At 45.9% G+C, this 121896-nt stretch overlaps 2 protein-coding genes across 4 annotated transcripts; one reads left to right on the forward strand and one right to left on the reverse strand.

Annotated features, from left to right (window-relative positions):
* Window positions 1-41601: 41601 nt before the first annotated feature.
* On the forward strand, window positions 41602-95484 carry Fstl1 (follistatin like 1). The gene is made up of 11 exons (XM_021662993.2): window positions 41602-41784; window positions 41920-41976; window positions 76858-76962; window positions 80073-80202; window positions 81337-81369; window positions 82821-82951; window positions 86857-86975; window positions 88072-88184; window positions 88477-88587; window positions 90808-90884; window positions 92830-95484. The coding sequence occupies exons 1-11, from the start codon at window positions 41617-41619 to the stop codon at window positions 92872-92874; spliced, it is 1089 nt and encodes a 362-aa protein (XP_021518668.2). The 5' UTR covers window positions 41602-41616; the 3' UTR covers window positions 92875-95484.
* LOC110565336 (V-set domain-containing T-cell activation inhibitor 1-like) lies at window positions 85292-119771 on the reverse strand. Of its 3 annotated transcripts, none has more exons than XM_060370372.1 (4): window positions 117246-117367; window positions 116037-116438; window positions 114390-114674; window positions 85292-85392 (listed from the first exon to the last, which is right to left on the reverse strand). In XM_060370372.1, exons 1-4 carry the CDS (start codon window positions 117250-117252, stop codon window positions 85385-85387), a joined length of 702 nt encoding a protein of 233 aa, XP_060226355.1. In that variant the 5' UTR covers window positions 117253-117367; the 3' UTR covers window positions 85292-85384. The 3 variants fall into 3 exon arrangements, with proteins under 3 accessions (XP_060226355.1, XP_021518667.2, XP_060226354.1); XM_021662992.2 differs by lacking the exons at window positions 85292-85392; window positions 117246-117367 and adding exons at window positions 107886-108214; window positions 119720-119771; XM_060370371.1 differs by lacking the exon at window positions 85292-85392 and adding an exon at window positions 107886-108214.
* Window positions 119772-121896: the final 2125 nt, after the last annotated feature.

Below are 121896 nucleotides of genomic sequence, written 5' to 3' on the forward strand. Positions count from 1 at the left end.
AACAAGACTTAGAACACAAAGAATAAAATGAAATCTTAAATGTGCCAGAAAGGAAGCACAGATTAACTTAGACGGAGCAAGAAAAGGGGTAAAAGGAGAAAGAGAAGGGGAAAGAGGACAGGGGAGAAGAGGAGATGAAGGGAAAGGAGGAGGGAAGGGAGACAGAAAGGAAAAAGGAGAAGGGAGGGAAGGGAGAAGAAGAGGAAGAGGGAAAGGAAGATGAAAAGAAGATAAGGGAAGAGGTGGAGGAAAAGGAGAAGAATGAAGGGAGGAAGAGGGAAAGAGGAGAAAGGAAAAGAGGAGGAGAGAAAAAAGGATAAAAGGAAGAGAGAAAGGATGAAAAGAGGAGAGGAAGGAGGAAAAGAAGAAAGAGGAAAAGGAGGAGGGAGAAAGGAAAGGGAGAAGAAAGAGGAAATGGAGAAGGAAAAGGAGGAGGAAAAAAAGAAGGAGGAGGTGGAGGAGGACAATTGTTGGACTCCTCAGCAGCAACACTGAGTGCTACAAAGCAAGGGAAGAAACAGTCTCCGATGTCCTGAAGGGATGAAACAACATCTGTCTAAGTAAGCTATAGTTTAAGTGACGGTGAAAGATACATGACACACAAGACTAAGCCTGGAGCATGCACCTAGAAGCTGCTTTTACTCAACAGCACTGACTTCTCACTTGGGCTCCAAATTAACTATGCTGGTCAACTTCTATCAACAAACTAAAGATGCCGGAGAGAAAGGAGCCTCAACAGAGCCCCCACAGGGAATCAGAATGCCCCGCAGGGAACCTGAAGGGCATTTTCTTGATGGGCCCAGATCACTACCGGCAATACCACCCCTGAGCAGGAGGTCCAGGGTTCTATAAGAAACCAACCTGAGCAAACTATGGAGAGCAAGCCAGGGCACAGTGTTCCTCCACGGCCTCTGCTTCAGTTCCTGCCTCCAAGTTCCTGTCTGACTTCCTGGTCTGGCTTCCCTCACCATTGAACCATTACTTAGAAGCGTCCTTTAGCCAAGTAATCCCTTCCCTCTGCAAGATGATTATGGTTGGTGTTTTATCGAAGCAACAGAAAGCAAATCTCGGATAGTGACTAGAAGCCAGCTGAAATCTTGGCACCATCACCTTCCTTTTGTGTTCATGCTTTGGCAGAAGCCGTGGAGTCTAAGTCATTTTCCTTGACCTTTCCTCTTGAGTCACCCCAGATGAGGACGATCAACCATGAGGGTAAGGCTCTTCCCTCAGCAATGAACCAACTAACAATTTAAAAACGTGTTTCACCACCTTGCAGAACTACAGCTGAAGCAATGAAGTGTGGGACTCTACTTTTTGAGCAGGGCTACTCAACTATGCAGAGGCCTTGCCTTGTACTTAAACCTCGTGCCAGTACCCAAAGTCAACTTGGGGTCACTAGAAATACTTTATTTGTTCTTGTGCAGGTATTAGGCTACTAACCACAGCTTCAGTTTGTTCATGACTACAACAGCCATACAGCAGACAATGTTTCACACGCTCTTCTTCATTCTCTGGCTCTTACAGTCTTTCTGACCTCCTCTTCTGTGATGTTTTCTGAGCCCTGGTGGAGTTAATAAAGACGTCTCGTTTATTCTAAGCACTTCGAACACCCAACGGTCACTTATTCTAAGCACTTTGACAGTCAAGAGACTCTGCATTAACTGTTGCAAAAAGAAATTTTCGACCCACACTGAGAATACCATTAATCAATGCATACAAACTTAAATATTTAAAAGGCAGTTTGATGGTGTGTTCACTTAACAAAAGTAGTGGGCTTCCCATACAGTCTTTGAGCTCCAAGCCATGGGTTTTTTGACCAGGTTTATTATAGCAGGCAGGAATTTCTTCCTGTGGAGCAGGCCTCATATTCAATCAGAAAGTTGTCTGTTAATCCATAATAGCCATTCCACTCTTGTACCAATGGGCATACCTTTTCTGGCAGATCAATATTGCATGCTATTACGCTTTAGAGTCTATAATTTTGCAATCTGCTCTGTTCTCTTAAAATATAGGAGATAATATATCACAGTTTTCTTAAAAACTTTGTTGCCGAATCTTTTTCTGGCTGTTATGTCAGGTTGGATATGATCATTGTTGTCTTGAAGCACATCCGTTACAATCTCTTATGGAAGGAGTGAGAAGGCTCCTGAGACCCTCCTTAAGGACAAGCGATCAGCAAACACTGAGAGGAAGAGACTGTTGGCATAGCTGCCACCATTCCCTTGTAAGTAACCACAATGGTTTTCAAAACTAATTGCGTAGCATCATTTCTTTGTTGTCATTGGCCTCCTTTTTGGGGGGAGGGGGTTGGGGGAAGGACAGCCATAGAATCCTGGAGAAAGCCATGCAACAAAAGCATTACATTGTTTTAGTAGGATTCCATTGTGACAATGTATCATCATTTGTTTGTCCAATCCTCTACTTTAGGGCAATTTGACTGGCTCAGATTTTTACTGTAACAAATGTTGCAAAAGCCATTTTTTCTGCAGTCTTCCTGCACATCATGGCTAATCTTTTAAAGTAATTTGGAAACATGTGTTTTTCTTCCCGAAGGCTGGAGGGACAAACTGGGGGAATCATTTTCGTGCCAATTTTCTTCTCCCGGTCCCTGAGCTGCGTTCCCACTCAGGTTCACAGCAGTGTCAGTTACATGAGTGTCTGAGGCTGGTGGGTAGGAAGGCTGTGCTTGCTAATGGACAGGCTTGTGATCAGTGAACACTTTGTTTCCCCTTTGAAACTCTAGAGTTGTTTTTACTGTTTCCTTCCAACCAGTTTTATAAACACACCCTGACAGGACTCTCTTGTTAGCTGTGAGATACAGCTGAAATCCATTTTGATGCATTTAACATGAGCTTGAGAGCTGTTATTTCAGGACTTTTTAATAGCTATGCCTGTGCCATCTCAATGCCAATTCATTAAGCTTTATCAGATCTGGGATGTGTGTTTTAATTATCCCCAGGGTTGACCCTGTAGAGTTGGGCAATACTTTAAGCTTTAGAGAAATTTGATGAACATCTTAACATACAGTGCAATCCTACTTATCACGAGTCAGAAAAAAGACATCCTTGGCTTACAAACTACCGCCCTTACATTAATGGTCCCACTTAAATCCCAGCAGGCAGAAATGAAGTCACTCTGGACCAAAGCCCAAGAACACAGTGACCTCAGCACACAAAACCTCCAGTTAGGGAAAGCTGCCTAATAGTCTCTCTTCACAAAAAGTGGAATCCAACTCCATCCCCCCACCCCAGACAATAGTGAAACGGCTCACGCTCAAATAACCAAAGGAGAACTGGTAGCAAGGGAAAGGTAGAGTATTCTTAATTGGTATGTTCTAGCATATATAAATGTAGAATTATTATAATAAATAAGAATTCTCGAAATTTTATTCACCACTTAAAGGGGGGTGGGCATGAGTTTTTCCTGGGTGACTCAATTACTGATAAAGTAGATTTTATTGATTAAAAGCAAATCTTTTCTGCAACTAAACAGTAGTCCTCTGCAGCAACTAAAAATAGTTTATGGCCTATGGCAAAAGCAACAGATCTTAAGATATATCAGATTTTTTTCTGGCTGAAAATAGAACTGAAACGGGCAAACCTGAAAGTCTAGGGTGCCCAAGTTAATTTCCAATATATTTAGCATCCCTGATTCTAAAAGAATTATAACCAGCTTTTAACAGGGCCAATTCAAGAGCAGCGGCACAGAACTTGTTATTTGCGGCACACTCGTGGTTTGTCTTTTCATAAGCCTCTATCAGACAGTTTATAAAAGTCGGATAAGGCTGCCTGAGCTCATTAAATAGCTCACTGGAGTTTAGCTTCAGGATGCCAGAGAAAGAAAGAGCAGCCTTCAAGAGAGCTCAGAGAGAGACCTGGAGGGTAAACAGTCAGTGTGGAGAGCTTGGTGCGGGGTTAGCACAGTCTTAGCCACACCCTCCTCTTCCACAGCCACGCCAGAACAGTGCTTGAGGGACAGTGACTGAAAGAGACTGCCCTTCCTCACTGTCTCCTGGTTACAGTAGTTGTGAAGTTAGGCGGCCTTCGCAGCCTCTATTTGCCCCTCAAGGTGAGCGGGAGCTGGTAAGGTTAGGGGAACTGTCCGGGCTCAGTATCCACGGACCATTTCAGCTGTGGGGAGAAGGCTCAGACAGGATCAGAACCTTATAAAATGAGAGTCTGGATGTATTGCCAAGATTGGCGAGGCTAGAAGAACAGGGTTGCACTTCTAGGGAGTGTAAACTACCAGACGATGGACCCCGTTCCCTAAACCGGCGTACAGGAGACGGAAGCAAGGGAACAAACAGCACAAATGCTTAGAGATGACAGGCAGCCTGATGTTCCTTTTGTTGTTTAGATTCCAGGGAATCCACCACTCTTAAATACAAGAAAACTGAGAGGGAGTGCGGTCCCCGAGGTGCAGGGTCCGATAAATAAAACCACGGGCGGAGAAGGCTATGAAGTGTGTGGTACCGTGGGCTTCACTGATGGGGACGGTTCAATCCGAGGGATCTGTTCTGTTTGGGGGCCCGAGGGGGTATACAGGGACACAGAACCTATAAGTAATTCTGGAGAAAAGGGAAACTTAAGAGGTGTTTCGTTGTTCTCAAGAATTACTGATGAATAGGCCGGTAGTAAGCCCAGATGGCAGAGTCGCCATAGTGTTGAGATGTGTCTGCTTCCTGCCAGCCCTTCCTTCCTTGCAGGGAGGCACGTGATATTTCCAGAGGAAAAATTTCCAGTCTGATAAGGCTGCCTTTCCCAAATCCATGTGTCAGTCAAATGCGTGATGCCTAAAACCAGCCTCTCCCACACCTTGGATTTCCAGTGCCTGAATTATCCTTGGAAGACAGAGTTCTACTCTGGGAAAATGCTGCTTGGGTTTGTAGGTAGCTTGGGACTTGGGGAGTCTTACTCACCTTCAGTCTCACAGCAAACCTACACCCTCAGCAAAGGATGGTAACTCCTAGCGGGCCTCTGCAGCCAAAGCCACGAGCTCCTCAGCGTCACTCGTTACAGTAGGACTCTAGCAATGCTGTTCTTCCACCCACAGCGGAAGCCCGTGTCCTGGAAGCCCTGGACCCTGGCTGCAGTCACCTCAGCCCTGGGTCTAGCTATCTGAGCTGCCTTGATCGCTAGGCCATCTCGGGAGACAAATGGTGCGTCTTAGTTGAGGGTGTCTATTACTGTGATACAATACCATGACCAAAAGCAACCTGTAGGGGAAAGGGTTTATTCAGTCTTACAGTTTGTAATCCCTCACCCAGGGAAGTCAGGGCAGGAGCTGAATCAGAAGAAATAGAGAGTGCTATGTACTGGCTTGCTCGGACCCACCAGCCCATCACCAATAGCAACTCGAATTCTCCAAGATCAGAAAATTCCCCCAAAAGCTTTCCCACAGGGCAATCTGGTGGGGGCATTTTCCTCAGTTGAGGCTCCCTCTTCCCAAATGACTCCTGCTTCTGTCAAGTTGACATAAAACTAACCGGCACCATATATATACTGGAATTCACTGTTCTTCTTAGGTGTGTAAACATTTGAATATCTCAAAACTGCAAGGCAGCAGTACGAAACGATCTGAACAACCCTGTAACACACAACTGTCCTTTCTTAGAGAAAGTAAAACTGAGGCCAGCGCTTCCCCATTTCTCTCTGCTCAGCAGGCCTACTCCCAGCCTGGTGGCCCTGGGGTAGGGTAAGTGGGAAAGTTACAGGTACCAGAGATGCGTCAGGAGTTCCCTAGGTCCTGCAGTTGAGCCTGCAAGTTAGCTAGATGCTAACTTGAGATTTGGTAATGGGGGACCAAGAAATATGAGGGGCTTCAGGTAGTTCCCTTTCAGCTGGGTCACAGGGAGAAACTTGCTGCTCTCTTGGTCATCCATGTGTTTTAGCAAAGACTCAGGGGGCAAAATGACTTAGCCAGACAAACGTAGCAAATGGGGGGAGGAGGGGAATAAAAAGCAAAGAAAGAATAGGAACAATTTAAGGAAACAATAGGGAAAGCAGGAAGGAGGATTGAAAAGGTAATTTAGCTGGCAACCTGTATCTCATATAAATTATTTGCACTGAAGTTTTTGAAACAAGTTGTATTTTCTTTTTGTTTGGGATACTGGGAATTGGAGCCAGGGCCTTGCATGTCGTGTGCTAAGCACGCTCTCTGGCCAGTGAACTGCACAAGCTAGCACCGTCTGAACGTATTAACAAAGAGCTTTGCATTCACAGAAAGTGCTCTAAGGCTGCGTGTGGTGATGTATGCCTTTAATCATAGTACTCAGGAAACAGAGGCAGGAGGATCTCTGTGAGTTCAAGGCCAGCCTGGTCTACAGAGTGAGTTCCAGGACAACCAGGGCTACCGAGAAAAAAACTTGTCTCGGGGATGGGGGACAAAATTTTAAAAAAGTGTCTCTGTTGCCTTTCATGGATGGAGATGTGAAGGGCAGAAACTGAGGTTTCCTGGTCCCCCAAACACTCAATAAAACAGGTTTCCCAGCCCCCCATTTGTCTTCTGGCTCTTAATTCATGAAAAACACTTGCCTGCAATGTCATTCTGGGTTTGTTCCAGCCCATCAGAACAACCGATGGGAGCCAATTGGGAAATGAGAAAAGAAAGGAGCTTTGGAGGCCACTAAGACCAAGCTCCTCCATTTCTCAACATTTCCAGGGATGGAAGCACAGTGCAGGGACATGAAAAGGTTCACATGAGATCACGAGGCTGTTCAGGGAAGCCCGCACCCAGCCCAGATGTTTTGATTTCCAGGCAGCCGACTACCCGAGAGTCTTCCAGGATAGAGTTTTCTTTCTTTGGTTTCTCTCTTCATACTCTACTCAAGGTAGTCCACATTCCCAGTGGGTGAAATGGGACCCGGGGCACTGGTTTCTCTATCTTGGAGTGTCAATCTGTTAACCATAAGGACTTGAATTTGTAAAAGCACGTTGAAGTTTTCAATGCGCCAGTCTAAGCGCAGCTGAAACCAATCAATTTCACTCCGTCTGATGCAGAGTGGAAAAAATGTCCCAGAAGTCTCTCCACCCAAGATGTTCTTGGCAATGGGTCTCTCACTGTAGGCCCTCCCATCGCAGTCATGCACACTCAGGAAAGGAGCCCCGGCCAACTCCCTTCAGACCCCAGCAGAGAACAGAACCCAGACCACTTCCCTGAAATGAAAGTGCATCTTAGGGAAGAGAAAGACTGCAGAGTCAAGGCCTCTACACACAACTGTGAAAATGTGAGGAACTGAGGAAGCCCCAGCACTCCCTGAGGACACCTCAGGATCTTTGTTGGTGATCTCATGGCTGCCCTCCCCCAACCCTCCAACCCCCTCCCAAGAGAAGCAAGAACCAAAGCCAACTTTCAAATCTGACAACCTTGGGTGTGGATTTGGGTTCTGCCAGTTATTAAATATAATGTTAAGCAACTTGTTTAATCACTGTAAGCCTCAGTTTATTATAAATGGAATAATAATAATATTGGCTTTAAGTATGAAAGGATTCAAGAAGCTTATTGCACCAAATGGTGACAATGGATACTAACAATGAATTGCCAATAATGCTGATTTTCAGAGTCCAAATAACAAATGGTAAAGGGTAAATACGTGAAGCACTGTGTATGTTAATAATTTCAGTTTAATCATGCCAGTTTCTGCACTTTTTCAAGTCTTACATTATATGCCACAAACATACGTTTTGTCAATTAAAAATAAAGAATTCTGTATTTATAGATGATATTTGTACTGAATCTGATACATTTGGATAATCGACAAACGATTACATTGTCTCATAGAATTTCTCCTTTTTTGTTTGGTTTTTTTGAGACAGGGTTTCTCTGTGTAATAGCCCTGGCTGTCCTGAACTCGACTTTTAGACCAGGCTGGCCTCTAACTCACAGAGATTATTACTCTTCTTTAATTACTCTTGGATATTAAAGGCACTTCATTAACTTTCCTCTTAGATTAGTTCAAATATGTTACAGTGTGTGTGTGTGTGTGTGTGTGTGCCCTCCAGACCATGCCTGCCTGCATGTGTGTGTGTGTCTGTCTGGACTACAATATGTGTATTAGGAAGCCATGAATCTTCTGACCTATTCCTCAAGTGCAGAATAGGGAACTTATCAGAGTTTGATGGGCAGAGTAACTGCCACCTTTGAACTCTAAGACTGAATCTAAAATTGAACTAAAACTCATGGCAGTGTCTAGGATATCTATTTTCACTAATTCATAGCAACAGTCTATCTGTATATATTTTTTGAAACAGTCACTAAGGAGTATACACCTCAAATCAAACAGGACTTCGCAAACACCTGCAACATCTTTCCACATTCTTGGCATTGTTCTCACAGGGTCACAAGGGCTGAGTGGCTGTGAGCTACCACCCCTAATCTGTAGGCAGAGAACTGGAAAGAGCCAGATGCCCCAATTGCTGACCATCTTGGATTGATCAGATCCATGTTCCCTGGCAAGGGTACAGTAAAAATATCCACAATGTTATCATTCATGCTATGAGGCTGTTGCAGGAGACCTTGGTCAAATGCAGTGGAGGATCCAGGGAAGCATCTATCCATAATGGACTTGCATGTAAGCATGAAGAGCCCCTCCATCCCAGCACCCATATAAAAATCTGGATATGAGCTGAAGAAATGACTCTATTAATAGCACTGGCTGCTCTTCCAGAAGACCAGGGTTCAATTTCCAGCAGCCACATGCTGTCTATAACTTCAGTTCCAGGACACCCAACACTGTCACACAGACATACATGCAGGCGAAACACCAATGCACATAAAAAAAGAAATCATTAGAGAGAAAGAGAGAGAGAGAAGCTGGGTGTGGTTATGTGCACTTATACTCATAGTACTGGGGAATAGGAGACAAGAGCAGCTCTGTGGCTTACAAGTCAGCCTAGGCTAAGTGGTGAGACCCTGCTTCAAAAAACAGGATGGATAGTTCTTGAGGGATAGCATACCTGAGGCTTTTATGTACACACACACACACACAGACAGACAGACCGAGACAGAGACATACACAGAGAAAGAGACAGAGAGAGTAGAGATAGAGAGACATAGAAAGAGAAGAGAGAGGAGAGAAGGAGAGAGAGAGAGGGACAGAGAGAGAGAGTTCTGGTTGGCCTCGAAGTTCACTTTCCTGGTTCACATGAAAGATGTGATAACAGGGTTATTTCTCTCCCCTTTTCCTCCTCATGATTCAGTTGGTTCTGAAATTACAGCAAAAAGTTTAAGTGGATTAGACTTTGCATTATAAATAGCATTGATTTAAAAGCTTGTATAACAGTTATCTATGTTAGAGCAACCAGGTTGCCTCCAAGATAGCAGTGTGTTGCTATAATCATTTCTAAATGAGCTTATGAAATGCAAGTTGTCCATTGTCTTTCTCATGAGCTAATATATTCTAAGAATTCTGTTTTTAATAAGATCTGGTAACAGCCTCTTTTTAGTGACCATCCCCAATTTGTGCCTGTGCTATTTAAGCATTTTCATCACTTACTAGTGTTTTCCAATCAGTTTTAAAATGCACAGGTTATAAATATAGGAGAAATATCAGCCAACAAACCCTAAACATTTTAACACTAAAATTCTATGTAGAATTTACCCCACTGAAACCCGGATGCCTGTCATGAATGCCTCCCCACCTGTGCCGCAGGACCCTTTCTGTTACACACAGATTAAATTTGCTTTCAGCACACGCTTTTCCCCCTTTAAACCTCCAAACTGAGCCTCCTTTCTATTTCTATCAAAACCATCCTCACTTGCACCTTCTTTGGGATCCTTCCCCTGACCCCATCTCCCTTTGAGAGCTCATTTTATATACCTTCATCACCTGTTACTTGTCATTAGCCCTGTCACTTTAGTGGGAAGTCAGCTATTCGCTTCTTTGCCTCTGGCTACCAAAACAGTAGGTTCAGCTCACATCCTTTCATTCTAAATCTCATGCACTTAGCACGAAGCCTGGAGGATGATAGAAGTCTCACAAATACTGATCAATAACGGTCTTATTCTAGCTTCATTGCTGTTTCTGTGATAAAAAAAAAGAGAGAGACCCTAACAAAAAAGCAATTTAGGGCAGAAAGGGTTTGTTTGGCTTATAATTTAGGTTACAGTCCATCCAATGGTGGGGAATTCAAGGTAAGGACTCAATCCCAGGTTACAGACAATTCAATGGCAGGGAATTTAAGGTAGGGACTCGAGAGAATCACATCCCATCCATAAGCAGAGGGAAATATTTATATGTACTCATATGTGTAAGTACAGGTGTTTATATGTATATACCTATATACTTGATGCTCATCTAGCTTTCTCTACTCGTACATAGTTCAGGGCCCAAATCAGGAAACCGTGCTGCCCACTTTCAGGCTGGTTTTCCCATAATCAATTAAGGTAATCAAGGCAATCCCTTACAGACATGCCCACAGGCCAACCTGACGTAGACAATCTCCCATTGAGACTCTCTTCCCAGGTGATTCAGTCTTATCAAGTTGACAGTTTCGCCAACCATCACATTGGGCACCCCATCTACACACCTGCATTGTGTTCTTCCAACAGAGCCCCCCGGCTCCCTCTCATATCACCTACTTTCAATCTGTGATCTTGTTCATGTTATAATTACTATTTCTTTGTCTAATGAAAACCAGATCCTTGGTCTTCTAACTGCAGAAGAAGCCATATTGTCTCACACGAGCCAGCTTTTTGGTTGTAATACAGGAAGAGATATAGGGTAAGCATGGACTACCAGTCCTTTTGTATCCTGACTTGTTGCGACCTGCATAATCATCTCGCCAGAGAGAACGCACGCGGACAACAGGATCCTTCTGCAGCAAGCTTTATTACAGTCAAGCGATGAAAGGAGGAAGACCCCAAGCCCCAAAATGGTGCTGCTTAAATACACCCTAGGGCGGCGTGTACTCCGCTGATTGGCTGCTTGCTCATTGCCCCATATGACGCCCCGGGCTGGGCAGTGACTTGGCGCGCTTTTGCAACTTGCACATGCGCTCTATTACTTGTTTACTAGGGCCGAGGCCGGATGTCGGCGCCATCTTGTAATGGCGATTGCATTCTCTCGGCTCTCCACATCTCCCCCTTTTTGTTTTAATAGATGAAAGCTGCCTCAAAGCCTTGTAAGTGCGGCACAAGAAAGCCCTAAGCTCGATCAAGCGAACTCCTTCTTTGGGGAGTAAGCGATCAAGAGCTTTAGATTACTCCCTTACCCCACCAGGTGCAATGGAGACAAGTCCTCTGGGTGCAGGGGCTAAGGGAGAAGATTAAAAATGGAGGTGACACCCATTCCCGTGCAATGGAATAAAATTCCAGGGAGTGCAAGGGCTGTCATCCTCCTATCTTGGTACCACAGCCGCTTAGGCAAAGGCAACATTGTGACTTGGATCACTCATCGACTCAGTGCAATGGGTAAAACCCCTGAGGTGCATCGACTGAGTGTCACAGTCTGTTTTAATTTTTTAACACGGACAACCAAATTTCGGGAGATGATCCTTGCTCCAAGGCCACAAGTGCTTGCGCGATCACGACCTTGTCACGTCGTTGTTGAGCTCTGAGCTTACAGACCAACCAGAGCAGAAACACTAAGCCACAACATAGGGCGGCACCAAACAACCCTACCCCCACCCATTCCTTAAAATAAGAAAAGACGGAAGAAACCCAGGATAATAAGCCATCTGTGAGCGATAAATCCACTCGAGTAGAATTAATGGTCACCACCGCCGCCCTTAGCTCTTCAAGTAGTTGCAGGTATATTCGTTGAAAGATCATCTTCAGCTGCCGCGAGCTTTCGCGTGAGGCGCTCCGGTACCCAGAATGGATTGTTTTCTTCCTGTGGGAAAATACAGACAGCTCCCCTGGATCTTATTAAGATAGGATCCGGGCCTTTCCTTTAACCAGTCAAAACATCCTTCCATTTGACCATTTCCTTAGGCCTATCAGGCTCTACAGGGCGCGGCTTGCAGCCGGTGTTAAGGCTCTGGGTGAAGAAATATGAGCATCCCCTTCCAAAATATCAAATAGGGGTTTTAATTCAGCAGAAGGAATCTTTAAAAACGGCCTAAGCCAATTTATATCACCTAATATTTTTTTAAAAATCATTTAAGGTATGTAAATGGTCCCTGCAGTACCTCCCGATGTAGGGAGGAGGAGGAGCACTAGGGACAACAGGAGTGGCCGACCGAGAAAGTGCACGCTTCCTGTTTCTCAGTAGTGGCCGCTCATCCAGGTGGTATCGTTCTTCCTCATAGCGGGCTGGTTCCTCCTCTAAGTCCTCTTCCTCAGAGGGATTCAGCTGCTCAGATTCAGAACTATCAAGCCCCAAAGCCTCCAATTCTTTTATCGGATAAAGAGGCTTCTTTTTTGGGTTTCTCCTTCCCTTTTCACCTTTCTCTCCCAGGACGTCCTTTCCCTTGCCTTTCGCTCCCGCAGCTTTACCGTCCATGGAAGGGTCTTTATCCTTAGGGACATCTTTAGAGACATCCTTTTCCTTTTTTGTAAGAGCTCTTAACCTTTTATCCCGTTCTGTTTCTGACATGCTGTCTTGTATCTCCTCCAACACTTCCTGACCAGCCTTAATAGAGGAACGACAGTTTTCATCTTCCAAGCAAGATTTAACCAAAAGCCACAGTGATCTAGTACGTGCTCTTAGCTTTCCGTTAATCTCTTCCCTTTCGAGATCGCCCTCAAGCTTGTACAAAACCAAAAGAAAAAGGACGAGGGCAACAGTCACAACAGGGAAAGCAATAAGGGCTCCTGCTAGCTGAGGTGAAAGATGAGATAAATCAAGACCAAACATACCTCTCAGAACTTACCTCGATGCTGCAGTTCTGAATCCTCCCCGCGAACGGGGGTCTCCTCAGCACCGGCAATGGCAGGCTCCTGGCATCCGGGTTTCGGCACCAGATGTTGCGACCCGCGTAATCGTCTCGCCAGCAAGAACGCACGCGGACAACAGGATCCTTCTGCAGCAAGCTTTATTACAGTCAAGCGATGAAAGGAGAAAGACCCCAAGCCCCAAAATGGTGCTGCTTAAATACACCCTAGGGCGGCGTGTACTCCGCTGATTGGCTGCTTGCTCGTTGCCCCATATGACGCCCCGGGCTGGGCAGTGACTTGGCGCGCTTTTGCAACTTGCACATGCGCTCTATTACTTGTTTACTAGGGCTGAGGCCGGATGTCGGCGCCATCTTGTAATGGCGATTGCATTCTCTCGGCTCTCCACACTGACTTAGATCCTAAGGGACACCTAGAAATGTTCTTCCAGCATTGTCGTGGATAACACACTCACTACCTAAGTTCTTTGTGTGGTTTTATTTTTTAGGTTCTACAACCTGGAAAGCATATTAATTCAGCCAGAAACATTAAGTTATGGAAAGTGTTCCAGTGATCAAATCCATCTCGAGAAACACCACTCCTTGGCCCCAACAAGAACTATTGTGTGGTTCTATCAGCTCATACTTTCCAAAGTGAAAAAAAAAAAAAAAGGTGAACTGATGAATGGGGACTTAAAAGTGATCTCTTTTATGATATATCGGTGCCAACTACTCCCTCAGGGTCATCTCTGCTCCAGGCAGATCTATTCTTTCTGTAGAGTCCCAGCTCTTCTACAAGGCTCCAAGAATTGTGCAGATCCATGAAGCCCCTTATGGAATGGCTATCATCCTGAAAAGAGGCATTCTTCCTACACAGAACCATGCCCAGGGAAGAAGCCAGTATTTCAGGACTGAAAAGTAAGACTTTTCTACCAAACAACAGAGACACACGTCCTCCTATTCGCTGAAACTTTTAATATCCAAGTGCTTGGATAGAGAAGGGACGAAAGGTAGGAGAGCTGTGAAGGAACGAGAAAGAACCCGCCATTCGGTCTACGGAGTCCAGACTGTGTGTTGTGAAAGCATGTCTGCTGCCTTTCCAATGCTTTGTGCTACTCCAAATCGTCGGTTCCCATCTAGGAGAGTTCTAGTCCCCAAGGAACATATGACAAAGTCTCAAGATACCTCTGGTCTTCATAACTTGCTGAACACCAGCATCTACAGGTAGAGCTCAGACTAGTAGAAGGGCTTCAAGGCCAGTCATAGTGCCTGTATCCTCAGTACTCAGCTGAGGCAGGGGGATCATGAGTGTGAGGTCAGCCTGTATTCACAGAAAGGCCCTGTCTTTAGACAAAGGAGATGGACACTAAATGAGGTAATGAGAGACCCTAAGTCAAGCTTGGGGGTAGAGGAAAGCTTCCTGGAAGGGGTGCCTCAAGATCTGCTCTGAAACGCTCGTGGGAATCCATCAGATGTGGGCTGCGTCAGTTCACAACTTCCTGGAGGTCAACCTCCCCTCCTCATAATATTGATTTCAGTCCAGCAAAGTGTAAATTTTGTGACTTTCTCTAGATGCCAAGATTTAGATAAATAGCCTCACCCACACTCAGCCAAATAGTCCCCACTTCTTTTCTTTCCTGAGTCCTGCACTACCTCGAAGGTCTGTATTGGTGATTTTTCTCATGACTGTGAAAAGACACCTGGCAAAATCAACTTACTGGGAAAAAAAAAAAAAGCAAATTATTCCAGCTGACAGTTCAGTGCAACCTTTCTATCATGGTGAAGGAGTCACAGATGCAGGCAGCCAAGGCCTGACAGCAGGAGCAGAAAGTCAGATGGTCGCATTTCATCAAGTCAGGAAGCAAGGACTAAAGAGATGGCTCAGCTGGTGAGAGCACTTCTTGTTCCTGAAGAGGACCCAAGTTCAATTCCCAGCACCCATGTGGGTGGCTCACAACCGTCCGTAACACTGTGGTGCATAGACAGACATAGGGACAAAATATTCATATACATAAAACTAAATAAATCTAAAAAGGAAGGGAGTTAGGAGGTAGAGAGAGATGAACGCTCCCTTCCTCCTTACTTGATCCAGGACCCAACCATGCAGCAGCACTGCCTACTCTTAGGGTGGGTGTTCCTCCTTGAATTAAACCCAATCAGATCAATACCTGCTGCCATGCCCAGCTGCTCCCTCTGTAGGAGATCCTGGGTTCTCTCAAGTTGACAACGACTGTAAGCTGTCACAGGTTCTCAATGGTGGCTTCACAGTACCACCATGGGAAGGTTCTGACTTGCTATGCAGCTCCAGTGGTAAGATTCTCTCAACCTTTCCAAGTGGTTTCAATATGTGTCAAAGTTTAAGGGCTTTGAAGCCTTCTCCAAGTATACTCGGCCTCCAGGGCAGAAGCAGTGAGCAGACTCAGTTAGCTGATGCTCCCCAACAGGCACCAAGAGGTTTTTTTTTTCCTTGATTTACTAGGTACTTGCCCATCTATACCCATCACCCACCTTAGCCTTCATCATTGGTCTTGCCATTCATCATTTCTACCTTGGAATATATGATTGGCTCTTCCTTCAGAATCAAGATCTGTTTGCATCCTTCATTTACCTTACTCTCCACTCTACCCTACACACAAGTAAACGTGTTTCTGCTTCCCCCACAAGAAATCTGTTGGTTGCCTTCTCCTGTGTGTTTATGGCAATTTGCTGCAAGTTTACTGGTTTTAAGCAACATGCTTAAAGTCCTAAAAGACGAGCTTTTGAAATGGGTTGTTGTTACTAGTGATTATAGTCTGGACTAGGTGCCTCTAGGTTCTTGGCCTCCTATTCAAGAAGCAAAAGCACACACAGATTGCAGAACAACAAGGACATTTTAATAGAAGGAAGGCTACAGGACAGATCAGAGTACACCGCAGCAGAGCTGCAGGCCAAGGGGCTTTTTATATGGGATATAAAGAAAATAGGTAGTTTGGGTTAGATGATAATTTCTACATTGTGCTCCTTCCCACAATGCCTCAGAGTTTAAAATTATACATGGGCCTAAGAAGGTTGGTAGAGGATTTTTCTTAAACAGTTCACTAGAGGTTTTCTGGTGGTGTCCTTGACCCCTCTGGCCCTGACAATCTTTCCTGCCCTTCTTCCAAGGATTCTCCAAGCTTTGTCTGTTTGGCTGTGGGTCTCTGCATCTGTTTCCACCAGTTGAAGCCTCTCTGGTGATGATTGGGTTGTGCACTAATCTGTGAGTACAGAAGACTATTATTAGGAATCATTTCATTGAGGGTTTTTTTTTTCCCCAGTTGTGTTTGTTTCTATCCTAGGAAGGGACATGGAGGAGGAGCAGAGGAGGAGGAAGGAAGTTGGGGGTGGAGGGAAACTGTGATATATGAGAGAATAAATTATTTAAAAAGAATGTTCACTGGAGGACCCAGTTTTGCCTTATTGTGCATGTACCCAAAGCAAGTTCAGGCCAGATTTGTCTTTCTGGTCTCCCACCCGGACATGAGGAGGGTATGGTTGAATAGACTGTCTAACTTGTAGGGTCATTAGGGGAAGAGAAACTTATTTCACTAATCAGAGATGGGTGTGCCTGCAGCCCTGGGCAGGCTGAGTCCTCTGTTGCTCCCAGGCGGCCAGGTACATCTCTCAGAGTGGACTGTGTGTGCAGTAGTGTGTGCGGTATCTGCAGGGAAGAGGCTCAGGCTGCTCGTTGTTGTGAGAAAACAGTTGTGTATGTAGCCTAAACCACGCGGGCTCCCCGGGTGCTAAACTATTTCCTATGCTTTGCCTCAACTGGGCTAGAATCGGTGTCTAAGCAGGACCATGTTTCTCCTGGTCTCCGAGGACCACCTGCCCTCTGCATTTTCTGGCTTGCACAGGCTGCTTGCTCTCCTTGACTCATAGTCAGTTCCGCCATTTTCAAGGGGCTTTGTATTATTCTACAGTTTCCCATTTTCTTTCCAACTTCTACTTTCGTCTCTAGCCTAAATCTGTCACTACTGCTTCCCTGTTATAAACACTCAGGATTATATTGAATCAACTGAGATAACAGAGATTCATTTCCTCACATCACAGTCCCCGTCTTTCTCTTCATTAAGAAACATTCAACTGTGGCTGGTTCCTAAAGTTGATAGAAAGCCATCACATGACCCAGCTATTCTATTGACCTAAGAAAAATTAAAATGTGTTGGGGGGATGGTCTTGTGAACTGTGTATTCAGATGCTGATTTCTGTGCCCGGAGATCTGGTTGTAGTCTGATGTGGACATTGTCATTTCTGTGAGGAATCTCCTGTCTCGATGTTGGGTAAAAGTGTTCTCCATCATCTCTGATTGGTTAATAAAATGCTGATCAGCCTATAGCCGAGTGAGAGAGGAGAGGTGGTAGGGCTTCCCAACCCAGTGAGGAGACAGAGGAAGAAAGAGAGAGAAGAGGTGGTGATGAGGAGTTCGCCATGAGGACAAAGATGGAGCAGAAGCAGCCAAGGCAAGACAAAGGTGGCAAGTAGCATGGGGCACATGGCTGGAAGTAGCCAGGCTAGCATAATGATCGGGTTAGAATAGAGCAGCAGCTGCCCCGCTCCAGTGCTTAAAGCTTATTAATAAATGTAATAGGTCTCTGTCATTATTTGGGAGCTGAAGTGGACAATAGAAAAGCTCCTACTTATATCTCTACAAAAATGTATATTCCTATCATGACTTATACATGAATGTTCTTCGCATATTTTAAAAGATTCATTTAAAACATCATAGCTTTATTGAAACAAGCCTTCACACAATGGCACTCAAAAAAGAAGCATGTTCAGGGAGGCTACAATCTAAATAAAGACGGTGTCCTTCAAAAGTTCATGTGTCAAGGTCTTGGTGCCTTGGGTACCAACCTTGGGGGTACTATGGTCCTTTAGAAGGTCAGGCCCTTGGGACAGCAGGCTGTGCCCTTGATGAGTACTACCAAGCCTCTGTCAGTGTTTCTGCTTTCCGGCTGTGAAGCATGCTGTTTGCTCAATCAGAGGCCCAAAGAATATGGTCGCCTAAGTTTGAACTGGAACCACCAAAACTGTGAATCAAAGTAAGCCTTATCTCTTTTTAAGTTTGTTGCCTCGGGTATCACATTATAGTACAGAGAAACAGTCGGATACAGCAGGTTTTCAGAACTCAAACACAGGCATCTTGAGAGATGCAGTTATCTACCAACCATTTAAGGCAATGGTTAGCTTTGTCAGCCTTCCAGGGTCTAGAGGTTATGAGCTCCTTAGAAGTTGAGAACACAGTGACACTGGATTTCCTGCTATTCCATTTCCAGAAAATAAATTAGTATCTTTAGTTAGGTTTCTATTGCCACTATAAAACACCATGATAAAAACCAACTTGCTGAAGAAAGGGTTTATTTGCCTTATACTTCTTATCACATTTCACCATCAAAGGCAATGAGGGCAGAAACTCAGGCAGAGGAATCTGGAGGCAGGAGCTGATGCAGAGGCCATGGAGGGGTGCTGCTTACTGGATTGCTCCTCTGTGGCTTGCCCAGCTTGCTTTCTTATAGAACCCAGGGGTGCCCTGCCCACAGTGGGCTGGAGCATCCCACATCAATCACTAATTTAAAAAGTGTCCCACAGGCTGTTCTACAACCAGACTATATAGAGGCATTTTCTCATTGAGGTTTCCTCCTGTCAAATGGCTTTAGGCTGTATCAAGTGGGTGTGACAATCCACATGTTGAATGAAGCCAGCACAGTAACTGATGATGGTGGTGAAGGTGACAGTAACTTTGCCCTGTCACCACTACTCTGACCACTCAAGAATCTGACAGTTGTCTGGAAACATATTTACCTGCCCCAAATGGCAGAGGTAGGTGAGTGCAACTGGCGTCAGACATACTATTAAACATCCCACGATGCACAAGACAGCGCCCACCACGAGCAAGAAACTTCCCATTGTTAACTTGAGAAACACAGAATGGAGCCACTCCTAGTCAGTGTGGCCCTTAGAAGAGCAGCTTTGGCATGACAGCCCAGCATTCCAGGCCTCAGCTGAATCAGGAGATGCACGCTAACAACATCCTCTTGCTCCTCAAATACACACGGAAGTCTGAAATGGGCCAGAGTGATGCCTTCCAGTCCACGCTGCACTCTAGAATCAGTTGGGTATTTTTGTTTGTTTGTTTGTTTTGTTTTTCAAGACAGGGTTTCTCTGCGCAGCCTTAGCTGTCCTGGAACTCTGTAGACTAGGCTGGCCTTAAACTCAGAACTCAGATTAAAGGCCTGGGCCACTACTGTCAGCCCGGGTTCTTTTAAAAGAGATGATGATGCTTGAGTTCTGCCACAGACCTATTAAGTCAGGGCTGTCTGATGGGAGCAGGGCTCAGCTATCTGTTAAAGCTCTCTGGATCATTCTAGATAACACCTCAATGGAGACCATCAGCCCTGGACCCTGGAAATGCAATGTCACTCAATGTAGAACTGCAGAATCTCAAGCCCTAGGAGACCCTGGGAACTAGAACTCACATTTAATAAGGTCCTCAGGCGATTCCTAGTCATGTTAAAGTCTGAGAAGACCTGTACTTGCTCAGTACAGTGGTGGCCTATGCCTGTAATCCCAGCACTGTGGAGGCAGGAGATCTCAACATTCTGTCTCAAAAAAGAAAGTTTGAGAAATGCTGTTTCTAAAAGTTCCCTTTCTATTAAAAAAAAAAACCAAACATCTATTTTCAAAATATAAAATGCAGGTTTACAAAGGCCGTTCACTCTACCCCTATGTGGTGGAAACTGCTCAAAATCTCCTTTTAACAACACTCTTCTGTTCTGCAAATGCTGAGCGTAACGTGACTATACTTAGCAGCGTTGCTCACAGGCAAACCCTTATATTCAAAGCACCCCCCAGCTTGTCATCCTTGTCCAGGAACAAATCTTTCCTAACAAAGTAGCGTGTGGAAAAACACTCTTTCCCCCAAGAGGCAGGGGTGTGGCCAACAGTGAGAAACTTGGCTGAGACTTGCTTGGGAAAGTGGGGTCTGTAGCAGAGGCACACCCACATGGTGCCAATGGGAAAGGAGAAGTGAATTATGATGAACAAAGGCAGGCTAGGAGGGAGTCCAGGAGCGGAGAAGTTTGTGGAGAACCGGGGAGCAAAGGCCTGGCTTTCCAGTGATCAACAGCCCTCCTCATTCAGGTCTCAGAGTGAGTTGTGGGCAGACCAACTCCATCTTCTCATCTAAATAAAGTAAGAAAAATAGAGTGAGCTGGGGAAGAGAAAGGACCAGAGAGATGCAGAAAACAGATTTCTTTATTGTAGCTATTCTTTGAAACAGGCATCACTCTGATGATTTCATCGATGCTAAAAACAAAACAACAACAAAAACGGCCAAGACTTGGAGGGTTTCTGTGACTTGCTCAAGGACTAAGAGCAGGCTAGCTAACATTTAAGCTGTGTTCTCTCACTGCTGCTCACTAGGCTGGAGCTGGCTGGTAAAGGTTGGAACACGCCCTCTCTATCGGTTCCCAGCTCCCAGTGTTTACATGTCCAAGACCCAAGTCACTCTGGCTCAGAATGTTACCTTATTTTATGGAGTTAATCAGCTTAAACTGAAATAACTACAGTGCTGATCCAATCTACTTCCCTTACCAAAAAAGGGGGGTGGGGAGGGATGGAGGAATCTGGGGAGACCGAGCTATAAACCCAGGAAGGAAATAGTCATCAAAAATCAAAGACACAGGACTGTACCCGTACTCCTCCCTCACAAACCTCAGAGAAGCCAGCCCTGTGGGCACCTTCATTTCAGACTTCTGGTCCCCAGAGCTGAGACATGTTGGCCTGCAGGTTAAGCCACAGAGTTTGTGGCACTTGATCACAGCAGCCCTGGGAAAACTAAGAGACAACTTCAAAAAGGAAAAAAAAAATCAAAAGCCATATCAGTTACTTTTTTCAGGAAGACACTAGCGGAACCAACCAGCTAAGCAGGCATCGGAGGCCATCCCAGGAGAGAGTTGGCACGTACTGAAAATTGCTAGAAGCAGCTGCACTCGGCAGAGATAGAGGACAAAAGGGAGATGCCAGGGTTATCTGGATCCAGGGTGTCCGGAAAAGAAGCCCTGCCGTGTGGGACCCAGCCTGGGGGCTGCCTGTCTCCAGAGGGACCCTGGAAGCTTCAGCCCAGAAGTGCGGAAAATAATAGGAACCAGAACCACGTGTCATCTCCAGAAGCCTTCCTTGGCCATCCTGTGAAGAACTTCCTGTGGCCTTCCAGCATCTTCTTCACACCCGCCATTAGAGGGCACAGGGAGGTAGCCAGGGAGCCAGCCTGGCACACACAGACGTGGTAAGGTGTAATGTACTGATACTTCTCTTTTAATAAAGGCTTCAGGAGGTACCCCGTCAAGAGGACCCCATTTGGCATCCTTTGCTGGGCCTCATCGCCAGCAGCCCCGCTAACTGCTAAGTGAAGCGGACATCTTTGTGGGGAGACTCCTTCATAAATGCCCCTCCAGTGTGCCTTTCTTCCATTCCAGCTAAAACATTCTGGAGAAAACTGAGTATGGCCGAGGGCATTCGTGCCTGCCATCTCTGTAACAAGCTTAAGCAAGCTGAACATCCCCAAAGCATTCCTGTCTACCATGGACCCGTTTCTGTCCACGACCTTGAGCTAAATATGGTCCAAAAAGCGTCTGGGTGTGCATGCACTCTCCATTGAAGTCCCCGGGCTTCCTTTGTTCAGAGGATGCTGCTTTAGAAATAGTTCCCTTTTTTGTTTACTTAGGATAAAGAAATAAATAAATCTCTTTTCACTCTTTTTTTTTCCCTTTCCTTTTCTTTTTTTTTTTTTTTAGGATCTCACTATGCAGTCCCGGCTGGCCTGGAATTAACAAAGATCCACTTACCTCTGCCTGCGGAGGGCTAGGATTAAGGGCGTATGCCGCCATGTCTGGCTTTGCTCTCATTGTTATGTTCGGGGTTTTTGTTGTTGTTGTTTTCTTTCTGTGCTCACCAAGATGTGAGCTCCTTGCATTGTGGTGATCGTCCTAGAATTTGACCAAGTTCACTTACACACCATCTGGTTCCTTTTTTTTTTTTTTTTTTTAAGATTTATTTTATATGTATGTGTGTTTTGCCCACCTGTGTGCCTGTGCACCACACACATGCCTGGTGCCCGGCACTGTAGTTACAAAAAGCTGTGAGCCACCAATGTCTTGAGAACCAAACCCAGATCCTCTCCAAGAGCAAGCCGCGCCCCAGACAGCTGGGCTACCCTCCAACCTTACCTCTTTATTTAATTCTTGAGATTATAATATAACCACAGCATTTCTCCCTTCCTCCAAGCCTTCCCATGTACCTCTCCTTCAAGTTCATCACCTTTTTTTTTCACTAATTGCTATTGCGTACGTATATGCATGTACGTATGTATTCCTAAATATAGCCTGTTCAGTCTGTTGAATGTTATTTTCATGTATGTTTTCAGAGCTGACCACTTGTCACGGGACCACCTGTCCGAGTGCTCTTCTCTGGGGAAGATCCCCTCTCTCATTCCCAGTGTTCCTCAGTTTGCTTGTGGTTCATTGCGTCGGGTTGGAGGTTCAGCGGCTTTCCTGCACCCACTTGGGAATGTTCTTTGGTTCAGCTCACACTGGGCAGTCATGCTACTGAGACTTTATGGGTGCAGCATCTGATATTACTAGTAGACACAGTCTCACAGGAAACTCCCTGGTCTCCTGGCTCTTAAGATTTTTCTTCCTCCATTTAAAAAAAAAAAAGCCCTAAAATACTTCTTCTTTACATTATTCTTTAAAGAAAAAAAAAAAAAGCTTTAGTAACATGATTGTCTATACATGCCAATTTTCTTTCGACCTCAACCAGGCCTTCAGCCCTGACCTGCCATGACTTCACTGGTCCCCTTGTTCACTGGTCTCCTTCAGTCTTTTCTGTAGCCCAACTCCCCATCCCAGCATGGTCCGTATAGTCTCCTTCACCCTCTTATCTAGACTTCCCCTCCATCCCAACATTGTGATCATTCCTTCCCATGAAAATAGTTTACCAGATAGGAACACCTCAGCTTCCCCCCGCCCCTTCGTCTAAACTGACCTAAATGATCCTAACTCTCCCCCCTCTTGCCTGTCCCAAGTAGAAGTTTCCAGTCCTGCTGTCCCTGGCTATCCTGTGGCCCATGTGGGCCTCAAGAGTTGGTTCCTCCTATCACTTTGCTAACACTTCTCCCATCTATGTTTTTAATCTCACCTTCTTCAGGACCTGCTTCCTCTCTACCCATAACACAGCTCCCACATGACTTTCCTGGACCTGGCTCTTCTTCATTCGTTTATCTGTGCATACCCTCCCTTTTTTATCTCAGTCTCTGCCATCCAGTCATCTATCATTATCATTCAGACCCCTTCCCTACGACCAGCAGTGGGCAAATGACCAAATCCATTGTGTACATCTTTTATTCTGGAACAACTTCTGATTTATGAAAATGTTTTCTTGGTTTAAAAATCATTCACTCAGGCAGGCGCTGTGGTACATACCGATAATCCCAGCATCCAGGGAGGCAAAGGCAGGTAGATCTCTGTGAGTTCAAGGCCAGCCTGGTCTACAAAGAGAGTCCACGACAGCCAAGGCTACACAGAGAAACCCTGTCTCAAAAAAAAAAAATCAAAAACAAAAAGATTTCTCTCTCTCTCTGTCTCTCTGTCCCTCTCTCATACACACACACACATACACACACTCTCTCTCTCACACACACACATACACATGTTGACATTTTGGAAAGCATAGAAAATAGTAAAATATACCTATCTGTCTTTTAAAAAGGTCACTGTAAAGAGCATGTAGGAGAGAACTAGGGTTCTTAGAATGGACTAAAATAGAAGTTGGCAACAGTTTGGCAGACAGAATGTTGACACTGTAATCTCAGCCGCTGACAGTCTTTGGAGAATACTAGATAGCAGGCATTGTGAATACCAAATGTTTGTCCCTGTCACCACCAAGACACCGGAGTCTCATCACATAAGGCTTAAAAAAAAAAAAAAAGTCTAGTTTAGAAATAGCTTCCTTACCTTTAAGCTGCCACTTCAGCTTTTCTGAAGGATGCAGGGTCCTGATATTGCTCCACCGAGATTGTAATAGCTGTATTTGTTACCTGCTATTATGTGCCAGGCCCAGGGCAGGGACTTTACGTGTGTGGCCTGACAAAATGTAAGTCCGTGCCATGTGAACAGCTCATCGGCAGTATATAATTGAGCAGACTGGGATTCAGAGACCCCTCACAACTGTAACACGCCTTCTGCGCGTCTGAGCCTAAACATGAAGCCTGCATTCTTCCTGCTGTGTCAAACCATGTCCCCAAGTGAAAAGCATTAGCTTTAACCCCGTGTCTTCACAGAAAACACACTGGACAGCCCTGAAACTGCAAACCATCCAGAGCACACCATCCCACAGTATAAATAATTAACAAAGAACTCCATTTTCAGTGGGTGTGTTTCAAAGTAACCTTTGCATGAGTATGCCGGGCCTACTATCACACAATGCCACAGGCTTAAACGGCAAAAGTTTACCAGAAGTCCAAAATAAACGGGTCAGCAGATTGAGTTTCCTCTGAGGCAGCTCTCCTCTCACCGTGACCTTCTATAGCCCTTTCTCTGCATTTTGGTGTCTCTACGTGTCCAAATGTCCTCTGAGAACCAGGGAACACGTTGAATTGAGTTAGAACCCCTAACCATTTTGTTTTAGCTTTGATCACTTCTTTAAGGCAAACATAGTCACATTCTAAGATACATGGTGTGTATGGGGGGGGGAAGGGTCAGAGCTTCAGCATGAATGTCAAAGGAACACACTTCAAACCATTACCATCTTCATAAGGAAAGAAAAAAAAAAGATGCTGACATCATTCCTGTCTTATTCAGTGTTTCTCTTGCTGTGATAAAATACCATGAGCAAAAGCAAGTAGGGGAGGAGATGATTTATTTCTTTGTGTGCTTCCTTGTCTCAGTCTGTCACTGAGGGAAGTCAGAGCAGGCAGGGCCTGCACCTGGAGGCAGGAGCTAGAGCCCTGGCCATGGAGCAGGACTACTTACTGGCTTGCTCCCCAAAGCTTAGTCAGCCTTCTTTCTTATACACCCTAAGACCACCTGTCCAGGAGTGGCGCCCCCCAGGAGGGGCCTACCCACGTCAATTACTAATCAAGAAAATGTATCACACACCTGCCAGCAGGCTATTTTGGTCAGGGTATTTTTTTTCCAATTGAGGCTCCTTCTTCCCAAATAGACCCTGTCTTGTGTCAAGTTGACCTAAAACTAGCTAGCTCAGGTGCCAAATCTTGAATTTTAGTTATCAAAATCCAATGCCCCTAAGGCATGATAGCCTACTATTATAATATCGTATTATGAAAATTACAACCTTCATATATCTTAATTTAATTGGGTCTTTCTGAAACCCCACTGATCTCTAAGACACACTGTGATCAATTAAAGATCTAGAAACCAGAGCAAAGAAGAAGTTTATATACAGTAAAGTCCCCAGGCAGCACTGATGTTTTCTATGCTTGCACCTGCTTTTGTTATTCTTCTGGCACCTTCATTACTTTTCTGTTTTACAACATACAAGTAGGTCCTTCTGTCATTCCCTGACCCTGAGCTAGACCAGAAACTGCAACCAGAGTGTCAGGGTATGTAAATAAAAGCAGATAGACTCTATTTGAAGGATTGAAGATCTCACCCATGAATGAACTCTTCAGTGTATGGCTGCACTGAAAAGAAACCCAGTCCTGGTGACTTAGCAACTTTGATTGATACCGTCAGCCAAGACCCAGCTGCGTTTGGACTGTTGAGGCTGCCCCGTCCAACTGGAGTGTCAGGTAAGTGAGATGTTACAGGCTGGTAAGGCTCAGCAACAATGTATACCCTGTCTTTCTATGGAAGAAAACCTTGACTTAGACAGGGGAATTCCAGGATCTTTTAAATTTTCCAGATTCGTGGTGGGATTTGTACCTGTGGGTTGAACCAAACTAGATGGGAAAAGACAACTACATCTATATACTTGTTGTACACTTTTGTGGTGTTTGTCCTAGTTTCTATTACTGTGAGGAAAAAACAAAACAACAACACTATGACCAAGAGCAACTTGGGGCGGGAGGGCAGAGGGGACAGTTTATTTGGCTTTCGTGTCCCAGGTCACAGTCCATTCTGGAGGAAGCAAAGGCAGGAACTGAAGCAGAGGCCTTGGAGAATTGCTTCTTACTGGCTTGTTCCTCATGGCTCATTCAGCCTGCTTTTCTAGACAACCCAGAACCACCTGCGTAGGAATGGTTTCACCCACAGTGGACTGGGTCCTGAATGGATCAGTAGTTAAGAAAATTCCCCATAGCCCTGCCTACAAGCCAATGGAGGCATTTTCTCAACTGGAGCTCCTTCTTCCCAGATGACTGTAGCTTGTATCAGGTTGACAAAACAACAAACAAACAAACAAACAAAAACACTATTATTGTTCTCTAAACAATGCAGTACATGCATAACACCTATGTTCATGGCCCGTGCATTATATTAGGTTCATAAATAATCTAGAGATGATTTAAAGTACATATGAGGATATGCACAGGTTGTATGCAGTGCTATGGCATTTTATGTAAGGGACTTGAACACACATGACATGAGTGTCCACAGATGTCCTGAAACTGATTGCCTTGTGGAAATCAGGAGACGACTGGAAAGCAGGCTAACATAGCCCAGGGTGTTCTCCTCTTTGTCCCTGTGCTCCACCCTTCTTTCCACCCCTCACCAGCCTCTGTCTGACCTAGGCCTGAAGGGATCATTGCCCCATGGTCGGTTTGTTACAGATATGGGTGGATAATGAAGTCAAAGCTCTGCTTCTGGGTTTCCAAATAGGCTTTGCGAGAATAAGATTTTGAGATTTGAAAGCTAATACTTGAGGCATGATATCATGTCCCAAGTCTTTGGCATTAAATTCGGAGCCTATGATTCTAAAAGAGCAGCATAGAAAGTCTCTGTTAGTTTTGGTTATTCTATAAGTAAACAGGGGAACATGCTATTTCTGTGCAGATCGTCTAATGAAAATGAAAAGCTAAGTTAAAAAGCCTCTGTGCCATAAACACTGGGAGGATTTGGGGGTTATAATCCAGACACCCAATCTAGGGCTGTACCAGAAGGAAAGGACTATTACCCTTCATATCTTTTATGTATGTTTTATTCAGTACTCAATGCTGTCTTCAAAAGAATCCTGGATGATATTGTTATTCTAATTAGTCAATTTGAAGGAAGAAACTAAGATGCAAAGAACTTAGGTGAACTAGCAGGCTGCAGGTCTCTAGTAGTTCAAAAGCAGTGGGCTCAACTCAAAGCCCCAATACTAGGGAAGCTTCATTCTGCCTTGCTCCTATTACACAGAAAGATAACTTGAGCTCATTTTTTAGCAACAAAGGATGGAAACGGCTCCAATATGGTAACTGTATACTCTCACACAACCCTTGCCATGTCCACTTCAGGAAGCTCACTGGGGACTAATCAGGCCAGAGAAAGTACTCACCTGCCATTTAGCACTATCTCTAAGATAGCACTAGAGCCCTGAGATACTCCAAGTTGGACCAAAAGGCCCCATGGCAGATAAAGAAAAGTTATCCTTTCTGTACTGAGGTGACAGTGCTTGGGTGAAACCTTCCTGCCCTAATCACATTCTGGCAGCAGTCAACAGCTTGGGTGGGAGTCCCTGTGCCCTCTGAGTCAGCTGCCAGGCCTCTCCCCTCTCAGCATTCTAGGCTGAGCCTAGAATGGGCAGCCATACCCTGCTGTTCTGATCCGTCTTTCTTTACCTCATCTTACAGTCACAAGATGTTGCCTGTTGAGCTACACACAATCCATAAATTGAATGTGTCCCAAAACTTCCTCGGGTGCCCTCTAGTAGAACTAATCTCACTTCAGTTTCTGAGCCCCTCAGTGAGGGGAACATTGTGATATTAATAGACCTCTTCAGGCTTCTTGGGAAAGGAGCATCCCTTTCACATTAGTGAAGGGAATGCGTTCATTGCAAGGCAACTCAAGGAACATAGATAAGGAGGTCTCAGCATGTAGATAGGTAGGTAGATAGATAGATAGATAGATAGATAGATAGATAGATAGATAGAGTGCTCTAGCTGCATGTACACCTGCACGTCAGAAGAGGGCATCAGATTTCATTATAGATGGTTGTGAGCCACCATGTGGTGCTGGGAATTGAACTGAGGACCTGTGGAAGAGCAGCCCGTGAACTTAACCACTGAGCCATCTCTCCAGCCCTCAGCATGTCTTGATGTAGCATTTCAAGGTTGAAGAGCACAGTTGCATTTGTGGGCATCTTTCACGGGGATCAGGGACGGCAACACTGTTCTCCCTCTGAGCTTTAGACTCCCACTTCTAGCTACCTGTATAATACTCTCATGAAGAGAGCAAACTGAGCCAGTTTCATCATCCCCTTTGAGCACTCTCCTGATTGCTCAGACTCTGTGCACCTTTGGTCTCAGTTTTGTTCAATCTAAATCTCTTAGCTTTGACTCACAGAGAAATCGTTTGCGGCTGGGATCACAGAACCAACACATGGTGCCTGTGTACCTGTATTAGTTGTTTTTCTATTGCGGTGCTTGAAATGCCACAACCAAGGCAACTCACAGAAGGAGAAGCTTGTTTGGCTCACAGTTCCAGAGGAATAAGAGTCTGCAGGGCAAGGTGCACAGAGGCAAACAGCAGCCACGACGGGTGGAGCAGAGCTGATCGCACAAGCAGGAAGCAAAGAGCACTCTTCAAGCCCGCCTCCAGCGACACTGCCTCCTTCAGCTTGGCCGCGCCCTCTAAGTTTTTCCAAACAGCACCACCGACCCGGAGATCCAGCATGCCAGTCCCCCATAGCTGTTGGCGCATACACAAAATTTATGTTAACACTTAAGCTCTTTCAGAGGGTCTGGATTTCTGACCTGTGGCAGATAGAAGGTGGCTAAAATGATCAGCTCCTGATAAAATCCTTTGCGCACTGAGTCTCCAAAAGGCTTGCCAGTTTCACCACACTCAGCACTTGTGCCAGTTTGTTGGTAGAAGTAAATACTTCCCACAGGATTCAAAAAGCATTTGCATTTAGTTTTCTGTCCTTTGTCCCAGGCACCTATTCCTTGGTTGATTTTGCTTTCCGTCCTCTCATCGTAATGAGTCATAGTGCGTGAATTCTCCCAACAAACTGCTGGACCTGAGGGTAGCCTGGAGGGACACCCCAGAATACCTCCAATCAGACATAGAGATTTTCATTTAAGTTAGAGTGCACTTCCTCACCACGTGAGAGAAAGAGAGAGAGAGAGAGAGAGAGAGAGAGAGAAACTGTGTCTCCTGCAAAACTATTTCTTCAGCCCTGCCTTCTCTCATTACAGTTATTTACAGTAATGGAAAAGGAAGCTTTCTCTAAAGGCAAATGCGAGCAACTAAAAGTTTAATGAGGGGAGAAGAGGCATGGCAGGAGGGACCCCAGCTGCAGGAGGTTCCTACCTGAAAGGCTTGCTCTGCAGGGCTGTTCAGCAGCTTGGCTCAGCATCTCTATAAACGTGAAAAGCTGCTAAGAACGAGCATTTTCTGCCTCGTCCACACATTCCTAACAAGCTGAGTTCTTCTCCATGACCCTTGTGCACAGGTCGGTTCCTCTGAGCAGCTGCAGTATTCTCATCTATTTTTAGGTTTCAGTGGTGAGTCGAAGGTGATACCCAAGATTCTGGCAGAAGCCCCGCCATTGCCCACCGGCCTGCTCCCTCTTGGGGCATTGTGCAGAGCCTGGGTGGCTGTCAGTCAGGGAGGTCTTACGACAAATGTCAGTGATTGTGCTGATAACAGACTTTCTACCCAAACTAGGCAAGAAAAGGCATTCTCTTTTCAGTGGGGAAAAACAGAATCAGTTGCTTTCCACAAAGCCTGAGGCTGGCATATGAGCATCCTGCTTCTTCCCCCAGGAGGAGAAATGGGAAAGAAGAGAGAAAGAAGATATTGACAGTCGTTCTCAACCTTTCTAACATTTCAACCCTTCAGTACAGCTCCTCACGCTGTGGTGACCCCAACCATAAAATCATTTTATCATTATTTCATAGCTGTAGTGTTGTTAGTGTAAGGAATCATAGCAGAAATATCCAATATGCAGGATATCTGATACCCAACCTGGGGGGAGGGGAGAGTTGTGACCCGCAGGTTGAGAAGCACTGTATTGGAGGACAGAAGGCTAAAGTGGGGGCAAAAAAAAAAAAAAAAAGAAGAAGAAGAAGAAGAAAATTTAACTGCTGGAGAGCGAGGCAATGGCTGTCTCAGCCGTGAGCCTCTGGCTGTGGAAAACTCACCAGGAGAGAAGATACGATCAGAGACCCAGAGACCCCTCCCCCAGCTGCCACCTCTCAATGGACCAAGAACAGCCCCCCTCTGACAGTGGCCTTTAGGATTGCAGGATCATCCTTCTGGGTTGTAAAGGCAGGTGTCTACACCAGCTCTAGAGAAGAAACCTTCCCTGTCCGCAGGAAAGGTGCTTTGGTTTCTTCTTTCCTTTTTTAATTTTTACTTTTCCGCATGTACATTAATCATATATAACAATGGGTTCTGTTATGACATCTTGTGCGTGTACAGAAGGTATTTTTAAAATCGTATTCACCTCCCATTACCTTTTCTTCCTCCTCAACCGCTCCCGCCGATCTTCCTCGTCTTCATGGCTTTTTGGGGGGGTGGGATGGGGCGGGAGGATTGTTCGCCCTTTTGCTTTTGTTTCGGTGACCCAGTGCATTTTAGTAGGGCTTCTTGTTTACTATAGGGTTATTTACTAGAGGACAGGCTCCCTGCCCAGTGAGAGAAAACGTCCCTCTCTCCCCCACTGGCTATTAACTTCTATAGGGTGGGCAGGCTTTGGGAGCCCTTTCTCCCTAGCCAACATTATCTACCTACAGCTACCTACCCAGTGTTCATGGAGTGGCTGGGCCTGGGCTCCAGCCCCCACCCCACACGCACGATGGCGGGTTACTCACAGGCCCCATTTGTGCAAGGCTTATGCTGAGAATCACAACTTTTATGCTATCTCACGTGCAACGGTACGGGCATGCTTCGCCTCACTCAGCTCCATCCTCTGACTTTCCCACTCTTTCTACCTCATCTTCCTCAGGGCTTTCCGAGTCTTGGAAGGGGCTGAGGCGGACATCTGGCCTATGGCTGAGCATTCTGTGGCCCATTGTTCTCATCACTTTGACCACTTGTGAGTCTCTAAAATGACCAGTGCCTCACTGTAAAAGGCAGTTCCTCTGACCAAAGCAGATAGCATTCCTAGTTTATGGCATAAGCACAGCTATTCAGAAAGCAATTGTGTGAACACATTTCCACTTAGCCAAACAAAAGTAGCAGCTTCCCCAGTATGACCTATGACCTCCCGAGCTTCAGGCTTTTTTACCAGGCTCACAGAACCAGATGTGTGTCTTCATGGCGTCCTTAAGCTGAGAAAAAGCCCAGGCTTCAGCCTACCGCCTCTTGGTGGACACTTAGTTGTCTAAGGTCTCTGCTTTGAAAAGCCCTCCTCCTCCACTCCCCGTGGACGGTGAGGCCACTGATGACAATGGGCAGCCTGCTATGGGGTGTTATCAAAACCAAACCCTGTCAAACCTAGAAGCTAGAAGCACCCCCTTGGCAGAATGTTTTGTCCATGGTGTGAGCACAGGGTATAGCAGGGCTAAGCAGAATCCTCCCCTGGATGGATCTTTGGGCCATAAAAGAATAGACGCTTGTCTCTTGCTAGTATGCCAAGGCAGAGCTGTGAATCGAACCAGAAATCAGCCTTCTTTACAGCCAAAATAGACAGCAGCATGAGCAGAGAATATAAGTAGTGTGTGTGTGTGTGTGTGTGTGTGTGAAAGAGAGAGAGAGAGAGAGAGACAGAGACATCGAGAGACACAGAGAGAGAATAACTGGCTGACAACCTTGGTTTCCTAGAGCTATCGCAACCTTGATGGCACAAAAGAGCAGACATCCATTCTCACCCAAAGCCAGAGACCAGGAACCCCCCCTCACCACAAAGTCATTAAGTTCACTTCCCTCCAGGAAGCACGTGTTCTCTGCTCCTGCCAGCTTCCGGTGCCTGACATTCCCTGGTGCTTCCCGGCTTGGGGTCGCAACACTCCATTCCATGTTTTTATCTCCATGTCACCTTCTCCTTTGTGTTTCTCTTCTGTCTCTGCCCCTTTGTAAGGATAATGCATGTGGTTGCCTTTCTGACCGACCGGCCTCTTGGATAATCCTCTGCTCAAAGCCTTAATCACATTTCTGGCATATAAGAACATACCCACTCACTCTTTGGCCATATTTGGTAACATTGGATGTAGCAAGAATATTTTTTTTTAATTCTTCTCTCAAAGATTATCTCCTGACCAAAGTTTCTCTTACCCTTTCTCCTCCCAGCCCCTCCCTTCTTCTCCCTCCTCCCCCAAATCCACTCCTCCTGTTTCCCTTCAAAAGGGTCAGGCCTCCCTAACCAAACATGCTATCTCAAGTAACAACAGGTCTAGGCACATCCTCTCATATTAAGGTTGGCTGAGGCAACCCAGTAGGAAAAAAAGGGTCCTAAAAGCAGGCAAAAGAGTCAGAGATGGCCCAGACCACTGTTAGGACTTCCATAAAAACACCAGGCTAACCCCTGTTGGCTCTCTGATTGTCGGTTCAATCTCTGTGAGCCCCGATAAGCCCTGGTTAGTTTATTCTGTGGGTTTTATTGTTGTTTTGTTTTGTTTTTGCAGTCTCCCTGACCCCTCTGGTCCTTCCTTCCCCTCTTCTGCAGTGGGTCTCTGCATCTGCTCCCATTGGTTGCTGGATGAAGCCTTTCTAAATTGTTGATTATGTGAGGCCAGGGACATTTTTTATTTGGTTGGTTTTGGTTTTGATTTTTGGTTTTTGAAGACAGTGTTTCTCTATGTAGCCTTGGCTATCTTGGACTCACTCTGTAGATCAGGCTGGCCTGGAACTCACAGAGATCTGCCTGCCTCTGCCTCCATGAATGCTGGGATCACAGGCATGTACCACCACAGCCAGTGGGACTTTTTTTTTTTTTAACCCACAAGAAGTTTCAGATCTCTGAGATTTTGCTTACTTCCAGCATCCTCCAGGAACCCACCAAGGCTCCTGCCTTTCACCAAGCCAGAAAGTTTCCTCTTGGCCTAGATGAACATGATTTGGGCTCAGTGAGTCAAGTAAAAAGGTGTCTTAGATCGTGCAGGTCCGTGTCTGCAGCAGGCTGGGCAATAGAGAAGGAGCAAAGGCCTATGGACAGGACCTTGGCTCTTCTGCTAACTTGTAAGAAAACTCATTTCCCAGATGTGTTGGTTCAGAACCCTGGCTAAAGGATTAGTAAAAGAGTTTATAGTATCTTATTGTCCTGTGGCCTGATGATCAGCTGCAGTTTTTTTTCAATGTGTCAAAAAGAAAAGGAACAAAAAGCCCCAAAAGGCAAGAGCCAAATCAGGTACAACTGTAGTTGAGGTCCTGATGATGATGTTCTTGACTCCATTTTCTGTCTCTGTCTCTTCAGGTCCCTCCCAGGCAAAGGCATCTAGTCGATCCAAACCCAAGCAGCCAGCAGCCAGCACCCAGGCCAATAGCACCCAGACCAACTTTCCTGATGGGTAGATACAGGTCTTGGAATCAGATTAGTTCTGTTGGCTGACTTCAGTCAAATGCCTACTCTGAGGTAATCACTGTGGGCAAGGGGATCAAATACACTGACTGGTTTTCTCTGAGTCTTTTCTTTCCTTCTACAGCAGTGATTCTCAACCTTCCTAATGCTGTGACTCTTTAATACAGTCCCTCATGCTGTAGTGACTCCATCTCTTTGCCACTTCATAACCGTAATTTTGCTACCGTTGCGGGTTGTAACGTAAATCTTTTTGGAGATGGGGCTTGCCAACTGTGAGAACCACTGCCTTAGGGGGTGGCAGAATGCACAGTGACACAGGCAGTGGTCACTGGAATGAAGCAGAGTGCTGTTACTTGACACGCAGTGAAAACATGCTGCAGAAAAAGGAACGGGCACTTCCCACACTTCACGACATTTAAAAACCCTACCAAGACCTGCTCTTTATCCAACGACGTACGCCTGTCAGACTCATCATGAGTGTGTGGCTATCACAGTTTTATGACTGTAAGACGAAAATCTATACAACATACAAAACTTTTCCAAAATTTTGAAATAATTGTATGCGTCTTGAAGTACTTTTCACCTTTAGAAAGGGATACTGAAAAAAAAAGAAAAGAAAAGAAAGGGATACTGTTCTAGACACAACAATAAATGCATAAACGTTGAGTAAATAACTTTATTCCCCCAAGATGCTGATCAAAGAATCATATTGTGGGTATTCCCAATGATTAGTCAAAATGTCACTATGAGTTTGATTAACTATAAAACTATCATAGATAAGGAGTCTTTTTGGCTGAACTGTGAGGTTTTGTTTTCTGAGGCCAGTAATCTGCAGGCTTTTGATTGCATGCTCCCACCAGTACCTATGGGCTATCTATACCTTTTCACGCATCCCAGCAAGAAAGGATACATGGTGTTAGAGATAAACCAACAGGAATTTTTAAAACATTTTTTTTTTTTTAATGTTTGTATGTGTCCTAGTTAGGATGTTTACTGAAGTGAAGAGACACCATGACCAGGGCAACTCTTACAATGGAAAGCCTCTTATTGGGGTTGGCTTACAGTTTAGAGGTTTAGTCCATAACTGTCATGGTGGAAAGCATGGCCACATGCAGGCAGACATGGTGCTGGAGGAGCCCAGAGTCCTACATCCGGATCAGCAGGCAGCAGGAAGAGAGTGAGACAATGGGCCTGGCTTAAGCATCAGAGACGTCAAATCCCACTCCTAGTGACTCACTTCCTAAGGGCCTACGGGGGCCATTTTCATTCAAAGCCCTACAGCGTTCATGTGGTACTGGCAGCTGAACCTAGTGGCTCATAAAAGCTCTATATGCATTGTAATATGGAGGCCTTCCTCCTTTTCCTTTGTCTTTTTCTTTTTTCTTTTCTTTTTTTTTCTTAACAGTCAAAATATTGTTTTAGTTCATTGGAACAATAATAATAGTAAATTAGGGAGGTGTGATGCCATCATTCCATTTGGAAATATTCGCCAAACATTGTAGCAATGTTTGAAGTCTGCTTCGAAGGCCAGTTTATTCCATGTTGGCTTTGTAGCTGTCAAAGTCGGAAAAGTGAACTCATTGGCATTGCCTGAAGTGCCTCTGCCCCAAACTCATATCTAAATTTTATGATATTTGGACAGGTAATTAAGACTGAGATCGTAGGCTGGGCTGTTGTGGATATAAACATGTTTTTGTTTTGGTCCCAGGTGTGGGATGTGGGACTGATTCAGATGGTCCACAGCAACAGACTATTTGCCTCATGTGGGCTCTGGGAGGGCTCTTTGCCAGCTGCAGATAGCTTAAATCTGAGGACTCTGGAGAGAATAAATGCCAGAGTCCAGAGAGTGTGGAGGTCAGAGACAGAACAAGGCTGCTCCTGCTTCCCCCTTGCTGCATCTGGTTGTTGTTGTGAGATAAGAAGTTGGAGATCTCTGAAGTGAGCACTGGACTGGCTCCAAGGAACCCGATGACCCTAACTAGCAGGAAGCAGCTAAGAACTGTGCCTCCTCTCCCACTAACCCTTTCTCTCCTACCTGGTGTTGGGGTGTTGGAAGGGATTGGGGTAGACAGGGAGAAAAATATATTAAAAATGTAAATAAAAGTGTTTTGTTTTGTGTTGTTTTTTTAAAACTGACACCAACATTAGGCTCTACTCTGGTTCCATTGGTACCTTTCCTTACAAAAAGAGGAACAGTCAACAGGCAAAAGGCCACTTGAGGACCAGTGAGGAGAGAAGTGATGAGCAAGCCTAGGAGTGAGAATTCAGAACACGTAGCCCATCCGGAGTCCTGGGTTTCTAGCTTTCAGAATGGTGAGGACTAAGTTTGGATAGCTGAAGCCTTCTTCTCCCACACTGTTCTGTTATGGTGACCCTCCGGGATGAACACACTCACAAACTCATGGATCTGAATGAAGACGGGTGCCATCAGCTCACTCCCCAAACTCAAGCGTTCGCTACCCCACCCTGGGGATCAGTCTTGCAAAGGTTTCTGTGGAAATTTTGGAGAGTAAATTTCCCTATAAATCATTCACTCTTCAACTTAATTAAAAGTTGTTGCATTTTTATATTCTTATCCAGAGGGCAAACAAACCACTTAGATTGTGCCCAGGTTAAAGAAAAAATGCACTCAATAAAGTCTTAATCTGGACAAAAATCACCTAATTATAAGATACAGCCACAGATCCAATTTCAAAATATTTCTCCATATTTCTTTTCAAAAGCGACTGCTCTTTAGCAGTCCTTATTAGCATTATTCTCTCTCCCGAAGTGATTGTGTGTGTGGATTTATTTTAATCTGATAAGGAGGATCCTGCTGACACATAAACAGACAATAACAAATTGGGAACAGATGTCTTTTTGTCAAATAGCGATGCAAGAGTTTTAAGTTTAACACCATCTAAAAACCTCTGTCCCAAGATCCTCTGGGAGCATGGAAAAGGATGAAATATTTCCAGTCACTTCTCCTGTCATTAGTAAGTATAACAGACAGTTTGCTGTGTGGTGATGTATAAAATTTGTCAAATTAACCAGGTCACGGTGACTTTTGTCTCATGCTGTGCATGCAGCTCCAGCCTCCGGATCTCTGTTGCAGTCCCTCCTCCACGAATAGTGCTGTGAAGGTTTCATGGATGAGCCTGGCTATAGTCCCTTCCTGGGATGCTGCCTTCCTCCCCTGGGTGGCTGCAGTCCCATAGCTCCTGCAGAAAATGCTGTTTTCATTAAAGATGCAATGCATTATTAAGGATATATCTGTCCTGGTATTGCTTTCCTTAGCAGCTCACCAAATAGCAGTTCTTGGCAGATTTCGTTACTGAGCCTGGATGTAACCCTTGTAATAATCTCTGGAGCATCTGAGACAGCTGTATTTTTATCCACTAAGTCTCCTGCAAGGTGTGATTTGCTGTAATATTTGCCGTCATTGTTTTCTTTCTTTTTGTCCACCTACAGCAATTTATATACAGTCATCCCTTTTCCAAGGTACCTCTGAAGTGTCCAGAGTCCGTGGACAATCAGTTCCTTATGTAAAATGGTGCAGTGTTTGCATATATCCCATTTTATACATTTCTGCATACTTTAACTCATAACTATGTTGCTGATAGCACCCAGTAAAATATAAATGCTGCAACTAGCCATTGGCCAGTATTGTTTAGAGAACGATGAGGAGGGGGAGAAGTCGAGACACGCCCATTACCAATACAAACATTTTCCTGAATATTTCTATCAGTGGAAAGTAGAATCTGTTTATATAAAACCCAAAGACTTTGTCTTCTCACAGTATTGCCCTCCAATTACTTATTTCTGCTCTACTTCTGTGCGTGGGTGCAGGTATACGTGAGCAGGTATGCGTGGGTATGCATGCATGTGTGTGTGCACACTTGCAGGCCAGAGGACAACCTCCGGTGACATTCTTCAGACACTGTCCACTTTGCTTTTTGAGACAGGGTCTCTCGCTGGCGTGAAATTCATCAAGTAAACTAGGCTGCCTGCCAATGAGTCCCAGAGACGCACCCATCTCGGCCTCACAAGCAAGAGCCTGTGCTGCTGTGCCCAGCTGTTTTTCCATGGCTTCTGGGACTCAAACACACGTCCGTCAGCTTGTGCGGCAAGCTAGCTGACCGAGTTGCCTGCCGAGCCCTTTACTTCTAGTGTTGTTGAGTAAAACAGGAAGAAACATATCTTCCCCCCGCCAAAGGTATGCATTTTGTAAGACACTTAATTTAGTAAAATTTTCTAAAGTAGTTTATTGACTATCACGTGTCTTTAAGGATCGTTGAGGAGAAAGAACACAGTAGGTTTATCTTTTGTCCGGATCCTCAGGTTCTTAAGGTCCTGCTGATTCTGAGTATTTAACAGGTACCCCAAGATACTTAAGACCAGGGTTTCACTGATAATAACGAATGTGCATTGCTTCTGTGTTGAATAAACCCTAATCTCTGCATTTTAAATAGGCTTATCATTACTTTTGAAGTTTTGATTGCCTTATCAGATCTGATTGCCTTTATTCTCCCCACACTAGGGTGGCAGACAATGAACTCTTTCAAAAGTAGGATCTATGTTGACTCCACTCTTTCCTCAGCTTTCCTAGGAAAAAGGTTTGCCTTCAGCTTAGAGGTCTTTTTTTCCCCCTTTGTTTGTTTTGTTTTGTTTTAGCGTAAATGGCGGCTAATCTAGTTTAAACCGAACACCACCACATGAAGTCCACCCTGCAGTACATCAGAGTCCACCACAGGGAAAGAGCTCTTGTCAGTCCCACTGACTCTCCTCATGGAGTTTGGCAAGTAGGGTTTAATTCACTGTTAGACACGCTGACTAAACATGGGGTCTGATTTCATCTATATATTTACCAAGCCATATTCTGTTGCTCTGAGGAGCCAGCCTGTAAACCCAGGAAAGAAATTACTGCTGAAAGTAGAAACAGAGGATGTAAAACATTAGTCCTGGGGGACATATTCAAACTCCTAGGTGAAGACATTCCCAAATCCAGCCATTATCCGGGGACTTCTCGATACAGCAGGTCAATAAATTCCAGTTAACTGCACAGCTATTTCTTTAAATTGGCTTCTATAGAGAAGCCACTTATTATCTATCACTCACAATGAAAAATATCCCTCTCCAACACAGCTGTCAACTCTTATAGTTGGTTTTGCTCTTACTTTTATTTCTTTTGGCTCTGTTGGTTGATTGTATATTTATACTCCGACTCGAGACCAATTACGTCCTAAGTATTAAGCAGAAAATAATAATAAAATGTACATTTCTTATTGGAAGAGAGAAGCCATTTTTAAAAGCTTTCGGTTTGTTGTAACAGTTAGCTAGAAATACGGCTTGTCGGATGCTGTTGTGTACCTGGCACACAGTACTGGGTACAATTTAGATGCCAGGCGGATCAATAAAGTAATAATGGCTACCATTTATAGAAGCCTGCTATCTATCTGCCAGGCACTTTTTATAACCTACCACTTTCAATTGCACCAGCCCCTGAAGGGCACTATCTCTGTCATTTGTCATATGCCAGAGCCTAGTTTGGGAGAGGGCAAAGGTCAGGAGCTGGTAAGTGCAATGCCAGCATGGAATGCCAGGCTGGTTTGACCTCAAACTTGACTAATTTCTACTACTCCAAGCTGTTGTCAAGAGAAATGTAAGAGAAGTGGCAAAACTCATTTTTTTGGTTCTGAAAGCAATAAAGTGAATTTCAGTAGAGGAGGGGCCTGGCCAATTTTGAGGGGCAAACAACGTTGTTAATTAATATAGGACAAAAGGTAAAACTTTACACTTCGGAGCTGCCTTCTTCAGCCCTAGCACAAGGACAGGCAGGGTAGGTGATGGGGGGCATTTCTGCCCTACTCATCTTGGTCCAACAAGCAGGAAGGCATGCAACAGCAGACTGATGCCACTCTCCCCCTGTTCAGTTTTCCTTTCTGCTGCTGTGGTTAAACACCCCCAACCACAAGCAGCTTAGGGGAGAGTTTATTTCATCCTCCAGGTCACAGTCCATCACCGAGGGAAGTCAGGGCAGAAGGAACCTACCTCAAGCAGGAACGCGAAGCAGGAGGCCATGGAGGAATGCTGCCAGCTGGCTTGCAGGCTTGCTTGCGGGCTCACAGCTAGCTTTCTATCCCAGGACCACGTGTCCACAGAACGATGCAGTGAGTAAGGTCCTCCAACATCAGTTATCAGTCAAGACAATGCCACCACAGACACAGGCCCATCTCATCCAGGCGATTCTTCCCTCAGAGAGCTCCAGGCTGTGTCATCAACAGAGAAAACTAGAGCATCTCTCTCAAGCATGGAGAACATACTTTTTGTTGTTGTTGTTGTTTGGTTGGTTGTTTTTTTTGTTTGTTTGGTTTTTGGTTTTTTGCTCTTCCATGCAGTTGATTTTTACACGGGCAGGTTTTCCAACTCTGCCTGTACGTACGGCGTATGTTCAGTTCTGGGGTTGAGCAGACCCGTTGCAGCTCTAGCTACTCTAAAGCCAACATTCCAGTTTGACCTATCACAGAGTTTACATTTTTGTTGTTGTTGGTTTTTGTTTGTTCGTTTGTTTGTTTGGTTGGTTGGTTTCCATCCATGGAACACGTGCAGCTGTGTCAAATTCAGGGGAATTTAAGCATTGTTTTGAAACCTTCTGAAACGTCATCAGCAGGCCTCGGTAGTAGACAAACTATGACAAGTTCGGAGCCCACCACGAAGCCCCGGTACGGTAAAGAAGGTGAACACAAGACAGATAGGGAGTGATGGAGTGCCTGCAAGGAAGGCACAAAGTTTGGGTTTCGTGTGGAGGAAGAACATGGATGAAGTTTCTCAGTGGGTGAAGGCATGACACCTTAGTGTCTAAACCCGGATTGAAAGAACGCGGCGATTTTTTCCCCAGCGCGACAAGAATGAGTATGAGGGGAGCCAATCCGCTCTCAGAGGCGGCTTCTTGGAATCCCGAATGAGGAGGGAGTCTGCCATGGGAAAGCAGACCTGGGCACAGAACGGAAGGGCTATGTTGGAGATCTCTGTTAGAAACCGATTAGGCTAAGGTGGCAGTGCCGCTGCGGGGAGGGGGGGGTAGGAGGAGCAGTCCTGCTAGGCCACAGAGGAGGACTCTGGAGATACCTGATAAAACAGGGTCAGATGACAGGGGAGGAGGTCCTCCCCAATTAGTGGACTTGGAAAGGGGCAGGGAGGAGATGAGGGTGGGAGGGTGGGATTGGGAGGGAATGAGGGAGCAGGATACAGCTGGGATACAGAGTTAATAAAATGTAACTAATAATAAAAAATTAAATTAAAAAACAAACAAAGAAACAAAAACAAACAAACAAACAAAAATCAAAAAGAGGCAAGTGGTGAAGCAACCCCTGAGCTGGTGGACGGTGAGGCTCCGAAACCGGATGTTGGGTCTGAAGTGTCACACATAGATTTAACCCTGGTCACCAGAGTCAGGGAACTTAGGGCAGGAAAGAGGGGGCGGGGCGGGGTCAGCACCCTTATTATAGAGGCGGCACACCTTTGAAGACCTCTGGGGAAAGAAACAAGGGTGGAGATGGAAGGCACAAATATGGAGATTTGGCGAGGAGTGGGTGGAGAAGCAATCACCTTCCTGGATTGGGAGGGGGGGTGTTATTAAAACGTTGCACCGGGCTCCTGGCAGAGCAGGGCAACTATGCCCTCTCCCCGGTATACCCACAGCCGAATGCAAAGCAGCATAAAGTTCCCTAGCCCTTCCTGGGCTCCTGCGCCCACCTTCTTCTTGGGCTGTAGTAACACCTTCACATCCTCTGCTCTCTGCCCCTTTCAGCCACGAGGGGTGGCTCCAGGATGCTCAGGTTCGAGTCCCAGCCCCGGTACGGGTGCTCACTGTGCTGCCCACCTGGTTGTCCCTGCAGCCTGCAGCTAGTTTCTGCGGTCATCCCGGCTGCCGCAGGCCAGCGCCCCTCCCGGGCGTGGAGTTTCCGCGGTTTCCCCCTTCTTTGTTGCAGCCCCCGCCATCCCCCCCCCATCCCCAGACAGGGACACCCAGTGCCTCCTTCCGAGGTGCCTGAGGATTCTCGGTGGGGGTGTGGGAGAGGACAGGGATGCCCGCGGTGCGCCGACGCTCTGGGGCTCCGGGAGGGGACCGGGAGGAGGGAGCTCAGCGGGAGCCGCGGGGGCCGCGCTGCAGAAGGGGAGGAGAATGGGGAGGAGCTGGGGGGCCGGCGGGCGGGGAAGGAGGGGTCTTAAGAGGAGACGAGCCCAGGTCGGACTTCCTCGGAGCCTGGTGATCGGCGACGCTCCCACCTCCGCCACCAACTCGCTGCCTCCACTCCGCCCAGCGCCCCCCGGAGCCCCGGACCCGAGCAGGGTGAGCGCAGCCCCGGAGGCTGGGTGGCTGCGGGCACCGAGGGTGCTGGGAGGAGGGGGATGAGTCTGCGGGACCTGAGGAAGTTTCCAGGATCTGAGCGGGGCCTTCAGTCTCACCCTCTTCTCTCTTCCGCAGATGTGGAAACGCTGGCTAGCGCTCGCGCTGGTGACGGTCGCCCTGGTCCACGGCGAGGTAGGTGACCCGTCTCCCGGGTTAGCGCGCCCGGTGGCCAGGGCGTGCGGCCCAAGGATGCACTCTGTGCATGGGACCTAAGGGTCCCCATCCTTACGTTGAAGTGGGACTCCGGCGCGCTCTGAGCAGAAATCCTACTCAACAAACTTAAATCTCAGTTCTGAAGTAGTTTGGATCTTAAGCTGCAGCCCCACCACGCCTAATATGGAGGGTGGCTGGGGAGTGGGGAGAGGGGAGAGGGAGCAGACTGGGCGGGTGGGGGCAGAGGCGGCGACCAGAGCCGCAGCAGAGTTCAAAAAGGCGCCTCGAGTTTTTCTGTCCACTTCAGAGGAAACGGAGAATAGTTACAGGACTTTTCCTTTGCAAGTCTTTCCTGTTGGAGGAAGATTGAAAAGAAAAAAAATTTTTTAACAGCAAAATGAAATTTCCTTTCTCTTTTATAGAGTGACTTGTGATTCCCTGAAATGCATTTTCTCCTTTGTAAAACGCCCTGGATTTTTGTTGTTGTTGTTATTATCTGGACCTCGTAAGAGCCTTTTTACAATCCAAAATTTCCCTTAAACTCAGTAGAGTAAGTGTGGAAATCTGAGGCTCTAACCTTTGAGGGCCTCTAGTTTCCAGTTAAAACATACAGAGCTTTCTTTCTTTCTTTCTTTCTTTCTTTCTTTCTTTCTTTCTTTCTTTCTCTTTCTTTTTTTTCTTTCTTTCTTCTTGTAATGGTTTCTTTTCAACTCCAGTGACCTTCCTGAGACACTACAAACAAATCAACAAACCCCACGCTCACAAGCCCCTCCATTAACTCAAAGGTTTATGGACAGAAAATAAACAGTCCTAAATTCCCTGGGCTCCAGTCTCCAGAAAAGTGAGGTCAGAAACTAAACATTTGATAATTGTGGCAGGAAATGTGGAAGGAATTAGAAAGCATGAGAGAAAAGAAATGGAATGCACATTACAGAAGCAATAGCTCCCTGGTGGGTGGTTTATAGCCCCTCTTTGAGTTTTTCTTTCACATTACAGCCTAGCCCCACCCTTTGCGTCACAGCTTGACTCTGCCCCAGAATTCACAAATGCATACAGTCTTCATAACTTAAAAAAAAAAAAGAAAGCACACACTGTACTGATTACTGCATCATTGATTGAGGTAGAAACAGGCTATTTTTACTCCTGGTGAAATAAAAGCAGCAAGTATTTGTTAGGTAGCTACTACTTTATTAAAATTCTCCTTTCGTCGTAGAGAAACTGAGTCAGAGAAGTGCCCTCAGTTATAACAGTGGGAAGCTACCAAGCTCCAGACCCCAGGCTCTTAATCACTACCTGGCCCCGCTCTGCAAGCATGAAGGGTTAGAATTTCACCTGGTATTTTGATATCAGACATTGGCTGCTTGTATCACTTGTACCATTTCTCTTAAAGCCTTTCAGCCCTGTGATGTGGGATTTGTTGGCTCCATTTTACAGAGCAGGGAACAGAGTTAAGGAGGATCATTAAATTGTCCACAGTCCTATGACTGATTCCTGCTAGAAATGGGTCAGTACGTTCCCAGCTCTACCCTCTACCTTTCAGACACTCCGTGAGCCCCGCCTGCTCCTTTTCAGAGCGCAAAGGGAGGAAATATACCTGGTTTTTAGCCCTGGTTAAGGAATACTCCTTAACTCTGTTATGGCTCTGAAAAGAGCTAGCTTGTGGCACTCACCTTTAAACCCAGCACTTGGGAGGCAGAAGCAGGTGGGTCTCTGTGAGTTTGAGGCCAGCATGAGCTACATTGTGAGACCCTGTCTCAAATAATGATGATGGTGATGATGATGACTGATGATAAAATAAAATAGCCAGATGGTGGTGGTACACACCTTTAATCCCAGCCTGTGGGAGGCAGAGGCAGGCAGATCTCTATGAATTCAAGGCCATCCTGGTTTATAGAGAGATTTCCGGGTTAGCCATGGCTACATAGAGATACCATGTGTAGAAAAATCAAATACAATGAAAAAGTAAACATTAATTAATTAATCAGTTAAAAAGATGACTGCTGTCCCGTGATAGATGAGGTGAATTCCTAGTTAGTTTCACAGCCAGCTTGGGAATTGCCAGCCAGTTTGTGAAAAGACAGAAGTGTTTGCAGAAGCAAGGAGTGCAGGAACTGTGACTCATTGGCACAGAGGTCTGGGATCTGGTCTGGGTAACCCACCCTTCCCTCCTGCCTCCTCATCCCACTGCACTGCAGGGGAAAGCTCATGCCAGGGAAAGCCCCCAGCTACAATTTCCTGCTGGGTGCTCTGTGGTTGAAGATCTAGTATTCAGCTCCCAGGCAAAACCTGCAGAAAAGGAGGCAAAGGGCAGTGCTGAGGCATGAAAAGCCAGGGAGCTGGTACAGCAAAGAGGCTGTGGAGTTCAGGATGCACGCACAATGAAGAGGGGTGGCAGACAGGAGCCACAGCCACGTCATATTTCCTGGCTTCACTTTATTAAGGATTATTATCTTTTAATCAACCCGGCCTTTATTGCCTGACCTTCCAGATAACACTTGGCAAGTTTTAATGCACGTGTTAAATACTGCATCTTTAATCATGGATGAAAAAGCAAATTAACCCTCTCCGTGGGAGATGTGGCTCGGAATACATTTTAAACACTGTGTTTGCAGTTAATGATGCTTGCAGTAGATTTGTTTTTCTTCATTGTTAGCTATAAGAACATTCAGCAAACATGCAAATATAGTGTTTTTATTTTGGCATGAGTCCATTTTTAAAAAAAAATTAGATCTGTTACAATTGTGCGAACATTGTTGAACTCTCAAAAAAAAATTAAACACAGAAAATAAAGTGAATTTTCCTGGTGCTTTTTTGCTTTAATAATCAAACGTAAGGATTTAACTCACTTTTTAAAACCGCAGCTGTTTTTCAATTCCTGTTGGTTCTTGAGAAACCCAAAGCCTTTGGAGTCAGCTTTCAGAATCAGAGCTGTTCCTTCTTGGGGAAGAGTGGCTGGTATGTTCTCAGTGCTGGTGTGTAAATTTTATTTGGTTTGACTTGAAGAATGATTATTACACCTCGCTAAGGGGGAAGTGCTACATTCTTTTCTGTATTTTCCGTGGTCTCCTACCTGGCACCTCACAGTATCACTGTGGCTGTTTTCTCCCTTTGCATTTTCACTACTCTATCACCAGGATGTTCCTTCAGCCAGCCTCCATCGGATTTCTGCCCCACCCATGTGAGCAAACACACATGTGCTCTTCAGGGCTCTGCACATATCTCTAGATATACACGTGTTGGACAGGGCTGGGGAGGGGGAGGAGCAGCAGCAAAGGGAGGGCTTCTACCAAGAGTCTCTCCTGCCTCCCTTTCTTTCTTTCTTTGCAGACCTCTCCCCCAGGAATGACCAGAGTTCTTTGGGAGGTTTTGGTAACACAATAGAGGGGTGATATAGGGAATTCCAGGCATCAGTTTGTGTCACCCTGGAGTCTTGAGGAGTATAATTCAGTTCCTCTGACATGACAGGCTAGAGGAGACACACAGCCCAGCTGCCTGCTCCAATCTTAGTAAGTGTCCAAGTGACCCCTACGTGTCCTCGCTTATTTTTACTCTGGTTCCCAGCATTCCGGCTGGGAATTATTATAAGTTACATATACAAGGGACAGATTTATAGAGGAGATCACTCATGCCAGCAAGAAATCCACACTTGAGCCGAAAGCTGGGAATGTGTCTCTAGAGACAGTAGTGTGGAGAAGCAATAACAGTTCAACAGACAGATGCACTGTGCTTAGCTGTTAGGCATGCCACGCTAGCAGACTGTCAGGGCTTTGTCCCTCAGAAGCCACACTGCTTAATATCATTTACACCTCCCCACCTGCATGTAGTTAAGCACCGGGATAATGTCCATGGGCTGGGAAGGGTTAAGAGCACCTCTATAGAATTGTCCTTGAGCCGACAGCATAACCCCACATCCCCCAACTGCAGCCTCTGAGCTTGCACATTAGCCACCAAAATGATCTCCTGTTTATCCTGTGGCAAATAAACTCCTTGCTGTGATCCTGAAGGCGCTGCTGGGAACCGAGAAGTTAAAACATAGTGGGATACCACCAGATAGCCAAAACAGATGGGCAAGCACCTGGCAGATGGAGGCGCTGCTGCCGTCAATGTCTTTAGAAAGTGCATGCATTGCAGTTCGTTTCAAAGTGACCTGGGTGATGGGAAGCTTGTGCGACTAAGTTAAAGGGCTGTAGCAGGAAGAGGCTGCAGAGAGTATGCCTGAGGTGGATACAAAGGCCCCAGAGGTATGCCCTGAAGAAGTGGTTGGCTAGATAGCAGCACAGGCCTGGGCAAGAAGAAAAAGCAAATGATAGGCTGTAAATCCACATTGGTGGATTGGAGATGTGATGGTTTCTTTTTCTTTCTCCTCCCCAAATACCTGGTTATCCAGGGGGAACATTTTGAGCAGACATCTATTTTATTGGCTCCATAATAATTAGCTGTCAAATTATTAGAGAAAAAAAAAAAGTAAATATGTTCATTTTGTAAGTCAGATGCTGAGTGACCTTGGTGGCTGAATGCATACATCTTCCTAGGTTGCCCAACTGCAAACCCTGTGGCTTTCTCCAAAGAATGAGCCATGAACGTCACAGGGCTTCCCTTCACTGTTTCCGTCAAGCCTAGCAGTGCCTGGTTCAGGCCAAGCATGTCCTTGCACAAAGCAGAATCCAGAATGATGTGCAAGGCTTGAGCTCTGTGCTCCAATTCCTTACAGTCTACGGGCGGGTCAGGAGCCTTAAGTGCTAATGGATAAAACAGATTAAAACATTATTAGCAAGTGACTTCAAAGACAGCCTGGACAACATCGAGAGTTCTAGGCCAGTCAGGCCCTCTTAGTAAGATTCTGTCTTAAAACAAAACAAAACAAACAAAAAAAAAAAACAAAAAAAACTTTTTTTCTGTTATATTGACATAGATCCTCCCATAATTTTGAAAATTCCCTTTTTTAAAACATTTATTTATTTTCTTTTATGAGTATGAGGATTCTGCCTGCATGTATATCTGTGCATCTCCTGTGTACTTGGAGCTCAGAAAAGGGTATCCTGTGCCCTGGAACTGGAGTTATAGATGGTTGTAATCAGCCCTGTAGGTGCTGGGACCCAAACCTGAGTCCTCTCCAAGAACAAGTGTTCTTAACCTCTGAGCCATCTCTCCAGCCCTGAAAATTGCTCTGTGCTAGTAAAATACACGTATCTATTACGTGTAGCTTGATAAACGTTTTACACTCAGACATTTCCAATAGCCACTACCCAGTGTAGACAGAGGGAGTTGGTGAAGAAAGGCAGTTCAAGGTAGAGAAGACGCACAGAAACAGTTTGTGAAAGGGTTTGACCCAGCATACATCATTCCTTGTTGAAGAGTGATTTCTTTTTTTTTTTTTTCTTTAATCAGTCTCTTGGTGTCTAGTAACATTTGGCAAATTTTCAGTCCTCGTTTTAGCAATAATGAATTTTACGAATCAGTGAAAAGGTTAATTACCTCTCTCCAGGAGGCTAGCAATTTACGTGTTATGTAAGTTTTCGGATGTGTAGCTAATTATTGTATTTCAAGAGAGTCTTCCTGAGGTACCAATCACGATATGGAGAGCAGCTGTAACTTTAGAACTGCCCCTCCCCCACATCTAGTAGGGGAGGGGAGGGCACTGCCACGTGTGCTACACTGAGCTGTATTACAAAACCTTACCTACCGGTAGTGGGATTGGGGAGGACTTTACTCTTCGTTCTAGTCTTGTCTCTATGTCCTGAGTTTATTTTTTCTAAGTATATCTTAGCCTCGTGTCTCATGAGAACATCACGCTAGCTTTTTTTCTCAAGTGTGACCTGTGTGTAGGGGTGGGTGTTGACGTGTTGGGACCCTTAATGGGGTGTCATGCGTATGTGTGTGGAGACCAAAGGTCAATGTCGGATATCTTCCTCTGTCGTTCTCTACCTTCTCAGCCGAGTCATCTTACTCAAAGGATTCCCTGTCCCTGTCTTGAAAGCACTGGGCTTGTAGGCCAGCCGCCATGGCCAGTCGGCATGTCTGCAGGTTCTGGGCATCTGTATTCCATTTCTCACATTCATGTGGCCAGTGCTTTTCCGCTGAGCCATCTCCACAGCCCAGCATTTACTTTTTCTTTAAATAAAGTAACATTAGGGGGATAAATTCCTCTTGAAAAAGGAAATGGTTACAGGAATCCTTATGACGTCAGGGCCCTAGAAGAACTATCAAAAGGGTAGGACTGTCAGAGATTGCTTTAAGAGAACGTGGCAGGCGAGGCTCAGCAACTGTTGTGTCTTTCAGAGAATTGATCAAATCAGTAGTATCTGATGTTCTTATCAAACACCATAGGCAATGAAAATAAGTACCTGCCAACGCCGGAATCAATGGCCTGCTGAGCCGGCGCGAACAAAGCATACATGTAATCCTACTTTCCCCTACCCATGACAGACATGGCTAATCAATCATCGAATTCTTTCCGACTGAACTCAGAGGAGGTTTTGAAAATCTTATTCAGCAATATTCCACGTAGCCGTTAGCAATCGGTCAAAGTCTCAATGTGAGATGAAAGCTATTTGTCATTCCTTCTGAAATACTCAGTCCAGTTTGGCAAACAGTGACAATTTTGGAACTGAAATTTGGATAATTAGAAGGGAGCATTCAGGCCGGCGTGACTGACATAGGCAACAGGAATACAGTGATGGAACTGACGTTGAAAATACAGGACAAGCCACGTGCCAGGTTCTGGCTCAAGCGTCTAGGCTGTTGGAGTAGATGTGAGCCACAGTAAACCAAACTCTTTTGGGGCTGGAGAGGTGGCTCAGCACTTAATGCTCTTCCAGAGGTCCCGGGTTCAATTCCCAGTGTACACATGGCAGCTCACAACTGTCTGGAACTCCAATATTTGACACCCTCACACAGAGATATACATGCAGGCAAAACACCAAAGCACGTAAAATTAATAATAATAATAAACCAAAGTTTATTATTCACGTTGGCCAGCAGTGAAGACATGGCAGTGAGCGTTTTCTTGGCTTCCCTGATGTGTGCACACTTGCCCTAGCTAAGACAGGAAGGGCTGCTGCTGCTTCCACATTAGCAGTCTGGCAGGAACTTGCTAATAGAATGTTCTCTGGGTAGTTGGAGTACAAAATACAGCCTGTAAATTTGCATTTTCTGCTGTGGTTGAAAGATTTCCCTGTAATCTCCTCATGGGCTTCTTATATCCTCATTTGGAAGTGATCACTCTTACGCTATCCCCAGGATTAAGCCTGAATTTATGATGCCTGGTGTGTCCTCTGAATAGTGCCAGGCAGGATTTGTGGCCAATCAGGCCGTTATCAATGAATCATGGGATGTACGGCAAAAGCTATGTTGCGTTGCGGGCACACGTGAGCACAGGCGAGCACGTGTGTGTGTGTGTGTGTGTGTGTGTGTGTGTGTGTGTATTTGAATTCATGTAGGGAAAGTGCCCCTTTTCTCCTTTGTTGTTTTCAAAATTAAAATCTCCTGTCTGAGGAAGAAATGGTCTTTCCCCAGTCTTTCACTTTTCCTTCAGCGATACTTAATAAATATGACTTATTAATCTGCAGTAGACTCAGGCATTACCTCATGGCTCTGACTGGGCTGTGATGTCAGTTCCTTTGTACATTCCCTTCCATTAGCAGTGGTGTGAGACGAGTAGGACTGATTTTATACAGGTCTTTTCCTGGAGGCTCTGGCTCCGGCATCACTGTGTATGGCCCACCTGTATAGTGGCCATTAGGCACTCCAGGGATGAGTAGCCCTTCCTCAGGAGCAAATTCTGAAATGCAGCAATGGGATGTGTGGCCCCTGACCCTCCGCAATTCCAGGGGCTGCTCCTGGGCAGCTGGTGTCATTTCTGCTGCCTCACCTTGCCTTCTATAGCAGCATGGCAATGGTACCAGCGTTCTGTACAGAACTGTATCTGGCATGTTGTCTTTTATGGGCTCTGCTATTTCCCCTTTTTCTTGTCATTCAGAGGTCCCCCCCCGACCCAATCCCGAGTTCCTTCTTTAGTTGTCTCTTGTTCCTAATATGTGTATCTCCCAAGTCTGTTTCATTTGTTTATCTGTTTTTAGTTTTGCTAACGCATTGAACCCTAAGCCTAGTTCAATCTCAGCCACGAGCTCCACACTGAATGTGTCCCCAGCCCTTACGACAGAGTCTTGCTATGTACCTCAGGCTGGCCTTGAATTTGTTGTTTTGTTTTGTTTTTGCTATTTGGGGGATTTTTTGTTTGTTTGTTTGGTTGGTTTGGTTTGGTTTTGAGACAGGGTTTCTCTGTGTAGTCCAGGCTGTCCTGGAACTCATTCTGTAGACCAGGCTGGCCTTGAACTCACAGAGATCCATCTGCCTCTGCCTCCTGAGTGCTGGGATTAAAGGTGTATACTACCATGCCCAGCTGCTGGCCTTGAGTTTGTAGTGCTCCTGCCTCTGCATCCCAAATGCTGAGATGACAGGTTGGTGTCATAACACCTGGCCCCCAAGTCTGTCTTTTATGGAGATCCTATTACAGAGCACTTTTGTTATTAAGGGTGACAGTGGAGAGTGATGAAATAGACTTGACAGTCGGCAATACCGCACCTGTGAAGACAGCACCACTCCATCCAGGGCCCAGCCTGACAACAGCTGCATTTGCTCACACCCACCCATCCCCAGGCCAGGGGATCCCCTTTTGCCATCCTCTCCCTCCCTGTCCTCATCCTTATTGTCCAGCCTTTCCCTTCCCATGGTCTTCCTGTCTCCTTTCTAGCTATCACCCCAAAATGCATGAGCTGTGTCAGGAGCTGACCAAATACCCACAAACCTCCTGCTCGTCTTCACGAGTTTAAACTCACAAACCCTTACAGACTCCTTCGTATCATTCATCCGAAGCCATTCATTCTCTCAAAGTCAACTGGAAAGAGGAAAGCCGAAGGTCTCACCCTTGTGCTTCCTGCGCTGGTGAGGAACCTCGTCGCAGGAGCATTCAGTCTAGTACGATGGTTCCCAACCTGTGGATCACGACTAAACTATCCTTTCACGGGGGTTGCCTCAGACCGTCGGAAAACACAGATATTTACGCCACAGTTCGTAACAGTAGCAAAATTACAGTTACGAAGAAGCAATGAAGATAATTTTATGGTTGGGGGTCTCCCAACCTGAGGAACTGTAATCAAGGGTTGTAGCCCTGGGAAGGTTGAGAACCACTGGCCTAGCAGGAGAAGTGGGCAGGAAAGGTCGCGGCCTCAGAATAGTCCAGAGTGAGAAGCAGCGAGACAGGGCTGACGTCGAAGAAAGCCTTTCAGAGGAAGCAGCCCACAGCCGAGCTTGGAAAGGGGCCTACTAGCACAGGCAGAAAGAGAGCATCTATTTAATTCTCACAAACTTATAAGTAACTACTGCCATGAACTCTTGCCTGCTCTGTGATCACTTGCCTCTGGTGGTCTTGCCAGGCCACAGAGGAAGAAGATTCAGGCAGTCCTGATGAGACTTGATTAGCTATAGGCAGATGGCAGAGGAGGAGAACTCCTTCTTTCAGTGGACTAGGGGAAGGGGATAGGAGGGAAGGAGGGAGGATGGGACTGGGAGGAGTTGAAGGAGGGGGCTTCAATTAGGATATATAATGAATAAATTGTGGAAAAAAAAATTTTAAATGCTCATTTTACCCAGAAGCTATTTAGTTACGCCCACATCGTCTACTTAACCAGTAGTACGGCCAGGATGTAAAACCCAAGGCTTGAAATCCCAAAGTCAGAGCTCAGTAGTCTGTGCCCCTGTGTCTTCTTTCCGGAGGTCAGACTCTGAAAACACACAGGAGATGTTGCCTGTGGAATGGGCTCAGCGTTGTACAGTCGTAGTGAATTGCTAAAGGCTCTAGTGCCTGAGCTGATACTGCGGCCTCGCCCGCTCCAGCCACGGGAATGGGAACCGACCTGCACTTGAATCCAGCCCCAGCTGCTTTTCTGATACATGCTGCACTGCAGTTATCATTTGGGAACACTGGCAGCTAATGGCCAGCGACTCGGGAGATGTTTTAAGGCAGTTTCTGTGTCCTCGAGATTTATTCCCAACAGTTCCATGCTATGTAAGGCCAGACTACAAAATGCCTCTAAACTCCAATGTAGTTCTAAATATGGTTGTCTATTGCACAGATGTGCCTGGCTAAGGGGCCAGGTGGGGCCAATTCCACCCTGCACTGTACTCACCAAGCCATGTGCCCTGGCACGGGGCTCCTCTGCTACCAGGAAAAAAAGGACCCTTTCCCCACCAACTGGTCAGCAAAGCTTCCCACAGCCAGCGTTAGCTCTGAGTCAAAAGCATACTGGACTGTGGTCATCGTTACTATGCCTGCACATTCTAGTCAGCCGGTTTCATCAGAGTCCCTGGCCTCCGTCGAAAGCAAGTTCTTTTTATGGACAAGCTAAAACAACAGGACTGGAAACCAGAATGTAAAACATGGCCCTTCTGCCCTATGTGTGCCTCTTTTGGCTGTCGCTCACTTCAGTTTGGCTGGGGAACTGTGAGTTCTCGGGAACTAGGAAGCACATCCCGGGTTCCCCTCTGATGGGTGGATTAACAGAACTTCCCTCAGCCCATAGCTAGGTCCCAGCCCCTGGGACGAAATGCCTTAGATAGCGTGAGCCCCCAGCCTGGAGCCTCTCTGAGGCTGCGTCGTGTGTTTGCATTAGCTGAACAAAGAGCCACAGGCTTCCTGGCCTGGCTCCCCTCCTCCTTCATTCGCCTCTCCACCGGGAGAGGCCAGCTACAGTCTAGACAGCGGCTGTTTGGCACGGAGCCTTCCCAGGAGCCCTCAGGGCTCTGCAGCACTGCCTCAGCACTGCTCACTCCGGTTCCTTTCCTTGCTCGCTCCCTGCCTTTCTCAAAGTCAGCCCCGAGTTGCCTTGAGGGACTACCGTGTACCCACACACTAGGAAGCAAGTGAGTGAATGCTGAGCCTGCCCAGGATCCCACTGCCTTCTGAGGCTCTGGACTGAGAAGTTAGGGCTGGCTACACGGATGAAATTAGTGTCCTTGGTGGGGGCTGGCTTCAAGCAAGCCTCCATCTTGGGCCAGAGAGGGCTTGGCATGAATAACCCAGTGGCAACTCAAGTGTGAACCGAGAAACAATTTAACCCCTCACCCCCCCCAAGAGAGAGAGTGATCTGTAATTTAAAAATCTATCTATGTAAACCCACCCGTTTTGGATTGTCACGATACTCCGCTTACAGAAGGAGGATATTTGATTAGCTCTTATCTTAGTTCTCCGTCTATGGGGAGCCACGAGAAAGAGAGGCTGGTGGAGGAGTAAGAAAACAGAGTGAAGGAAAGCAGGAGGCCCCTGGGGCCTGCCCTTAAGTGTGGAGTGTAGCTCAGAGGCCCAGAGTGAGGTGTCTTCACGCCCTGAAATCCTAAGCTTGAATACTCCACATATATGAGTCACTACTTTTAGTGGAAAGTGTGTATCATCACCATGGGGGAAAATGGAAGATACCAAATCCCCTTAGGGTTTAGGGAGAGGCCTAAAAGCAACAGGGACAATGACAGAATGCAACAATGACAAAATGCAATGAAATCCAAAGTCCGAAGGCTTTTCTGGATGAAAACAGCTTTCTTCTGACTTTGGTAAATGTTCTCATTGCCCTTCAAAAACTGATGCAGGACCGCGAATGGCTTACAGAAACAGCAGCGTGGGAATACTGCTTGGAACCCTCTCGGCCTCTCACCATGTTGCCTGGCCCACCACCAAGGTCTAGGAGTTCCTGAACAGGTGTTGATGAACGTCCTGCCTTGGTCCCCCGGCCCCCATCTCTGAGTCAGCGATGAGTGTTTGTGGCCGTCTCGGGCACCACTGAGACCAAGTGAGCCAGACCCTGGCTCCCATTTTCAAGCCCTAGTAGATAGCTAGGTGATAGATTGTCCTGACTTCTGGACCTGAGTAGGGGCTAGTCGTGCAGTATATGTGTCCTTCCTACTAAGGGTTGTTGCACAGGTTGGAACTGTACACACACATGTATGTTCGCACATTTGCACATTCACACGCATGCACACCTACTTAAATGTCACCCCTTGGGGAGCACAGCTGCCTGCCAGTATGTCACAGTAAGACTTAACCTCAACAACAGATTCCTATGGAAATGAATGGGGAGAGGCGAACAGGCCTATTGGAACTTCCTCTTTAACCGCCTTGCTTTTTTACCTTTCGACTTCTGTACACTGCGTGACATCATGCTAAGCCTAGGTACGGCGCTTAGTTTTGTGACTATGAAACTTGACCAATAGTGAATTCATATGTCTTCATTCATTCATTCATTCAGTCAGTCATTCGACTTTAACCAAAAATGGCCAGAACACCCGCGATTAGTTAAGCCGCCTAGGTTTTGGAGAGGGATCCATGTTTGGGACGTAGCATTTATAAGAGAGCAAGAAAACTCACAGACAGCCCAGGGGGATTCCCAGTTACTGTCACAGGGACCGTGGGATCCTTTAAACCTTAGCATGGTATCAGTCCCGGGGGAATTGCTGCAGGAGCACCTACATCCAGTGAAGCTGTTGTGCAGGTCAGCGCAGACACCCAAGTCCCCCTCATGGCTTCTTGCTGGCCCAGCGCAGTTCACAGAAGCTTCTGTTGGAGAGAGGCAAATGTGTGCTTCTAGTCATTCACAGACGGTTAGAACAGGCGTCTGGAAATGCTGTAACTGATTCTACAGTCAATTAGGGCAGGGCCAGGCTATCCCAGGCTTTTCGAGTCCCAAGAATTTTAAGAATGTGCCCAGTTGCTCTGTCCCTTCCCCTTCTCTTCTCTCCTTCATTTCCTACTTTCTTCCCTGTGTTAGCCTTGGCCTAACTGACAGGCACACAGGGAATCGGATTTCCTGGGTAGGCATTTATCTTAAAGGCTGGGCTTTCTCTTTCTGCATCACTCAGTGTCTGCATCTTGTTCATGAAGATTTCTACAGTGTCTTGAGTGATGTAACCCAGAAGCAGAAAGACACACATGGTATATACTCGCTCATAAGTGGTTATTAGACATATAATATAGGATAAACATACTAAAATGTATACTCCTAAAGAAGCTAAAAAAGGAAGACCCTAGGGAAGATGCGCAATCCTCATTCAGAAGGGCAAATGCGATAGACATTGGAGCAGGAGATGACAGGGAACAGGACAGGAGCCTACCACAGAGGGCCTCTGAAAGACTACTGATCTATTGATCAAGGTATCATAGCCAATCTTTGGGCAGAGTGCAGGGAATTTTATGAAAGAAGGGGGATGTAGAAAGACCTGGAGGGGACAGGAGCTCCAAAAGGAGACCAACAGAGCCACAAAAACTGGGCCCTGGGGACCCAGCAGAGACTGATACCCCAACCGAAAACAATGCATACAGAGGACCTAAAACCCCTTCTCAGATGTAACCCATAGACTCAGTCTCCAAGTGGGTTCCCTACTAAGGGGAACAGGGGCTGTCTCTGACATGAACTCAGTGGCTGGCTCTCTGATCACCTCTTCCTGGAGGGTACAGTCTTGCAGGCCACAGAGGAAGACAATGCAGCCAGTCCTAATGACACCTGATAGTCCAGGGTCAGATAGAAGGGCAGGAGGACCTCCTCTATCTGTGGACTAGGGGAGGGACATAGGAGGAGATGAGGGAGAGGGGCCACAGCCGAGATAGAAAGTGAATAAATTGTAATAAATAAAAAATTTTTAATTAAAAAACAGAATCAACAAAACAAAAAAAAGATTTCTGTAATGCAGCATGGACTAGCTTAGGGCCAAAAACAAAACAAAAAAAAAAACAAAAACAAACCAAACCAAAGCAAACAATAGAAACAACCCAGCCGAGGAACAACTTCTGACTTTGGCTTCCTCAGTCTCTCTTGTGGAAGGTGGCAGAAGGCGAGTGAGGGCCGGCATCCGGACACTTCCAGAAGGTTGGGTGTAACAAGTTCAGGCTTCACTATGAGACTGTCATGGCAGGAATGACGATAATCCACGCTTGTGCCCACCCTTGGTCTATCAGACTATTGACATCTGACTCCAAGGAAATCAAATTGCTCCAGGAAGCTCATGCAGGGAAAGGGAAAAGGCTGATGCCTGGTGCCAGCCAGAGGGGAGCCTGTCTCCTAGGAGGTTTAACACAGTTCTTACCAGTTTTCAGGCTACCCTGCCGATGGACCTGCCAGGTGGCGCTCTTCCTAAGGTGGCCACATCGAATAAGTCTCCTCTGTTCTGCTTTCCGCTGTGACTTGTTTGCTGATTGGTTTATTGAGGACAGGAGACCCAGCCTGCCTTATTGTAGGGGTTGCCAGGGACCGGGTTATGTCCCTAATAACTTCAGGCTTATTTCTTTTCAAAACTTTATTATTTTCGTTTATTTAGTTTTATTTAAGTGTGTGTGTGTGTGTGTGTGTGTGTGTGTGTGTGTGTGTGTGTGTGCCCACGGAGGTCAGAGGCATCAGTTCCCTGAGCTGGAGTTACAGTTGCTTGTCAGCCACCTGATGTGGGTACTAGGCACTGAACTGCGGTAGCTCTAAGCCCTCTCTCCAGACCCCTCCTCTCTCCAGATCCTTATTCCTTTTCTTGTTGTTGTTTTGAGACAGGGTTTCTCTGTGTAGCCTTGGCTATCCTGGAACTTACTCTGTAGACCAGGCTGGCCTCAAACTCAGAGATCACCTGCCTCTGCCTCCTGAGTGCCGGGATTAAACACTTGTACCATTACCACCTGTCCAGACCCTTATTCCTTAATAAAAACTTTCAAGAAGCCATATTACTTTCAGGACAGTTATAAAATTAACATCTTTCTCCTAGAAATACAACCGGAAAAAAAAAATCTTTATTTTCTACAAAAGGACTTGCATAATTTAATCTGGATGAGATAGAAGATGTTTTGTTTGTTTATGTATTTGATATCTTAGTGTAGGCATGTTTTAATCCCCCTAAAAGCCACAGTGGTGATACAGAATCCCCTAAGAACAGCTAGTGTTGAAGGATTTTGAACTGATTCAGTTATTTTGTAGCTTAGGAAGCTGTGTTTTTCCTCAAAATCCCTTTTCACATTTAATCAAACAGAAGGCTCCGAGCCTTGCTTAAGTTGTTGCACTAAATGGTGGTTTAATTAGGAGCCTGCTCTCCACACAGGCTGATTCCTTGCTTGAGTGGGTTATTTTTCACAGGTGATGCTGTCATTTTGCTCAGTGTAAGTGGCATTGTCCTTCAAGGACAATGTTACAGTGTTACAGTGACCTGGGATGTAAAGACCTCCTCATTCCCAGGTGGCTGTCTTTTTTGTTGTTGTTGTTGTTGTTTATGGTTATGCTTATGCTGGGAGAGGGGAGGCAAGGTGGGCCTATCTTTCTGTAGGGCTAGCTGACTTGTTGACTGTGTGTGTGTGTGTTTGTAGTGTGTGTGTGTGTGTGTGTGTGTGTGTGTGTGTGTGTGTGTTATGAGTGCGCTTGACTCCTGTGTACTTGGATACTATTATAGGCTCTAGACAGCCAGTCTGTGGCCTCAGATGTGACAGTAGCCATATTTGGAAAGCCATAACATCCCCTTTAAGGGAGAAACAAAGGTTAAGGATTTCTAAGGCAGAGAGTACTCAAAGCAGGAACAGTTCCATGTTCATGTTTCTAGGACCCTTGTCCTAGAAATCGGGGGTGGAGAGCAGGGCAGATAGGAAGCATGAAAGCAAAATAGGCACCACCGGGGAGGAAGGGGACCAATAGGAGGAGAATGGGAGGCAGGGAAGGAGCAACGGAAATATCAAAGTTTGTATGAAGTTGCCATAGTGAAACCCAGTGCTTTGCACACTAGCAAAAACAGGAAAATAGAAAACGGTGAGGAGGAAGACAGGGAGGAAAGGAGAGCAGCTGTGATGCAGGTGGGAAACGCTGTTGGCACGGCGAAACAAATGAAGGTGGGTGAAGAATTGCTTATCTGCCTCTTAAACGTTTCCTGAGGATAAACTGCGAGAGGATATGCCGGTAGGAGGAGCGATTGCAGAGATACCTGGGTGGGTGGGTTGGTGGGTTGTTTACTTTTGCCAACTTAACCAACGGTCTGTAAGAAAACTTCAAGAGCAATGATTAAGTACATCTGTAAATTAAAATTCTACCAGTATTTAGTGTGTAGCAAGAGAGATGATATATTTGAAGTGCTTTTTGTTTTTGTGGTTTTGTGTGTTTTTGTGTGGCGCTGGCTGTCTTGGACTCGAATTGTAGGCCAGGCTGGCATCGAACTCACAGTGCTATGCCTGCCTCTGCCTCCCTGGCTGCAGGGATTAAAGACATTCACTACTGTGCCTTTCTTAAAGTGGTTTTTAAGTGTAGGACTTTTCAGAGCTTAGCTGGGATCCCCGTGAATTGTTAGCACATAGGAGGAGAAAAGTACAGTAAACAATGTTTTTCAAGCATTTCCCCTCAGAATACCAACCACCTGAAAAACTAGCATAAATTACATACGCAAACACCACACACACACACACACACAAACTCTATAGCCCAGGCTGGCCTCAAACTCATGGCAATCCTCCAGCCTCCGCTTTCAAATGCTGGGATTATGCGAGAGCCCAGCTGTCAATGAATATTTTCAAGGCTTGTGTTCCAGGCGCTAATCCGGACAAACTTCTGCAAGCTGAGTTGATCTATATGAAACCTCAGGTCTTGGTGAACTTGCTTCCTAGTGAGCCCATTTTGAGGGGATGATAGATGATCTCTCCGGAGCCCAGGGCTGGTCCAGAAGAAGAGCCTTCTGGGATTAACTCAGAACTCTCTATGCCATCTGCATGGTTCCGTCCATACCTGCCTCTGGATATTGGGGGTGCCAATTGAAAGTACTCCAGAATTTTCTCTGAATTAAGACAGGGTTTCACAGTTTAGATCTAGCTGGCCTGAAATGGATATGTAGGTCAGGCTGATCTAAAACCCCACCCAAGAGCCAGGGTTAAAAACCTACATACACCACCCCATCTGGCTTTCTCTGGTGTTTTACTTTTGCTACCCATACACCAGTCTCTTAGTAAATTCCACTATGGGCTCTACTGTCAGAATATATGGCCTGTGCTGACTGTCCTCTGCCTCCGTTGCCACCCCTGCAGTCCAAGCCGCCATCACGGGAACACCACAGGAGCCTCCTAGATGTTCTAGTTCTTTCTGTGTATCTTCTGGCCGTCTGCTTCTCCATGCAGTGGCCCTGTAGTCATCCTGTCTACACAAGTCACTCTACACAATGCCCTCCAAGGTCCCTTACCGTGTTATCTTCTCAATGGCTCCAGGCTCCTGGACGCTCTGGCCTTTGCCAGCTCCTTATCCCTCGCTCTTCCTGTTGTGCCCTGTATCACAGTCATGATGGCCTTCTTCCTGTTCCGGGAGCATAACAAATCCCATCTTGCTTTGCACTTTCATTCCCTGTGAGGGAGCTGTTCACACTTAGTTTTCAGCTCGAATGCTACCGATGGTACAAAGTAAGGATCCCTTCCCTCCCAGCTTTCTGTAATCTCTACCAAACTGTCCTCCAACATCATGGTGCAAAAAATGAACGTGGGTTGTTTTTTTTTTATTATTATTTACTCATCATCCTTCTAGAATACATATCCCTTAAAACCAGGACCTTTCTTTGTCTCATTCACCAATGGTTCCCCAGCTCCTAGAACTATGTTTGTTAAATAAGTGGTGCTTGGGTAAGTGCTTATTAAATTTTCTGCTAGCCGAACAATTAATGAGGTTGTGGCGTCCTGCCTCTTATTTTGTACCCCGGCATCATCATCTCTGTGCCAGAGTCTGCAGCTGTCTCCTGTGTCAAGGAAAGTGGCTGACAACACCTGCCCATCAACACATTGTTTAACCCTGAACATCCCAGCATGAACATGCTGACACGCTGACTTGCTTAACCAGACACCTGGTTTCTAATCCCTTTGGGCCCTGAAGAAGTTGAAATTTTTAGCAGAGACTAGCTGAGTAGTAAATATTTCTGTTCTTTAACTTCCGTGCTCAGCGGTTCTGCTATAACTGGGCACCGTTCCCAGAGGAAGCCAGTGCCCCCAGGAATATAGAATAAGGCAATCCATTCTTTTGTTGGTAATTCTTTCCCCGCAGCCCACAAATTCTTTCCCCTTTTCCCTCCTGATTTTGCCATTTGCTGACACCCCAACTTCGAGGAGTCCCTCCTGTACTTTCTTTCACGTGTCACGGCTACCGTGAGCATGACACCCTCCAAACAGAGACGCAAAGGGCATTCAGTGCTGCTGGATGGACGCCTTCAGACCGCACGGGAGAGAAGTCCTTTATGCAGAAAGAATTCCACCCCACAACACAGGGAAAGCATTGGGTGGAGCCCTGGAGAGCCGGGAGCTGCAGCTCCCAACCCCCAACCGACCCGGGCTTTCCAAACTCTCTTGCATTTGACCCACGTACCAGGTTTTCCGATCTGCTTACCAGAGCGCATTGCTCCACCTTTCCGTGGAGTCGGAAGTCCCTTAACATAACCAAAAGCAGTTTAACACGTGGCATTTCTCCAGTGTCGAAACAGAGGGTAGTGGTTTTAGGAACTATCCTGTTACGTATATAGTACAGGATGGTTTTGGCTCCATGTATTTTTGCTTCATTCATGCAGATCTGGCCGTGGTAGCTAAACCAAGCTCTTCTGTTACCCTTTTGGATGGAAGAGGAGGTCTTTGTGCATTGCTGATACAACAGGAGGATCTCGTGGGATTTTATTCCCTGCAAGAAACAGAGGGTTTTAGTGCAATGGAACAAACTACCTCACAGCCACTCTTTTGGCCTCCTGTCAGCTGAGGCCTGGTCTGATTAGCCAGCCCATGTAGATTTTTCAGCTCTTTCTTCCTAGCTTCTCCGGGAGAAGACTGCAAGGCAGAAATGTTTCAATAATAAAATGTGTCTGTTTCCAATGATTCGATCTTGAAACATGAACAGTGGTGTGTGCACGTGCTAGCATGGGATAGATGAGAGAGAGAGAGAGAGAGAGAGAGAGAGAGAGAGAGAGAGAGAGAGAACAAAGGAGTATAACCAGGAAAATGAGGAAAAGCTTTGACCGGATATATCTACCTCAATGTCTACTGTGTCCACGAGAGCTCAAACTATGTAGTTCATTGAGCCCTTTCTTTATGTGATCTCTGTTGTGAATTAAGCTGTTCAAGGTCTAAATATAGGAGGAAGCAAACTTTTTCTTAAGTGCATTTTCGCTTCCTTATATGGGAAAGATTGCTGTGTATGGCATGTGTGTGGAGGTCAGAAAACAATTTGCTGGGCAGCTTTCTCCCTGTACAGTGTGGGCTCAGACTGAACTCGGGTCACTGGGCTTGGAGACAAGCTCCTTTATCCCCTGCGTTGGCTCACTGGACCCAACGTTGTTCTCATATGGGAACCCGTAATGCTGAAGTAACTGGGCCATGGGCATTGATAGCAGAGCCAAAGGGAGGCCTATGTGCCCATGACTCCTACCCACTGCAGAATCTGGGTAATTCATTACTTCCATATCTTGGCCCTAGACATAGCTCAACCTACTGCTTTGCCTGTATGTTCACATCATCTGTGGACTTCAGTCATATATACACTTCTAGAACATTCAAAGCTACAAAAAAATCTTATTCCTGAGTCTCCCCAACCCCTCCAAACTCCTCCTCTGATTCCGTAAGGTCAGACTCGAGCACTCGCTATTGAGAGCGGTGATATTTAGTATGAGTACTTCTTCAGCCACTAAGCAGCTCTAACTACCCCAGCGCAGGTAGTTCAAATAAGAAAAATCCAGCTATCTTCTTATGGGTTGTTTATCAGGCGAGCCCAGAGGCCCCACAACAGTCCAGGCTCTTGCCATTCACCTCAGTGGCTTGCCAGAACTAGTTGATAAGGTCCTATCACTGAAAACACCACACGCTTTGGTTGCAAGATGAAGAGAAATCAAACTGAGCTAAGAGGGGAGCTTCCTTCGGGCTGGCTAGCTTTCAGAGTTCCAAAAACTGCTACAGGCATGGGCGGTCTTAACCTCAATGCCAGCCTGCTGGTCAAGATGGGCCGGGGTGGGAGGACATTTCAGATTTAGGCCACCGCATCACTCAGCCATAGATAGCAGTGGCCATTGCACTGTCCCGAGTTACCGTTCCTAGACTGCAGTGTTCCTGTTCCTTGAAACCCCACGTGTTTATTCACGCCCCACCTAAAGCACAAGCTGTTCTGACACGCGCTGCTGTGCCTCGCACTTCTTCACACCTCCAGCACGTGGGCATAGCGTGGTTTGAATGTGTGTGTTACTTTACTATTTGATTGTTTGGCCTCTTTTTTTTTTTTTTTTTTAACTGTCTTGGAAATGGAGCCTACTCATTTCACCTTGTACAGCAGTAAGAACTGTTCAGAAATTAATTTGTGTTGAGAGTCTTTTTTTTTTTTTTTTTTTTGGTTTTTCGAGACAGGTTTTCTCTGTTTCTCTGTCCTGGACTCACTGTGTAGACCAGGCTGGCCTCTAACTTAGAGAGCTGCCACCTCTGCCTCTCTGAGTGCTGGGATTACCGGCGTGTACCACCGCGCATGGCTGTGTTAAGAGTCTTGGCTTACTCCTTGTATTTCAGGGCCTTAGAGAAAGCACAGTTTCTCCTATGGACTGCTTTGATTGGACTTTCCAAAATATGGACCAAGTTTTAGCATTTAGCCTTCGTTGACCTCGCTTTCTTATAGTGCCCTGTAACGTGTTATTTTTTAACTCTTTTTCTGTTCTAAGTGGACATGTGACCTATGCATTGTGCTCGCTGCATGAGATACCAAAATGTGCAGTTACTATATTAGTTTAAAAACTGCCTATATCTATGACTACGGACTGTTGCTAGCTCTTGATCACAAGGGTTTGGCTCACAGTCATTTACATTCTCACTGATATTTATAACCTTCTGATGGCAAATCTTATAGCATATATTATATCCTCTAATCCATCTGCCTATGGATTTTCTTCCTGCAATTTTTAATAAATATGTTTTTTTCATCTAAAAACAAACAAACAAAAAAAAAGAGTCTTAGCTTACCTTTCCCCATAGGAACTGGTTTTATGTGGCTCTTAATTTGTTCTCCAAAGACTGATATTTCTCTAAACAGGAATTGTTAAAATCCTGGGGACTGCCAGACCTTCCTGCTTGGCAGAGTGGAGAGAGAGAGAGAGAGAGAGAGAGAGAGAGAGAGAGAGAGCAATGGTTAAAAATTAGAAGTCATAAGGAATCTCTTATTGCCTCATAAATCTTGGGGAAGTCCAAGATTAGCAGAGGCCTGTCTGTACCCCACTTTTCCAGTGTGAGTCTGAGAGTCTGAATGTAGGTACAGGTAAATGAGGATGTTAGCCCATCGCAGAGTGGAGATCAGGGTCACCCCCAGCATGGCTGCACAGTAACTGTCAGAAACTCCTCCTGCTAGATAGATGGCCGGGATCGCCGGCATCTGGGAAAATACTAGAAGACGCATCCTGGGTGGACCTCACCCTCTAAACATCCTACAATTTTCTAACTGTGCTTGTGGCTGAACCAGCTGCTCTTAATATCCAGTCTGGATCTATTATGCCTAAAATACAGTCATTTCTGCTGGTCTCCCGGGGCACCCTGACCTTTCCCTGCACTTCCTGACCACAGGATCCAAGAGCCACTGCTCGTGGTTAAGGAATGTACAAAGGTGTACCCCAAGAAATGATCCCTCTTCAGGGGAGATTTATTAAGCCTCCTTGCTTGGAGTGATGAACTACTGACCACCTTTTCACCGAGGAAGCAGTTCATGGGAGACATCCTCCTTTGAGGACAATGTACGAAATGAGTGATCTTTAGAGACGCAGGTGAGGGGATTTCTAATGACTGAGGGTGGTCACCTCACCCCAGTTTTCCGGCATTCCAGGAGCAGAACCTCTAAGAATGCTATGACTGTTGAAGCAGGGCTGTAAGGGGCAGCCCATGCCCTGAGTGGTAATTTCTTAGATTTCTCTCTGTTCCTAAGTTCATAGAGAATTCCATCTGGGTTTGCTTAGTATTAATATGTCCCATTGAAGTTCGGTTGCCAAATCTGTATCAGGGTTTCTGGGGACCCTCAATCATCAGCTTAGAGTTCCTACTTTATAAAATGCCCCTCCCCCCACAGACCTCCTAATCATTGTGATCACAGCAGTCGTAGTTTGTGCCTGCTGCCTGACTGTAGCTACTTGAAAGGTCCCCTTTTACATTCAGTTGTTTCCGTGAATAAGACAGACAGCTGAAAGCCACACCCACAGATGCTTTCCTGCCTGTCCTGTACCGCTGATCTTCCCAGAACTGCCGGCCATGTAATAAAACAGAAAAGGAGCCTGCAGCCTCCCTTCCTGGCCCTCAGCCTCAGATGCAAAAACAGACTACCCTGAGAACTTTCTCTTAACAACCTGCAGCTGCTTCCTTGCTGCAGAAGGGAACCATTGGTTCACATTTAGCATCGCTGAGGGGTGGGATGGGGGAACAGGAGGAATCTACCCAAGAACCCAAGACTTTGGAAGCAGGCAGGCTGGAGGAGTACCACCTGCCTCAGGCTCTTCCCTGGAGGACTATTCCTGGGACTCCAGGTTTCTCCTGGCCAGCAGTTTCCATGGCAACACTGTGTCTGAACACTTCTAATTACATCTGTCTGCTTCTCAGAACCCTACTAAGCCACATGCATGTGGAGACTTCCTTTAGTTGGGAGTTTCTGAGCTTTAACCCCTTCAGCACTTTTAGACTAGGAAAAAAAAATGGTAAGATATTGGAATCTTGACAGCTGTTTGCAGCCACACGGCCCCCAAAAGATGCCCAGGGCTCTGTCCTTGTTTTTAAGCTGGAGACCCATTCTGCCCCCACTAGACCGGGTCTCCCAGCTCCATTTCGTTCAGCACCTCTGACCTCCCTGTCATTCCTGCTGAACCCCAGTTCCTGCCACCGACAGACGATCTCAGTCTTTGGTCGGACAGCACAGTCCTTTTGACAGTACCCAATGGCAGGGAAAACACCCTACATATAGGTCCCGCAAAGTGCGGGCCCTCACTCCCAATTCTCTTTCCAGTAAATTCCAGCCTGTTGCCAGGCTAGTACATGAGCCAGAGGGGAGCGCTGGGAGCCAAGACCAAAGGTCCTGCCAATAGCCAGGAGACCCAAATGTTCTGCCAAAATAAAAGAAGGGACAGAGCAAGGCAAGTCCTGTTTCAGGTTGAAGTTTATTGAGCAGTCCCCTTCCTTCTACTTCCTAGGTTAACGAAGGGCTCGGGTTCCTAGGAAGGAGGTCGCAAAGCAGCTACTTGAAGACACCCATTCCGCTGTCTCTCCCACCTTGTCTCGCCTGCTCCTTTTTGCTTCTGCTTCTCCCATGACTAGGCCAGCTTGGCATCAGGCTGCTTTTATCTGGTCTGACTGTATACCCTGCAGTCCCACCTGACTTCTTCCATCTTCTTTCTCTCCTTTCTCATTCGTTCAGCATGCCTCGGCTACAGTACACCTTAATCGTAGACAAAAGACACCACCAAAAGCCGCTTCAGCGACCCCTGGCCTCTCGCCAGCGCATGTGTGCCGATAGAGACACACGCCTGTTGGTGTCTTTTGTGGCTCTCAGACAACCCCGGGTTGGTGAAACTCCAGGCTGAGTGTTGATGGTCTGGTGGAGAGGAGTGGGCTCTTTAGGCTCTTTCTGTAGAGTCACCTCCAGGAGGGGAGCTGCTACTGCCACCGCCACTGCCCCAACCCGGGATGATGCAACTCAAGTCTGTCCTTTTACCCTTTTAATTAAGGTTCACTGGGTGACGGGGGATATACTAGGGCCTGCAAGAGGACACTAAAGCTTAACCTTTGTCCCCTAGAAGGTTGTAGCTCAGCTGGAAAAAAAAAATATATATATATGTATGTGTGTATATATATATATATATATATATAATCAATTAATTAAAAAAAATTATCAAAATGGAGTCATACAACAGAGAAGTGCAGGCCAGGCAAGGAAGAAGCAGTTTGTATCAATGAAAAAGAAAGGCTCATTGATGGTGAAGTGACATAGCCTTGAAGGACAGGAAGAATTTGGGCAAGCAGACCTTAAATCAGACTTCCCAGATGGGGATAGTGTTTTTAATCTGGTCTTGTGGAACATTTCTCGGCCCATCTGAAGGTTAAAAAAGCATCAAGCAATGTCTCCATAGCACTGACATTTTCAAAGGTAATGCGCTCTCAACATGGAAATGCTCAGGAGCCCAGGACTTTAGTCTACTTAGTGCCTTTAGTCCTCCATCCAGGCTGCTCCCCCTACTCTCGACAGTCAAGGAGTCTAAAAAGAAGAGCATCCCTGGCGATGAGGTCCAGGATGCCAAGGCCAGTGAAGTCACACAAGAGCTAGGAAAAGGCCGCATGCTATGGACTTGCTAATGTGTGTAAGTAAGGGCTGGTCAAAGAGAAGTAGGCCACGACCTGTGGAAGGTCATGGGAACCACTTTGCAGGACAATGGCTTCTCATAAGAAGAGGCAACTGTGTTGGTTTGAATAAGAATAGCTCCAATAAGCTCATATGTGAGTTTAGCCACCAGCAGGTGGTGCTATTTGAAAGGATTAGAAGGATTAAGAGGAGGGCTGGAGAGATGGCTCAGCAGTTAATAGCCCTGGCTGTTCTTCCTGAGAACCCAGGTTCAATCTCCAGCACCCACATGGCAGCTCACAACCGTCTGTAACTCCTGTGCCAGGGGATCCGACACCCTCACACAGACATACATGCAATCAAAACACCAATGTACATTAGTTAAAATTAAAAAAAGAAAAAAAAAAAAAAGAAAGGATTAAGAGCTGTGGCCTTATTAGAGGAAGTGGGTTACTTTGAGATTTCAAAAGCCCACACCAGGCTCAAACAAAGTTTCTCTGCTGCTTGCAGACCAAAATGTAGCTCTCCACTACTTCTCCAGCACCATGCATGCCTGCCCTCATCTCCCCGCCATGATAACAATGGACTAGACCTCAGAAACTGTAAGCGAGCCCCCAATTAAATGCTTTCTTTCATAAGAGTTGTCTTGGTCATGGTGTCTCTTCACTGCAATAGAACAGTGACTAAGGGAGCCATATGCAAATTTTGGGGTAACGGAATGAAGCTGCAGTTAGGGAGAAGGGGTGAAGTCAAGGTAGCTACTGTGGTTGTTTGCCGCCGCCAGTTCCTTCCCTGGCAAGTGTGTATCGCCAGCAGCCATCCAGGTACTGCTTGAATTGGCTGACAGAGAGCAAGACGCCTCTTGGTTTTATCCGTCTCTCCCCTCCCACCCACCAAATCAGAGCAATGAACTCTGCATTCCACTCAGAATTCTGAAGAATGAATGCTAATTGGATCCTGGCCGGGGAAGCCTGGGGAGATGGAGGGTCAGCTTGCTCCGGATGGAGGACTGAGAGCCAGCGGGGATGACGGGCCAGATGTGGCTGTCGCTACAGGGGATGCTTCTAAAACTGGCTGTCTGGGATTGTTCCGTCAGCTGTCCTGGAGCCTTCCCCACTCGGGATAGAGAGAATTGGGGATTTAGGTGTGGGGGAATTTAAAAGAAAAAAGAAAAAGAAGCTCTTGCTCAACCGTTTTTTTTTTTTTTTCTTGAACTACATGTGGAAATAATTAGAGCATGAATGCAGAGTAAATGTGAGGCCTGGCAGTGCAAGACATACTTCAGTGACAGCTTCTTGGCAGGAAAGGGGACTGTGAATCTCCAGTGAATTTCCGTTAGCCATTTTCTCTCTTTCTTCCCCCTCCCTTCTTTCAGGCAAGGCAAACACAAGTAGAATTAAAACTTAATTAGCAGCACTCTAGTTGGGGCTAGAAAGTTCCAGCAGGTTCCTGGCCACTGAAGTCAGCTCACTTGGTCTTTCCTCTAGAGTGGCGGTTCTCAACTTTCCCAACACTGCGACCCTTTAACACAGTCCCTCAATTTGTCGTGACCCCACCAGCGTAAAATCATTCCATCGATGCTTCATAGCTGTGTACGTTAAGAATCGTAACCTAAATATCTGATATGCAGGATGGTCTTTCGTGACCTCCTGTGAAAGGGCTGTTTGACTCCAGGGGGCCACTCTAGCATGCTCCAGGAGGGAGTAGGAATTTCTTATGAAGTCCTTAGACTCTGAGAGTCTTCCGGCAACAGCCTTGGAATGCCATCAGACTAGGCAAGCACACAAGCTGGGCATGGTGGCCATGCCTGGAATCCCAGGACCCTGGAGGCTGAGGCAGGGAGATTGCTGATAGTTCAATACAAAATCCTGAGCTATATATACAATGAGGCAAATCGGGGCTACATAGTGAGAACCCGCTTCAAAAAAAAAAAAAAATTCGGTAGAGAATCATTCCTAGTGTGGGCATTCAGTGAGCTTACTTGGGAGACAAACATTTGAAACTCAGGATCACGTGATTTGGTGAATTCCTGAGCTAGTTAATGGAATCCAAACAACATAAGGGAACCGGGCATCATGTACAACCCTTGTGTGTTATAAATTGGTAACTGAGGCTCTAAGCTTCTTCCCTAAGTCACACTGCCTAAGAGGCAGGCACATAACCTAGGGTTTCCCTCCTGCCTCAGTCTGCCTCTCGGTGAGTGATTCAGAGCTGAAATGCCCTCGCTGCCCCACCCCGGCACTTTACCAAATCACTTCCCATGCAACCCTATTCATCTCCCATTCTATGGAGCTCTCAACTGGCCGGGCTTCCTCCCAATTTCCTGAATCTTCCTCCTCCACTTTCTTGGCTGCTTTACCGCCAGAGCCCTCGTAACTGGGCAGGCTTCTGACTACAGAGACGTGAGATGGCCTGCCAAGCCCTGACAGCTGGTTCTGCATCTGCCCGGAGAGAAGGTGTCCTTCCGGATTGCAGAGACTCCTGGTGGGCCGTCGGGCGCATGCTCCGCAGCCCTTGGAGTCTGTTTTCGGTTTCCCTATCACCTCCCCGCCTTTCTCAGCCCTTCACCCCCGCTTTAACGCCTTCTTCTTCCCCTGTCCCTCACCCCTACATAGATGACATCCAGATGTACATCTCTACCCCTATTTCCAGCTGCGGGCTGTCACACCGTCTACTTAGACTTGGGTCTGTCCATTTCCGACTCACCGCTCCCTTGTGTCACCCTGCCCTCTTGCCAAGGCTGCGTCTCTAACAGCCGGCATTTCTCTATCTGCTGGCCCTCCAAGACCAAAGGCCTCCCAGCTCCCAGGTTCACTCCTTCACTGCCCTATACCCATTGTATTGCCAGATTCCAATATTCTTTAGAAAGTTCTAGGTGTCCTTTAATTATATCTCTACCCTCCTCCGCGGAGATGGTCTCTGCATGCTCCCAGTCCTTTCCTTGTTTCTCCATGCTGGTCACAGACTGTTATCTTAATTAGGTGTGTGTGTGTGTGTGTGTGTGTGTGTCTTGAAGCAGTGCCATTTTGTTTCCTAGGCAAGTATGGAACTCATAGACTCAGGTTGATCTTCCTCACTCAGAGCTTGGGTACAGGTGCGCTCACCACCATAGCCAGCTGGGTCCCCTTGATGTAGCCCAGGCTGGCCTAGAACTCACAGAGATCCGCCTGCCCCTGACTCCCCGAGTGCTGGGATTACAGTCGTGCACTGCCGCGCCCTGCCGCCATTACCATCCGTTAGCTAATGTGGCACTCACCAGATCTAAGTCTAAATACATGTAAGTGATTTACTTTCCTCATCTGAAGAAGCCTGGGGAACTGCGTATATGCCTTATGTTGGCTGTTAAAGTGGGCAAGTCTTAGGCTGAAGAATAGAAAATGAATCTCTAGGCTAATTTGAAATAGGTAAGTATTTTATGCTTGGCAGTCTTACCCAGGCATTCTAAGCTTTGACTGGTATACAAAAAAACATCATGTATTTGAGACAAACAACTTGATTTTTTTATTCATATACAATCAAGAGAATTAACACATCTATTCCCTTTAAGTAATAGATGGTATTGTGTGCCCGCCCTGAGAAGACATAAGGTCCCCTGTTCTTGGCAAATTAAAAACAGCCATTACGGTATAGTTAACAAAACACTGAAGCCTGCAGAAACTTCTCATCTTGTGTAATTGAAACTTGGAATTCCCAAATGGCATTTAATAGGAAAACCGTTCCCTGAGACTGGGTCTATGGGAAGCCAAAGTCTGTAAGCCACTTGCTTGAGGTAAAGCCATATGTGCACAGGCTCTGACAGACAGACTGACAAAAGGCTCAAAGACGTTGTTAGAAAGATCTTGTCGAAGAAGGAAGCAATGAAGCAGACGGAGAGTTGGAGAGACCTGAATGCTAATGAAGCATCTGCTTCAGTGCTTTCACTTGCCAGGTCCCTCCCAAAATGGACTCCATTTTGCATTCACAGTTGCGTGTTCTTACAGAGGGCCTCCTCCCCGACACTCAAGCTTTAGGCCTTTCACAATCTACATGTGGCCTTGGTGTGTTAAACTTTGGGTAAGGCGTTGGCTGGAAACACCCACAGGCAAAGGACACTTAAGTGTGGGGTTGGCACAGATGCTCTGTGTAGTACCAAGCATATCAGACCTACCGCTGTAGAGTGCCTCTCCCTCATTCCTCTTTTTTTTTTTTTTTTTCCCATGGAGCACAAGCACATTCCTTTCCGGAGCAGAAGAACAGCCTTTGCATGGGCTCGTGTGAAGGATGCCCAAGCTAGATTTCAGCAGCTGGGAGAGGTTTCATTTTCTCCTTCGCACTCTCCACCTTTTCTATGGACTTGTACTCTGGGTGGCCATCTGAGAGGCCCTGATAGTCTCATGAAGTGTCTGTGGCTAGTTCTGGCAAAGCAAGAATGTCAACAAAGCTGCTCTACTACAGAGCAGTGGCATCCGGAGCTGCATATCCACCTTGGCACAATCAGGAGAGAGTGAGGACAGGGGTGGGGGTGGGGTGGGAAGGAAAAAGAACTGAGAAGATGGCGCTGACCCAGTTCCAATTAGTGAAGCGATGCTGCATTAAGCCGACGTTTATGGCTTTGCTTATAAACTTCCTGTCCTTGCCGGAGCACATGTTTTGCGGAAATTGTTTTACTTCACGGAGTTTTTAAGAAACATTTCAGTTTGTGTTTTGTGCTCTTCAGCCCAAAGAGCAGGATCACCTCTACTGGTTTTGCAGATAGCTTCCTTTTTCATTTGCTTGCAAATAATAATAATAATAATAATAATAATTGTAGCTCTGTGAGACCTCAGACTGAAGATTCTTGGCTTTGATTTACAGAGAGATAGAGCAGCACATGGGAAAGAGGCTGGAGTTGAGGGCTGAAGGCCAGGCCCAGGGCATAGTGTCATTTTAGGGACACTAGTCATGCTAGAATCTCAAATCTGGAAGAGCCTAGAGTCAAGTCCCTTTTAAAGAGCCAAAAAAGATAGGGAAACTAACCTATCAAACCTGCTGAGCAGTGCTTAAGAGCACCTGCTGCCCTTCCTGAGGACCAAAGTCCTTTCTCAGCATCCACGTTTGCTGGTTCAGGACCAGCTGTAACTAAAGCGCCAAAGGATCCAGCACCCTCTTCTGGCATCCTTGGGAACCCACAGCACATCCTCACACAGGCGCACACACACACACACGCACGCACACACACGCACACACACGCACACACACACACACGCATTAATAGAAATTGAAGCTTAAATTGATTTTTAAAATTGCTGTGCAAGCATATAGCGTCATCAACCCGCAAGAGCTGGGAGAAAGTTTTCAACTGGGAAGAAGCGGAACTGTTAGGCATTCGTTTGCCATGAGGAATTTGTAGTGTGAAAATTAGCCATGGGACCAATCCTTCAGCCGTGCACATCCAGAAAGTAACGTGGAGACAGAGGTGAGAGGACCAAGTTAGAACCTCCCGAGGCTTCCACTTGGAGGCTGTGTTAGAGAGTTTTAGGAGAGCTTGACACCAGCTAAAAGTCATCTGAGAGGAAGGAACCTCAGTAAGAAACCTCTTCTGTAAGATCAGGCTGTAGGCAAGCCTATAGGGCATTTTCATCATCAGTGGTTGATGTGCGAGGGCCCAGCCCATTGTGGGTGGTGCCATCCCTGGTCTGGCGGCCTTGGGTTCTATTAAAAATGTAGGCTGAGCAAGCCATTAGGAACAAGCCAGTAAGCAGCGCTCCTCCGAGGCCTCTGCATCCGCTCCTGCCTCTAGGTTCCTGTCGTGTTCGAGTTTTCCCGCCCTGGAGCAGTAAGTGTAAGTGTAAGTCAAATGAACACTTTCCTCCCCAAGTTGCATTTGGTTGTGGTGTTTCCTCACAGCAGTAGTAACCGCAACTGAGACATAGGCGGATGCTTGGTTTTGTTTTCATTTTGTTGTTGCCTAGCGTCTTAGTTAGGGTGTTTTGGCTGTGAAGGGACACCAGGCTAAGGCAACTCTTAGGAAGGAAAACCTTTAATCGGGGCTGGTTTAGTTTCAGAGCTTCAGTCCGTTATCATCAGGGCAAGAATCATAGCATCGTGTAGGCAGACGTGGTGCTGGAAGAGATCAAGAATTCTACATCCTGATCCGCAGGCATCAAGGAGACGAGATGTGCTCCACACGGGACATAGCTTGAGCATTTAAGACCTCAAAGCCTCTCCTGCACGGTAACGCGCATCCTCTCACAAGGCCACGCCTCCTCCGGTGAGGCCACACCTCCTAATACTGCCGCTCCCTCTGGCCAAGCCTTCAAACGCAGGAATCTATTCGAACCCCACACTTGAGATTTTTGTTTTGTTTTGTAGTTTGGGGTTTGTTTGTTGTTGTTGTTGTTTTAGACTGGCATCTTGTTATATATAGCCCACAAATGCCTCAAACTCGTCATCTTTATGCCCTAGCCTCCCTGGTGCCGGGGTCATAGCCCACATCGTTATAGCCGTGTGCCACCATGCTCAGATGTGCTGTTGGTTTTTAAAGCTACATGAACTTATCCTCGACCCACACTTAGTCTGTCACGCTCATGAGTCCGTTCAGATCCATACGTCTGTTCACATTTTTATATGAACGGACAAGCCTGAGACCTTGGATGGCAACCGTCCATAGACCTGTGAGGTTTTCTGTCCCTAAAACCACAGTGATTGATGGCAGTTCACACAGCTCTACTTCATTTGCAAGAGCTTTACCTCATCCCTACGCCACGCCCTGCAGCCGGCCCCTCTGCCCTCAGCACCCTCCCTTGGCCTTACTGGAAGAAAGAATGTGGAGACTCAGCGGCCGGGTCAACTTGTGCCCCTTTCCTGACTTGCCTCTCACCTGGGCTGCCATGGGGTTTTTCTGCATCTCAAATGCTCCTGCATCTGTTACGCACAACTGGAAATGCAGGCGCCCGAACAGAAACGGCGAGGACAGATGTCCGCAGAGCCGCTGTCAGTTGTAGGCGCACATCAGCCCACAGTGGCCTCAGGCCTTTGCGACCCCTTACCTAAGTTACTGCCTTAGACTTTCTGGCTGGAACCAGCCACTCAGCAGAAGCCCACCTATGGCCGTGAGGAATTGTCCAGGAGCCATGGGAATGGCTCTAACACTTTGGCTCCCAAAGATGTTGGAACTTAGAGGGCTGCTTTGAATGGCACAAAGAAATGTCCTTCATTGTTGACCTTGCTTTCTGCAATCAAAACTACCTGTGAGTGAGGAGAAGGGGAAAGGGCATTGAGTCCCGAGGTTAGACGGCCTTCCCAGACTGGCAGATCCTTCTGCCTGTGTCCCTCAAGGGTGCACCCTCCTCTCCCTCATTCCTGCACTTCTCTCTGGGAAGACCTAGTTGGGCAGAGCCGCAGCGGCAGCCAGGAAAGCTCTTCTGCAATGCGGCTCCATGCACTGTGAGGCAAAGAGAGAGATTGCCACCTATTGACAGACCAGTCACCTGCAAAGGGAATGCTTGTGTAACTAGCTGCCTCCCCCCACTTCCCTGCTCTGTAAAAGGCCCTCTGGGGACTGCCAGGCCCTTTGCATTCACCATCCTGTCAGTTTCCCTCTCAGCGGTACCTTTCCACTGGAAGTGAGGACAGGGAAGAACGGGGACATGTCAGTCCAAGGTGGTGGTGACAGCATTTCAGTGGGAAAACTGAAAATAAACCACCCATGGTAGCGACAGCCACTTCCTGTTGAAGAGCACACAGTGTATCTATCTCATTTGAGTCTCAAGACAATTCTAACCATCAAAATTTCATATTTGCACTCCAGGAAACAGGCTTCAAGAGAACCCCGTGCTCATGACCACAGCAAATAAAGAGGGGTTGGATATGACATTTGTATATCAGATCTAAATGCCTAACGTACTCGACATTTTCTCCTTACGCTTTCTATTCTATCGTCCACATTCCCATTATGTTTTCCCTATCCTTAAGTCATCTGGATTTAAAAATAAAGATAAATAGAGAGGGATCATTTCCCTTTGGCTGGAGGAAGCTCCAGCTCTATCACCTTTTGTTCCAGGGCCTCTAAGGTCAACTCCCTCACCTGTAAAACAGGGATAATATGACATTGAAATTAGGGACCTAAAGCGCTGACGTCGCCTCACCTGTAGCAGGTCACTTAGCAGAATGTCAGGCATCTATGAATGGGTACACTGTGAGCCAAATAGAGAGTCCTCTAATTTTTTTTTTTTTTTTTTTTTTTTAGTTTTGGGACCTTCAGCAAATTATTTGACCTCTGGAGCCTCAGTTTTCTCATTGGTAAAGTGAGGCTACTAATATAGGTGTTCTGGTTGGGTTAGCCACGCATTAAGGTAAAATCACGTTTGTGAAAACATTTTTGCAGATTTTAATTGCGCTCTTCAAGTATTAGTTGTCAGTGTGTAAGAGAAAGGTATTCTCCTCCAAACGTGTGTTTTGAGAACTGCCTCCGCAAACGACTTGTGCTGAATTCAGCCTCCACGGGACGGTTTTTATTTGTAATAATTACCAAAAGGGGGTGCGAAGGATAGCCCATTGGGTAAAGGCACTTGTGGCCAAGCCTGGAACCCACCCGATGGAAAGAGGGAGCCCCTACTCCCACAAGTTGTCCTCTGACCTTTACAAGCAAGCCCTGACAGGTGCACTCCTCCCACACACAATGAACAAACAATAATCATACATGCGAGACAAAAATGAGGCGCTAAACGCTGCAGGCCCTTCTGCAGCAGCTCTGTAAGGTTGACCATTGACCGCATCTTTCTCCCGCTCCCCGCCCTCCTCTCTCTCTCTCCCTCTCCCTCTTCCTGTGCGTGTGTGTGTCTGTCTGTCTTTCTCCTTCCCTCTCTCTCCAATACATAGCTTGAGGAAGCAGAGGAACTAGTTAACACACGGGGGAACATTTTGAGTCTTCACTCGAATGTGGACATGTGCCCAAGCTCACTGTTGTGTGTTTTTGTGATCTCTGGCTCCTGTGCCAGGCTCAGGGGTTAGAGTTCAGATCAGGGTGGTCGAAGAGGTCACCGGGGTCATCTTTTACAACAGTGGGCATTCGCTTTCTCTTCCCTTCCAGCTTTATGCTTGGAGCACAGCTCCCACAAGAGGGAGGGCCCTGTCTGTCTGGAGAATTTGCTCAATTTTATTCCCATCTCTGTTTAGGAAACAGATCAAAACCCAGTCCTCCAACCTTCTGGGAATTACTTCCTTTTTTTTTTTTTTTAATTCACTTGTCTGCCAGCTTTTTTTGAATTCTCCTTAGCAACATTAAAAAAAAAAAGGTTTAGCAGCACCATGTAAGCCAATGAGATGTGAGCATGCAGATGACTTCTAGACCAATGAGATCTCTGCGTGGCAGGCAAGCGGGTTTATGGGAGAAAAGAATAAACTGGAGTTTGCAAAACAGCCTCCAGGTGGCAGCAGAGCAGCTATTTTGGCCCGCTCTTAGCTCCTTCAAGCCTGTACTTTGTGTGTGTGTGTGTCTGTCTGAGTCCTATTCTTGTTACCCCATTTAAGGGATGAGTTCTTTAGATGGCACGATAGGCGTCGGCTGGAAAAATGGTCTTTGCCTTTACCCCAGTCATTCCTGGGCGTCTTCCATCTGCATTGTTCTGTAGTCCGCTCCAGCCCAGCAGTCTTAGGCCTGGAAGCCTTTAGCAATTCAACCTGCCCCGCCTAGTAGGGCAGAGGGGCCGGAGGCATCCTGGTCTCTGTTTACCCACCACTACCACAGGACAGGGCTGAGTGGTGAATGAGGTGGGGCCGGCCCTCCACCACCAGTGAGTGGGAGTGAAAGAATGTGCCACCAACAGACCGGTACTTATCAAAACCCACATTTCCTTGTGGCATACAGACCTGTGGTTCCGTAACATCTGTCTGAGCAGAAATCCTGACCAGCAAGACGCTCGAGGGCCACTCCTCTCGTTGGCGTGGTTTGGTCCTCTTTGTCTTATAGCCCGGGCACACACACAGTGGCCGAATAGCAAACACTAGCATCTCCACGTTTTAGCCACCCTCCTCCTGCCCTTTGAGATGGCATTGCCCTGAACACCCCTTGCTGTTAAGATGTCTGGATGTGTCTCCGGTGTTTCCATTTCTTCCTAGCTTAATCTTCTCATCCTTAAAGCATCGGTTAAGGTGTGGAACTGTCAGACGGGCTCACTTCTGATTCCCCCCGCGCATCATGCCTGCTCCCCGGGGCACCCACCGCTGCTGCTGCTGCGTTTCCATGTGTGTTCTAAATGCGTTCCCCTGAGAGTCACAGGCTTCATGAGGGCAAAGCCTGCCTTTAGCCTCGTGCTGGCTTTATCATAAATGCTCAATACACTTAACAAAAATGAGGTAGAATGCAAGAAAGTCACTCTTACTTTGCTCTCAGGGCAACAATCTTCGGGGCCCGAATCTGAACCGGAACAGTGCCTGTGAGTTTGGTGCTGATGGTTGGCAGATCACAATCCAAAGCCTGAAAGGTCATTACGGCCATGTTTCATCCTGTGGCGAGATCATCTCGGTAACGCGGCTTCCTTTATGGTTTGTGTCTCAGGAAGAACCGAGGAGCAAATCCAAGATCTGCGCCAACGTGTTTTGTGGAGCTGGCCGCGAGTGTGCAGTCACGGAGAAGGGGGAGCCCACGTGCCTCTGCATTGAGGTAGGTCCTGGTGTCAGGCTGGAGGGCGGTGGCTGTCTGGAGGGGCTGCATTCAGAGCCTCAGGACCCACACAGAGGCCTGGTGTGGCAGCAAGAGTCTGTGACCCCAGCCCTGGGGGAAAGGGGACAAATCTGTGGAGTTCATTGACCAGCCATTCCTCTAGTCAAATCATGAGCTCCAGACTTAGTGAGAACTAGCTCAGAAAATTATACAGAGAGCAACCAAGGACAACACCCAGTCCGGATCTCTCTGGCCTCTATACACATACACACACGCCATCATATATATATATAATGAATGTATGTCTGTGTATGCAAGAAAATGGAACTAGTCTAGATGTCCATCAGCAGAAGAACAAATGATGAAAATGTGGTACACAGACACAATGAAATTTTATTCAGCTGGAGAGAAAAATGAGATTTGTGGGAAAGTAGATGGACCTAGAAGGTATAATATTAAGTGAGGCGATTCAGACTCGGATAGGAAAACAAAATGCATGTTCTCTCTCATATAAACATCCTAGACCATAATACAATGTAAAGAGATATAGCGGAGGGAGCAGTCAGAAAGGTAAAATGAGGCAGAGGAGGTAATAAGTGTCCAGTGAGGTGATAGGTGAGGAAGGATGGACAGTAGCCAAAAGGACTATGAGCCAAGAAAGAGGATAGACATCGAAAATTTTTGTCTAGTTTCAAATCTGTCATCGGTTTTTTTTGTTTTGTTTTATTTTGGTTTTGGTTTTTGTTTGTTTTGTTTTGTTTTGTTTTCTTTCTGAGTTTTGGGTTTCTTTGTATTTCTTGATGGATGTTTGAGTTTGACTCTCTGGGTCTGAAGTAGCAAGACCTGTTTAGCTTTCCATCTGAATCCAACATGCGTCTGTCCTTTGAGGCAGTGGTTGGGAAAGTTGAACTCTCTTTTTTTAGTTCCACTGATGACCGGAAGTAGCCATGACTAGTCACAAGTATGTTTGTCACGTCAACCCTCCTTGAAAACGTGTCTTTAAAAAATGTCCTGAGGAGACTCTGTAAGAATAAATTGTTCCTTTTTTCCTTTAGTTTAAAACTCTGGGAAGCCACTCCTTTGTAGTGTTACTTAATATATAAACTGTATCATGACACATGAAGTTTAAGCATGGCGTTACATTTTTTTAAACATCTTTACATTTAAAAGCTGTTTATGTGTCAAATAGTGTAGGTATCTAAACATTTGTACTAACAACTCTCAGTTCTCATTAGTCTGAGGTTACTGGCATTAACAACTTTTCTAAACACCAGGGTTTCCCCTTTATGCAAAATACTATTTCCACAATACTATTTCTGCAGTTTGTACTTCGCAGTCTTTGGTGTGCCATGACAGCCTCCCAGATCAACACAGACTTTTAACTCACTTTTCTTTAAAAAGTCATTTAAGTGCTTCTCTGGACTGTTTACCACCACAACACTTGCATCCTTTTGCAAATATCCTTTATTTCTTAGAATTGATGGGCACCAGGGGCCTGCTGGATCAAAGATATGCAAAGTTTTAAATTAGTGGACAGAATGTGGGCTTTGAAGTTTTGTTTTTAAATGGCATTTGAAAGGCAAAATGAGCCTTTGAGAAATAGGCAATGCTTTAATAAATTTCCATTCTTTTTTTTAAAAAAAAAAAACGATTTATTTATCTTTATCTTATGTACATTGGTGTTTTGCCTTCATGTATGTCTGTGTTGAGAGCGTCAGGTCCCCTGGAGCCGGAATTACAGACAGCTGTGAGCTGCCACGTGGGTGCTGGGAGTTGAACCCAGGTTCTTTGGAAGAGCAGCCAGCGCTCTTATCCACTGAGCCATCTCTCCAGCCCCTAAATTTTCATTCTTAATGTAAATACACAGGCCATGGGCTCTTCTCCCTTCTATCAAGATGCCCATATCCTGGAAGTGGGCTTTTTTTCTTTTATAAATAATACCCTTTTAGTCTCTGAACCCTGATTCATTGCATCTGAAGGGGAAAATGTACCAACTTGAAACTTACAACCTCAGCCTACTAGGATCCCTTCACCCTGGAGGTCTATGCTGGAAGGGTGCTGTCCACTAATTAATGTGGTAGCATTAATTAGACTAAAAATCTGACCTCTAGTCTCAACTTGTCCTCAGGTAATTATGTGATTTTGAGCAAACAAATTCCCAGGAGCTGTTGTAGAGATGAGCTTGTACTCGTTTTGCTCAGCACCCAAAACAGTAAAAAATATTGGCAGAATGAATAAATGAGGTTCACCCGTCTTGCCTTGGGTGTCTTCATGTATAAACTGGAGGTGCTGGATTCACTTCCTGCCTCAGGACTCTAGTTCTTTTCACCCTGTTCTTTTGTTTTCATGCATCTAGCATCCGTAGTCATAAAGCCTAATGAACTTTAATCCATTTTTCTGTCCAGAATGATTTCCTGTAGTCTTTCACCCTCATGGTCAGCCTTTCAGCGACAGTTGTGAAATCAGGTCAAAAGCTGAATGGCACTCAAATACTAGAAAAAAGAAAAAAATCCCTTGTAATTAGGCCCTGGAAGAATTGGTGTGTGTGTGTTTGTGTGTGTGTGTGTGTGTGTGTGTGTGTGTGTGTGTGTACACTTCTCCCAATTTTGGGCATGCAAGATCAGAACAAATTCATTAATGTCTGGTGAGGGCCAGGTCTCTATGTGGAAATGAATGCTTGAACACTGTATTCTCACATGGAAATGATAAAAGGGCGAAAGGGCTAAATGCTGTGTGAAACCCCTTTTCTAAAAGCCTGAATTCTGTTTGTGAGAAAGGAGTGCGGGTAGCCTCCTCCCATCATGAAAACGTCACCTCTTTGCACTATCGCACTGGGGATACATGTGCTACAAATATTTCAGCCACAGCAGGGCATTGGAAAAATGACACCGGACCAGGATGGACGTCGGGGTAGTGGGGTGCCGCCTGTATTGAATGGGGTAGAGTCACTGATGATGACCAGAACTGGGGTTCCCTGGGCCCTGGTGACCAACAGGCTCCATCTCTGTTGTGGGGAGCCACCTGACAAGATGGCTGAGTGAGCGCTCATGCGAGCGCATGTTCTAGCCTTCCCAGCTACCACCAAACACCCTCCTGCCGATCTGTTTCAGCAATGCAAACCTCACAAGAGGCCTGTGTGTGGCAGTAATGGCAAGACCTACCTCAACCACTGTGAACTTCATAGAGACGCCTGCCTCACTGGATCCAAGGTCCAGGTTGAATATGACGGACACTGCAAAGGTAAGGCATGCTGTCATTACTGGATGGGAGGGCCTTGTGATGGGGAGACAGAGGCAGAAACTAGACCAACGTGACATTGCTGGCCACACAACCGCTTCACCGAGTCCACAGCTACCCAGAACTGGGGAGAGCGCCTTGATGGTTGGAGGTGCTCCCTCCGAACGTTCATAAGCCTCCTGGCTTTGACCTGGCTGACTGGGCCTTTGCCCTGTGTTTCCTGCGTCAGACTTGGGCCTGCCTTCAGCATCATCTGCCATCGGAGAGTAGCTAGGATGACTACATCGAGAATCCACAACGGCGAAAGTCCTTCTTAAAGGACGCCCTCACCTTTTGAAAAATTTCTCCATTTCTTGCTTTTAAAATGTGGGCATTTCTCAGCCTAGTAATATACTTCCTTGACTTTGTACGATCATCATCATGATCAGGGTTTGGAAGGATGGACTTTTCAAGCATGATTATATATTAGTCACCAGACTTTTCCAAGTCTAAGGCTTGCCCAGACATTCCATCCTTGACTTTCCCTGGAAAAACACAAAACTTTATCCCAGACACTCCCCTTTGAAGAATTAGTCTCCATATGAAATTTCAAAATCCCAGGGACTGCTCAATCCAGCAGGAAGAAATATAATTCTAGAAGGGCAATCGTTGTCTGTAAGCAGGAAGGATCCCATCCTTAGGCCCGACAGGAAGAAAAGAAAAGGACAGAAGAATTTAAGGCAGGGGGCCCCAGAGATAACTCAGTGGATAAAAGCACCAGCTCCTCCTGTGGAGGAATTGGGTTCAGTTCCCAGCACCCACATGGCAGATGGCAATTATCTGTAACTCCAGTTCCAGGAGATCCAATCCCCTTTTCTGACCTTCAGGTACCAGGCAAACACAGTGGTGCACAGCCATAAATGCAGGCAAAATACCTTTTTATTTTACACATAAAATAAAAAGAAACAAACCTTGGGGAAAAGGAAGGAAGGAAGGAAGGAAGGAAGGAAGGAAGGAAGGAAGGAAGGAAGGAAGGAAGGAAGGAAGGACTTAAGGTGAAATGCTGACAAGGTTGCAAGACTTTACAGTTTTCGCCCTCAAAACAGACATTTTCTTTCATTCTTCACTTTGCGTTACATATGTTCTTTCATCTTGCAGAAAAGAAGTCTGTGAGTCCATCTGCCAGCCCCGGTAAGTGCCTGACCTTTCTACAGGGTGTGTGTGCGTGTGCGTGTGTGTGACTTTTCATAGAGCAAACATCTTGTCTTCCATGTCCCCGGCAAGCTGCCAGGATCCTCTGTGGGATCAGGACTTTTTATCCAGATCTGGTCTGAGCGCAGTACAGCTCAGGAAAGCCACAAAACTGTGTTTTAAAAATGTTCCGTTTGTTTTGGTGTCTGCCAAAGTAGCTGTTTGGATCTGAATGTTGGCTGTTCCGCATTTTTGCTGAGTAGTGACAGCCCCATAGGGACAGCCACTGAGCCCTTCCTTCAGGGCCTTGTAAGACACGCTGAGGTGGTGGGCACAGTGAAATCCGCAGACAGGGCTCTTTCTGAAAGAGGAGAGTTGGAAATGCTAGTATGGCGATGGCCGTAGCTGTCTATTAAAATGTATTAAAATCCCAAGGTGTTTATAGTCCCAGAACTCATTGCCATCTTGCAGGTCTCACTGTAACTACCGTAGAGTTAAGGTATAAAGCCTCAGAGAACTAAGGCTGTTCCCATAAAGCTAGGAGGGGCAGAGTTGCAAAGGCCCGTATGCTCATTCCCTGGCCCTGTGCCCTCTTCACTGCCCAGCCAATGCTGTCTTCCAGGAATTTCCCTTGGCCAGAGCTGTCTCCACCCTGCTTTCTCTGCCTGCTTGACTCACAACTGTTCCTCCCGCACGGCTTGTAACAGCCGGCCAGAGCAGGGCCGAGGCACAGCCCCTCCTTGGCCTTGTTTTCTGTTGTTTATAAGAAAGGCTGATGGGAGAAAAGTTTTCAAAAGGCTCCGTCGGTGAGAAAGGGAGGATATCAGCCCTCCAGCAGCATGAATAACTGTAACGCTTTCATTTATTGATGCATTAATACTTTCAGCTCATCTAAGAGCCAAGAGAGTTACCTCAGTGTGTGATCTTTTTTCTCCCTTGCTCCTTAATATTCATGAAAATGTCCTTTGTTTTTCTTCCTTGTTTTTTTTTTTTTTTTTTTTTTTCTTAAACAACAACTCTTCTGTTTCACCACTGTCTCGAGTTTCTGGTCCAGTGGCTCGCAACCTTCCTAACACTGCAACCCTTTATTACAATCCCTCAACTGTGGTGACCCCCAACCATAAAATTATTTTGTTGCTACTTCGTAACTGTAATTTAGCTACTGTTATGAAGTGAAGTGTAACTATCTGGTATGCAGGATATCTGATAGTGACCTCAAGAGGGTTAGCCACCCAGAGGTTGCAAAACTGCTCTTCCAGTCCTTCTGGGTGTTTTACCTGTGTGAGTGTGACTCCTGAGGTAGACACATTTCTGTTCTGGGGGCGATAATCCTGCCCCCAGGTGCTGTGAGGACCCACAGAACTGAGTGGCTCTGGACTCCGGGCAGTGGGTGCTGATGACCCCGGGGTCCTCCTCCTCACACCCACTTCACATCCCTCCCCTCCCGGAAGTTGTCTGCTATCAAGCTAACCGTGACGAGCTCCGGCGTCGCATCATCCAGTGGCTGGAAGCTGAGATCATTCCGGACGGCTGGTTCTCTAAAGGCAGCAACTACAGTGAGATCCTGGACAAGTACTTTAAGGTACTCAGAGCTGAGGTCAACAGTGCTCAGTCCTCGAAGAGGGGCACTGAGTCACACAGTCTCTTGTGTGACTGCACACAGACAGAGTCCCTTACAGTCCCTGAGCGTGGCCTCATCACCAGTTATTTTACCCAGCTGCCTTGTGACCTGCTTGACCGGGGCGGGGGGGGGGGCGCAGTAGTTGACATTTGGGATGCTACGTGCATGAGCTGCTCCCTTTGAGCACTTAAAACCACCAAGGTCTCAAGGAACTGCCGCAGGAAATGTGGCCAGGCTCCCTCCTGCCCTGTGTAACACTTCGGAAGCTGCTACAGAGCACCTTCCGGTATACCAGATCCCCTCAGCCTCTTTCCTGCCCAGCTTGCCATGGCTTCAGCTCGCCATGGCTCCGTGCCACTAACCTGGCCCTTCACAGCTTCTTCATCCGAGGAGAGACAAGGAACATGTGGGACTGGAGATAGTTCACGATCCAAGTAGAGGTGCTGTCTACCGTATCAAGTAGAAGGGACAGTTCCATTGGAGGCTCAGAACAATACTGCTTTTGAAGGGGGAATGAGTGAGGAAATTGTATTTGGCAATGGTTAAGGGCACTGTACATGGAGATCATTCTGGAATCTTGAGAGTCATTGGAAGAAGCCAGTGACTCTAGGTCACTCTGCTAGGTAGTTGACGAGAATGTAAGCACGTACCTACAATACTCCAGACACGCAGGGACCCATCACAGACACTCCCTACACTCAGCCACACATTCAGGTACCGCATCCCCACAGAAGCACAAAGGACCCTGCACTTTGAAGACACGCGTTGAGGTTGGTACCTTGGATGCCCACTCCAGCGCGTGCTCGCAAAGCGTTCTGTCCCAACAGCTGGCCAGCCAGGACTTAGAGTAGCTCCATCCATCCAAGAGACTTCCTGGAAGCTTGGGCCACCCAGACATGTTTTATACCAACCTGGTCTGTGCTCTTTAGCTGGTGTTACAGGGACACCTCCGAGCGAAAAGATGCTGGTTTGAGTTGGAATAGACATTTGATCATTTAAGGCAGCGGTTCTCAACTTTCCGAATGCCTCGACCCTCTAATACAGTTCTTCGTGTTGCCCCCAAATAATAAAATAATTTTTGTTGCTACTTCATAACTGTAATTTTGCTACTGTTGTGAATTGTAATGTAAAGATCTGTATTTTCCAATGGTCTTAGGAGACCCCAAAGGGGTCCCAACCTATAGGGTGAGAACTTCCAATTTGAGGCCTCAACTGTATTATTCTTATTAGACAGAAGTTTTCTCTACTATGGCAGAGATTTAACCTCTGGACTGCCAGTTTTTGATATTACGCCGAGAGAAAGCGTGGCTCTTCCCACTCTCTGCATGCAGTGTCTCAGCCAGTCCCACAGAGCAGAACACTGAAGACACGGGTGAGGCCTCTTCAGTGGAAAACGACATCGCTTTGCTGAGCAGGAGAGTCAGACAGGAGCAGAGAGTAACTTGAAGAAAATGACTTGGGGCTAGCTGGCTGCCGACTCTGATGGCCTGACCTTGATATCCAGGAACTCTTACACGTTGCCCTTTGACCTTCAGAGGCATGTTCTGGCGTGACAGTCCCACATACACATACATACATACAAATAAATAAATAAAATAAATGTCATTTTAATTCTTTTTCCCGAAGACAAATGGGTAGTGTCTGCAAGGCTGATTGTGAAGAGTGTCTCGATCCTAGCCCTATAGTGTGGAACTAATTGGGCACATGACTCTACTTCCAAGGGGCCACTTGGGATCTTGTAACCATTTGCAGATGGCACCTTGCCTCGGGCATTTCTGATACCCGCTATTAAATTCGATTGCCAAGTACCCAAGCCACAGCATGGCCGCTTGGGAAAGCAGCTTTCCTCTGGGGCATTCTAACAACTCAGAAAACTTGCTCACCTCTTACAAATATGAAAACCCCTTTTCTTAGACATGTAAGAGAGATGCCGTCCAACCAGCTCCACAGCTGCCCGTAGGTGAGAGATCTGATGTCTCAGAGAGACCTCCCTGTGACAGCCAGAGCCTAGTTTTCCAACGCAGCTGGCTTTCCTCACGCCAGACAGCTGAATGGCAGATCTAATCAGAGTCTGAGGACGGTCCAAACTGCCTCTCTCCTCCTTATGGTCCATTTCTTTGATGAGCACAAAACAGAATAAAAAGGGAGCCTGGTGGGAAGAGCCTTCCATACCCACGCGATTCATACCTTGTGGCACTAGGTGGGAGGCTCCTGCAGGCTGGGAATGAAACAGAGGAGCCAGCCCTCTTACCTCCCCGACCCCTAGCATCACATACCTCGCTGCCCCAGGCTGCTTTATGTGTGAAGGCCTGTCCCAAGCCGTCTCCTCGGAACACCATGTCAACATACAGGGATGACTCCCAAGCATGGGTCTCAAAATACTCGTCTTCCTTTCTACAATCCTAAAATCCAAATAAAAACATCACTGTTTCTGAGACATACATGCAGGAGTACTGGGCATGCCTTTGCACCTGGTTAGTTAGTTAGACTGAAGAGACGAGACTACCACGAGCTGAGATGCACCCTTGGTTTCAGGCCTGCGCTCTGCTTCCCTGACAGTGCACCCAAAGCATTGACGTTTGAGAGCGCACTGGACCGTAGCACCAGGCCCAGGGTGCCCAGTCAATGGCTGTGCAGCCACTGCAGGACCGTTCCCCTCCACGTGCTCTTGCCATTAGCCAGATGGCAGGGTCTGTGCTAGTTTTCCTCAGGAAAGCTCTTTGGTCCTCAGAATGCTCCCCGATGAAGCTTATTGATTAATCCAAACCCTCGCAAATGGATTACTGGGGAGGTTTGCTCAGGGAAAGTGTACAAGCGAACAAATAAAGACTGTCTAGGAAATGTTCCCGAGAGTCAGGACAAGAGGAATGAGCAGGTCCTAAGCAAAGGTTTAATGGTTGTTTCATGTATTCTCTTCTTTGTACATGCCATGGAAGTTTTACATGTGACATATGGCAGCCATGAGAGGAGGAAAAAATGGTTATATTTGCCCCTGCCTAGCAGGCATTTCTTCCAGATTCTCTTTCACCATGTAAGGAACCAACTTGAAGGTACCATGGAAAGGCTGATCCGGGGTACCACCGGACCTAGTGAGGGTAGCAGCAACAGCCAACATGGAATTTGATCTAAGCATTCCTATTGATGCCTCCTCTTGTTGCTAGGGCTTGGGCATCTTGAGTGGTTCCAGATGGCCGAGGTCTTGGTTCAGCATCTTGCTTTGGAGAGGATAATGCCTGATCTTGCCACCCCTTGTTCTTGGGGTGCTAGCAGGTCATCAGCCTGTACATTGTAGCCTGTGTATACTGTTGCGTACACAACAGTACTGGGCCCCAGTGTAGGGCAGAGGAGGAGGGAGGCTGATCTTAAACAACAAGGTAGACTCCTGTGAGTCCCTGTGAGGTCACTAGCACTGCTGCTGCCCCTGAGAAGCCTGTTAGATCCAGACGCCCTGGGCTTCAGCTCCTGGTTTCCAATTTACTGCTTATCATGCCTCACCTTGCTATGTGTCCACTAGGATGTGATATCGACAATGACGTGATCAATCATCTGAATCCAGGTCTGAAGGACAGTGTCAGGGACTGGGTCACAGAGTCTTCCTACGACATCTGTTCAGGCTGATCCATAGTGAAAGAAAACCCCCGATGGCTTCTGTCCAGCCACTTCCACTTGCTCGTCTTGGAGTGCTCCTTCCTAGTTTGGGTGCCCCGTGATCTGAGCCGTTACTGCTCTAGCTCTCTCTGGGGCCAGGCTAGGATTGGGTTGGAGTGTGTTAAGAATAAGATGAACTGAGAGGTCAGGCCAGAGAGTGCACTGATGAAACTGGGGCTCCCTAAACATCCCTGAGAGATCTCTTCATCTCTTTCCAGAGTGTCGATAATGGTGATTCTCACCTGGACTCCAGTGAATTCCTGAAATTTGTGGAGCAGAATGAGACAGCCCTCAACATCACCACTTACGCCGACCAGGAGAACAACAAACTGCTCAGGTGAGGGCTGAGGGCTTAGACATATGGTCCCCAGGGAAGGTTGCCTGAGACAGGGGCTTTGAACCCCTTCCACCAGCAAAGGAGCTGCCAGTTCCAGTGTGAATGAACATCATAAAACTGGGCTATAAAGCGGCTATTGTTTGGGGGTCAGAACTTGCAAGGATAAAAGAATGTTGATTTTAGAATGAATTATCAAGGTCACGGCTTTCCTATATTTCTTCTGGGGTCGGGGGGCAACTGATGTTACATTACTGATCTTCCGAAGGGACTGTGCTAATGTGTTCTCTAGTTGTAAACCCAAAGTCACTTCGTTCCTGGTATTTAAGCTGTTCTGTGTGGTTCCATGCAGATTCCTAAGTGTTACGAGTATATATCCTTTTAGTATTATCTTAGGATAAATACGAACAACCAAAAATAAACTGGTATGGTATTAGTGTCTCAGTAAGAATTAAACCTGGAAAAGGAGCCTCCCTTTTGTCCAAAACAAGTTTATCATGCAGTTTCTGTGATTTTCCCTAGCCATAGTTTTTGACCTTCAGGAAGATAAACTCCGAAAGGCCATTTGAGTAGGAAGTTGCTGATTCAGGGACAAAGTCTTAGTCAACAGAGGAGGTGATAAAGCCAAGGTTCTGTAAAACGTCTCAGAGAACTCTCTAGAATGGTGATGCTGGAGATTCTCGCTCGAGCTTAAGATTCTTTCAAGTCCTAACTTCCTTTTCATGCCATTGATCATCTCTCTTCTGCTCTGATTTTTCTGGACTTGTTGACTTGACAGCCATACCACAAGAAAAGGCAATTTACAAGGGAGGGAGGCCTGCAAATAGTGAGATCACTTGTTAATCAAGGTGGACAAAACTATTCACAAAACGTTAGTTGTCTTCAGGGAGCATTTGAACAGCTTGAGTGATCTGGTGTCCAGTCTAATAAGACGAACATGGGATGTTTACTGGGCAATGGTGTGGCAGGCCGAAGGAGAGGCATTTCATGAGCAGTCATCTTACCTGGGGCTTCAGGTGTCTCTGAGCTTGATGCTTACTTCCTTTCCTAGGGACGAAGCCAAGGCTTTGCTGATGGCATTTCTCCCGTTTTGTTTCAGGGGACTCTGTGTTGATGCTCTCATTGAACTGTCTGACGAGAACGCTGACTGGAAACTGAGCTTCCAGGAGTTTCTCAAGTGCCTCAACCCGGCCTTCAACCCTCCAGAGAAGAGTATGTCTAATCTAGAAACTGAGTGTTGTTGGGGTTTGGGAGCCAAGACGGAAAGAACTGGTAGAACTCTCCAGAGATAACTGACCTAGGCCCCACCCATGAAACTGGGTTGTCACTAGCCCATCTCCATGATGAGGTTAAGGCCGTAAGCTTATAGTGCATTTGCCCAGGAGAGACAGGGCAGTGTCCTTGTCTGAGAAGGGGGACATGTAAGTGCCTTGGCCGTTCCAAAGACACTATCCCGTCCCTCCGTCATGTCCCAACTGTTGTCTTTCCTATCATCGTCCAACAGAGTGCGCCCTGGAGGACGAGACCTATGCAGATGGAGCCGAGACGGAGGTGGACTGCAATCGCTGTGTCTGTTCCTGTGGACACTGGGTCTGCACAGCAATGACTTGTGATGGTGAGCCATACTTAAGGAGCAGTGCTGTCAGTTGCACGGGAGAAGGTGATGTGGGCACAATGGGAAAAAGAAAGGCCAGGGACTGGACTCGCAGTTCCCCGGTGGGGAGCATGGTGGGTAAAGAACTGTTCCAGGTGAGTCAGGTGTGACAACCACCCCAGAGGCTTCAGAAGAGAGGGAATGGTGAGCCAAAGCATGAAGAAGTATAAGGATGAGGGAAGTGTCATCATGCAGGGAAGCACTAACGTGGGAGAAATGTGCCAGCACGCTTCCACGGTCTTTGAATGCTAACCAGCTTAATGCTTATGACACGCAAGGAAATACTATATATAAAAGAGTCGGGTGGTCAGAAGTCAAAATGACGTACCTTGCCATACCATGCAGAACAAAGCAAATAAAAAAAAAGGTAAAATTTAAGATTGTTGAGACATGGGCAAGATGGATTGGGGACATGTAGGTGTCAGGAGTTTGGGAGGCAGAACAGAGGTCAAAGAGTATGTTAGAATCACTCATGTCCCATCAGGGACCTAAGCTACAGTCATGCTAGAGATCAAGAGGGAACTTAGATCAAAGCCAGGCTCAGGCAAAGAGCCAGATGAAAGCAAATCAGAAAAGGGTGTTAAGGCCAGGTCCAGATTGTGACTGGGCATGAAAAGAAAGGTCAGTTAGAACCAGACTTAAAAGTTTCACCTGCAGGAGTGACCCTGAGGTTATACTTTAAGAAGCTAGCTGGGGCATGAAAAAGTTGGTACTTAGTATTATGTTCAGAGATATCAGGTAAGATGGGGAATGAGAGACAATAATCAAAGACCCAGGAAAGCACGCTGGCCAAGGAGCCCAAAACACCAATGCTGTAATGGAAACCGATGTTATCCATAGGCTCTGTAACCTTCCTAGGACAAGTTGGCATCAGCGAGAGAGAGTAGGTGCCCAACCTAACTGTAGGAACAGATGTACTGGAACGGATAGCCAAGTGCACACACAGTAGCTACTGAAGCCATCAGAGGGCATCTTTAAACAGTGACCCAGCCGGCCTCAACCAGGAAGCATCCACTCTTTATCTTCCCCAAACTCCCTTCCATATACTGAACTGCTCTTGTTTGGCTTTCCTCCTCTCTTTCTAAGAGGCAGGCGTCAGTGTGTGCTGACTTACAGAACACCACCGTCTGGATCACAAGCCTAGTCACAGTGCAACAAACAAGATATCACTCCCGTGAGACTCTGTCTGTTTCCATAGCCACGCTGTGGACTGTATGGCCTTCTCCCAGAAAGTTCGGTCTGTGGGGCCTCTACACATCTTGGTGTACAGGCTGTGATGTAAGAGGAAACTGAAGAGGCATTTTCAGGCCAGTACCTGAAAACTAGCAGAACCATCTTAGATCACAAATCTCAAAGGCACAAACAAGCAAGAGCATGGAGATAATGCCCAAAGGGGTCAGGGCCATGAGAAGTGGCTACTAGGGACAGACTCATATCAGTGTCTACTGTTCAACACTGTGTTCAGTAAATGGATTCCCGGGCACCCTTCCAGACCTTCTAGATTTCAAGCTACAATCTTGTGCAGGGCTTTTGTCTTTTGTTTGGTTGTTTGGTTGGGGTTTTTGTTTTTGTTTTTACTGGTTTTATCTCTGTACTTGAGAAATATTTGTTAGCAGTAGTAGCACACCCTGGGTGTGCTAAACTACCTAGAGAACTCTCTAAAAAGCAAAACTTCTGGTACCCAGCTACCTCTCACCCCAATCAATCACAGCAAGATTTCTACAGGTGAAAGCCAGGCGGTTTGGATTTATTTTCTTTGTTTTTCAGTCCTAGGCGCTGAACATGGGGGTGTGGGCAGGATTTGCATGCTGGGCAAACACTCTGCCAATGAACTATGTTCTGAGCCAGAACTTACATTTGCAAATGTTCCGTGGGACTTTATGAAAGTGTGGGAACGGCTGAGGGCATGCCCCGGAGGAATTGCCTGGAGCCAGGAGCCGGTTGTCACCATTGCTTTTCTATGGGGCTAGCTTGTCTTGTGGGTGTGAATTAAAGGGACCAGCAGGAGCAGAAGCCAGAGGATCAGGATAGATTCCTTGCTTGTATTACCTTGGATGCCTCAATACTTAGAGAAAGGCGGGTGGTCCAGCTCTCCCTCCACAGGGTAAATGGAGTCTGTTAGGTAGCATCCTCCCTGGCTTACCACGGCCTCACATCTCTGAACTCTGATTCTTCTTACAGGAAAGAATCAGAAGGGGGTTCAGACCCAGAGAGAGGAGGAGACAACCAGGCATGTCCAGGAACTCCAGAAGCACCAGGTGAGTGGCAGCCCCAGTGCTGGCTGGTTCGGATGTTGCTGTTGCTACTGGACTCTTAACACCACTGAGAAGCTGCCCAGCACCCCAGGCGATGAGGGAAACACACTTCATTCAACATAGTAGATCCCAAATGATGCCACCTCACCCACACCATCAAACTCTGAGACAGACCCTATCCTGAAGGAGTTACTGTGAACGAGGTGGGAGGGGCTGGGGTAGCTCTAAAAAACCTCCCATCAGCCATCACCTGAGAGCTGCTATCAGGAAGTGATTCTCAGTATTTCTGTCCTCCAGCATGTGTGGGCAGAGTAGACTCCTAAGATCAGAGAAAGGCCTGGGGCAGAGATGCAGGTGCAGGCAGTGAGAAGTCAACCAGCGTTCACCTGGAAACAGTCAGTGCAAGGCAGCTGGACGTGGCTGAGCAGCTGTGTCTCATAGAGGCCAGCCACTGTTGTCAGCAGTTTCCTGACTCTGTGCATGTGCCTGATCTGGGTGTGTCATATAGAAGGACCTTTTCCGTCTGACTTCTCACCCTTAGCATAATACTTTTCAGGTTCATGCTTGTAGCATGAATCCACATCATTCCTCTTTATGTAAGTGTAATTCCACATATATTCCATTTTGTGCGTGTGTGTTCAATGCTTGATGGATACATATGTTTTTCACCCCCCCCCCATATATTAGGGATAGAACTCAAGTCATAATATAATTCTGGGTTTAATCCCTAGGGTGTTGACAGTTATTAATATTTATTATTGATTTCACTTTTAGTTAGCCAGCAGTTATTCCTAAACAGGCTGTATACCCAAATCACAACACAGAGACTAGGATTTATTTAATTAACCTAGAGCACAATGCTGGGCGATAGTTACTCCATCCTAAACCTCCAAGCCCGCATAGTTTCCTTCCATTCAGATTTCACCCATTATACTTGCTTTTAGTCCTATCTTGGGTCCAGTTCATCTCTCCACGTGGCTCCAAGACCTCTCCTGCAAAGTCTCCTCCTCTTCCCCCTGCTTCCTTCCTCTTCCTCCCACTCTGGACCAGGATGTCCTACCCTCTCCTCTCCATTGCTCAGCATTGGGGCTGGTTGTTTAATTGACAATATAGAGAACAAATGGTGGCATGTTTACACAAACTTGAGACAGGTGATGCTTAGACTAAGCATCACAATGCAAGGTCTGGATTGAAACCAGATAGTGGGGTAGAGACATCAGCATTTGAATGAACAAGGGTGAATTTTATACATCCCACAAGAACATTATACCAACACTAGGCGATTGCCAGACTGCTTTCCAAACACCATTCATTGCACTTCCTCCATGTTCTTCCCATCCATCCCAGCATTTGTTACTACTGCTCTTTATTTCATCTGACCTACCGGATGTGTAATGGGATCTCGCTGTGTTTTCATTTGCATTCCTCTGCTGTCTAACAGTCTCTATCCTTACTGGCTATCTGAACATCTTCTTTGGAGGAATGTGTCAGGCACCATCGTAAGACGTGGCATGGTATTGCCCTCATGTTACAGTTGAAGACATTAAGATGTAGATTTGAAAATATTCCCAAGGACGCTAGGAAAGTCGCATAGTTAAATTCAAGCCCGGACAAGTGAGCCTCTGGGACCTATTGCTCTTAATACTTCTGTGAGATGTGGGTTCAAAGCATCTTCTCTTTAGTGTCCTTTTATCCTTATAACTGAGACAATAACATGCGATTCGAAAGCTGCCTATGTTCACATAGGGTCAGCTGCTAATACCGTAGGCCACCCCCAAATGACCATGCCACAGACTGGACGTAGCCCAAGGAGGAACGATGCAACTAAACACCTAAAATCTAGCGTAATCACGTGGCCATCGGCGCTACGAGGCCATCTTGGGGCCTCGATAAATGCTATCAACTCCTTAATATCTTTATGATGATTATTTCCTCTCACGTCTCAAAGGAAACCGCTGAAAAGATCAAGAAGGTAAACACCAAAGAGATCTAAGAGGAGGCGCGGAGCACCGTGTCTGGAGCACAGCACCCCTTCAGCGCTGAGCCCGGCATCCAGGAGCATTCGCAGCGATCACCAAATCACCAGTATTTGCTTGTACGGCCGTGAATCCTATTTTTGTTTGTTTTGCAATAAAGGAAATGAGGGTGGCTGGCTAGCAAGGGAAGGCCACAGCCTTCATTTCTAGGAGCGCTTTAAGAGAAACTAAAGGGCACCTTGGGGTGGGGGATGGGGGACCAGGTAAGGGAACCTCACCAGGATGGCAGAGGCGCAGACCCAGGTCTGAATGAAGCCTTCCGGGGTCACAGCGGCTGTGAGGGAGCAACGGGAAGAGCAGCAGAGCAGCGTGTGGTGTTAGGGGGAGGCGATGGAGAGAGACCCTGCTGCCTTGACCCTTGCTGTCTGTCAGTGTGGCAGTGACAGACCCTGCAGCTTACCTGCGCCTCCTGTTGGTCCCAACACCTGAACACACACCCGTCCCACTGGGCCCTCAGACTTGGATGGAGTTTCCTAGAGGGTGTGTTTAAATGATGGGAATTCTTAATGTACTTCAAGCGCCATGGAGACCTAACCAAAATTTTAAAATACATTTTTTTTAACCAAAGGTGCTATTTCTCTGTAAAAGACTTTTTTTTTTTTTGCAAGCTGACTTCATTTCTCAGTTATTATCATTATATTATTATTGTTGTTGTTTTTAAATATTTCACTTTCTTGACTAGATATTAGGCTTTTGTAATTAATTTTTTTTTCAGTAGTCCTACCATATCAGAGGTGACGGCAAAAGGGGTTTGGGCGTCTTCCAGGTACAGGAGACTGTGTAACACAGACGGCCCCGTACCCTGCTACATGCTAGACTAGATGCAGCCCAGAGGTGCAGTAGCTCACCCATGGCATTCAGAAGGTCAGCAACGTGCCATGAAGCACGAGGGGTGCCCCAGACAGAAGCCGTAGAACGAAGCATCCTCACAGACAGTTGCTGAGATCCAAAAGGTTCATTTGTCTTTGTTTCTTGTAAGATGTTCAAAGGACGGAAGCTCGGGCTATCCCAGCTTGCCATCCTCCGGTGATCTGTAGTTAACTGGCGAGCGACTGTGGTCCTATCTGCTCCTGTTGCTGGGTATCGGTTTCCTTAGTGCATTGATGCGGATCTCGAGATTTGATAAATGAGAACATTTGTGGCGTAGGTGACGGCTCCAGAGAGAGCTGGAGTCTTGTGATTAGCTACCTTCCCCTCAGGACAGATGAAACCCTACAACAAGGAAAGACAGCCAGAAGCAGCATGGCCAGGCTTTGCCTTGGTCTACGTGATCCTGGCGGGTGGCCAGGGTTTCAGGACTCCATGGGTCAGTCTGCCCAGGAAGAGAGTATGAGGGAGAACCGAGCAGCTTTCTCAGCAACGGCGCACATAGGTGTGCAGAGAGAGACTTCCCCGTGAAGGGGACAGAGTTGAGAGCGGTCAAAAACAGACTGAATCTTAACCCTCCTCAATGGAGGGACCGTCACTGCAAGTCCACCTTTTCTTTGGGTTTCTGATTCTTAGACTCCCTTGTTTCCATGTTTCATGAGTATTTAAAATAACAAAAACGAAACAAAACAAAACAAAAAAACTCATATCATTTGCAAAACTCAAACTATGGACCATCCAATTAAGTTATTGAGATTCTCCCGCATGGCCAAGTGTGGAAAGTTGGGACAGGGGTGGAGTTCCTCCTAAACAGTTTTCCTTGTTCCCTTTGGAAAGGCATCAGCTCTGCTTTGCTGAGCGCTCTGAGCTTTTATGCACCGCCCCACTCAAAAACTCTGCACCCCGCTTGCGAGGTCCTGATCTCCCTCTCCAGGCGCCCTGGAGAACTCACGCCTTAATCAAAAGTCTTGCCAGCTCTTGCACGTGATGGAAGAGGGAAGGAGTGTCAGTTTGTTCAAAGCAAGTAGCTGTGGTGTCTGTTCGCCCGTCATCTTTAGAACGGTGGTTTCAACCAAGGCTATCCAGCGCTGTAACACTGAATACCCAAGGGTAAGCCCACATTCCTCTTGAGTTCTGCTGCATCTGTGTAAGTAAGGCCATTGTTGTCTGAACCACCAGAGTCATGTGATCCTTGAACCATTCACAAAAAGCTGCTAAGTAGTCTAATTTGAAGAGTCTCGGGTAGAGCTTTGCATGGGACCAACAAGCAGGATTACATTAAGCTCAGTTCCTAGAGTACTACACAAGTCTATAGGCCAAGGCCGCAAGCTCCCTGGGCTTTCTCTGTGGTTTTGTTTTTTTTGATTGTGTTTTGTTATAATATAACCAAAAAAGTGTCTCTTAAGACCCAGGTCCCAGGGAGGTCTTCCATATACATATGCCAGGACTCTGCATACTACGGTCAGTCTTGGGGAAGCAGGCTCCTCCATCTGCAACCAAGTCAGTGTGAACACTCTGAATGCCTTGGTCACACCTATGATCTCTGTGGTTAAACTTCCAAAAACAGATCCAACAGATTTCTGTTGCCCGTGCGGTTATGAAAATGCATTTGTATTTAGTGTGCTTCCATATTTCATTTACCTTGTTTTTGTTATTTCTGAATTTTGTTACTATTAATAAATAAAAATAATAAAATAAAATCTTAGTTCTGTCGGTTTCCTTGGCTGCAATGAAGGCCAAATGAGGTTCTGAGGATATTAACTTTTCGCCACATAAAAGTAGGTTTGAGGTCCTCTGAGCCTTGGTGGGGGTGATGTAAAGACATAATTATTTCCTCCTATTTAATGCTAAGCATTGGGCTACTATGTACAGCAATGCTCATTTATTCTCAGCAGTTTGTCTAGTTATGAGTTTCCATAATAGCTGTCACCCATAGCTGACCAAGGCTGTCAGCAACAAAAATCTGTGACTCGCCATTCTTTTATATGCAACATAAATCTTGTTCAGAACAGCAAGACGAGAAATCAAAGGGATACGAATGGGAAAGGAGTCAGAGTATTCTCATTGGCAAAACCAAACCAAACAGACAAACAAAATGCCAAAAGTCCTCTTGGAGATTGTTCGGCATCAAGGACGCTTTCTGAGCAAGCCCAAGGGCCCATGTTCAAATTCCTAGCACCCATGTACAAACAAACAAACAAAAATCTGATATGGCTTTGTGCACATCTATTGCCCCAGAGAAAGGAGAAGTCAGGAGATCACAAGGCTTGCTGGCTGCCAGCCCAGCTGCAGATTCAATGAGAGACCCTGCCTCAAAGGAAGAAGGCAGAAACACTCAACATCCTCGTCTGGCCTCTATGTGTATACATCGGGGTGCACACACACACCAAAAAATAAACGTTGACCAAGGAGGTGAAAGAATTTTTGCAAGGAAAACTTTAAAACACTGAAGGAAAAAAAAAAAAGAAGAAGAAACAAGATGGAAAGACATTCCACACACATGGATTGTCAAGATTAATATTGTGAAGATAGCTACACTGCCAGAAGCAAACTGCAGATTTAACACAACCTCCATTTAAGTTTCAAGTGGCATTCTTCACAGAGCTGGGGAAGACAATCCTAAAATTTGTATGAACACACACACACACACACACACACACACACAAAAAAAAAAAACAATAGCTAACAAAATCACAAGTGGAAAAAGCAATGCTGTGATACCTAATATTAAACCACAGAGACACGGTAACAAAACACCATCCGGTATTACCCTCCCCCCGAAAAAAAAAAAAAAAAAAAGACATGTAGGTGGATGGAATAAAGGGCCTGGAGACAAACCCACAAACTACAGCTACCTAATTTTGACAAATGTGTCAAAAAAGAAATACATGAAAAGGGACAGCCTCTTCAACAAATGTTGCTGTCCTGATCACACACAGAAGAATGAGAAACTGAGTCTTTGTCTTTTGTCCTATACAAGAATTATTCAAATGCCACACAGATCTTGACATAAGTCCTGAAGCTTTGGCATTTCTGGTGAAAACACTTAAAAGTTAAGGGCATAGGTAGCCTTCAGTAGCATGGGAAATAGTCCCAAGAATTGATACCTGAGACTATATAAAGGGAAAAAGCTTCTGCACAGCAAATGAAATTACTACTAGAGCTGTTGTTTCCAACCTTCCTCATGCTGCGACCCTTTAACACAGTTCCTCACGTCATGGTGACCCCCAATCATAACATCATTTCTTTGCTACTTCGTAACTATAACTTTGCTACTGTCATGAATAGAACATAAATATATGATATACAGGATATCTGATAAGCAACCCTCAAAAGGGGTTGTGGCCCACAAGTTGAGAACCACTGCGCTAGAATAAAAAGGCAGCCTGCCGCTAGGAAATATCTCCACCAATTACACGTCAGACAAGAGGCTGATATACCCAGGGTACACACAGAACTGCAAAATATAAGTGGCAAAAACCGCAAGTCAGTAAAGAGAACCAATGGCCGTTCTCATAAAACAAATGGCAAATAAATACTTCAAAAGCCTTCTACATTCTTAGCCATCAGGGAAATGCAAATTAAAAGTCATTTCAGATTCCATTTCAGCCCAGTCGGAATGGCTCTTGTGAAGAAAATAAATGCTGGTAAGGATGTGGGAAGGAAGGTCCCTTATCCACTGATGATGAGTGTGTCACCTGGTACAGTCACTTCCGAAGCACCATGGAGGTCCCTCGATGAACTAAGGCCAGGACTGTAATATGACTCTGCTACACTCCACACACCCGCTGTCCACAGTAGCTAAGAAATAGGACTGCCCTTGATATCTATCCACAAAGGAACACATAAAGGAAATGTGGAACACACATAAACGGAGCTTACTTCAGTTCTAAAGAAAAACGAAATCGTGACATTTGCAGTGAAACAGATGGGTAGAGATCATTACGGTCAGTGAAATGAGCTGAACTCAAAAAGAAAACTGCTACACCTTTTCTCTCCTATGCAGTAACTAGATTTAAAGTGTGTGTGCGTGTGTGTGTGTGTGTGTGTGTGTGTGTGTGCGTATGTGTGTGTGTGAGAGAGAGAGAGAGAGAGAGAGAGTTGGAAACAGAAAGGCCGTTACGAGTAAAAAGGAAGAATGCCTAGAGGAAGAGGTAAAAGAAAGGGTAATGGCATTCATAAGACATGATAGCAGAAGGAACAAGGGACATGAGGGGATTTTGGAGGAAGGGGATGAAAGTAACAAATGAAGTCACCTGTGTATGAAAATGGCATAGTGAAACCCACTACTTCCTGTACTATCTCAAAATTTTAATTAAAGCAAATGAAGACAGAAGTGTTATCCCATTCAAACATAGCATGGAAATGTCTCATCACTCGCATCAGCTGTTCTGTCAAGAGAGCAGTTTGGGGCACAGCTGCATGGATAGACCCCATTTAGCACTCAACAATCCAGTCATTACCCATGAACCTGGCATTCCCCTCTTGCGGCACTGCCACGGGGCTACTGCACACGTCCCCATTCGTGACAGTCTAGGGAGGAACGGCTCACGCTCCTCATTCTTGCCAGTGGCCCCTGGGATCAAGCCTCAGCCTCACCTGTCATGCGTGAGGCTGGCCATGACTCTAGGCAGTGCTCTGTACGTTGACTATCTATTGACAAAACTTGGCTGCAGAAAGGACCTTGATCTGGGTAAACAGAGTCCGTCCCTAACACCACCCCAGTGGACTTCACCGCAGAGGAGAAAAGTACACAGCATACTCTAGCTCCTTCGGGACAAGCTCAGTCTTTTTCACCTGCACTGCTCTGACTTCCTCCACCCTGAGATGCAAAACCTTCCAGCGCCTTGCCCGCCCTGGGCCTGGCGTCCTGTCATTTCCCTCACCTCTCCCTACACTCGCCTTAGGAACTCTGGCTCAGCACACATCTTGCTACGTTTGCTTTTGAGTGGCCTTGAGTGGTTCCCATGTCAGCTCTCCTCCCTTCTCATGCCCTCCTGCATGCTCCCATGGATTATAAACCCAATTTACATGCCAGTCGAAATCCTACAAATCCTCCAGAGCCTCTCCGACTTACCATGTGTGTCAGCCAAGCCGCTGAAGCCCCACAGCAGCCTTGAGGTTCCTGGTAGATTAACTTCTGTCTTAGGTCTCCCGTGGACCCAGTCCTGTCACATCAGACGCTGCTCCTCTCCTGCCGGTTTCCTTCAGTGATGCCTGTCTTTCCTCTGTTGTCTCCCAATCCCTGATACACACAGGGACCTCAGCCAGCAACAGCCAGCATCCCAAACAGCTGGCATGAGGCAGCCCAGAAAGGACTGATTTCCCTCCTATTACCCTCAAAGATGTATCCTCACAGAGTGGATGGAATGGCAGGCTTCCTGGGGCTTCTTTAATGGGGAAAATAAATATCATTCATGATGGTAGAGAACTTGGCATTACTTACGAAGTGCAGGGTAGACACATCCAGGCTGTAACTGGCAGAAGGTTAGGTTAAATGATTTCTTTAAAAGACTCTAGCTATATCCCCTGCTGGCCTCAAATTTACTGTGTAGAGAAGGCCAGTCCCCAGCTTGCCACCCAGGTGCTGGCATTACAGGGTTTTGTCACTATGCCTGTTTCTGTGACTGAGAACCAGCAGCATCTCATCATCTTCTTTTGCTTCATTTTGGGTCCTTCACACACTAAATAAATCCCCCACCAAGCTATATCGCCTAAAATGACTTCTAATGTCGTCATGAGTTTCATGAGATTGGGATGGTGACTAGACATAAACCTATAGGAGAAACAAAATGAATGGACAAAGCCTGGAGGAATGTCAGAAACGGGTTGGGCAACTTCAGATCATTTCATCACATCTGTACCGTTGGGAGAGACATTTCCAAGCAGACCGAATCGTAAGTGGCTTAGAAGCTCTGCTTTCCACTTTCATCCTGCACTCCCCACCCCGCCAATTCTGTCTCTCAGAAGACTGCATTATAGTCGATGAGGTTTAAAGTCCCCTTTTAAAATGTCTTCTTCAATATTCATACATGCATATAATGTGTTGGGATCAGAGGTTTAGAGTCGCTTGGTTTGGTCATATAAAGGCTTTTTAAAAACTGTATGCAGGAATGTATATGTAAACTTGTTCATATGTGTGTTCATGTGAATGTGTGCAGGGGCATCTGTGTATGTGTTTGTGTGTATGTGTGTGTGTGTGTGTGTGTGTGTGTGTGTCCTCAGCTCTGAAAAAACAAAACAATAACAACAGGAAAAAGGTGAGTAGGATCCACACCTGCACATAATCTAAAATCTAACTGTCTAAGTTTACACGCTTATTCAAACCCCTGGGTGCCTTCTTCTAGGCTTTGGTGAATCTCAGCAATATTTTTTTTTCCAATTTGGTGGGTGATCTCTCTCTCCATGCCCTTAAGGTGGCTGTGTTAATCTGTTTGTTAGCTTGCAAAACATAGTGTCATTGGTTGCCAGTCCCTTCCTAGGGTCCTGTACCCAGGAGCATGTCTGCGGTCATAGCAGCTCCATGAACTAGATTATGCTGCACCTGGTCCTGACTTAATTCTGAAAACTCAGTCTTGAACAACAGGTAATCCCCTGGTAGAGCTAAGATTCTGCTGTGCCTAGCCAATGAGAAGGAGGCCAGGCATTGTCACCGAGGATACTCTGAATACATCCTTATGCATATGGAGCCGTGGGCCCATAGGTTGTACAGGCTGGTTTGATCTTCTTCAAGGATTCAAAAGGAAGAGTCTCATGATAGCGCACCAGTTGGTTGGGATTTTTGTGGACCAGATCACGCAAACACAGGAAAGCAGTTAAAATATCGTCTTCCCTCAAATATCCTGCCCTAAATAAGATTGCTGGAAAGGACTGAGTTTATATCACCTTAAGTCTCTCGGTGGCCCAAACCCAAGGTGCAATTTCACCATGGGTTGGGTAACCCCATCCTTGTAATTGCTCTCCTCAGTATCAGGCGGCTCAGGACAAGGATGACATGTGACTCGAAGTTGCCTCTCTGTCTCTCAGATCCTGGTGGCACTGGAAGAGCTGCAGCTGGGGCCCGTTTGGCCCCTGGGGCTCTATCAGGGACAGAGGGTCTGTCCTTCATAACCGGAGTTTAAGTAAGACATAAACTTACTTACGGAGTTTAAGTAAGACTCCACGAACCAAAAGTAAAAATAAGAACTCATTCAGAGGCTTCGGCTATGATTCTAGCTCTTAATTTTTCTGCTGTTGTTTTCAAGTAGCCAGACTTACCCATCCCTTCCTCTAGAAACCAAGAACGGCATCTCCTGAACAGAGTATTAGAGCTGATGGAACTGAAATGCTTTTACATTACATCCATGGTTCCCTAAAACCATCTTCAAAGTCCTAATGTGTAACTGCCTGTCTCTAGATCATGCTTATCCCATGTTTTACACCCAACACATAGAACCCGCCTCTTTCTTAACTCTATCTGTGCCCTTCTTATGGAAGCATTGCCTTGCCTGACAAATGTGAGTGCCCTGGAGTTAAGGTTCCTGTTTGGGCGCCGCTTGTGAAATCCTGCACAGCTTTGGGATCGACCTGACTGGAACATCAGGGAATGAAGAAATGCAGACACATGTACAGAACGGCTGCGATGGAGTGAGCCACGAACTCTGGTGGAGACTCCTCAGCAGAAACTCAAGAGCATCGGCACGAGGAGGCAGGTTTATTGTGTGCAGCTGAATGAGGAGGCTAGCTAACCTTGCCAGGGGTTCTCTGTAGGGGAGGAGTCTCCGGCTACGGTCACCTGGGAGGAGGAAGCTGCAGCAAATTCTTTGCACACAAAATGGTAACATTTGGCATCCTTGACTTGACCGTGATCACGTCAACAGCACACATTCATGGGGGACCTTGTTCGGTCCCCACAACTGAACGGTGTGATATAGCAGGTAAACGTTGCCATCTAATCAGGGAAGTCTTCCTGTCAATAAGATACACGTGCATGATAGAAATAACTCTCAAAGAACATGTAACAGATAAAGTCAGCACCTTATGGAACAGCATGGTCTCGTGCCTTGTGTCTGAGTGTTAAGTAATTTGCTGTCTTTTACAAGCAGACACTCACGTCCCCCCAAAATGATGTGTGTACCCTTGCCAAACAACTTGTTCCTGTTTGACCAATAAAAAGCTGACACACCTGGGCAGGGCAAATGGGGTAAGTTGTGGATCAGGTTCTTGGGATTTGGGGACAGGAGAGGATCTTGGGAAGGAGATGGTAGAGGAGGAGGAGGAAGAAGGAAGAAGCACAGGGCGGGCCATGGGTTAGCATGGGAGAAGCACATGGCTGGCATGGATGGAGGAATTGGCCCAGGAGAGAGAATAAGCGAGTAGTTATGGAATTACGAATGGGAGGGAGCCTGGGATGGGGCTGGGAGGTAAAGACAGAATAGAGGACTAATATCTGCCCTGCTCCGGGTGAAATAAGGCTACTGTAAAATCTAACATGTGTCTATGGCTTTTATTGATTGTGATAGCTGGTCAGATATACTGCTCTAACAATTATAGAGCAAATAATAGACATTTTTAGCCCTTTACCATTAAATTACCTGCAACAAGCTTACATTACTACATTTGCATGTGTGCTTATAACTGCCTTCAAAGAGGTTACACAATACACATTCCCACCGAAACTACAGATCTCTGCCAGACAAGGTGGCACATCCCTTTAATCCCAGCACTCAGGAAGGAAAGCAAGCAGCTCTTGTAGCCCAGCCTGGTCTACAAAGTGAGTCCAGGACAGCCAAGGCGCTACACTGTCTTGGAAGAAGAAGAAGAAGAAGAAGAAGAAGAAGAAGAAGAAGAAGAAGAAGAAGAAGAAGAAGAAGAAGAAGAAGAAGAAGAAGCATATGTCTGTGTAAGTCAGTTTCCCAATATCGTGAGAGTCCTTGGTTACCCGTAGAGGAAATGGGGCTCCCTTGCTTTTATTTTTCACTACTTACTTTATTGTTCTGTTTGAGAGACTGAGCAGCTATGATTCTGATTCTTTTATTTGCTCATGTTTTTGTTGTTTGTTGGCGCTTTTTTTTCTAGGTCAGTAATAATTAGTTCTTCATGCCCTTAGCACTAGCAATTAATTTCTCCTACTTTGCCCAACCTCCTGTGACTTCTGTGTGGTATTTTTTCTTTCTCAAGCTTCACTGCTTATATAAGCCAATTTATCCATCTTTCCTTTCCTGTTAGTGTGTGCCACTGGAGAAGATGAAGAAAAGAACACAGACACAGAGTAACTCAAAAGCCCTCAAAATGAACACAGAAAATACCCTTTGGAGGGAAATCAGAACACAGGGTGATGTAGTCGTTACCAGAATTGAGCCTAGCATAAGCTAAATCTAGAATTGCAATTGAGGGAATATTCCAGAATAGTCTGAGAAGCTCAGGAGAGGATCCGAACTGAGTCACATCATCCAACGATCTGTTCTTTTCTATGACTCATTGAGAGTGATTCCTAGTTCTTGTGTGAGATAAAGTAGTGGCTAAGATCAATACCATTTACGGATATCTTAAGCATTTTCTAAGCGTTGGTTTTAAGTGCTTGAAAGCACCAGGGAACCAGTGTGGGGAGGGGGATAATGATCTCTGCTTCGTAAAGCCCAAATTCTGGTAAGGAGAGGTAGATAACAGGCATAATAAAAGGTAAACTATGTGATAAGTTAGGAAGGGATAAGATAGCAAGATAAGAGAGACTGAGAGGATGAGGATGAGGGATGAGGGATGAGGGATGAGGGAACATCTGGGTTTCAGACTTTAAGTAGGATCAAGGTAGGCCTCAATAGGAAGGAATGTAAAGAAAGGAAATTGAGGAGATTAGATGGATGATGGCTGAACGGAAGGTGCCAGAACAGGAGTGTCAGTCTGGCTGGAGGAAGGAAAGAGGGAGAGAATGGGTATACATGCACCGAGAAGTGATGGGGACTGAAGTTAAGGGAGAGGGGAGTGCTCCTTAAAGACCATGTAAAGACTCTTGGGTTTTACTCTGAACTGATAAGGGCATTTACAGTCAAGTGAACGGGGAAACAGTAAGCGCTGCTCACTCTACCTGTGTGCCCAGTCCTTAAAACTTCTTCTGTATCTCTGTGTCAACCTGAATTATTCTCTCTTATGTGTTTAGTGAGGAGTGTCAGATTCATGTTGGGAAGAGCTCTAGGTCCTTAGATACCTTTTGAATTTGTACACTGTTAACAGACAAGAATTGGGAAGTGGAAACAAGATGAAGGAAATAGAGAATTGAGCAAATATATCCGTAGTCCCTGGTATCAGGCACAGAGAAAGGAATTAGGGTGGTAAGTGTAGTCAAAATCAACCCCCTGTCCCAGGGAATGTGTCAGCAGGCTGTGTTACCTCATGAGCACATTGCAACAAAGACAAGAGGAACAAAATCAGCACTGTGCAGTCAGCAATCCTGGATGAGGTTTCTAAACCAAAGTCTGAGGTTGGATATAGTGGTGAATGCCTCTAATCTCAGAGCTCAGGAGATACAGGGAGGGCCGGGGGATGGGACACTGAAAGGCCCTCATAATTACACTGAGTCCCATTCATTTTCATATTCTTGGTTTCATAGATTGATGAACACAGTGAGGAACCCAAGGACAGGTTTCTCAGGGACGGAGGGATAGTGCCCTGAGCAGAAGAGCGGGCAGCTGTTGACCTTGGCAGCTGCAAGAAGGAGCAAGTTGAAGGCTGTGCTGTCTAGTAGAAAGAAAACAGGCAGGACCAGCAGCGAGTGTCTTGAGCAATTACCCCAAGGGGTGAGTGGGGCTTTGGGATGCACAAAGATGTAGTTCATTGAGGTGACAATTGCTCCCCCCCCCATTTCTTTATCCAGCCCTCGGGTGTCACTTTTCTTCTCCTATTTGGGCTTAGGCTGGTTGTAAAACAGAATTCTATCTCTAAGGCAGTCAGGTGCGGGAGACCCCAGACCCTGTCGGGACACACTTGCTAAGCACTTGCTATCTACATCAGAGGCCATCGATGGTTCTGTCATTCATTTCCACCAGAGAATACTGTCTGCAAAAGCTAAACTCTGGCGCACTGATATTGGCTTACTCCTCATGGTCCCTAGAGGCCCTTTAGTTACTCTGCTTCTATCTGCCTATGGCCCCAACACACCAGAACAGCAGAACACCAGAACAACTGTGCTACAGGGTGAGACCATGTCTCAAAGGCTGGGAAAAAAAAAGAAAAGGAAAGGAAAAGAAAAGAAAAGAAACCTACCACAAACAACAAGCTGAACACTACACAAGAGGATTTTCCTGGAGTCCACTCAAAGGGAGTAGCATTTACAGGATGCGGCAACGGAGAAGTAATAGGTTCAGACCTGGGTCTGACTCCCGCTCTGTTCTCAGTTATTGGACCACATCAAACAAATGTACTTCAAGCCTCTTCATTTGTAGAATAGTCATCTGTAGGATGAGTTGTTGTAGGAAATAATTAAAATATAGTATATAGAAAATCTAAAAGTCCTGATGTGCTGAGTGCTAAGTGTTTGCTCTTATGGTGGCAGCAATCCTCTTCTACAGGACAAGAATAACAATTCTTCAGAACCCTGCTGTGTAAGCTAACTGAAAAAAAGCAGAGCTCTCAGGGACATCAACCAAACAAGTTACAGTAATACACAGACCCTCATATCAGGGGTGGGTGACGCAATGCAGTAGGAAGAAAAGGGCAGCCAAAAGAGCCAGAGACACCCCCTCTGCCACTGTGAGGACTCCCACAAAAACATTGAGCTAACAAACACAACACATTTGCAGAGGACCTAGTACAGGCCTGTGCAGGCTCCATGATTGCTGCTCGGTCTCTATCCGCTCCTATGAGTCCAGGTTCGTTGATTCTGTAGGCTGTGTTCTTGTGGTGTCCTTGGCCTTTCTGACTCCTACACTTTTTCCTCCCCACTTCTGTGGGGTTCCCTGCTGTTCCTACCTCTCATGCTTCTGGATTCTTTCAACTTCCTGTGTCTCCTGTCTTCCCTATGCCTTTAAACCAGCATAACAATCATACTTCCCTTTTTTTTTAAGGATTGGATGAGCTAATGGGTGTTAATTTAAAAAATTTCTGGCATACAGGGAACGTTGTGTCAAGTATCACGAGTACCAACAATTTCTTTCTCTCACATGCTGCCCCATGTGAGTCAGGGCTCACACTGGCCCTGTGTCAAAGATGTCTCACAGATAACGAGCAGGTAGGCATAAACTTAGGAACTTACCCAAGACTACAAAACTAGAAATGAACCAAAACAGGAGTCAAGCCCGCATACCTTTCACTCCTATTCTATAATGCTTTCTTTAAAAAAAAAAAAAAAGACTGTTGCATCAACATGAATTATTAATCTCCAATTATTGCTCTCTATAACGTAACTGTTGAACTCAACAGAATTAACGCATGCATCCCCCATCTATCATAGTTCTATTAACATCTGTACAGCCTCTCACTCTGATTCAAGTCAGGCCACCTAAAGTGGTCCACGTCCAGATAGGTGCAAGAAACCTTTAGCACAGACCTCAACACTTACCTTAAGAATATAAATAGCAGCTGCAACAAGAACATAATAACAGGGGGTGGAGGGATGGCTCAGTGGTTAAGAGCACTTACTGCTCTGGCAGAGGACCCAAATCCCAGCACACACATCAGGCAGCTCACAATTTCTTCCAACTCCAGCTCCAGGGGACCTGATATCCTCAGGTTTGTCTGTGGGTACCTGGTAATAGCTCACACAGGCATCCATCCATACAAATAAATAAACAATATTTTAAAAGAATAGAGTAAAAAAAGAATATAGATATTATTTCTTTTTTTAATTGTACAGGTCTATCTCCCTGGTTTGTTCGCTTCCTGGGCTAGCCTATGCAGTAGTTTTAGAAAGGAAGCATGTTCTTTATGCCCAGTACTAAACTTTTTTATCACCTGAATCACCTCACTCACAAAATTAAGGTTTTGAGCCAATTAAAAAATTTCTTTCCCAGTGGGAGCGGGGCCATCTCTGACTCTTTTGCCTGCTCTTGGGACCCCTTTTCTCTTCCTGGGCTACCTTGTCCAGCCATATGCAGGTATGTGAGTACCAGTCTTATTGTAACTTAAATGCTATAAACAGTTGATATCCTTGGAGGCCTTCTCTTTCCTGAAGGGAAGCAGAGGAGGCGTGGATCTAAAGGAAAGGAGAGATGGTAGTGGAGGGACTCAGGAGAGGAGACAGGGAAGCTACAGTCAGGATGCAATATGCAAGTGACTGAATAAATAAATAAATAAATAAAATTCAAAACAATTTTTTTCTTTTTCTCTTAGTGTCTCATGACCATTTTCCCCTCTGTCTATAACCTAAGCTTGAATCCTATGAGCTCAAACACGAAGAAAGACTTTGCCACACCCAGGTCCCCCAAGGGGAGTTCACATGTGCTGCAAGAACAAAATATCATCTCCAAGATGGTTTATTCATTGTGTGAAGGGTGGAAAATCCAAGATTAAAGTACTGACAGACCCAGAGTCTGACAAGAAATCCCTTTGTGAGTCAGATGTGGCACCTCTCATCTGTCCTCACATGGTGGAAGAGACAAGGGCTTCTCTCGCAACAATACTGATCTCATCGTGATAGTGTTACCCTGACAACCCAGCTGTTTCCCAGGGACTCTACCTCTTATTTCCATTGCTTTGGGTGTAAAGATTTCAAAGAATGAATGGGGGGGGGGGGGAGACACAAAGTTCAGACTATAGCAGAACGGTACATAAATTCTGTTTACAAAAAGCATAGAAACAGGAGTTATAGAAATCTAGATATAAGAGTAATGAAGCTAAAAGTCACTGGACAAACAGAAAAGCTTGAGAATTAGCCTCACCTCCAAATGTCCACTATGTCTATAGCTTTGTCCAGCAATGCATAGAAGGACCTTAGCAAACATATTTATGCTGATTTGGGGACCTGTTTCTTAGGTACCTGTTTCTTAGGCTCTTCTTGGTGGGCAAAGCACCCGAATAACGTCATTACCAAAAGCAAAGCAAACCTGATGTAGAGAATGCATAGAGCATATTCCCTCTGCTCTGAACTCACAAAGTCACCCAACAGTGATGTGGACCCCAGTCAGCCAGGCACGTGACACAAAGGATTTTAATCTTCTTTCATTTTGCACTTAAGACCTCTGAATTTTACTCAGAGTTTAACATGTTGGAAGAGCGAGGTTAACTACAACAAATCTTTAAACAAAAGATAAAAACAGAGATGAAGCAAGACTCTGGTACTATTTAACACTCCAGACTGATTACCCCCTTGTTTTTGTGGGTGTTTTGTTTTGTTTTAAGTTTTTGATCAGTCAGTGTCAGAAGAAAAAACAGGAATTCCACTGACTCCAGGCATGGCAGGTTCTCAGGAAGAGATCATTCAAATGTTTTAATAGTAGTCAGAGTCACGGAACCTTTTCTCTGAAACAAAACACAGTATCGGGGAGAGAGAGAGAGAAAGAAAACATAAAAGTCAGTTTTGTGTTGGAAGCAGATCGGCTGCAATGCGTCCCTAGAGCTACACAAGAAGGAAGAGCTGTAAGCAATGAATTCTCTGCTCCCTCTAATAATCGTAGCTCTCTAAAGGGCTCTAAAACTACTCTCAGAGTATTTTCTTAATTGCCGTCCACTTATAAAAGGTAATTTTGACTTACCAGTTCATTCATTTGTTCACTCGACAGATATTTTTGGAGAACAATTAGAGAAGAACAAAGGAAACAGGAAGGGAAAAAATAGTATTTCCTATCAACTTTCAGAGATAAAAAGAGAAAAGAGAAACATAGGCTCAGAGCTTCCGGGTAGCCCTCCCTTGTCTGTTAGGTGTGTGGGACTGGGAAATATGGTCAGGAAGTTGATGTCATAGGTCAGCAACTCACATCACATTCCAGGATGCTCTGGAGGAAAATTATCACAAACAAGGAAAGACTGCAGACTGGACCATTCTCCTTCCTGTTTCTCTACAAACTTCTAGCTTAGAATGTTACAACCTCTGTTGTAACCTCTTCAATTCTCATCACTCTTTGACTTAGCTGCTACTCTTGCAAGCTTTCCATTTCTTTTATATATCTTTTTTTTTTACTTTTTATTACAATTTATTCACTTTGTATCCCAGCTGTAGCCTCCTCCCTTGTCCTCTCCCTCCTTCTTCTCCTCCTATGCCCCTCCCCAGTCCATTGATAGGGGAGGTCCGCCTCCCCTTTCATCCAACCCTAACCTATCGGGTCTCATCAGGGCTGGCTGCACTGACTTCCTCTGTGGCCTAGGAAGGCTGCTTCCCTCCCCATCAGGGGTAGGTAGGTGATCAAAGAGCCATCCACTGAGTTCATGTTAGAGACAGTCCCTGTTTCCCTTACTAGAAAACCCACTTGGAGACTGAGCTGCCAAAGGACACTGTCATCAGAACAAAATGACAGCCTACAACCTGGGAAAGGATCTTCACCAACCCTATATCTGACAGGGCTAATATCCAAAATATATTAAAAACTCAAGAAATTAAACAGCAACAAATCAAGTTATCCAATTTAAAAAAAAAAAAGGGCTACAGAACTAAACAGAGAATTCTCAATAGAGGAATATCGAATGGCTGAGAAATGCTCAATGTCCTTAGTCATCAGGGAACTACAAATCAAAATGACCCTGAGATTCCATCTTACACCCATCAGAATGGCTAATATCAAAAACTCAAGTGACGACACATATTGGAGAGGATGTGGAGAAAGGAAAACCCTCCTCCATTGCTGGCAGGAATGTAAACTTGTACAACCACTTTGGAAATCAATCTGGCACTTTCTCAGAAAATTAAGAATAGTTCGACCTCAAGATCTAGTTATATTACTCCTAGGCATATCCAACAAGTATACAACAAGGATATTTGCTCAACCATGTTCGTAGCAGCTTTATTCATAATAGCCAGAATCTGGAAACAACCCGGATGTCCCTCAACTGAGGAATGGATACAGAAATTGTGTTACATTTACACAATAGAATAATTCTCAGCAATTAAAAACAAGGAAATCATGAAATTTTCAGGCAAATGGTGGGAACTAGAAAAGGTCATCCTGAGTGAGGTATCCAAGAAGCAGAAAGACACATATGGTATAACACTTATAAATGGATATTAGACATATAATATAGAATAAACATACTAAGATCTGTACACCTAAAGAAGCTAAGCAAGAAGGAGGGCCCTGCGTAAGATGCTCAATCCATTTCTTAATTTTTGGTGTCAATGTCATTATTCCATGTGTATCCATCCATTTGAGCCTTCTAAGCTCTTCTCTTCTAAGATCTTTGCCTACATTTTATTTTAGTCACCCTCCCATGGCTAGTACTTAGATTACATCATTAGCAATAGCTATGGCCTCTTTCCTTTCTCAATGTCAAGCATCTTCCTATTCAACCATTGCCTCTGTCTTTCCAATTCACCATCTCAAGTCCCCCAACTCAAATAGTTTTTTGAAAAGCACCAGGACCTAGAATCCAGTGACCCTACCACTTTTGAGGAGATATTGAGGGTTGGATCTAGGGCCGCATGGATGTTAGACAAGTGTTCTAACATCCAAGACACAACCGCAGCCCTCCTGCCACCTTTTCTCTGTCCTTTCCTCACTTCCATCCTTCATCCTTCCCATTCAGCTTAAATCCCACGACTGTACGCTCATCTGTTTCCATCAGTTACACACAACAAAACCCTAACATGTGGTTGACCCAACACTATTACCATTGTGTGTCTACACTCATATAACTAAGTGAGATTGGAGAATAACACACAAGAAATGCCCAGTGTCCTCATTTTAATGTAATGGTTGTGAACTTTAAAAATGCCTTTAGCACTACAAACAAACAAACAAACAAACAAACAAACCCAAAAAACTCAAACTGTTCTATTTGCCTTCTAGCTGATTGTTTTATTATTTCTCAACGCTGCCATGCCTAACCTTACACTCACTCATGAGTTAATGCCTGTTTAACGTCTCCTCTCAAATAGTCTATTCTCCGTCTTCATCTTTCTTGATTCACCAGCAGCATTCTGCACAATTAAACATTCCTCCATCCCGGAAAAGCTCTTCTCCTTGGCTTTCACCTTGTGATATTCTCCTGGTTTCCAGCCTCTCTCACTGCCCATGACTCCTCAGGCTCCTTTAGTGATCCCATCATCATACTGTGCTCCTTCCCTGACCCACAAAGGCGGCAAAGTGAGTGAAGGATGGAGAAAAGGGTCCGAAGACTTCGACTTTATTTATTTACTGGTTTGCTTTTACATTTATTCTACTTCCACGGCAAGCAGCAGAATTTGAAATCCCTTCTGCAGTCCACAGTTCCCAGGTTTTGCTTCTAAGCCTGTCTCTTTCTCTTAACTGAATATACGACTCCCTATGAAGAATTCCCCCTCCAGTGGCTCACAGGGGCTTCTCTAACTAAGCATTCCTCCCCCAAAGAGGCCCCAAGACCTCCTAGACAAACAGTGAATCTACCCATTCACTTGCTGAGAGAAAGTCTTAATGAGCTCTGGCTCCTCTCTTTCTCTTACATCCTTCGTTCAGTCTCTCAATGAATTCTGTTATTCTAACTTCAGAAACATAACCATAACCCAATCTCTCTTTGTCACTTCCACCCCTAACACATGGGATCGAGGCACCATCTTCTCCTACTGGGATTGTAACAACCCAACTGGCCACCTTGGTCCCACCCTCACCTCTCTTGAGTCCACCCTCAAGAGTAACAGGGAAGATCTTTATAAAATACAAGTTAGATCCCTTTACTCCATCTCTTCCCACGGTGTGAGAAAACCCCACATCCTCATAAAGGTGCACTAGAAACCACATTGTGCTGGCCTCCTCTCATCCTTCTGCTATTTTAACTCCCACACCTTGTCATTAACTCTTTCCATCCCAACCCTCAGCGTCCATGCTTCTCCTCAAACCCACCATTCCCCTGCCTCTGGGCCTGGCTTCTACATCTCTGTTCAAGTCTTTGCTGGAACTTAAGATTGAACTAGGCTGGCTATGGACAGGGTGACGTTACAACACCCCCTCTCTACGCCCTTCCTTCTGATCTGCCTCCATTGTTTTGTTTTCCTCTGTGTGGCTATTCACCATAGGCTATCACACGTTTTCCTTTACACTAAAAAGTACTTATAGTGTAAATGTAAATCTTACAAACAGAACACTGCCATATGACCAGCACCCGCACCACAAGTGGACCGTAACCAACACCCTAGAAATCTCCTCATGTTCTTCTAGTCTCTTTGCACCCTCACTCCAAGGCTTACTACCACTACTCTGACTTCCTTCACACAGCATAGATGATGCGTCCTGTATTGGATGTCATGTAACTGGGCTCATATGCTGATAGACAGCACATTTTAATGAGCTGTTTATTCTGTGTTTCTTTCCCACTAACAGTACGAAAGCTTCAAGAGTGTAAGAATTCATTTTATTCACTGAGGTGTATCTAGTACCTACAAAGAGGATATGGCCCAGAGTTGGAGCTCAACAAATAGTTGATGTGGAAATGGACAAAATATTAAACAAATAGACATGAGCATAAGAGAGGGGCTTCAAAACTGAGTCAAGCCTTGGGAAATGTTAACGAGTTTGTGAGGCAGATCAAAAAGAGAAAGGTATTCCAAGAAAGGCAGCATCTGCACGAAGGCATGACGCTATGACGAAAACATCATCTGAAAGCCACAGGGATTGGTAAGCCCAGAGCAATGAGCAGTGGCTGTGTGATGAGACCTGGCAGCTTCAGAGCTCGGAAACAGGCAGATGCCAGATCTCCAGCACCTTGTATAAATAAGCAGATGAGAAGATGTGAAGAGCAGTAAAATATGAGGGTTTCTTAGGTGTTTCTAGGACATTTTAAGGGTGTTGAAATTTAAGGGGATTTAAGAAAAACAGTATTTTTGAAGTCAACTCATTAATAATGCATCCTAGTGTTCTCAGAACAGTCTGAGGCCCCCTGTAATGTTCACAGACTTACCAAGCTCTGTAAGTGTGTGGGGAAAGCTTAAAAGTCTGGCAGATAAATGAGCCTCTCTTCTTCCCTTTGAAGGAAAAATTTCCAGCCCATGTAGGAAATTTAAATGGATGAGTCTATCCACTTTGTCCTGTTTTGCCAGACTGTGGGAAGGAGGTGGGAGCTCTGCCTCCCTCATCTATGAGACATGGCTCTGAGGAGCCGGCACCCCACATGGGAAGACGAGAGGTGCTCTGGGTGTCTTTACACCCCCAAAGGCTTGCGTCCTACACCAGTGGTTCTCAGACTTGAGTGTGGGTCAGAATCACCTTGAGGCCATATTAAAACTTAGGGCAAAGTCTCCCCCAGGACCAACTTTCCACAGGTCACGATGGGCCCCGAGAATTGTCCTCGGGTTCCCTGTAGTGACAGTGTTGCTGGCCTGAAGGATCACTACTTTGCACACTTGCCTGCCTCCTAAACCAGGCCAAGAGTCTTATAAGGTCTTCTTTTGATTCTTGTAGAGGTTCGAATGCTCCATCCCTCTCACCCCTGAGCTTCAGCTTTGCCTTCTCTTACTAAATGTTTCCCTTACTATATTTTATCACATAAAATATAGGCCACCCAGTTAAATTTGATAAGTAATATTAGTACACTTCAGGTATATAATATTCAACATTACTGGATACCTAAAATTCAAATTTTGTGTTCATTTAGTCAAGATTTGGGTCAAATTATTGGTCCTAATTTCTTCAAATGGAAAGGGACAGTAACAGCAATTATCTTGCTGGCTAAGTTAAGGGTCTAACGTACGTGAGCTGGGGAGATGGCTGCACGAGCATGAAGGCCTGAGGATGGCTCTCCAGCACGCGAAAATTGGGTGCAGCAGCGTTCATCCATTATCTCCCAGGGCTGGGAGAGCAGTCAGACAGATTCCTAGAGCTAGCCCAGTTGGTGCAGCTGAACCTGTGAGCCCCAGATTCAGTGAAAACTTCTCTCAAAAAAATAAAGTGGAGAGCCGGATAGTGGTGGTGGTTCACACCTTTGATCCCCGAACTTGGGAGGCAGAGGCAGGAAGATCTCTGTGAGTTCAAGGCCAGCCTGGTCTACAGAGCAAGTTCCAGGACAGCCAGGGCTGAGCAGAGAAACCCTGGCTCAAAACAAAACAAATAAGTAAAGCAGAGAGCAACAGAGGAAGAATACTAGCACCAGCCTGTGGCCTCCACGCTTGCACACATACATACGCACCTGCAACCCCAAACACACATGCACACACAGACACATGTACATGTACACATACACATGACATATGAGACGTTCTAGGCACGTGGTAAGAGGCCAACAAATACCGGCTGTGACTCCTGAAGTGTTTAGCAGAGGCGCAGAAGCCTCACCAGGAGTAACGGCTGACAGGAGTATGCGGACAAGAGCTGCCACCCCCTGAGGCAAGATCTTTTTCTCAAACCCAGAGAGGCTCCACCTCCCTACCCTTTCCGACCCCTGGCTACAAGCTTGTGTTCCTGAGGCTTCCTTAAATCCCCCACCGTGCTCAGAAGGCCTGCTCAGTAAATACTGTGACTTCAGTGTGCCGAAGCACGAAGCACGACCCGTTCTCCTCTCCCCTCCCACCCGCACTCACTCGGGTACCGCCGAATGGATCTGATGGGCCGGTTGTTTTCATTCGTCTCTGAGATGTGGCACACGTATTTCTCATTTAACTTGACCGGATATCTGAGGACAGAGTACACGCGGTACAGGCCGTTCATCTGCTCCTCCAGGATCTCCACCGTGCTGTGGTTGCTCAGGTCCCTCTCTCCCCGGTCCAACCAGGTCACATTGGGTGTGAGGTACCAGCCCTTAGACGTGCACGTAGCCACATCTTCATCGTCAATCTTGTCAAACTTCACCTGGGGCATTTCAGAATCTGGTTGGGGAAAAAAAAATAATAACAAAACAATTAGTTCCTTTTTTGTTTTCGTCCCAGGAGGCCTGAGCCTTGGGTGTTTATACTAACCCTGATGGAGACAGCGTGTTCTGAGAGGTTCACTGAAGCTAAAATTTTGGACCAAACATAGAGAGAAACAGGATATGCGCGCCCTCTTTCATCTAGCCCCACACTGCTGCTGTCTTTATTTGGAGAATCTTTCCCTCTTGCTGTGCGTTCATTCCAGACTCCCCGCTGACCTCAGATGCCTCAGCTGAGAATCACAGGAGAGTTGACGGCCACAGCCACGGTCACCCCAACAAGCCAGATCTTATCTGACCTCCGAAGTTAAGCAGGGTCGGGCCGACTTAGCTAGGACAATCACAGAAGATAAATCATAAATGTGGCAAGTTCCCATAATTCCAGAGGGCTGAGGGAGGGGGACTGCTGTGAGTTCAAGGCCAGACTGACCTATATAGAAAGATCCTGTCTCAATAATAATAATAATAATAATAATAATGATAATAATAATAATAAACAATTCTCATCACCTTCTCATCTCTTTCAGCTCTTACTCTGGAGGGAGTCTGCCTTGCTGGACTCAGAGCACCCTAGGCTCTCTGTCAGAAAGGACAGTTTTCCACACAACACTGGAGAGCAAGGATCCTGGGGGAATATGGATTCAGCCCAAACAATGATTTTTGAAAATAATTTTTTAGATTCTTAAAAAATTTTTATTTTATGTATATGTGTCTCGTGCACATATGCCAAAGCAACATACACATGCCCAGTGCTCATGGAGGCCGGAAGGGTGGTTGGTTCTTCTGGAACTGGAGTTACAGACAATTGTGAGCCGTGTAGGTGCTTGGAATGGACTAAGGCTCTCAACTGAGAAGCCATCTCTCCATCCCTGAAACCTATGCTAAAGGTAGGAAGAGTGAAGCCTAGCGAAGCTGATGGATTGCCCAGTGTCATCCAGAATTAGAAATCCAGCCTCCGATTTCCCAGCTCAGTACCGGTCACTCTAAACTGTCTATGGCCTTAGCATCTTCCTACGGGACTATTGTGAGGGGGAAGTTGGGGGTGTCACAATGTGTAACTTTTGGGATTCAACCAGCGCAGGTTCAGTTTCCCTTCTGTTCATGATAAATTAGTGAGCGACACTTAGAGGCGCAGACACAGCACTTCTCGTTCAGAGAAACAGCTTTAGGTAAAGTAAATCAATATTCCATTACCCTTAGAACAGGAATGAAATAATTTGATCTAGAAAAATGAGACCATCGGGAGAAAAAAAAACTTAGAACCTATCCTTGTGAGCCGAGAGCAAACTGGAAACCAGGTTCGTCAGTGAAGCTCCTTTACCTTCCACAACCAGCTTTACTGTACTCTCTCCTCTCCCGTTAGGGGTGACAGCTGAGCACTTGTACAAAGCTTCGTCGGAGAAATCCACGTTTCGTAGTTGAAGGGACAGAACGCCCTCAGAAATTTCGCTTGGGTCCACAGAGACTCTTCCCTCATATAAAGCATTTTGATCTTCAAGTTGCTCTGCATTATCGTAAAACTGATAAACCACCTTCGTGAAAACTTGAAAGAAATCATAATATCTGAAAAAGCGATAAAACTCACGATCTTCCACTTCATATTCCTCTATTATGTCTTCTCTTTCCCAGTAAAACTCAAGGTTTTCCGTGCCCTCTATAAAGGAGAATTCACAATCCAGGATCACATCAGTGAACGGGTGGGCCCGTACCTCTTCTGTCGACACTGGATTGTCAAAGAAGAAATAAAGTTAGTAGAGATCCGTGGTGCTGCCTGAGGGACAACAGATGACACAGAGCAGGATTTCCTGGAGGGGACTGGTCATTTATAAAGTCACTAGAAGGCTGGAGAAATGAGCCAAAGACATGCAGGGAAGATGAGGCTTGTAGTGTGTGTGTGTGTGTGTGTGTGTGTGTGTGTGTGTGTGTGTGTGTCCTGCCTACCCCTGCATTCTGCTAGGCACAGAATGACACAGCAGAATAGATCTCTCAGACTGGACCTGTCAGGAAGCTGTGTCATTGCCCATGTTGGCTCCCAAACCAAGATGTGCTTGCCAGAGTCTCACTGGCAAAAGAAAAACTGTCCAGTCACTGCGCACCATAACCTTTTCATCTCTTCAGTCAGTTGCCAGCACAGCCCTTATGTAAACACAGCTGACCAACAGAACAGGCGTCACTCTCAAGAACCTTAAGGTCAAAACGATATTGAACGTTTCTTTGCCCTTCACTTCAGTAACCTGGGGAGGCACATTGAAATGGCAGAAAGATGGTTTATATGTGAAAAAGCTTTCAGTACACTGACGTGTTCTTCCTGCCACAGATATGTCCTAACCAGGACAGAGTTCTCACTAGGGGCCTGTTGGCTGGAGCCCACAGCCATGAACTATTGAGCTCCTGGATTCTTAGCATGGTATAGATTCCTGGCTGTGAGAGCTGAAAGAGAGTTGACAGATCACCTGACTGGATGTTTCCAAACTATTTCCACCCAGAAGTTGCCACAGAGGAATACCATAACAGTGAGATTTCTACTTGCCTGCCATTGCAGTCTCTTTCTCTCTCTCCACTTATAAAGTAAAGGCCCAAGCCAGAATTCTTCTGTAAAACACACTGTGATCAAGACAAAAGTGATTCCCAGGAAGTGAAGTTGCTCACAGTTCCAAATAGCAGATGGGGCTGGGCTGCTCAGATAGTTGGTAAAATATTACTAGGGATGTCTGTGAGGGCATTTTTTATTAGATCAATTGAAAGGACAGGCTTACATAAAGCAGTTACCCTCCCTAATATAAGTGTTCCCCCTTCTATGCGAGTCCAGAATAGAACAAAACCAGCTGACTATCCTCCGTAAGAACACCTGTCCAAACTCTTGGGCAATCTTTTTTATGCCTTCACACCTGAAGGGAGACATGGGCTCCTTTTGGGTTTCAGGCCTTTGGACTTAGATCAGAATCATACCTCTGGCTTTCTTGAGATGCCCCCGTTGTGTGTGTGTGTGTTGTGTGTGTGTGTGTGTGTGTGTGTGTGTGCTGGGAGAACCCTGACTTTATCATATTTTGTCAATTTACTAAGCATATTGTAAGACCTTTCTTTTCTTGATTGGGCCTTCGTCTGCAGACTGCACATAAGCAGATGCTATCCAATACCAGGAGGTGGATTGTTTAGGGGCACACAGTTCACTTTGTGGGGGAGAGCAGAATATGCTGAGTCTCTGGACTCTAGTTCCAAAGCTCCACCTGAAATGTGCTCTTTCAGCTAAAGGCAGTCATTCTTTCTAAAGCTGACGAGTAAATCAATTACCGAGGACACGGATGAACGACTACAAAGAGAGGCAAGACAGAAGGGACCACAGGAAGAAACAACTCATGTAAGGTTTTGAAGGATGGATTTGCATGTTTTTAAAGTCCTCTGAAAACTCCAAGCTCTAGTTCTAACTAACCCCTTACTAATCACATGGCATCAGGCAACTTCATCTCTCTGAGTTTATTTCTGTATATATAATTACAGTACCACCTGCTCCGGGTACTTGTGAAGCACCTTGGGGTTTCAGTGCCTGTTTTTTTTATGACACGGCTCAGTCATCTTCCAGAGGGGCACAAGGAAGAGAGCAGATGTGAGTAGCTGCACTCGCTCCAATTCTCTTCGAATATGTATTTCACTCCTTGAGGGACCGTTGATCTCAACATCAAGGGTTCGGCCTGGGAGGTCTAGCTACAGCTGTGCCGTTTACGGCCTTGGCAGAAAAAGCTTCACATTCTGAAATCTAAAAGGTCCAGCCAACCGGCCATGCATGACACACGATCGGCGAGGATGGATGTCACCTGTCTCTGGCTGGTGTGTCCATAAAGCCCTCCTCCTATCTAAATAGGCCCGTCATCTTTTTCAAGTTGTTATTTCTAGGCCATTGTGTCGTTAGCTTCCCAAGGTCTAAAAGCTTAAGACAAAAACCTACCAAAAAAAAAAAGGCTAAAAATATAGAAAAATACTTTAAAAACTGTACAAAGATATGCTGAGTGTCTAACACACTGCTATAGCCTCTGGCACGCCATCCCAGGTTGAGAATATTCTTATGAGATACATTATTGCTTGAGCTAACAGTTGCACCTTTCTTTCTCACCAACATTCACACCCATTCTTTTTAATGGTTTTGAGAGCACTTTTAGTACGAGTGACTGTCAACCCACTTTGCCATTGTCCCCTTATCTTCCTACACACACACACACGACACACCTCAATCAAGTGAAAAGAGCCAAGAAATATTGCCCAGCAGACCAAGGTTTGCATTAACTCGTGGGTTATCTCTGGGGTCTAAGGATACCCTCAAACTGCTGCTGTCCACTGGAGAGGAGGACTCCTGTGAGATGGCACGCATGTGAGGGCTGTAACGTGGTTTTCCAGTCACTGTGTGGAGAAGTCATAATGCATTTGCACACACAGTAGCTTTTTATAAACTTCACTCATGTACTTTAGGTTAGTTTGGTCACATTAGCAGTCTCAAAATCTGCACCTGGCTCATCACCAACATTTTTGCCGACTTGAGTACAATTTTTTTTTAATGTGTTCTATGACCATTCAGATTTTTTTCAGGACAGGGCTGATTTCAAATATTCTGATACTATAAAACTCTGTACTTTTCAAAGTCACTTAAGGTGGAGGTGATGAATATTTTTTTTCTTTTCCGTTGCGAAGTTTACACTAAACATGAGGATAAAGTTAGTCATGTGGCTATGGCTTCCAATGGGCAAACCCAGCTTGGAGGAAGAGGGTTCTTGTTAGAATGGACAGAATTAATCTTTTTACAAATTGTATGTCCCACACATTTTACCATGTTTTGTAAAGCAAATATAATATGTGGTTTTTCCTGTTTAACAAATAACAAGACTGAGATTTGAAGAGATTAAATCATTTGCTCGGTTGGTAATTTTTACCTTTAAAAAAAAACAACTCTAAATTACTGTCCTCACTATCTCCAAAATGGTTTCAGAAATATGAAGTTTTTGAAAAATGACTCACCTGCACCATGAAGAAGGAGAAGCAGGTTGACCCACACCAAAAAGAAAGCCATTCTGTGAGGGACAAAAAGGCAGAAATTTGCTTCATCTACGACAAACTCCGGGCCCCATAGCCACAGCCACCTGTTGGCGGGAGGGGGAAAGGGGGGTCCCCTTCATCAGCACCACCCGTACATTTCAGACCCATGGGGGCACCCCAAGAAGGCAGGCTTCCCTAAGGCGTCCTCCCTGTGTGAATGTCATCTAAGGGTCAACACTGGGTCACTTTGAGGAGTTCTAACACTGAAGTAGGTCTGGATGCAGATGAAGACAGAACACTCAGATTGAATCCAGCCTCCACTTGGCCTCATTTCTAACTATTCCTCCACACTTTAAGTTCCACAGATAGATACCAACATCATAATGCTACAGATCACTGTCCCTCTTGAAGTCCTCCCCAACCTCAGAGCCCATCAATCATTCCTTCTTCATTGTCCTAAGCATGCTTCTATTTCGGGAATCACGTTGTAGGCAGATATTTTTCTCACAGATTATTTATCTCTCTCTATTTCAAAGAAAGATAAGATAACGCTTCCCTCTCAGCAAACATTCCTGCCTCCTTTCTTCCAGTTGTTTGTCATGTTGAAGGAAATCTCATCACTGTCTCCCAGCACTGCTTACCATACATCTTAAATACTAGCTATATGTCAAATAGCTCTCCATAGAAGATGCAGCAAAATATTTTGAAACCAGATATAAGTTGATATAAATTTAAGGGATAATATGACAGGTAACAACCACTAGGGGTATCGTAGTTAATAGAGAAAAGAAATATAGCCAAGTGCCATGGAGAAAAAGTTCTAAACAGACAATATGTGTTTTTTTATAACTCAATAAATTTTGTCAGCTCTTTCTGATACGAAATCTTTTCATCATTAGGAAAGACAGAAACTCCAAGGCCTTTCTGATCCCCTTTAACTCCAGTTAAACGTAACTTTCGCTCATCTGCAGTTCTTCTTCCCTTTGCACTGCTGTGTAATTCTCTTACACATTTAATAAAGCTTGTTTTCGGTGACTCTAACAATAACATGGCCTTAAGGCAAAATAATTTTCAATAGCCAAGAACATTAAAATCACCTTCAACTTATGTACTTTGTCTTACAGGGATTTATACTCCATCTAACTAGTTGATGGCTCCTCAAGAACAGGACTAGGCACTCCTTATATTTTAAATATCCATCAGAGTAGTCCCTATACTTTACATCCAATAGATATTCATTAATAGAACCAAATGAATCTGCCCTAAGATTTTAACAAAGTTTCATGGTTTAAAGGGAAAAAAGTAAAACAACACCCTGCCGGCAAGACAAAACAAAAACAAAAACAAACCTCAGAACAAACAAACAAAAGAGATCATTGCACTGTGAATAATGAGAGTAAATTATTCTAAAAGAGAAAATTCCAGCCCTGTAGCCAGGTCTCGCCTGTAGTGGTTATACCTTCTTGGTGCCTGGCTTGCAGAAAAAAACACGGAGATGTCCATAAACCATGGCTGGGGCACCATGAGCTTGAAGGGACCAGAGCTGGAGCAGGCACCACAACCCTTCAGTCACACTGCAAGTTGCTCGAAGGCCAGCAGTTCCTCCCAAGGAGCTTACCTGTCTACCAGCTGGTCTCTCTGATCAGCAGGTAAAGAGCAGGTGAGGCGGAGCCAGAAGGTCTTCAAAGGGATAGTTGTGTGGCAGTCCTTAGGGAAAGCGCTCAGAGATACCGCTATTACCAACCTGTTGCCACAGATGTTCCGTAAAGAACCATGAGACAATATTTCTGCTGTCGTAGTTGTTAGCTTAAAAAGAACTAAAAAGGAAATTCTAAGTCTCTACTGGGCAATTATTCTGCACTCATTTTTTTTAATAAAAATTGTGAAGACTAATAAAATAGTATGTGGGAAATACTTGCTATATAATTCTAGTGAAAAAAAAAACCCAAAGTACAAAACTGTATATGCACGTGGTATATGATATCAACCTTGTGATGGGAAATGTGTGCTCATGGAGGAAGAAAATAAACATATCATAATAACAGTGATTATTTCTGGATGGTGGGACTTCAGTTCTAGGGCTTCCCAGATGTGTTCCTGAGTTAGTGACCTTTCTATTACATTAGAGCAGAGACTATAAGTGGGAAAATAACAGAGGG

This window comes from Meriones unguiculatus, chromosome 17 (genome assembly GCF_030254825.1).
Source record: "Meriones unguiculatus strain TT.TT164.6M chromosome 17, Bangor_MerUng_6.1, whole genome shotgun sequence".
In the NCBI taxonomy this organism is placed as follows: Eukaryota; Metazoa; Chordata; class Mammalia; order Rodentia; family Muridae; genus Meriones; species Meriones unguiculatus.

What these genes read in the sequence shown, in the direction of transcription:
- Fstl1 (XM_021662993.2), top strand. Translation starts at nt 41,617, where the DNA reads ATGGGGAGGAGCTGGGGGGCCGGCGGGCGGGGAAGGAGGGGTCTTAAG. An exon ending in GAGTCCATCTGCCAGCCCCG is followed by an intron (nt 81,370 to 82,820) that starts GTAAGTGCCTGA and finishes CCCTCCCGGAAG; the next exon opens with TTGTCTGCTATCAAGCTAAC. An exon ending in CACAGCAATGACTTGTGATG is followed by an intron (nt 88,588 to 90,807) that starts GTGAGCCATACT and finishes TTCTTCTTACAG; the next exon opens with GAAAGAATCAGAAGGGGGTT.
- LOC110565336 (XM_021662992.2), bottom strand. Translation starts at nt 119,771, where the DNA reads ATGGCTTTCTTTTTGGTGTGGGTCAACCTGCTTCTCCTTCTTCATGGT. An exon ending in TCTCCTTCTTCATGGTGCAG is followed by an intron (nt 116,439 to 119,719) that starts GTGAGTCATTTT and finishes TTGACAATCCAG; the next exon opens with TGTCGACAGAAGAGGTACGG. An exon ending in ATCCATTCGGCGGTACCCGA is followed by an intron (nt 108,215 to 114,389) that starts GTGAGTGCGGGT and finishes GTTTTGTTTCAG; the next exon opens with AGAAAAGGTTCCGTGACTCT.